The sequence below is a fragment of the Sprattus sprattus genome (assembly GCF_963457725.1).
Source record: "Sprattus sprattus genome assembly, chromosome: 10".
In the NCBI taxonomy this organism is placed as follows: domain Eukaryota; kingdom Metazoa; phylum Chordata; class Actinopteri; order Clupeiformes; family Clupeidae; genus Sprattus; species Sprattus sprattus.
Window position 1 is genome coordinate 20935106 of NC_137908.1, and position 104118 is coordinate 21039223.

Genomic DNA, 104118 nt, shown 5'->3' on the forward strand with positions numbered 1-104118 from the left:
CTTGCCTGAGCTAACAGTTAAAGCTTGTTCACCCTTGCACAATGAAACAACTGACTAATAAAAAAAGGATAAAACAGGCAAATAAAGAGCAGGTCAAGATATAGTATAAAAAAACTACTGGTAGAAAGGTGGATGGATTCAAATTGCATATTGAACAAATAGCATCATGCTTCCCCAATGGCTCTAATTGGTGAATACCAAACAACTGGGATACAATATTAGGGTCATGAACATCTTGGTGCATCCTCATGTGTCCCTCCAAAAGTTGATCTTCTATGTGATCTTTCGTTTCTATACCACAATAAATATTTTACAACTAGCGAAATGCTGGAATATATTTTTTTGACGGCAGGAAGACAAGCTTGTTTAAAACACACAGAAGCACATCTACATTAACACCACATATTTCATTCATATCAGGGTAGTGCAGAAAAGGTTCATGTGTCACACATATATATATAGAAATATATATATATATATTTCTATATATTTCTTATATATATTTCTTGGAAATGAGTCAAAAGCAACATTCCATTTGTTATTCTTTTCAGTTGTTTAAAATGTCATCAGCTCTTGAGCTGGGTTCTTTCTTTAAAAGAAAAAAAGTAAAAAGTAAAAAAAAAAAAAGAAAAAAGAATCAGCACAATATATAACAAGATTTCAACACAATGATTTGATTTCCATACAGAAAAGCCAAATATAACTTAGTTTCCATTTGTTTCTAACATTAAAAAAAATCCATCGCATCCTGTGAAGGGTCACACATAATTGAAAACATTTTTCGTTAAACAAGCAGTAGTTGCTGAGTAGATTTATTTCAACATTTAATTCAACCTGAATGGCCCGCTCACTTTTGAGATTGACCTCAAGTTCATTCAAGCATTAAAAAAATAGATTAATAATCAAAAAAAAGGAAAAAAAACAACAACTTCATCTTAAGATCTGTGGTTGGAAACAGAGGGAATCACTCAGACTTGATTCCAACAATCATGTAATACTAAGATGCCACATGAATTATATATCCCACTATATTTTGGTTTCTTTTGTTATCCTCTAAAAATATCTACAATATCTGACAAAATAGCAGGCAAGTCCAGCACACAGTTTGTAATAAAACACCTACAGTCCAATATAACAGGAGTACTCAACATCTTGAGCTGTTCTGACTACATCTGCTGTATGGATTTGAACCCTACAAATAAACCAGGACGCATCTACGGGTTTTGTAAACAAATTACATTCTCTTTAGGACATAAATAAGTTAAAGTAGTTTAGAGCCATTTAAGCAGAAACAAGGCAACATGCCAACAAACAAAGATAAACTCTGTATATGTAGATATATATATATATATATAATACATATATGTATACATATGTATATGTTTATACATATATGTATATATAGTTTTATATATTATATTTTAATAAATGCTATTTTTCATGGGTTCCTCTTTTCCAACAGGTGCAAATCTACTGTGCAAGTTGAGCCCTGCAACCTTGATACACTTTATTTAATGAAATAAATCTATACAGTTAGGTACATGCCACAGAAGAAACTCACAGACCAGTGAATTGGATAATCTTTCTTAAAATAGCAGTCCACGGCACTTCCCACCAAATCAAAATCATAGAGTTCAAATTAAATTTTCAACAATTTTAAATAAAAACCTGGGTAATGTACATTCATGCAGGAGGAATTATAATAGTTGAAGTCAACTGGCTTTTTAAAATATTATTATTACAGTCACTGTTTTGCCAGCAAAAAAAAGAGTCGTCAGTTTGAATCTAATACTGTTCAAGTTCCACCATAGCTGTGTCTCCTTAACATTGCCACCAAGAAAGAGAGGAAAAAACATAACTAAAAAATGGTTCAGAACACTTGTCCAGTCAGTAGCACAGGTGCCGTACACATGTTGTGTTGGCTTTGTTATGCCTGACATTGTAAAGTTTATAACTTTTTTTTCCCCATAATAAATCTTTTTTCCCCAAGAGATAAGGGCTAAAGGGATGTTTCCAAACTATGGAGGGGGCTTCCTGGACTGGAGGAGGCCGCCGATTTACTTGTGTCGGTGGTGAGGTTTATGCCACTGTCAATGGCATTGTTGTTCTTGTTGGGTGAGGAGGGCTGACTGGCCAAGTTCTTCCTGGCCTCGTCGTCGATGTCAGTCTCATCTATGAGTGGGATGTGGGGAGTGGAGTCTTCTATTCTAAACTCTGGGTGGGTCATGAAATTGTGAATGGAGGTTCTGGATTCTGGTTTTTCCAAGCCTTCGTATAGAGAGCTACGAAACGCATTCACAACACGGATCTGTATGGTGGGAGAAAAAAAATTAAAAGACAAAAAAAAGAGGATTAGTCACCAGGAAGTGATATAAGCATCCAACATGGAGGACCCACAGATTGTTGGAGAGAGAGGAGATAGTGGGTCAGAGGATGGGAATAAGCTTTGTAAGGGACCACAGTTCACAGTTCTGCGGTCAGATAGCTTGGGGAGGCATTCATAGCTCAATTATTCACGTGCACTGAAACACTGTGGGAACTGCAGTCTATCAACACAAATAGAGGAGAATAAAAACTCAAACATGTTAAAAAGAAAAACGTTTTCAAAAGCCACACAAGAAAACACAGGCGATGCTGTTAAGAACAGTATACGCTACAATCCAGTATGATGTATACCTAGAGACAAGCCACGTTAATAAAGGAAAATATACACATGCAAGTTGAAGTCTTGTGGTAAATTGTTCAGAGGAAGAGTGTCAGATCCAGGAGAAGTTTAAAGGGAGAGGTCAAAAGAAAAATCCACAAAGACTCCCGATACGAATGGACAGGCATGGGCAAGGAAGGGAAACACGATGGGTTCAACAAGGAGATGAAACAAAGAAGACTGATGCTCATAGGAAAATATGGTGTCACAAGACAATAAAGCAGACCAAAGGATCCAGTACTCAACCAAATGACACTGAACATGCAACTGAAGACAAGACTGTGTTGGTACACTGAAACGAATACAGGTACACAGACGGCTGAAGAAAAATAAGAGTTAAAACGTACACACACGCACACACAGACACACACAAGAATAGACGAGAACAGATGAAAACTCTGTTCTTTCAACAATTCCATGCATATCTGTGTAAACACTCAAGTATAGGCCCAGAAGTGCTTTTAAAAATATGCATTCCACTATTAAAACCAAAGGCTATTTGTTATTTGCTATTTGTATGAAAACCAAAGGCTATTGAATTATATTACTGTAAAACAAACCTTAGCTTCATAAACCCAATGCAATTCCATCTTCTTGTATTTCTAGAATCACTATACTTTATCACCGTTCTAGAAATCAAATCAATCCCCATGATAATTAAATGTCTTTAGAGACACTTCATTAGTCTCCTCATCTACTCGACTTTCTCATCTTTAATCCACAATTCGGCTGACATTCTATGTCTTCATATGATTGCTACTGTCTGTAATGCAATCGACAAGATGTCTAGTTCAGTGTGTAGGAGCTCTTGCTAATATGATTATGTCATTACAACTACATAGTTCAGTGTGTAAGAGCTCTTTCTAATATGATTAGGTCATTAAGGTAAAACATAGTCCACAAACAACTTGTTTTCTTCACAACATCATTGTTGTTCAAAATCATTAAATATGTATAACGCTATCTATAACAAAACTTGATTAGCAGTATGCCCTCTTTGAATCCTGGTACATACTTATTACTGTACCATAATCACAAACAAAACTATAATAGTGCATCAGCAAATGCTGGTGCAAACACCTAATGACTAGCATTTTTTTTTTTTTTTTCCAAACATTAAAATTCAAATATCAAAAAAATAAGGGATACTGTGCTACGGGACTTTTGTATAACAGAAAAAAAAATGACACTGCTCTGAATGAGCGATGGGAAAATTGACAAGATGGACCACATTAATGGGTGGCAGACTGCCCTGAGCAACATAAGGACTCCAGTGCAGACACGCATAAGTCCAAGACCAACAGCGTGAAGTCACCAGACGTAAAGCAGGTCTCTATGCACCACACATGCGGGTCTCTCTATACACCACATGGATGACATGTAAGACAGGACTATGAGTGGGAGAGACTCCACTCTCTTCGTACATCTTCTCCGCTGTATAAGGAAAGAGACAGATATATAGAAGACAAAAAACATCTGGCCCTGAAGTTAGCCTTACTAGGTGTCAACCCTTCTGTCACACATCAAGGGAGACACAACACAATCAGTGTTGGGTCTTCTTTGAGAGGCACGCTCTACACAATTCACTCAAACCCGTTGGCTTATACTTGAATGTTTACCCAGCCCAGTTGAATTGGTTTTCAAACAAAAAATAAATTAGTTTACATCAATTTCGATTTTTCAGACAATGGAGGGACTCACAACCTGAAATTCACTCCTTAGGACGTACCCCCTACTCCAGGGCTCCTAGCACTCTGAGAAGACAAACACATGGGACATTGAGACAATAGTACTCTCAAGAGCTGGCCACAGAAGATGAATTTAGAACAAACATGGGAATTGAAAGTGGAAAATACTGAAGAAGCAGGAAGCAAAGAAGAAAAGCAGACTCAAAGATGCCCCCATGAATGTGACTGTAATACTCAAAGTTATCCAGAAGGTTTAATTTGCAACGAGGTTTGGCTTTTAATTTTATCTGAAGGGTAATGACTATAAGGTCAAAAAAAATCTCAAAGGACTTACTAACGAGGACCTTAATATTATTTGTATTATCCATTTACAATGACATAAACCTATACATACATAGCCTCACTGGAATTATACATGCATACATATGAAGAACATATTTTGGGTACTTGGAACATCTACCTCTAGCTTTACCACTGTATTGCTTTAGCTGCTTTTGTTTGGGGAAGAATTGGTGTAGATCTGACAACCAGCTGGCAAAAAGTCATTGCTACTGTCAAAAGGGGCTGGAATGAACTAAACTAAAAAAAACAATGACCCGAGTAACTGAGTAGCAACCACCGAAATGACTGAAGTAAAGTTAAACCATTTTTAGTTAAAATTATTAATGACAGGCCTCAGTGCAATAGAATAATTGGTACACTGAAGGTATTGAAAATATGCGGCTGCAGTGAGCATTCAAAGCACTCTGCTTTGTTCTGCGTCATGTCCGATATAACACTGCCTCTATTGGACCTTTTCAAATTTTTGAGTTTTCTGTCCTTTAGTTATATAATATGTGTTATTGTTTATCATTGTTTTTTTTTTGTTTTGTTATTTAAGTATTCTTTGGTTTTCTTTTTTTAAAGATCACCTACAGAGATGTTCACCATGTGTACGGACTAATGCAACACATGCAACCAGTCTCATTTTAGAACCAGACTGTTGTGAGCATGAATGTGAAAATGTATAGAAAATGCTGATTTCCACAATTCAGATTAATCAGTCCATTAGTCTGTAAGATGGGAATTATGGGTCCTTTGTGGATCTTTACTGGCTAACTGAATCTGACTGAATTGTGCCATGCTAATATTTGCTTGCTTTAGTGGGTAGCATCTCTGCCCAGCATAGGGAGGAGTTTCACTCACGGCCAGCAGGAACTGCAGTGGTGCTGGTAGGAGAAGAAAGGGCATTGGACAGGGAGACATGACTAGGACTAGAAACATTGGTTACATCCTGATTCTGGCTGGTGGTGGAGGACTGCCGCCTCAGAGCACCCTGAAAGGAAGTCCCGCTCTTGAATGTGTTCACTACTTCGATCTGCAGGAGTGAGGAGACAGACAGACACACACACACTGAGTTGGGGCTCAGAGAGGGAGAATAGGGGGCCAATGGAAGATCATCTCTTTTGTTCAATATAGAGCGATGGCATACAGAAATGACACCAATATGACAATGTTGGTTGAAGAGAACAAACAGGACTTCACATGGACAAATTATGAATGGCCCATACAACACGCATGGCTGAAGGAAACAGAAGGTCAGATGGCAGACGAGCTTCTGTAACTCCCTACGAGGCTCTGTTGAACTCATCTGTGGATATCTCGTGAGTCTTGTAGTCACTGTAGGTGGACCCCATGGAGTGGAGTGGAAAGGCTTCGGTGGAGGCTTTCAGTGTACATTTTTCACCAAAATACAATACTATTGTAACAAATGTATCGATTTTTGCATGCACTGAAGACCATGCATTTTGTGGCAAGGATATATGTACCTATAAAAGCCATGTGCTATTAAAAACTAATGCATAATTTCAAAATGTTTAACCATTAATCTGCTAGTGATAATGAAACACCCTCAACCACTAAAGTTAGCCTAAAAACAAAAGCAGTATTGGCTCAGCACAGCTCCCTTACTTGTGTCTGGATGCGATTCAGTCCACGGAACCAGAGAATCTGTCCACGCCGCAGCTCCCTCTCTGCGTGGTCAATCTCCTCCTGGTCCTCGTGTTGGTCGTCCTCAGGCATCTCGTCCTTCCGGGTCAGCCGCCCTGCATCTCTCAGGAACCTCAGCTTAGCGTTAGGGATAGTGGAGATCACCTTCTCAAAGAGAGAAAGAGGAGTTAGATAGGGCAGATTTCGTGGACATGTATGATCACTAAATAAATGGTCGGTAAAAAATTTGACTGAGTACTTCAACAATGAGACTGTGCAGTGTTACAGTACAGGACTGTAAAGCTGTAGTGGTGTAGTGGTTGTAGTGGTGAAAAGCACGTGGTGGTTGTAGTGGTCTAGTGGTTGTAGAGGTGAAACGGATGTTGGTATTACCTGACCCCAGACCAGTTCTCCCAGCCCTAGAAAGACACACCACATCCACTTCTCCAAGTCCAGTGGGGAGCAGCTGAATGGCTTTCCTCCAAACTGCACTATCACAACCTACAGGAAAAACAATATACCCAACTTACTACAGTTTTACAACAACCACAACAGCTAACTGAGGTCCTACATACAGAAAAAAAAAGGGTGGCTCTCAGTGGCTTGGATTCATTAAACACTGTCCTGTATACAACATTTAGATGAAGACTGACAGAGTTGTTAAGGTAAGACCTGGCAGGGTTGTTTAGGTAAGACCTGGCTATCAACATTGTGTTCCAAGGGAACCAGAGAACATCTAATCACGTGTGAATCCCTTACCTGGATGGCAAAGGTTCCAAATACGATGGAGCAGAAGATAGGGTTCCTGAAGATGCCATCAAACACATTCCTCTCACCATGGATCTTACGGGCATTTATTTCATTGAAGAGTTGCATCATGACGAAGGTGTTGAAGATGATTGTGTAGTGTTCAGACGGAGGGGAGTGCAGTGGGGCATGGCGGCCACTGTCAATGTCAAAGATCTGTTCACCTGCGGCAGGCAGACAGCATTCATATGAAATGACTGGCAAGGCAGGAATTTGGCATTAAGCCACTAAGGTACAGACACTGTCACACTATGACACAGTAGTTTAGTATTTTGTAACATTTCCATGAATTGATCTACTCCCATTGGGTGAGCACTGGTACATACCCGCAAAGAGCAGAGTGAAGATAATGACGAGCTGATAGATCCCGTGGCCCAGGATGTTCTTGGTCATGGTGCTGGAGATGAGGGCCTTGTCCCTGCCATATGGCTTCCTCATAAGGAGAGACTCAGTGGGGGGCTCTGTAGCCAGGGCAAGGGAGGCAAATGTGTCCATGATCAGGTTCACCCACAGCATCTGTACAGCCTTCAGAGGAGAGTCCTGGGACGAGACAAACCAGAGCATTTAAATAAACAATTCTTATTATCTTTCACAGTTCTAGGCACAGCAAGTCTTCTTGCGCTGCTGTCAAATCTAAGTGAAAGGCTGGGTTTAAACCAGGCAAAAGATAAAAGGTACACCCATCTAGTTTATGCCTCATCAGAATAAGAGTATCTTCATCTCCGCAGCCATTGATGGATTATTATCTGATTACATTAAGGATTGTCCCACACTTTACCAGATGAAGAGGAACAAAATGTATGGTCAAAGATACTATACTTGAAACTATGAAATGCAACTACAGCACAAATGATCAGAAACGCTGTGGGGAATAACTCTACTAAGAAAATATAAATGAAGAGTAATAGTTTGTAGAGCAGCAGTTTAGTAGAGCAAGTATTTTTATACAAGGAGATAGCCATGGGAAAGGAAGGCCCCAGGCCTGATGGCCTGATTATTTAGTAGACCAGACCATCCACCCTACTTTTAAGGGGTTTTGCATGCAGCTATGTAATGCAACTACCAGTTCTTCCAATGCAATCTCAAATATTACACTCTGATGATTTTTAAGACACTTTCAAAGTCACTGCAACCTCTCCAGTCATGACGCACATAGCTAGTTTGACAGCTAGATATATGCACAAAGACAGGAGAAAGCTGTATTGCTGTTGTCTTTATTGTGTTGGATGGTTGCTTGTCTAGAAATAGGTGGTGTGGAGAAGGGATGGGGGGGGGGGCGGGAGGAGGAGGGCATCCTTTTTTTGTATCCCTGCAAATCTATGATCTCCTCAAACAAATTGGGTGGGGCAGCGGGGTGGAAAGTTCACAACTATGCATTTTCATTTGTGATGTCTGTACTACCTGTTTGTTGAAAAAACTAAAATCAATAATACAATGTTCAAAAAAAGGAGGAACAGGATGGAAAGAGAGAACTGGCAAACAGAACAAAAGAGAAAGAATGATACAAAAGCGAACTAGCCATGAATGAAAGAATGAAAGTCAGAGGACGATGAAGACAAGAGGGAGAGGGAGTGATCCACACCTGTGTGATGCACGCCCCTGTGAAGGCCACAATCACCGCCACCACATTGACAGTCAGCTGGAACTGCAAGAACTTGGAGATGCTGTCATAGACATTGCGCCCCCACATCACTGCCTTCACAATGCTGCTGAAGTTGTCATCCGTCAGGATGATGTCTGAGGCCTCCTTGGCCACATCCGTTCCAGCGATGCCCTGTTACAGAGAGATAAGGTGTATCAGTTCCACTCGGTCCATACATTTTGGGAATTAATTTATAGATAGACAAAAGGACAGAGCTGAACATACATGGATGAGATAAAAAGGTCAAATGAAGAACAGCTACAGTGAAATTACATCACTTTGATTAGCAGATATGTGATATACAGTATACAACAGAAGCGAGTCCATTGCAATACCACTTAAATGTCAAATGATGCAAAATTGTATCACCTGAATTAGTAGTAATTGCACTACTTCTAAGTTGAACAGTAGGGTATTTCCTCTTATATACTACTATTTATTATGCTACTACTGTTTATTACTTTACTGTATTACAAATACAGGTAGGATACAAGTAGGAACTCAATCCAACAGTTAGTCTACCTTTCATTACTGAGATTAAAATATTTTATTTTATTCAATTCTTTGTATGTCCACCTTTATGTTTAATGATAGACTCAATCCCCCTTAACATGTAGGATACCGGTATTAGACACATTTCTGGAGAGATTTTTCAGCTTATCCGCTGATTTTGCTCTACCTTTCTCTTTAAAATACCCCACTTGGCCAGGCCATGTTTTCACTTTTTTTCTTTAGAAACTCTTGTGTAATTTTGGCAGTTTGATTTGGATCATTATCATGATGGAATATTCCTCTTCTGCCAAGCTTCGGGAGACTGGGAGCCAACTTGCCAGCCAGTATTTTGGTTTATCCACAGGCGTTCGTGATGCCATCTATAAATGTCATCTCTCCAACACCTTTTGCAGTCATGCAGCCCCATATCATCATACTCCAAAACGTGCTTGACCCCATCTGAGCTGAACAATTTTGTCTTGGTCTGACCAAAGAATGTGCTCCAAATATTTATCAGGCTTCTTTACATGTTCTTTAGCAAGTTTAATCTTGCAGTTTTGTGACAAGTTTTTTTGTTTGGACGCTGTCCATTGAGGTTGACATTATGCAGTGTCCTTTTGCACTGCCAGTTTTTATTGATATACCCCTGTGCCAAGTCTGAAGCACTTGCCCATCTAATGTTCAGAGCTAAACTGTTCGAGTAGTGTGCTGTTCGTGGCGTCATGTTAGGAGGACGGCCCCTGTGGCTAGGATTGGTGGCTCGTTCTATACTTCCTCATAACTGCTGCAACTGTGTTTAAACAGATTTGTAGTTGGTCAAGATCTTCCTGTATCCTTTTTTCGCTTTTGAAGTATAACAATAAGTCAATTAAATTTAGTTTCAGTCATCACAGGTGTTCTGACTTGTGTGTCAGTCATCAGAGGTGTATTCACATTTGTTGCATTGTGTTTCTACTTTGAGGCCTGTACTGTCAATAGCGTATAGTATTCTAAATATTCCTTTCTAAAGAGGAAATACTCTACTTGTCAACATTGAAATAATACAATTATTAAGAGGAGATTCCATTTTGAATCATTAGACATTTCATTTATATTGCACAGGGGTGTGCTTACGTCTGTAGTATACTGTATGTGCCTTCTATCAGACACACCTTTTAAAACTGTAAAGAGAGAACGTTTTTGAAAGCTTCGTCTTTATCTTCTTCTACTTGTGACTGATGGTAAAACCACTAGAATACAGGCAGCAACAAAAACAAGAGAAACTTATACATCCGACCTCCCAATGATCTCTGGGAATAGATGAATAGCAGAGGTCATTCAAGAGAGATGATGGGAAAATATCTCATTAAAACAACAGCCTCATTTACTACAGACATACACTAGAGGGCAGTCTTATTCTTCTGTTATTTTGGTCATAGATAGTTGTTGGTCATGGCTTTTATTTGTGTGTGTGTGTGTGAAGGAGAGAAAGAGAGAAACTACTGTTTGCAAATGTAGTGGCTGAGAAGGAGGACGAAATGACATTTACATTTAGTCATTTTAGCAGACACTTTTATCCAAAGCAACTTACAAGGATGTATACACATTTTACATTTTAACACTGATGGCACACTGCACATCAGGAGCAATTGGGGGTTCAGTGTCTTGCTCAAGGACGGTTCGACAGGGAATAGAACTAGCAACCTTCTGATTACTGAATTACTTCTCTACCTCCTGTACCACTGTCGCCCCCTGTCGACATCTTCAGAGTTTACACCTTCCCTCACAGAGATCAATAGCTGACATGGCACATGGAACCCCTTTAATGGAACTGAGAATAAAGTAGCACTCCGGTGCATCCCTCACCATAGCAAAGCCCACGTCCGCCTTCTTAAGAGCAGGCCCATCATTGGTCCCATCACCTGTTACTGCGACAACCTGCCTCTGTCCGATTGTGCTGTCAATGATTCCTAAAAGAGAAAAGGGAGGAGGGAATTGTTCATACTGCATGATTTTACATAGTACAGATTATCACTAGCAGCACAGATGGTTTACACTAATAGTTTAGTATAAGCACATAGTATGCTCTTTGTATGTAACGTTATATGACAGGAGCTGTAACTAATTAGATGTACCAGTTATTACTAAACTATATATCAGAAATATGAGCCATTTCAATTGTGTGTCAGAAAATTACAACTTACTGATCCTAAGACAGTTACAATTGTACGTAGAATAGCCTGTTCCTGCTCTAACTGATTCTGTAGTAGGGATTTTCTTGTATCGTTCAGCTGTGTGTTATAGGTAGCAGTTTTAAATAGACTGGTTGACTCATCCATTGTCGATCAAACCCACACCGTCCTGCTCCATTATATAAACCCAGGGATGTCTTCCTGCGCCATTATATAAGCCCATGGAGGTTGTGTATTAGAAACAGAAGGACTGGCACAAACCTTTGACCAGTGTGTGTTTGTCAGTGGGGGAGGACCTGGCCAGCACTCGCAGTTTGGGCCACACCTTATCAATGCGTTCCTGCTCCACCTGCAGCGCGCGCACACACACACACACACACACACACACACACACACACACACACACACACACACACACACACACACACACACACACACACACACACACACACACACACACACACACACACACACACACACACACACACACACAAGTACTCAAATGTAAAAAGGGTTTATATTCAATATACAGAGGTAACAAGCATTGTGAAAAAAGACTGAATTTAAATGGTTCACTAGTGGCCGAAACTAACATGCAAGACCATAGTTCTGGTCATTGTAAGTGATTTGGTGTCTCGTTCAAGGACACTGTCAAATAGTCAGGAAGAGCCGAACTTGAGCCTGATACCCTCTGATTCTTCTTGTAGATTCTGTTGTAGTATCTCTACATAAACCCACATACACACACACACATACATACACACACATCCACACACAGGTCCCTAATTTCATTGACGGGCAGTGAGCAAAGCAAGGGGCAATGAGCAGAGTCTGCAACACATGAATTTAAGCTCATTTAATAACTTGGCCAAATCGTCTTGCTAATTTAATACCATAAGCAAGATCTTAAGTGCAAACATGGATGGGTCAGAGTCACACACGACAGACTTTGCTCGTTCCCGTTCAATTCATTTGGGGCCCACAGACTCATACACACATGGTGCCTAATGAGGCAAGGAACTCTTATTCACTGAGAAATGCACTATGTTACCTCTCCCTTCTCGTTGCGGATCCTCCTGTTGAACTCCTTTCCATCAATGCAGAGGAAGTCCTCTCCAGGGTGGATAATTCCACACTTGATTGCAATGGCGCGAGCTGTGTTGATGTTGTCACCAGTGACCATACGCACAGTGATCCCTGCACGCTGGCACCTCAGGATGGCATCAGGCACCTGTGGGGGTCAAAAGATGCCTGTGATGAGCAGCAACAACTAAGGGTTCAAAAGGGTGAAGGACAGGTCAGTATGAGCGTTTATATTTTGTTTGCTCTTAAAAAACACCCTGCTGTTTCAGCTCAGGGGAAAGCAGAGCAGATCAGCAGCACTACATGGGTCCATCAACTACTCAATAAACCCAAATAACCATCACAACATCAACTCCACACAACATACAACAGCCTTCACATGTGCAGCCTGTTGGACATACAACAGGTCATGCACAGAACATTTGTTCCTCTCATAAGCTATCGTCAAGCATCCAGGCATCTGTAACACTGCTGATAACTTCAGCAAAACCGTGGCTAAAGCTCTGTACCCGGTTTCACCAATGTGTTTGAAACAACAATATGTCTGATTACATATGGTATAGAACAACAGCATATCTACTATATTGAAATAGGAAAAAGAGCAGACATTAGTTAGCCACTGATGGTATCTCATTGGGAAGATGTCAGGGGCATTCCCAAGGATTTGTTCAGCATAATGGCTGTCTAGCCCACTTAACTTACTGGACACGGGCCAAGGGAGGAACAGCCTCATCAATAATAGACTATGGCAGGGGAAGGTGACTTTGTAACTGTAGACTTTAAACTCAGAGATGCATTTGTTTACACATACTCATGTTCCCGCCTTTAGTATCTTATCTGGATACGGGGGGGCAGAGGATTGCTTCACACTTAGGACACAGGCAGGTTGAGATAAGGACAGATAATGACCCATTAGTTAAGTTAAAAAACCCAAGGACCACACATGAATTTGTCTTTTCAACTGTAAATCTAAAAACGTAAAAAACGTTATTCTCTGAGTCTACCAAACAAAGAGTTTCTGTGGATTTCTAGATGACAGTCCAAACAAGACCAATTCACAGACAATCACAATGAGCAATAAGTATAAAACTGTAGCCTGTCATCACCATCCCATTAAGGTCTGTTTTGGCATCCTCAGTTGAACTGTGTTAGCAATGTAACTCATGAGCACCAATCAAAACTGCACTGAAAGACATTTGATCAGTCAACTGGCTAATTGGAAAACTGGGATGACAACATTTAAAGGCTAATCAGACAAAATTAAAGGCCATTTTTTGCAAACCTCTTTGACAATAGCGATGGATATATTTGAATTTGATTAGACAGAGGTTGTGTCATCACCACCAGTAATGTGCTGCCTGGCCAAAATCTACCAGACCAAGTGATCACTCTTTTCACATGCTTATATTGATAGTAAATATTTGTAAAAATATTTCCCATATTGATTTGGTCATCCTGAGAAGATCCTCTAAAGCTGACAATTACAGTCAGAACAGAGGATATACGTATGCATGGAGATTGAGATAAAGGTAGAGAGAGAGAGAGGGAGAGAGAGAGAGAGAGAGAAAGAGAAAATGAGTGGGAATAGGAGGCAGAGTGAGAGCACCAGAGAGTGAAGGAGAGCAAGAGGTAAAAAGTGGAGAGATAAAAGAAGGTGGTTGAATAATGCAGTGGTAGGGTTGTTTTTTTCGCGTTCTATGTGATCTCTGAGGTGTTGTGATCTTAGGAAACAGTGTTGAAGGACCTAACAGATATATTACATTTAAAATGTAAAATGCCATGTCAAATTTCACCAACTTAAAAAGTTCACAAAGATATGTTGAATGACAGTCTACACAAAGCATGTCAACCAAAGGCTCTTTCTTCAATAGATGAAATTGAAACCCTAACCCTTACATACAGTAAGACTTGAGCTTGCCTTGGTTTAATCTTGGTTTAACCTCCTTTTATAGCTATTACCTTGAATTAATAATCAATAGAATCTACCACATCATCAACCTGTTCAGTAGGTCTCTCACAACTTCTTTTTTGAAAGAGCGGCATATGCATGTATTTCACCACCACTAATCCATACATTATTGTTCCATATAACAAGTCAGCTGTACACAGCAATGTGACAACTGATTTGTAGGAGAGGCATGACTAACTAACCATGGCTTACCTCAGGCCGAACAGGATCTTCAATGCCAACTACGCAGATTGCTGTCAGGTCGCTCAGAATGTTGTTCTCATCCTCCCAGTTTGGTTCAGGATCAGCAGGGAAGTCACGGAACGCCACACAGATGGTCCTTAGCCCATCACAGGCCATGGGCTCAATCACCTTCTTCACCATTTCATCCCGATCCCGAGGTCGGAACACCCGAGCCTCTCCAACATCACTCATGATACGAGAGCACCTGCAAGAGATTCAAGATTCCAAATCAGGACTAGATTATTAGGACTGATCCTTTTCATGAACTAAACATTCTCTTCAAGAGAGCATAATTGCCAAAAAACACAGATTAAAGAGGGTCAAATCACAAAATTCGGAGAGTGCAGTTTTCAGCTCCAAGGGGTAGTTGAACATAAATCCCTGGTAAAACTATTTGTTTACTGGCATGCAACCTCAAATGTTACAATCTGAAGTCACTTACTTCTTGAGCACAATCTCAGATGCCCCCTTGCTGTACATGCGGAAGCTGCCATCTGGGAGCTTGATCACAGTGCTCATGGACTTTCTGACAGAGTTGAATGTGTACACTTTGTAAAGCTTCTCCTCAGGGATCTGGTTACGAACAGTTTGGTAGTCTCGTTTGAGTTCCAGGATCAAGCCCAACAATCCACATTCAGTTTTGTTGCCAACTTGTTTGGGGAGACCACCTTCCTTGTCAGGGGGCTGGGGAGACATAGACAGGAATCCTATCATTAAGAGAGATCAGTGACAGTAGAACAAAATTGCTTCATGGACCAGAACAGAGATCTCCTGGATTTCAAAAGTTGCACTTGTCGACACTAATCCATGTCCATGAAAAGCTGAAACACCAACAATACATACAGAGGGTGTCATTAAGCAGCATGGTTAGATTAGCGCTACTTGGGCACATATCATTCTGCATTTGTGACCCTGGTAAACCTGCTGATCTGGCACCGCATATTATTGCTATACACATGCCTGTACTTTCAGTTACTCTCTTAGCTAAAGTGAGTTGATGTACAGGTGAGTATTTCAGGAGATTGAAAGTGCTTTTCTCAGAGCCATTTCAGTGGGTACGGGAAAACTCTGGTTGCCATAGCAATGATAGCTGAGGTGCTGTTAGGCAAAGTGACAAGGAGATGACTTCTGCTCTCCAAAACTAGATTTATTCCACACTCACCATCTCTCTCACACAAATGTATTCCAGGCCTTACTCTGTACATGCTGTAAACCCACAATTATGAGTACCGTTTGCTGACCAAAGCTAAAACATTTTTTTTACGGTTGCTAGTTTTAATATGCCCGTTTTTGATGGTTTTGATACAAAAAGGAACACATCTGTAAATCACACTAGTCTCTGAGGCTATTCACTATGCAGTAGTGTGTCTGGGGACAAAATCTCATGAACTGCTTTTACAGCACAATATCTACAAATATATCACAAAAAATAGTTAATGGCTAGCTAGCTATTATCAATGCCAGCTGCATTGGTTGGTGATCGCAACGCAAATCAGTTGACTGTTATTTACACTGATACATCTTACATCTATTCATTAGTCTTTTATTTACCATCTTTCTATTACTACTTCTCATTTGCTACTGCTACTAATACTGTCAAACCTTATCAACTAGAGAATGCATCAGAAGGTTATTGTAGATAAATTGTCAATCTGCTGATTAATAGCAATCTACTTTAAATTTATATCCAACCCAATTCATATAGATATCAGAATAACCTCCACTTATTCATCAACCAGCTGTCTTTCTTTCTGCATGGCTCAAAGCTGCTCCAAACACCCACAGTCATCTCTAGCTCAACGCTAACTAATATTCTTGAATGTACACCAGGCATCGTGAACATAGTGAACTTTATTTCAAGAAGTATGAAGGATATTTTTGCTCACTGATTTATCAAAACATGATGCATTTCCTATCTGGTTCTAGTCATTTTCCTGTTTCTCTCCTTGCATGGCATTGATGGACAGGCAGAGAGTTTTACCCAGAATGGAACCATAATGGCATAGCTAATTGCACTGCCTCTGATTGCACATGAACTTGTGTTTTTTACAGCAGTGGTCCTTACTGAAGTAAGCATGATGTTGCTGTCATCTGTCCCTCGCTCAATGTCATTTGACCAGGAAGAGGAAAGTCACTCTGGGCTTATCTGTATTCAGCAGTTCCTGCTTTCATTCTATGTTCTGTCTTTTATTAGTCATTAAATTGGCCAGGATCAAAAGGTGACCTTCACTGTGACAGCCATGAATTGTGAGTCCTGTTTGCATGTCAGTCTGTTGAAAAGGGCATTTCACTTGAGGGGACGATGCCATCTAATCTTGAGCATTTCAGACAGACAAATAGACTTGTAAAACAAATGTTTTTCAATTTCCTGGAAAGAAAAATGTACACCCGCAATCTCTCAGAATGTATAAGAACTGTCACATTTGTGAGGGTCGGGCATATATGTACTCTCAAAATAGCATTCAAATGATCCTATAATGGTATGAATTGCCAGAAGGGGGGATAAATTACTTCAGTGCTAGTGAAATGAGCCCATAGAGTTTCGTTTCAGGGGAGTATGCTGTTATGCAGGGTAATTTGCGCACACGCACACACGCACACGCACACACACACACACACACACACACACACACACACACACACACACACACACAAACACTCTCTCACACACAAACGCACACACCATCAGGCACACTCACATCCACACAAGTGCTTGCACACAAATACAAACCTTAACTTGCAGAGGGTTTATGGAGGAGATGAGGCAGCGCAGATGATTACAACAAAGCTACCTCAAGCAGAGCTTTTTCACTGAAATGAATAATGAAGCCACCTTCAAGCAACCATGGTTACTGATGCCTAGGCTTAAGAATCAGCTCACAATAATTGACCATCACTGATAACAAGAGCACACAAGTTAGCAACGAGAGCAAACCTACCAAAACAACCCAAATTAGGTGGTGACATTTTATAAGAGATGGTGTTGTTTGAGATAGACCCAGTAGAGGGTCGCGTTTCTTAGCAATGACAAGCAAATGGACAGGAAATTAATTGTGTCCATAAATCCCCTTCAGCACGTCTTCAGCATTGATAAGCATTTTCCCTGGTCACATTTTCAAGGCAGGAAAAAGTCACACAGGGTCATTTTCGGAGGACCCAACCAAGGTCCTGTTTGACGTGGTACTCGGCTGCCTGGGGAGAGGAGCTGGCATAGGTGGCATAGGGTAACAGCTGCCCTCTCCCTGGTCAGCGGGCGCCGCTGCGATCCTCGGCATATGGCGCACAGAGAGCTGGCAGCGCTGCTTCCTCTTTAGAACGCTTTTCACACTAGCAGCTCTGCCACTCCCGCCACCCACCCCCCCAAACCACACCACAGGCCTCCACTCCCAGCATCCCCTGCACGGCAGGGTCCTGAAATCCCCTCCTGCGTCCTCAATAAGGTCGTTTTCATTTTTACCTCTTTGATTTCAGCTCATTAAAGACAGAATCTGACTGAGCCTGCTTAAAGGATGAGAGGTGAGCCACTCACTGTTAGGTGCCCAAATGGCGTTCACAAAAGAGGGGGAACCCAGAGCTTGCGAAGAGGATCTTGGCAGCTGCAGGATTCACATGGTGATGGGAGCTGGTCACCATGCACTGTTGCCCACAGTGATTCAGAGCTAGTCAATATGACACTCATTTCAAGTAGTCCAGGGAGATATCTGGCATTGCTGTACCAGTGATAAAAACCCTGCAATAGCACACAGCATCACCAGACAGCAATTACCATTGAGAAATAAAGGGCCGGGAACAATTACCTCTGATGACTATACCCACAAATGTCTTTGTGGTTGAAATACTCAGTAAGATCATTAAAATTCTGAGGCTGTTATTTACAGAGTAATGCAAAGACTAAGTGTGTTTTCAATTTAAATGTTCAAGGGCAACAAAGTTTCTCAGTAAACTAATTTCTGAAAGCTCTTATAGTGTACAGACTGATGCGCTTTCGTGTGCTGAATTGAAAGGATGTTATTAGCATCATAATGCTTTGGGTGTGGGATTTGGTGGTGGTATTGTTGTGGATTAATGTGATTATGCCTTCCCTTTTGTGTCCTGTTATAGTATGAGTGCCTGTTATTATTTTCTAAGTGTGAATTTGATATTTGATGCCTTAGTTATCCCCACTTATGTTAGTGTATCGGTCTACTTCATGGTGTGTGCTATGTCTGTATGAGATTTCCCTTGTGTGTCACTGCATTGCTTGTCTGTTCAGTAGCCAATAAATAGTATTCCTGGGTTTGTGCGGTGTATGGGATATACGACCCTGCCATTCAGCCAAAAAACGATGTATCCACCTCGTGCCAACTCGTCACCCAACATATTTCATCATACCAGTCAGCCCATCATACTTCAGGCTTATACTGAAAAGCTACAATCTTTCACACAAGTTTTGCTTTCTATGTTATGGATTGCATCATAAAACACATACAAAGAAAAGCTATTTTACATGCACTATTTTACATGCACATTTCTTAACGTTCAAGGATTTTTTTTGGATAAAGTATTGGTTCTCCACAGCAAGTATGTTGTGGGGAGCATTTTCCTCATCAATTACTTAATTAACAGTAACCATTTATACACATTTGTTTAAGTTTACACCAAATCTGAGGCATACAACTTTAAATAAATATCCTTATAATAATTTTACTTTAATAAATGTACCTATTTTGTTGAGTAAGATTTGTTCTTCTATGTTTTCCACATAATTAACAAGCTGGTATGTTATTGACCAACTATCAAAGATTTAGGAGATACATATGATACAACATCAGCACCTGAGCTAGCTTTGGGACTGGGAACTTGAGAGGATGCACAGAAGCTTCCCCATGCCATACTACAGACAGCTAGGCATTACTGGGACAGGTGGATCCCAGAAACCCACCTATATTAAAAGATCTCATTTCAGCATGCCTGCCAAAGGTTTCATGTAATCTATCAACTATCCTGGTGACTAGCAAATAAGCTTACTGAAGATCCCACTGTGTAATACTAATACTGAGCTCTTACCGTTTAGTATGAAACATTACATACTGAAGGAATTGATGAAAAAAGGATATTCAATACAAAATAATCTATTAAACAATTCTGAGAAAATGTACTGAGCATTAAAAACACAGTTATGGGGGCACTGTAGCTCACACAGTAGCCTCGATCACATACGGGCTTGAAGCTCAAGGGGGTCACGGGTTCAAATCCGGCCCAATGCCATTTCTCCTGTCCACTCCCCACCTCTTCTCTCTCTCATTTCCTGTCCAACTCTGCACTGATCTATCCATTAAAGGCCAAAAACAAATCTTTAAAATAAAAAACACAGTTATTTTCCTCTCTCTCTATATATATACGTAAAGTCTCTCTCTATAAGTTCTTTTCCTCTCTCTCTCTCTCTGGTATTTTATAGAGAGGAGAAAATATTAGTGAAATGATTTACAGTACAAATGGAGCCACTAATCAGTTTGCACCAACTCAGATGACTCTCCGCTGTATATTTAATGAGAGCATGGTATGAGACGCATATACAGAACATAAAACTTTCCTGTCTTCAAAAAAGGAACAATATCGGTATTGGACATCTAGACCAATTAATACTAAAGAAAATTGCTAAGGTTAAGACAAAATACAACCTACTTAATGAACATTTTACAGTTGTTGCCAACTGTTGACAAAATGATATACCTTCATGAACTTCAGCCTTTTCATCTGATTCCCTCACACTTTGACACTCATAGCATATGAAGTACAGTAGATACGTGTGGTGGTGCAAAAAATAACGACCAAGAAAGTAATATCCCCAAGGATAAAATAAAGTCATCCTGAGTGTGGCCATTTATAAAGCCACAAAATCTCTGAAAGTCTTGTAAAAACTCAACATTGGAGAATATAATTTCCTCAACTAAATGTACTGAGCTCCCATTGCTTTACTTTGTCAACCACTGGGATGTACCTGGTTCACATTACCACTCCATCTGTCAATGTGCTGTAGATACATAGGTTTGCCTCCTTTCTACACATTCAGGGATTGTCTGAATGTGTCAATGTGCAAGGATCTGGGGACAGGGGAATAGTGGGGTCTAGTTTAAATGTTTGGCCTTTTACTGTTCAAAGAAAAGAAAAAAAACATACTCAAATAGTGACAAACTGTAGTCACGTTGGAGATATGTAACAACTGTTATCCTTACATGTTGAGCTGTCAAGGCTGACCCATATGTGATTTCATGTTCCCTTGGCTACTCGTTGTGACTAAAATGAAATTGACAATCCATTTGAAAAGAAAGCTTTAAAGTTGAGGGTAAGAAAAGTTAACTTGCTGAGCAAGTAGTGGGTCATGGAGTGAGTTACATAATGGAAGTATGACTGAGTGGGCTTAGTGGAGTTCCTTAAGAATGCATTAGGATGACTGAACAGACATCTGCTGCCTATAGTCTCCATTGCGGGAGAGACAGCAGCAGTGGTGTGGATATCAAAGCTATCTTTTGTATGGTGATCAAAGCTCACCAGGCGCCAGCCTACGGGAGACAGGTTATGTATGCACCCAAGGCCTCAAGAGTATTACTAAGAGGGACCTTGTGCTTGGAGATACCAAAGCCTTTCCTCACAGTAAAGAAAGAATGCTAGGACCAGCGTCCACTGTTAAAAAAGCAACCTCAGAAACGCCTGACTTGTGTCTCATTTCTCAGATTGAGTCTTCTTGCTTCAATACTTTCATGTAATACCTCTTTGTCTTGAGAACAAACATGAGATCTGTCACAGACATGTACAGAGTGGAATATAAACTACATTTTCTTGATTTCTTGACAACCCCTCTCTGCCTGGATAATGGATTTCCCAAGAAACCCATACAAGTTCTATGAAGATATTAATTAACATTTCGATAATAGTTCATTTCTGAAACATCTCTACAGGATAATTAGAGCTGAAAAGGCAAACCAGGCATGTCAAATTAGACTTGAAAGCAGGTACATTGATGAAATATATAGAAAACTATTTTTAACCCAGAGCAACACATTTTCTGAGCTGTGATGAGAATTAAAAGGCTTTCAAATTTACCACCAGTTACAAAAGCTGAAGGTTCTGACACTTGAAGTGCATGGGGTGCAGAAATAGCCTCGATCACAAAAAAGCACTAGCTTTATAGCAAGACGGATTTCTGTTTCCTTGGAACCAGGAAATTCAGTTACTATTACATGAAGTGCATACTGTAGCAACTCACTGGAGTTGCCTGGTAATCTAACGCAGTCAATTTGAAGGAAATTTGAACTTATGGTTTAACTATAAACCATTCATGTTCCATAATTTTAAGAATCTCAGCTCTTTCATGTTCTTGTGAACAATGTCTATCAACATCAATTCCACACCTCGATTCTTTCCACATTGTAATATGTGTTGCTCTTTTCACTGAATTGCAACATGCTGATAAATATATCTTATTTTGATTGCTCAAACAAATGTATTTTATACACTTCAAAATAACTGCATTTCTCTGAGGGTGCTTGGCTCAATATCCACAGACCATCCACGTTAAAGTCTACACAGAAACAGACTACAAGGATTAGTGTGATGAAACAACCATTGATCTGTGTTAAAAGAGCCATTTTAGATGAGACTCCCCTCCGCTGATGGGATGTGCCGGTCCAACTCACCAAGCAGATGGCAAGGACATCACAATTCAGATGAGCACCATTTCAGCAGAGAAGACTGGGGAATGTAGGACACCTCCCAAGTTGCTTTTCAGATTTGGGCACCTTCTAAGCAACTCGGATGACCCAAGATTACTTCTATTTTAAATGGTTCATGCTTAAGGGGCCTTTTCTAATTTAGAATACATACATATTGATTTTGTAACGTGATTCTGAACTGAGACAGACTTTAATTAATGCACAATGTAATTTACAATACATCAAGGGATGGTGGTCCAAATTAGCTCCTTCATTTTGGTACCACTGTGTTCATGCCCTGAGGTATTTAAGGAGGGTGTCTTTATTAAATGAGAATTAAGCTCTGCAGCCATCCAGCTGTGACCAGATTTAAGATAGGAGACCATGCCTTATTGCAGAGGCATGGCAAGTATCAAGGCAATGGGAAGAGATGGAAATAAAGGTCAATTGAATTACAGTACTCTGTGTGATATACTCTTCCTTCCGATAACTATATCTGTAGTTCCCCTTCCGTCACCCTAATTTGTAGAATCAGAGAGTATCTGTCTCTTGAAAGAGAAACTACACAAGAATTTAAGTCAGATTAACCTGCTTAATTTAGTCCACATCCTCCAAGCTTTCAACCTTGGCCTGATTTTTTTGAATAAAGGCACATCAAGATGATCCCTTTTCAACTCAATTCTGATATCATCCATATTTCATTTCAACCAATTGCTTGCCTATTAAAATGTCTTTGTATTGACCAGTAGAATTTGATCCGCTTGGCTATTTGGCTGTTAAGGAAACAAATCTCCCCCTTTCCGTGTAGATGACTATGGAGTCTGAGCTCAACCAAATTTGCCTTGAAACAGTAGGCTCAGTGTCTTACCAGAATCTTGGAGGTGTAAGCGCTGTTGATGGATATAGAATTGACAAGGGTGTCCAACGTTTTTGCATTGATGGCGCCGGGGTCTGGGATCTCTTTGTAATGGACATCTCCAACATAGCACTGCACCACAGTCATGCGATTGGTAGTAAGGGTGCCAGTCTTGTCGGAGCAGATGGCGGTAGCATTACCCATGGTTTCACAAGCATCCAAGTGCCGCACCAAGTTGTTGTCCTTCATCATTTTCTGTTAACACAGAGATACATTTAAATACTTTATGCTGTTACTGATTAATACTATCTTGCAAAGACAAAACGTTAGCCTACTGCTGTTGTAAAAATTAAATGCACTTGTGAAGAAGATATGATGAGACTTATCAAAGGCAAATTAGTTTTTGTATTCTTGTTTTTATATTTAAATGGTTAAACCCTTTAGTATGATTTAATCACCAGATTGCACCCTCTAAGGCCCACAGTTGCACAATTACATACACACATCATTGTTAGCTATCCTAAAAGCAATCTGTTAATGTTTTTATTAACCCATTAACATAGTCAATGGGTCTTATAGTTCAGCCCGGCAATGCTATTGGATCGTATTTGTATATATAGGTCTGGCCTTGAAGTCACACATGCAAAAAAGCTCTGGAAAGCTCTTTGTTTTATTGGACTATATATGTCAATATTCAAGTAAAATACCGTAATATTATTACAGTGTCTAAACATGTACATATTTAGCTACTGTGGAATGCATGCACCAGATTAGACTTTGAGCTTGTTATGTCTGTGTTGCATTTTAACTTATCCGGGAGAGGTTGCTAGTCAAACTAGCATCTCACACATTACATGGGAACACTGCACTTCTCAAATCATATTAGAAATATAATGTCTATGATGATTCACTACAACTAAGTCCTTAAAGTATTTTCTCTGTTAGAAATTGTGATTTTAGAGTAGAATTGAATAAATGTATCAATCATTTTTAGTTGAAGACTTTCCTGTCTAGTTGAAGCTGCTTCTGTATCTTCTCAGTTTTAAAGTCCCAATACTGATTTTTTTTTCTGGTTCAGATATCACTGAAGATGTTGTTATTCTATGCAGCAAGTTTAATGTTTGTATTGTTTTTCAGAGGAAAAGAACTGTCTTCGGAACTATAATTGCAAATCAACATGTCTGATCACTGGAACTAAATTCAGCTTTGTAAATACAATTTGATACCATTTTCTTTTTTAAACGAATATTCATAAAAAATATGACTGTTAAATATAAAACTGATTAAATATTCATTATACCTACTGATGTGGGGCTAGGTAAGCAATCAACCCTGCAACTGAACCCCTTAGTTTTATACCCCTGTATACTTGTTCAGACAGTGTGAGTACAAATACAGAAATTCTGCTCCCAACTAGGGACAATGTCATTCCCCTAAAAACGTATGTTTTTTCAACATTTGGGCGTTACATGGATAGCAAGCAACAACAGTGAATGTGGGTGAACAGTCAGATTGATTGGGAGTATTGGCTAGCAGTACCTTGACTGAGTAGGCCAAGGAGATGGTGACAGCCAGCGGCAGACCCTCGGGAACAGCTACTACCAAAACTGTCACACCAATGATGAAGAACTTCACAAAATACTGAATATAGATGGGAGTGCACTCTGTCAACCACTGTCTCTCTTGAAGAACAAAGTTGTCGACGGCAAAGTATAGCACCAGGATGATGACAGTAATGGCAGACATCACCAGACCTAAAGTAAAGGGGCAGAAGGAGATGCTGTTGTTACCATTCACTATTATCAGGTTCATGGTCACATCCTTTGCTTTCATTCTTCATTCTGATATATAGTTTATCACATGTAGTAGATGCTCTTTTAACTGAAATAATATGACAGATAGGACATGCTTAGACACAGTACCAGCTTTTCCAATCTGAACAGCCAGCTTAGTCAGCTTTCCTTGCAGGACGGATTTCTCTTTCTTTGAGACATTGGGTTTTTTCTTTTCCTTCTCATCGGTCTCTCCACCCTCTGCACTCTTGAGGGGCTGCATCTCCATGGCAGCAGCTCCATCTTGCTTCTTCACTGGAATGGGGAGAGGAGAAAAGACTTTGGTTATACAGAGTGCACCTTGGTCATTTTGGCAAGTTGAAGGGCGTGTTCAATTCATTCACTGACACTGTATAGATAGAGCCATTTTGCCGATCCATGTTGAGTCAGAATTCCATTGCAACAGTTGTTAATTCCAAGGAAAATATTCAGTAGACACTTACAATTCTTTTTGAAAACAGGTAAAACGACAAAGCACTGTCGCTTTTTAAATATTTGATATAATGCTTCATTGTATAATATTCCATTGGTCTGTAGAGAGAGATGGGCTTGTCAGCCAGATTCCACCTGGTCAAGGCCCTGTACCTTTAATGGACCAACACCTGAGGATAAGGCAGCCAACTCCCAGCACCCTGAGGCTTGAGTGACTCTCAGCTCCTCTGCAGGGGAGCCTGCTGACCGCTGGGCTCTGGCTCTCTAGCATCTTTCTGCATGGTTGAACCACCCTGCACTCTAAGCCCCCTCGGCCACAGTGAGCCAAGGAAATGGTATTAATCCCTGAGACCAAATGCATGACAGACCGTGTCATCTTGCTGGCATAATTGTACTTTCTTTTGAGGAGAGGGAATACCTTTGACTGAAATGTATACAAATGTTGACTTGAGGATATTTTGAGATTATGTTATATAATGATTTTGACATTACTATCATTTTAATTTGCTGTTTATATAGCATTTAGTGCTGTATTGGTGTTGATTTTAGGATCCTTAAGAGGATCAGTCCTTTTTGCTTTTTTTGTTTGGAGAGACTTCTGTTTTGAGGACTAAGAGTTGACGGTTACAAATAATCTCAACCTGCAGAAAAACATTTAATCATCTTGTCTTTTGCATCCTCACCCTCCTGACAACCTTTCACTGCATTTCCTATTTAGAGCACCACAAAACATTCAACAAATCCTTCTGTCTCCGGGTCGCAATGCACATGGCTGCCCAGACCCAACCCTTGGCTATCGCCACTATCATCACTATCACCGCTATGGCCTGTGAGCTGAGAAAGGAGCATCAGACAGATAGATAGATAATCAAGAGACCTTGACAGGCTCACTGGGAGCAGCAGACAGGTGGGACACAGAGTGACAAAGCTGCAAACACAGATGTCAGGCTTAAATGGGAAGCCCTCGAGCCAGAAGGACACCAGGGAGGGTGAAGGAACCAGAGGGAGGGCGGAAGTGAAAGTAGGTTACCTTTTGTCTGGTTGTTCTCCGTATTTCCATCCTGCATTTTACCTATGATGAAGACATACAAGACACAGAACAAAAAAAAAAGACAAGAGAGTAACCAAAGCAGACGGTAAGACACCAAACGTTCACAAGGACATTACAGTGAAATCCAAATCAAAAGGAAGACAGAATATGAAGATTTATTTAACATTTCAATGACAATAACATACATAACACAATGTTGCATTTTAATGGTGTGGCTCTTGGGGAGGGTGCAACATTCTGCCATGATACAAACTACTGTATGGCTAGTGGCTACGCTTATCATATGGCTTATGATTTTTGTGAGTTTTATCAATTGATCAAATCTATTATTCGGAGTAAATGGTAAATTTCACTTTAACGTGAATGGGAATGGCAATACAAGTGTAGAAATGAATGGTTTATAATTAAAAATCGAATTCAATGCTTGAATATGTGTACGTAGACTAAAATCTGTGTGTCTTATAACCATTCTTCAAATATACTTAGACTGTAGTCTAATTAATTTGCTCTGATGTATTCAAAGCAGAAAAAGCTCAATGTTCTCCATGTATTTCTAATATGTTTAGTTTAATCTTTTTGTACTGAAAGTCAGTGACATACTTACATTAAAAGACTAGAGAGAATCTGACGTTTCAACAACACAAGAAAAGCCATTCTTGTCCTCCAGACACAACTATCACGTATTAAACACACTGATGCAGGATAGAGCAACACAGGTACACACACATATGACACTGAGTACATGCAGACCACCAACACCACCCACACAAGGATGCGCATGCAATATCTCATTGGTAGAGAGGGTTGGTATGTGACTGAAGCCTGATGCTAAAATTGGGTGTACTTCCTACTTAAGTTCACACCCTCTCACTAGATCTCCATCCCATAATATGTATAACCCATAGCACCCTCAACTCAAAATCAAACTTCGCATTACTCTCAATGAATATTTATAATGTGGCTTATTTAAAAATGTACTGTCTTATACAAAATGTCCATACACTATATGGAATTCAACCAAACAACTTTGCACTAAATCAATCATGGTATAATATAAGATGTCAACTGCACTAACCTGTAGATGTACATTGTACTCCTTAAGTATAATACATGAAGTAAGGAAGTCTCCATTAACGTATTCTCATAAACTCCTATATATATACAAGGTCTTGTGGGTCAACATGGCTTTGCACATTAATCAAGTTGAAAGGATGCATGTTAGCAATGAAATACAAAGTATATTAGGCCAACATGCTAGGGAAGTTTAAAGGTTGAGCATGCGGAAGGAACTGCCACAATATTAATTTAGATAATAAGGTAACCTATTATGTCTAAGATGTTTTGAGTTAACAAAGTTAATATTTCTATTGACTGTATTGTGGTGCATTGGTGTTTTCCAACTATAAGTCGCATTTCAGTAGCATTTCAGTTTTGTAAGCCAACAATTGACTTCAAAGACAAATTCAGAAAGAATGTCTGCAGTCTGTTTTAGAAATGAACGAAACACTGGAAAGTATTTTGTTTTGTTTAACACCCTCATTAACTATATGGATCTAAACAGAACCTCCAGCAAGTATTGTCTTTTGCCAGGTACATATAGGTGCGAAATAAAGACCTAGTAGAATTGTCCCATGATTTCACATTAATCCATGAACACAATGTCCCACAAAGACCGGACAATGATACAGTAACAACACAAAGCTAGCTTATGCCATGAGAAGTCTTTAAAGAAATAACAAGGCAACATCAACAACAACAACAACAGAAAACAACACCAGTACCATATAATATGATGATTGTGGTGTTGCATAAGAGGAATAATATTAGATGTTACTCTCAGTTTGTGACCCTCAAATGGAATTTTACACGTACAGCACAGATTATATTTTTTGAAACCCTGCAGACATACTTTTAAAGACAACAAAGCTAAACTGCAGCCCTAAATCAGAGGGATTATACATGAAGTGTTACATTGTGCACTGGCACTGACACACTGAAAGAAGTGGGTGATTTAAGGTCAGTTTTCACCCTGACGCAACTTTCATACACATACTTTATTATTTTCTTGAAACAAGAGGTGTCAGGGAGCTGCTACTAATAATACAGTGCGACTTATAGTCTGGAAGTATGGCAGTCATGCCACAGAGTATCTATTTGGATGAAGTGTGAGGGAATCCTCTCAGGGATCACTGCTGTATTTCTGCCCATGAGTCAAATCACACAGAAACAAGCTATAGCCTTCCTTTAAATCATGTAATATAAGGTAAGAGGTAAAATAACTTAAAAGAATACTCAGAGAGACTGACATATTCTTGGAACAGACAGCACACAATGGACAAGCAAAATAGGATTAATCTCCTTGGGTTACCAGTCACAAAACACTCTAATGGAGTACATGACCTGTGGATTAATGTCAGTGAGCATGTGCCTACTCCCACAACCAACCCTGTGCTGCAACATATGCATCCCTACTTCTGCCAATGCTAGCACACAGACCCCTGCAACTAACAACCAGAGTTTCCTATTGTGGCATTCCAACACTGAAAGTTGGGGGGGGGGGGGGGGGGGGGGGGGGGGACGAGAAAAGGGGAGAAACCAGAAGGGGGAAAACAGCAAAGAGAAAGGAGGAAATATTCACAACTTCCAGAGGCATGCATGTGTGAGGGGTGTACAGTCAGCAGAGAGGGAGGTAAGAAGAACTGAAGAGTGGGAAGGAAAGATAAAAACCCATGGGGAAGGGACAACGGAGGTCTTCTCAACCTACCATTGACTAGGCTGGCGTTACCAGGGGCATTTGCACCTGCAGCACCATCGGTGGCTATAGTTGCGATGGGGTGGGAGGAGGGATGGGAGCAGTCTAGCAAGTAATAATGGGCAAAAAAGGGATAATAGTGAACAAAAATAACATGGTTAAGAGCTTCTTTACTAGGATTAGTTAGTTCAGCTTTTTTTCTTCAGTCAACTGTTTTCACCTAAAAGGGCTAGAGAGATGGCAATAACAGGTGTTACATTCAAAATGCAACATAAAACAGTCACATATTAAATGGGTGAAGAAAACAAAAAAGAGTGTACGACAACACAATGATCAATGGTACAACAATCAGCCAGAATTGACCAAAATACTTTGGTAGGTTAAGACCAGTATTAAAAGTACCAGTATTAAAAGACAAAACATATTTTTACTCGAGGGACAGAGACTGTAGGAGGTACAAGATAATTCCTTTCATTGTATTTTCAAAGGATACTTAAAAAGCATATAAATACTTAATAGTTTACAGTGATAGCTAGACCCCTCACATCTGAGATCTAGAGCTTGTTTACTTCAAGCTTTCCCCAGACTAAAAGCTATTTTATATGTCATTTATAGTCAGGATACAAAAGCTCTTTAGAGGATTAGCTTAACAGAGATAGTCTAAACCTAGCATGCTTGTTAAGAACAGAGGTCTTGTCAGTTCAGCAATACAGAATGCTGCATGGACATTAATGTAGTACAAGAAAATAATCATCAGTAACATATCTATGCACATCTGTTATGAATAAAGAACATCTTTTTGTTCTGCCCATGTAAGAGTGAAAGTAGTTCATTCTATAAAGTATTTAGTTGGCAATGTGAAAGCAGCAACTACAGCACAATTTAAAAAAACTTTGTAACTGTGCCTATTTATCACAGCATAGAAAATAATTGGAGATTAGTCTCACGGATTCAAGCTTGAAAGGAAGGAATTTCATTTATTTTGCTGGACTGATGTAACACCCAAGACCTGCCCTTCCTGGGCAGCAATTTGAAACTCTAAAAACAGATTTGGTCCAACCATTGATCAGGAGCTTTATGCAAGGGGCATGGATGGGATGTGTCTCTATTTAGACTTAAAAAGATGCATTAGGCAGGCTCCTCTTTTTAAGTGGAGAATCACTGTGGCTGAAGCTGGGTGCTGGGAAGGAGGAGGAAGAGGAGGAGGAGGAGGAGGGAGGTTTAGTAAGGTGATCACAGGGTTACAGGAAGCTGCGTAGTGATGGGTGTGGTGGAAACCCCCAGGGTACGACATGGGATGGGGGGGGGGGGGGGGGGGCATACTCTACCTGTGAGCTGTTGGCCATCTTCCATTGGCTGACCTGCATGGTGGTATGTAGAATGACAGTCACACAAGAAGGAGATGAACGCGCACAGTGCACTCACTCACAGAGCAGATCAAAACCCATCTCTCACACTGTGAATCTACTGATTGGCGTGGTGTCTTTTTTTCCTGTTTTGTATTGCATTTGGTTCATGACACAGCAATAGCTTTAAATGTTCTTCCGATCAAAACAGCACCTTGTATATAGTGTTGGGATTTTCACATCCACAGAGAACAGCACACGGTGCACATCCCGATCTGCAATGCTACATCTATTCCAGTATAAATGTGCAGTTCCTGGTTTTCACAAGGATCACTGTGTATCTGATTAAAACACTGACCAATTTCAGAGAGGATGTCACATTACAATTCTACATAAATCTGGTGACTGATGTTTCTACAAAAGAGGATATTAGAGGAAAAACCTCTTTCATCACATCTAGATGCAAGAGCTGACGAGATAGGGGCCACACTCTGGCCACAGACTGCCGTATCTCTATAGATGTACAGATACGCATCTGGTGTCTGGTCTCTGATCTGGTCAAAGTGAATGTTTTACAGTATATCAAACATTCTATTAACCTATTTACCACAACTACTTTTTTTGGATGGGGGGCATTCTCCAGGATCTTAAAATGGAAATGGACCCTGGATTATAATCAGCTGTAGACAAAAATCAGCTGTAGAACAGTCCCAACTTGTTCTTCCAGTACTGAGGCATAAAGACATAAAAGCATACCTTTCTTCTCTTTCTTCTCCTCCTCCCCTTCACCAGCCCCCAACAAGGTAAAGATGATCCCAGTCTGGGAGTTCACTCCAACCGCAGTCACCACCATCCTCCCTGAGCCCTCCATCACATGAGTACCTGCGGAATGGGCCAAGATGAACCATCAGTTCAAATAGGCAATACAAAGGTAACACAAGCAGCTAGGGGACTCACAAATTTAACTGACTGGAGAGACAACAGGATGTATAATTAAGAATGGCCATTTAAAGAACGACCCTCTAAAGGAGCAGAAGCATTGTCTGCAGTAGCAGGCAATTATCAAGCTAAAAACAACTGGACAAGATGTCGGCTATGGCAAATTGAAACTACAAGGAGCACAAAGCTTGCTAAAGAAATGACAGTTACGGAGTGGGAAGCACTACAACACCAGAGGCTGGAGGAAGTGCTGATAGTGATAAAGTTGGACATCTAAAGAGCTTACAGCACGTAGTGTTAACAATGACAATTAGAAAACAACATCAATAGCTGTCCCTTAATCAGAGATTAACACAGAGCACTTCTTACACACTGGTATGGAGACAAGTTAAAGGAAGCCCTGCAATACTGTGTGTCTTTTAACTGGAGGTATGAACTAGTTTAACAACCAGTTTAACAACCTCACGTTGAATAATTTCAACAAGGGCAAAAGGGTTAAAGAAACACAGCCTCTCCCATTCTCTTCATTTATTTCTATAAAGGCCACTTTATGATTTCCTGGTTTTCAAGAGAAAGGACACTGAACTCTGAATTTATTATTTTTCATGAACATGACAGGCATCGTTATTGATGCTGTTATTTTATTAATAATAAGATAATCTTATTCATTTGAGTAGGTAGATGCACCAGTTGACCTTGCTAGTCCTCCAGTGGCTTATTTAGTATGAGATGGAATAGGTTGGTGAAACTAGAGTCAACCTATGTTCATGAAAACTATTGTGTTTTATTTCAACCTGTTTTTTCAGGTACTCATAAGAGTAGGAATAATTAATGAAACCTTCGACTCTCCTTGAAAAAAAATGGCATCCTGTAGATGGCATTACTACACTAGATCATAATGGTCATAATGTTTAGATGACAAAAGAGGAGAGGTAACAGAACATAGTCATACTGTATGTATTCTTGATATCCCCATTACAACCTAAATATGCCAGTATATAGCACAGCAGAGAAACATTGCTTGACACACACTGAATTTGTGCTTTCATTTTTGCCAATGATTTATTTGTAGAATTTTTTAAGTTAAATTCGTTATTTTGGCTATTCACCTACTTCAAAATATCTCCAAAACAGTGAATAGTCTCCAAAGACAGATAACATCAGTGTGAGTGATTGTGTGCAGCAGACTTACCGGATAGAAGCATGGGATCTTTGTCCGCAGCTTTCCGCACATGGTCTGATTCGCCCGTCAGAGAACTCTCATCAATCTTTAGGTCGTTGCCCTGTATCAAAACTCCATCAGCAGGAAGCAGGTCACCTTTAAAAAGACAGAGGAAACTCATTCGTCAGCCATCCCACAAGAGATGCTCATGTCCATTATTTGGTGGAAACTGTAGTCTCCTTGTGTCTTGCACTCAAGCAGCATTTGAAAACACAATGTTTTAAAATGATTGCATCCTCTCCTTTCAAAACAAGGATTTCCGACTTCATTTTAAAACTGACAGACAACTTACACTATAACCTAAATTGTATTGCAGGGGGCATACAAGCCACAACAGTGTACTCCAATCAGTAATTATTGAATGCTTCTGATCTCTGTAAAGGATTTAAAAAACCCTGGATCACATCAGTAAAGAGCCATACCAATTCGTTTCTTGCCTAATTGAGTCTCAAAACATTTTTTTATTTATTTTTTTAATATACTGAACCGCAACAGCAAATGAGCAAAGATGTTCTTGCCATAGCTGAGGGATAGACTTCTTTCACAGGGTGGTTCTTGGATGAATGCTTTATGACGAGCACAAGTGGTAGTGATTTTTTTGTCATGCAAAGCAGCTAACAATCAATGGCCAATATGCTTTATTCCAAACTATACATGTGGAAAACATTAGTGTGCGTGTCAAACAGAAGCAGTACGCACCATACTTGATTTGGGCAATATCTCCCACCAGAATGTCAGCGACAGGCAGTTGGATGACCTGGCTCCCCCGCACCACCTGAAACTTCTGTTCCTGCTCGATGCGACTCTGTAGTCCACGGAACTGCTTCTCTTTACTCCAGTCATTGAAGGCGGTGACAATCACCACACACGCCACTGAGAGTAAGATGGCGGCACCCTCTATCCAACCGGCCTCTGCCTCCCCCTCATCCTCAGCGCCTGCGGCGGCTGCCCCACACACTGCACACAAGGGACCAGAGCCAAAAGGAGATGTCAGACATACATAGTAAGTGCACAAACATATACAATGTATATAAATATATAGTAAAGATCATATGGTGTTAAAAGCCATAAAATGCCCAATTAGTGTGCAACACACAGACACCTATACGTATATGCCTGCACACATACAAAAAAAATGTTTTTTTCAAGCACCAAATAATGTTTATACTCTCATTACATGAAACAGTGATCATTAATTCATTGCAACATTAAAACAATTATACATAGGCTTAGTGTCAGTAAATAAACAGACATGCATGTAGAGCAATTTCCCTTTTGGTAAACTTTGATCTTTTGCATGCCATTAAAGTATATAGTATCTACTTGGCATTCGCATTGAGCATTATAATGAGCATTGTAATGTGATGATTTTAAAAGGCAATCTATTTTAAATGACTGAAGTGCTGTGGGTGTTTAAAAGTTGTTTGTCTGTGAAGCCATATTCCTTTGAGTTTTTCAAACATCTTCAACCTGTGACTTAAAAGGAAATCTGTAATGCTACCATAGGCAGAGTAAGTGGATGAATCTTTGTAGATAGCTGTACCTGTGATTCCTTCAAACTAATTCCAGTCTAAGAAACAAACAGCTATAGAGAGTCTGTACATCAACAAGAAAAGCAAGCAGGGTTTACAGAGAAGTCATGTGGACATCAAGTGGTTAAGTTGATATCATTCATCTTGTTATGTCCTTAAAGCTAACACCAACAAAAGCACACTCCATTTTTCAATTTGACATCCACATTTACACTTGTGAGGTCTTTAATGCTCCAAAGTGTTGGTTTTAGCTGTGTAAAGTCAAAACCTATTTGGGGCACTATTAGCTTTTATTATCACCTCAGTGCATTTTGTGTGACCATATGTGAAACTAAAGGCAACATGTCAAGCAAGCAGCGACACCATAGGAAGCCCTGATATATAAAATAAAAGGCATCGGCAACACAAAGAAATGTGCCGCAGAGGTAGATAGCCTGCGCCAGAGAGATGGTGGTGGTCGCATTCTCATTAGGCTGATTTAAAGGCGAGGTCTACCACAGTGTAATAATATGCATTGATCAAAGCAAATGAGAGGCTTTAGTGGGATCAGAGCACAAACCATTTCACCATCTACGAAGGCATTTGTAGAGTTTAGAGTGAAAACATGTCCAGATCCCAGTTTTGCATTCACAAGTAAAGTCTTTACCTTTGCCTTGGCTCAGATTATCATCCAGACATGGCATCTTTCAAAGGTGACCATGCTGTATTTAATGCATCAGTACCATCATTAGTGGAATGAGATGCCATTGTGGCTCCCATCAGCACAGATCTCCCATCAGTGGCCGCACTGCAGATCTCTTAATGTGACATAATCCCCTGCAGCATGCTGCCTGCTAGTCTCTGGCAATTCTGAGTGCAATGTCGGCCAGACTGTCAGGAGCTGTCCATGGTCCTGAAGTGGAGACGTGTTCAGTTATAGATAACCCAACTCGGCGTACTGCAGCAGTCCACCAGTGTCAATGAGCTGCAGCTAATTAAGTGAGCCCTGTCGCATGGAGGCTGACATTTCCACAATACAAAATCATTTGCAAGAGCCAGGAAACTCCATGAGACCACTCCTTTACAGTACTTTCTTTCCAAGACTTTCTTTCTTAAACATCAACATAAACATTTAGCAACATACATCAATTTGAAATGTTTGTCATGCAAGGCATTTCTAATAGCAAAAGGAATAGGATAACTCTGGGATCTCAAATGGGGAATGACCAATAAACAAGCCTATGAAACACTACTTTCCACTGTTCTAGTGCTCACTGCTGCACAGAGAAAAATGACATTTTCTTTCTGCAGAGGCCGCATTGATCCTAATGCGAGTGTGCTTATCTTGCCTCGGCTAGCTGCAGGCAGAGAAACTGTGATGGCATGATTCAATTTGAACACCAGGGATGTCTGGAAGCACAGACAGGCAACACAATTAATCTTCTTAAGGGAACATCAACAATGTCATTCTCCTGGCAACAAAATTAAAGCCTTTAAGAGAAATGAATAATACAGTCAGAGCGAGCAAGGCTAGAATTACATTTTATATACTGATAGAAGTCGTGTGGGATGCTGTCATCAAATGCAAACATGCATCTGCCTTTCAAGAGCTATCAAAAGCCTGTCAAGGTGTCTACGGAGAAAAGGTGTCTACCAAGGAGAAAATGTTCACTGTGACATGGAAAAAATCTTCCACTCTCTACCAGTCACTTCTAAATGCCTACCAAACCTCTCCAGCTAGACAATCATTATTACTTCTCTGTAATTATTGTACTGCCACCAGAGACTAGGCCCTGACTATTGAAGTGTAATTCACATGGACACTTCTATGATTATTTAAAAAAAAAAAAAATACAGTGAAAGGAACAGAAAGGCATTCAGTGACTATGCTGGTTCACTTTCAGATGCTTACGTCCTAAAGAGGGGTTGACTGTATTCCGTAAGGATTTTTAAACTTCACTGACAAATACACACAAGAAAACCAATAGGAAAACCATTAAACATTCAGCCTAATATCGAACCATATCATGCAATTCGTTTACCCTCCATTCATTTAATAATTTATCCTTTTCAGCACAGAGGATGGACACGTGGCTGATATCTTTTTAAAGCCTTACAAAAGGCACAAATGACTATGCAAATCGAGTAATTAAAATGAATGACATTCAGAGTATGCACAAAACACATACTTATTTTTGAAGTATGCGTGTGATTCAAAAGAATTCTACAACAAATAAAAGCCTCCTAACTGCACAGAAGTACAGTAGAAGATGATATTCAAAGCAACTCTGATTACAGTCAGAGAGTATGCAGCTATTCAGAAAAACATTTTTATTATGACAGGCAAATGCAGGAAAGACATCGGTTAAGACTAAAATGGATCAGCGTTTACCAGGCTCCTGCTGCAGATGGACATAGCAATTTGCATGTTAATAATTGGGATGTCATTTTTATTTAGACTGTGTGTGCACTTTTCGCATGAAATGTACATTATCTGCCCAGCAACAGCATTTAACAATGCTACTGACCAAGACCAACAGGAGAGACATTTCACTTTCATGAGGATAACCCCTCTTCTGGCACCAGTCCTCCAAATATGTTCAGAATTAAAGATCATTCTCAGCTCCTGGTATAATTGAATTTGAGACCATTATAATGATTGATACTACTTACTCAGCATCTCCCCCACACTTTCTTAATGGCTATGTCTTCATTGCACATTTTATAGTCAGCTGGTTTGATGTATGGCCTTCACCTAAAGGTTATTCCTCTGGGGTGTGCTTCATTAGCCTGCCTCTCTCGGAGAAGCCTTGTGTCACAAACCCAATCCCCCACCCCCGTGCTCCCTATCCTCCATTCTGCAGTGTTCTAGTCGCTCCCCTGACTTGTTTGAGAGAGCTCTAAATGCACAGTCACTCTTGTTAACAAGGCCTGCGGTGAGGCTCTTTGGCACGGCAGAGCACCGCTCAGGGTAAATATACTGTTCTGTGTGTGAATGGTGCACTGGTTTGTGTACGTTTTCGGAGCGGGTGAAACACTCATCACTTTGGCTCATTTCTGTGCAAATGCTGCAGAGGAAAACAATCATTCCACGTCCCACTGGGTAGTGGCACTGGTCACATATTTGAATATATTTGCGGATGAACATGCCAAGGTTTACAGTATACTGAAGTCTGTGTGAAGTACAACGCTGTATTAAAGCATGTGTTATTGTTTACCACATGTATTACAGATGCATGTATGGTTGTCTACCAAGACATAAAACACGAAGAATACATTTTATTCCACAAGACTAATGTAGGAGACACTCACCCTCACTCCCCTCCCCCGGGGGCTGGTAGAAGGACAGCCCCAGTGAGATCAAGGCAGCGATTTCCAGGATGATAAGGGTCACATCTTGAAGGGCTTCCCATATTAACTCTAAGAAAGTTTTTGGCTTCTTTGGAGGTATAAGATTTAGCCCATAGACTTCTTTTCTCTTGTCTAAGTCAGTTGCATCTCCTGCCAGACCTGTAGGCATTTGAAACAAATAAAAGCATGTTTAATAAGACTACAGGTGATACTTAAACCAACTAAACAGGCAATATTTGTCCCGAAAGCATTTAGAACACACTCTCCTTCCTAGGCTTCATATTACACCTACTGTTTTCCATCACAAAGCCACTTACATTGCAGTATTTTACCTCTATGAAATGGTCTTCACATATTTCAAAGTAATGCTGATAAGCTTTTGTAATTACAGAGTGTACATAGTACAAGTTATCATAGAAAAAATCTTGAGAAAGGATTACAATGTGTGCATTTTAAAGGTCACATCAAGACAGCATTTTCCTCTACAAGTTCAGTGCAGGTTCGTCGAATGGCTCCTCACAGATCTTCAGAAAACCAAAGAATATCTAAGGCTGGTGTATCCTTGGTTTATTTTATTTTTGCAGGTAAGAAATGACACAAACTTGAAGGATATGGCAAGTAAGGCACAGGTCAACATGTTCACGGGTTTAAAAAAAAATAAATAGCAATCTTCCTTTCTCTTCGGCTCTCCCTCTCTGGGCCCTTGTGTCCTCCACACTCACCAATTATGCTGCTGACTCATCAGCCAGGGCGGAGCTGTGCTCTTATATAATGCATTTTTGAGAGAGGGCCCTGGCCTCTGCCCTTCCCTCCTCTGCAGATACCATGTGCCATGCAAATCATCCCTGTATTACCAGCACTCCAGCAAGCTCCAGGCATACTTAGCTGTGCGCTCAGAGATGAAAAACATAAAAAAGTGACATGAGTTCAACTGCCACGGATTCATCCCTTTTCTGATGCATCATGCTGCTGCTCTGGCAGAAGATATGGCTCTAAGATAAAGTCGGCTTCTGAGGAGTGGAGCTGCTGGATGCTTTTAAACTGACATTTCACATCAAAACTTAAAGTAGCAGTATAAATAGGCTTATCGATACAGTCTTCATACAGCTAAAGGGCACATTATGCTGCAAATGCCAATTCAGGGAGGCGTGATTTCCCTGCAGAGTTACAACAGCTCACAGTGAGCTAGGTGGGAATTGCTCTTCAACACAGGTAAGTATCACTGCATTGGTATAGTACACCAGCTGCCTAGCTGAGCAGTTTACAAAGTGAATGTAAATATAGTATTGCATTACACTAACTATTATATACATTACACTATTACATTAACTTATAGAATATATCCACATGTCCTTACCATTCCACAGATGGCCATCTGTTGTCATATGACAACAGAGCCAGTTCCTCACATGCCAGAATATCAGCTTGAACTAAGAGAGATCTAGGAAGAACAGACTGACTGAGGGTGCTTTTGTGATTCCACAGAGTGCACTGCTGGCACCTGAACCACTCCTGCTGTGGACATACATTTATAGGACACTTGATAGCCAGCATATGACACAGGCTTCAACTGACTCATCTGCAGATGATTCAAGACCACAAAGCTGCTGTCTCCATACAGCCACTGAGAAACTAGAAACCCTGCACACACCACAGAAGGGATTAGACCTCGTGCCAACAAGATGAATCAACTTGAAACATGGACCCATTCTCTAAGGACTAATTATTCACGCGGACTACACTTCAGAGTAAAGAGAGCATTGTACATGGCTACAATAATTAGTTCTGGTTCTGCAGTCCAGAAACAATCTTTAAGAGATATGTTAAGTCGTCTCGTGTGAAGGTCTTATCCATTATTAGGAGACCTTTGCTTCTGGGAGGAAAAAATAAATAAATAAATCCATGATCCAACTGGTTCTGTCTTATTTTAAAGAAAGCTGGCAAGAGGAGAAGCATTGTTCAGTGAAGCAAATTATTGGCATATAAATACCACTTATGAGTGTTTTACATTCACACATCTGTATAAACTGTTCTAAAGAGTAAACCATAGATCTGCATGAAGGAGTAAATCTTAATATAAAATGATGGTCAACCTGAGCTATGATTTGCTATGAGCTATCATTTATTTTAGCATCAAAAGGTTCTTTGTATGAGCAGTCACAGCAATGTGCTGTTGTTGTAAATCCATCATTGTGTCAATCTTCTCATTTGCACATAAACCAATCACTCAAGCATATAATGAATGAAAACAGCAAATGGCAATTTTAACAAGAAACTGACATAATACACATGCCTCTGTTCCGGGCAAACACAAGAGCAGATAATTCTACTGGACAGCATTCAGAATACTGGCACATTATTGGCAGCGATAAACTCTGGCCAGCAGCTGGGTAAATGTGATTCGGCATGGGCCCTTGTTTTCCCAGGTCCCTAAAAATCAGGATTTGTGAAATTCTGCATTTCAGCTGCGTCATCTGTCCAGCTGTGCTCCTGGTTTAGTGTCTTGGAGCGCCAGAACCTGGCCAGGAACGTTGGGAAGCTGCCTGTGCTTTTGTAATGCACCCCTGCCGCCATCACTGCTTTTCAGGGATTAGGCCCTCAATGTGAATCTGCTGTCATTTAGCTGCCTGGGGCAGGCATTGGTCACCACCAGGGAGAAGCACAGGCCCCTGGCCAGGGCAGACAAGAACAAAATGGATATAAATATTTTTTAGAAGAAATGGGAAATGGGAATGGGAAATACTTTTTTTCAAAATACATATTTATTTTATGCTATAAGAATGTAACCTTAAGTTTTGATAGGCTGTGTTATTCAGTCTAAAAAACAGCATTTAGTTTATTTTCATGAGTAGTGAGTATGTTAGGGGTTTCCGTGGTTCCCTGGGTAAACAGGAGAGAGCTGTTTTGGCAAGTGTACTTTGTAGGAATTTAATTGAGGGGGCACAGGTTGTTGAGGAGAGTCATAATGCAGTGTGCAGTGTGCGTCCATGTTAAATAAAGCAAATTAAGCCCACTCCTGTAACCTGTTTTTTTCTACCCCGCCTCAGCGTGATGGGAGTTTCACCACAACCAACCAACTTCAGGGTTACAAGAATATATTGTGCTTTGGTGTCTTACTGTAGTCTTTTCTCCCAAACGCTTTGTCCTGCTTTTACTATCACAAAAATAAATAATCAATACAGCTAGATCTTGGTCCACATCTTTTGCCCAAGAGACCTTGATAGATTCTCACCTATAGTATAGTCCCTATCAAGAGAGAATGAGAACTGACTCTCACCTATAGTCCCTATAACGACAGAACCTTGTTAGATTCTCACCTACAGTATAGTCCCTATCAAGACAGAAAGAGAACTGATTCTCACCTATAGTCCCTATCAAGACAGAAAGAGAACTGATTCTCACCTATAGTCCCTATCAAGACCAAAAGCGAACTGATTCTCACCTATAGTTCCTATCAAGAGAGACAGAGAATTGAGACCATGAGCCCACCCCCACCAGCACACAACATAGATAATCTAAAAGTTGTGTGTGTGTGTGTGTGTGTGTGTAGTTGGGTGGGTGTACGGATGGCTGATGGGGGGGGGGGGGGGGGGGGATTAAAGTAGAAAACACCCCACAATGGGTATCCAAAAATAGCCTCATTAACCATTCCCTTTTTAATTGTGCCTCGGGATGCATGGAGATCCTCTCATTGATCTAGCACCCGCGCACACCAGCACATCCAGCGCGCGTGTTTCCCACGGCCCAGGCCACTGCTATATGCAGCGGGGGAGAGCACTGCCTCAGCACCTCTCATTGGCTGAGCTCAACCGCACTGAGCATGGCTGACACTTGGTCTCGTGCAGCCAAGCAGTGCCATAGAAGCTGACTATCACTCACTGCGATGCTGTGATCCTTAGCCAGACACTCTCAATTAACACAAGCAAATCCGGCGTCACTCCCCATTCTGTCTGTAGAGGCTCCTCAAGACAGCATTCAGTGGGGTGCACAACTAGACAAGGAGACTGAGTGAGACACAGGAAATGAGCTAGGAAGTTGGGAGCTGTGAGGAAGTATAAATATGCAAATGGTGGATGTGTGGTTTTATGAAAAAGTGCACTGGTGTTAGAAGGGTGAGTGTGGCTATGTGTTATGAATACATAAAGCATGTCATCATGGCAAGCCTGATACTGAAGCCAAACCATTACCCAGCAGCAGAGTGTCAAGGGGGATATGAATATGAAAGTATAAAAATTCAATGTGCATTTTGAGTCTGTTCCAATTTCCTCCAAAGTGCCGATTTTATTAGGCATTTAAGAGCTCACAGCATAAGAAATATGACCAAAGTACAGTGTCAGTCATCTCCTTGATGTTAATTGAACATTTATAGCTCAATTTGTTACTTGGCTTCATAAAGTACTTTGAAACATGCAGTTCTAGGCTTAGAAAGTCTTGTGAGTGATGATGCACACAAAATAATAATTCAGTAAATATTCAAATCATAAACTATAAACTTCAAGATGAGCATATAAATCAGAGTAAATCAAACATGCAGCATAAATCAGAAGGTAGAGATTAAATTTGGACAGTAAGTACATGCATGCATGCATGTATGTATCCCTTAAACAGAGAGATGGCGAGAGTTACAGTATTCCAAGGTAAGTGCTCTAAGAGGGAAAAATGTTGCGGCTGCGGTTTGCTCAGATCAAATGGGAGACATGCAAAGTGTTCAGTCGACCTCATTATGCACCGAGGGAGGGTGGCTGGGGAGGCTCGAGGGAGAGCAGCTACAAGCGAACACCCTGGCTAATTTAGGGAGGGAAATGAGGACACTCATGCGCACTCATGATGAGGTATCACACAGGAGGTGTGGGGAACCACAAAAGGGAAAAGGCCAAGTTTTAAAAAGATCACAAATTGATTTCAAGACCATTTGGAAACTCTGGGGACCAAAGTAAAAAAAAAAAAAACGTATTCCTGTTACTCCCAGACCTTTCTCTCCCAATCACTGGTGTTCATTACATATGCAAAGACAAAGCCAGGTGAATGCAGGATGTTTTGGGAATGAAACCAAGCCTACTTGATAGGAGATTCTGGATATTTGAAATGACCGGTCTGCATGTGTGTTTGAAAGGGAGAGAGAGGCAGCGAGGAAGAGTGAGAGAGAAGCAGGGGGCATTATTGCATATTTTAACAGTTGGCTTTTTTCACCGTGGCTAAAAATAGATTGCCATGGAAACCCTACACATCATACAGGCTGGATGGGAAGGTTCACAAGCTTGCTGCAAAGCCTGCATTATGGCTTAACAGCAACATATAGATGCTTCCTTTTCCAGGCAGACAATCTACAGGTTAGCTAGCACTGGGGGCATTAACAGATTATCTCAAACTGTCCAACTAGTGCTTGGGAAAGCAAATTCAGTGCTTTTCACTCTGCTCAGGCTAAAATTGTAAGCCTTCCTCTGTTGCTAAGGGACATGACTGGCCCTAGATCAGTAATTCACAGGAACAGAAACAGGAGCAGGAGCGTAATGAGAACATTTGAGAAATTGCAGGTCACAGAAAATTCTTGAGGACAAGATGGATGAACAGAATGATAACATGGGAACACAAGGGGGGGGGATCGATACCAATATACAACACGGGGTGTAGCAAAGATAAATCGGAGCCAAAATAACAAATGACACGGTTGGATAAATCATGCTCTGTTTGCTATACATTGACTAAATGCCATAACATTCTAGTGCACCGCTCTTGTGTCAGATTCTGAGTATCTTTTCTATGGTGTGCCATATCCAAAACTAGTTTCCTTGGAAACCTGTGATACATCTTATTGATGTTTCTCACGATCGATATTTCAGCACTATCTGGAGGGATAATACATCTGGTGAAAATCTGAAGTGAAAATATTATACATAGAATACTAATATATACTAATCCTACAGTCAGTTGAAATGCATAAATAAGCTCATGAGAGACATTTAATGATAACTAAATTAACATTTCAATAACTTAGCCTGCTTCCAAATAACACAAATAATTGATATCAATTACATTTTTCATTTTAAAAATGGTCTGCTGCCTCTGACCTTGTCATCTTCTATTAGAGGTCAAACAGAAAATGGCAAAGCATGCACAACCTATTGAAACTCACTCATGTGGGACTGCTTAAGGTTGGTCTATTAGTTCATGCTGGACAGAGCTGACGGCTCCGTGCCAGTGTAGAGCAATGAGGGCAGCCCCTGGCTTTTGTGCCTATGCACGTGGAAGAGGGCACCCTGTAATTGATCCCCCAGGCTGAAGGAATGAGAACACATACACTTGGCAGACATGCACACACACGCATAGGCACACAGAGAAATAAACACACACAGACGCACACACAACTGGCCAAGATGAATACACCCAACACATATATTTATGAAGACATTTGTATACACTACAGTGAATATACATACATACACACACACTCACACACACACACAACCACATACTTTGTTTGGTGATCTTTCAAATGGATAACCTCTTTTGTGACTGTGTGTATATAAAATAACACTTCTGACAAGGTTGTATGTCAAATAAAACATTTGTGTATGTGGTATTAAAGTTTGCAAGGACAGGAAGTAAGAAATGTAGCCTTCATTAGCCCTCCTGCACATCTGGTTCATCCAGGGCAGCTGCCCCCCATAAGATTCTAACTTAATTAGACATCTGCTGGGTGGTCAGAGCGTGTGTGTTTGGACATGAGTGCCCACCTGCCAGCCCAGACCAACAGAGGCACACTGGGGAACTTCAGTCAGCACACTAGCAAGTACTAGCAAACACATTCATGGGGAAAGGCATTACATGTCTACATATGGGAACACATAGTATTTGCATGTGTGTGTGTGTGTGTGTGTGTGTGTGTGTGTGTGTGTGTGTGTGTGTGTGTGTGTGTGTGTGTGTGTGTGTGTGTGTGTGTGTGTGTGTGTGTGTGTGTGTGTGTGTGTGTGTGTGTGTGTGTGTGTGTGAACTCTATGGGCTCATTACAGAAGTAATTTATCCTCCCTTATGGCATTATTGGATCCACATTGGTGTGTGTGTATCTCCAAAAGTGCACTAAGCAGAAATAGAGTGACATGGCCTTCCCTCAGTCTACAGGCTGTGGTGTCAGGCTCCACTTTCACCTGCAGGGTTCAGGTGTAAGCCCTTACCTCACTGCAGCTCATTAAAATGCAGATTAGCCCAGAAACTCATAAAAGACTCATGATGAGGGGAAGTGAGAGAGATTATGTGGGAAAAAGGCATTAAAAAGCTGTCTGCCCGCACATCATCCATAAGACACAGCAGCCACATTTAGAGGTCTCTAGAGGTGTCCTTACATTTATGGAAATATATGTAAAAAGGGAGAATATGCTAATGTAACTGCAACATTAAAACATGGTCATATTTGTGCAACCTCAATCTCACTTTATAAGTGTACCCTGTCTTAAACAGTGTTTTCGTTTAAAATCATGGCATGGTGGCAGTACAATTTTACAGAAGCCTGCATACTTATTTCATAATCAGCACATACATTTTGTAGTAAAAAGCTTACCAATAAATGCCACATAACAATTATTGTTATGGTTTTACAACACATACATATTTTAAAGACCTTTCTTAAACAATCTAGTATCTTGACTCAAATCAATCTGTAATGTATTCACTCAGAGCCCCATAATGGTTCAGTTGATTTGAGTCCCAGTGGATCATTATGGATCCAGGATTTCAAACTAACATTATCTGCACTTCAGTGACATTCAATCCATAGCAGATACCATTCCTTCATTACCAGGTCTCAATGGCAATAATGACAAACAGAACCACAATATATCTTTTTTTCTTGTTTTCCCGTATGCAATATGCCACATCACTCAAATGTGTTCTGTTACCATGTTTATGACAAAGATATGTAAAGCAAAACAGCCCAAATAACCAGAAGCCCAAAGACATGTACAGTAAATACTGAAAGGCTGATGACCAGAAATTAACCATTTTCCTTTTTCTATCTGTCTCTTTCAGCTTTAGTTCTCCTAGTTGTAGACAGAGGTTAATTAAACCACAAGAGGCTTGATTAGCTCCGAGGCTACAGCACAAATCTAATGCAAATGGAGAATCTAGCCATCAGACCTTACCTAGCATATGATCATTACCTCGTCCTTTCAGACTGAGCCATTTATGCAGCAGTGCAAAAACAACCGACTCACAAGGAGGATGTTACAGAGAAGGGTGAGGTGTCAGGCCATGTTAGATCCAGCTGTTTGCACATTACTCTGACTAACTCTAGGGCCTGAGTACTCCATTCAGCTCATTAAAGACGGAGCAGCCCCCTGTCTTGCTCGAGAGTGAGCCCCTAGAGCGCAGATGCATGTGGCACAAGTGAGTGAGGCGAGTGAGGACGGCTAAGTAGGAGACATATATAGAGTGATTGATTTACTTACTTAGTGATTGATTTACAATTCTCTAATTAGAATTCTATCCACAAACTATTGTATGTCTCCTCTAACTTGAATGGTGTACGAACAGCCCCTCTCTCAGGTTGACCTTGAAGTGACATTGCATCAGAGAGGACAGAAGTAAATGGAGAATACTAGAATTTAATATCCCTTTATGCTTGAAGTTTGGGTGTCATATGCTTCAGTTGTTTTTCAGCCCAGTACCACAGACATCCTGGAACACAGTGATCCATCTTTGGCCTGTACCTGTCACCTCACTGAACAGTTCCGACACCTGCCGTTGCGGTGGGGGCGACGGATGACAGTGCATTGGTCTCGAAAACTGCCCTATGCGTACGTTCACACCTCGTATAAATAGAAGTGAGGGGGTCAAACAGGACACCGAGCCAGCTGCCAGCCCAAACACTGGCACTGCATCTTAGTCAGCAGCCATTCGCATCGCCTCCAGCCACTCCCCGGCAGAGATGGGGACAGCCAGCCTGTGTGACAGTGGAATACGAATGTAGGTGGTTCTTGGCTGAGGTGAAGGAACTTTGCACTTCGCCGACTAACACTAGTACACTGAGCAGTCACACTTGGCTAGTCGCAATCACACACCTGTTCGCCAGCCTCACTTGCCGAGACCTGTCAGCCCGCCCGAATGCTGGGTGTTTCGAAAATGCCGCTGTCACCCATGCCGCTCTGATTTACCTACAAGTGGCAGGCTGAACTGTGAGAGAGGTGGGCTGTGAGGAGCATCTGGCGCAAGCAGGCCTAGGCTCCTGTAAAGCGCTTTGAAGCTACACTTACTGTTAACAGCTCTGAATAAAGAAATATAAAAAATGGGACGTGCACAGGAATTTTGAAGGGCAGTTTATCTGCCCTGGAAAAAAGGGGCAACACATTGGGCCCTATCTTGCACCCAGCGCAATTGACATTGTCACCGACGCATGTATTCATTCCTATCTTGCACCCGGCGCACAGCGCGATTTTCCCTCCAGAGGCGCGCTTCGAAATGAACTTGCGTCGACATGGGCGGGGGCGGAACAGAGAAGGCGTTTCTCTGGCGCAAGTGGTATTTTGCAGTTTCAAAACAACGCCGTGCGCCGTGCGCCGTGCGCCATTGACCACAAAAAGCTGGTCTAATGTCAGAGGCGCAATGTCTAAAGTCTGCAACGCGTATTCAGAACGCTATTTTAAGGGCGCATGTGCTTGCCCGCACAGTATAGGACCTTTAGGCTACACTTTACTTCTGTCGTCTTCACGAGAGATTTACACCAATTGTTTGGCAAGCCATATTTAATTACAAGGAAAATAAAGTATTTACCACATGAGGAAATCATTGTGATATCCGTATCCAAGACATTTTAAAACTAGGCATACATCTAGCGTACACAATTGACCCAAATGATTCAGGTTAATTGAAGCTGCGTGACATTTGATTTATTGTATGGCTTTGTTGTATTTATTTAATGCCAGTATTATTATAAATCTTGTAAACTCATCTCTGTGTATGTGGACTTTATTTATGTACCTTGGGTTTGGTCAGCTGGTGCACTGGCTTGGGTGCCGATTTCCATGCCCCCAAATCCCTGCACGTTCTCAGGCGTGAGGGTAGACGTGGCGATGTCCTCTGCTGCCGTCAGATCCTGGGTCGAGGCAGATCCACCTCCCGTGAAGCCACGAGAACGTGTGTTACCTTCCAGCTTGGATGTCCCACGTCTCCGGACGTCATTATAGCGTTTTCGGCAACGTTTTCGGGTGCCCCGTTGCAGAAACAATCACGGCAATATCTTGACATGCTTGCTTGACTTTGCTTACTTTTGGAGGGTTTCTCGCATCCCCATATATATCTATCTCCCGGCTTTTTACAAAGCCATACAATAAATCAAATGTCACGCAGCTTCAATTAACCTGAATCATTTGGGTCAATGTTTAGGCTACGCTAGATGTATGCCTATTTTAAAAATATCTTGGATATGGATATCACAATGATTTCCTCAAGTGGTAAATACTTTATTTTCCTTGTAATTATATATGGCTTGCCAAAAAATTGGTGTAAATCTCACGTCGGTCTCCTCGGCTGTGAACTTTTCCGGTCTTCCACCAGGTAATTCCGCCATCAAAATAACAAGCCGCTATGGACTATGCGCTCCTCGCTCTTAAAGGGAATGTGAGATGACGCTCGGATTGGTTTATTGCATATTACGCCCAAACCACACCTATGGCTGAGTAACCTCCTTTGGACCAACCCTTTTGACACTTGCGCTGGACGCAAGTGTGTTTTTTCCGCCGTTAAAATAGCAACTGCGCCATAGAGCCGCCCACACAGCTACTTGCGCTTGGCGCCGTCCTACTTGCGTTTCTGATCGGCAAGATAGGGCCCATTATTTTTTGTCACAGCCGCTGCCACGCCCCCGTCATCTGATCGCAAAGTTTGCCAATATCATTTTAAAATCTCAGTAACCGCCGCTACCACGCCCCCGTCATCTGATCGCAAATTTTGCCAATATCATTTAAAACTCTCAGTTACCGCCGCTGCCACGCCCCCGTCCCATGATCGCAAATATATATATTTCCTTCGGAGGGGCAACTTAAGTTGAGGAGGGCAAATGGGCAGTTGCCAGAGAAACCTTAGCCCACTCCTGTGCATGTCCCTGAAACTCAGGCAACTGAGGTGTGAGTCAGTTGTGTCTAACTTAATGAAAAAGGAAAGGAAGGCAGAGTTTTCTGCATGATGTTCACATTGTAGTATTTTTAAATAACCTTCACAGAGAAAAAGTTAAGAGACGCAAGGTCGATCAAAGAAGTATTTTCATTATCACTGTCTTTCTATTCTTTACTCAGCCAAATTTCACACCCTAAACATCTCAAAATGTAACCTTCCATACAGAGTCACAGACGGTGCAACATTTTCTTTCTTATTCTAGTTCCCCCAAGGTCATCTGATTGGGAGCTTCGGGGCAGAAAAAAAGGCCATGTATCATTAATAATCACTCCTTGGAGAGACACATTTCTCCTTTTTAAGAACCACTGCCAGAATGAGGGCAGCTTTGCTGGTGAGGAGGAGAAAGTGTCCTTATTAAAGGAGATTGCGCTCTATCTGAGCAATTCCTGGTGGGGCTGAGATTAAATAGGATGTGTCAGAGGGGAATGCAAGGCCCGTGCTTCGTGGACCAGATTAGCATGCTCAGGGGGGTAGGAGGGGGAGTGGAGGAGGGGGAGAGTGAGGGCTGAGTTGTTGGGACACCATTTAACTGGCCACATGATGAGACAGAGAAGTGGCAGAGAATGAGCCGCCATCCAGCATCCTCCCTCATGCTAAACCCTGTGTCCTTCAGCACAATGTCAAACTGGATGAAAACAGCACAAAAACACAGAAATTCACAGTCTCACTATACTGCAGTGAATTGTATCAACATGTGCAATGTGTGAATGGGCCTGGATAAGGATTGTCTGATGCATTTGTTGGCTCGTGTTTACAGCAGTGGCATCTTTTCAATCTCTTCTGTGACCTTCAGAGGACGAATAGTGCTGCAATGAATTTCATCTGCTTTTCCACTGCCTGCGCATGCACATTCACAGGCACACAAAGAGCATTTGTCTTGCTCTGCCCACTTTGAGAACACATCCAGTAATATGGTCATTTGATAACTTAAAACAAAGAGATAATTAGGCATGCTAAAAAGACGGAAGGTCAAAACCTTCTCATAGCCTCATAGCAACATGTTGGGCTATTTCAGCCGAGCAGCACTGCCTGAGCAGAGGAGGGAGTTTCACCCAGAGGGATTAAGAATCATTCAAGAAAATAGCTTTCATTGTTTCAAATATCCTCCAATCTGATCATAAATAAATCTTAACAGCCCAATGGATAAAGAAAAGAGGGGAGTAAGGGGACCAGAGCAATTCAGGAGCCCAACCAAGTGTAGGTTAACTCCCATTTGAATGTGACGGGTTATCACACAGAAATAGCCAAATGAGAGGAGGGAGTCATGTAGGAGGACAGGTTCTATCAGGCTACAGACACTTTTCGCCAACTCACAGCTGGTGTGTAGGCCACGGCTGCTATGCTGCATATATTAGCATAAACTAGCTATCTCTCATAGCCCTCTCTGGAGGGCCATGTTTGCATCTTCACCAAATATATAAAAGACATAAAAGCTCCATAGATATCTCCCTGACACAAGTGCATACAAATGGTCGTTTAAGTGATGCTTAATGGCAACATTACCATCTATGGCAAGTTGCACTGGTAGGTACAGTTGTTTACCCAAGTCCACAGCAGCCTCTGACTCACGTTTACTTGTATGGTAATTGTATTTTGAAGCAGGCTGTGCTCAGAAGGACAATAGTTATTAACTCAATTTTATCAGCTTTGGGATGGCTACAGAGCCCAAACACTGTTTCCTATGCTATGATGGCAGGTATGTTATTCCCATTATGAGAACTTCAAGGAATGTCGGCACCAAGGCATCAACAGGGACATGTTAAGCAGCATGTTAAGCAGCACAAAGGCAACTGTTTTCTCTGAGGACACTCAGTAATCAATATGCTTATGCCAAGACTGCTAATCTATAGGCAAGCTAACCTCCAACTGCCAAGATAGTCACTTGCTATTCTCCCACCATAGGCTGAAAGCAGTTTGATAGCATCAGGCTGCTCATCCAACTACCAACATATATAGCTATCATCCCAACATACTGTTGACATGAACTCCTGCTATTCACCCCCATGGTCCACATCAAAAGAGTCAAGTACTACCCGTCATCCCTCCAACTACAGACCTACCAGGCATACTAGGCATCTGCTGTGTCTCCTGTGGAGATGAATCAGGAGCAGCCACCATATTACTGGAGCTATAGCACTTAGCGGCACTAGACCAGGAGGGCTGCTGGGTGCATGAAGGTGACTGAGTCCCCACTTGTTCCTCAGAGAGAACGCCTTAGCGCTCGCCTTATTAGCAAGGACTGGCTGTGACCATTTGTCTTCATTAGTGCGTCACAGTTCTTTCTTTCCTTGAAAAAAAATCTCTGAATCACCCAGGAAAACTCACAGACATATTTTAGTATGTAGAACAACTGCATACTTGTGGGTTGTAACATTACATTTATTCAAAGCCTTGAGTGTTTTAAGAGCTTGATGCATGGCAGCTCCAAGGCTGTGGACTTTTCCCCTGAAAGGCGTATAAGCCTCACACATACTCTGCTGACAGACGGGTTTTCAGTGCAGGGCAGAGAGGCCCTGTGTGGTGTCTGTGGTCATATATACCACATGGGGTTAGAGCAGTGGTTCCATGATGTTGGGGAAACAACACGTGTGTGGTGAAACACAACAAACATGCTATCTATTGAGAGCAGGTCATCTCGTGGGCTGCATTTAAATCGGCAGTTTGATCAATAATTCCCAGGGGTTGGTTATTTAAAGAGGTGTTAAGAAATGCAGTTTGCCATTCAAATGACTTACCATATTAAAAGGATAAATATGAGTTATACATTGGTGGAAAATGCAGGCCACTGAGCATATTTCAGACATGAAACAATTTGCATTCAAGATTCATTGATCAGGTAAACATATACAATACAGCATTGTCTACTTTACTAACAACATGAGGCACCATCATTATATGGCACATACAACAGGGTTCCTGTTGTTATTGATGAACATGTACAGCCAAAGGATGTTCATAGATCAAGATGATGTCGCCATCTATAAAGCTATAGATTACAAACATGACTCTGCCGTCCACACTAGCCCCTATCCCATTACAGTGGGGGCAATGAAGCATTGGGTAGCAAACCACACCAGCTGTTGTTTTCCACCTAAGAGATTCAGGCCTGCTTATTTTTTTCAAATGTACTTTCCTATAAAATGTGATGGTCCTTAAGTGCAGTTCTGGAACGTATTATTTCCTTTTAATTACTCAGGCAAAACAGCCATTAGAGAGAATCTGTAAGTCCAGTCATCAATCAAAGCTGGCATTTCCTCCACTGTGGGCTGTGCTTCCACATATCAAGGAGGCACATTTAGGCTGACCTCTATGTAGTTGCCCAGGAGACAAGTACTGTCTAATAACACCTGTGTGAGGTAGGGGAAAGGAGAAGGGAGAGTGTGCTCCTAAATGTTTTTATGCATAGCTAAACAGAGATGTTTCAGAACTGATACAGGCAGAGGAATATCTTCAGTTATCATTTACATGACTCGACTTGAGTGACACGTATGCAACACATGAGAGAGACAGAGAGTGTGTGTGTGATGAGGTGTGTTGTGTTTGTGATGTGTTTTGTGCAGGACAGTATGTGTCTGTGTATGTGTGTATGTAAATATGGTGTGTTCAAAACAATGCATAAGAGGAAGGACCACATGGATCACCCACTCACCCTCTGTCGGCGATGTGTTGAGCCTCTGGCAAAGTCCCTCCGTGCCCCCATAGTCCTCTTGGATTTTGACCACGGCTTCCGTGCCTCGCATTTCCATAAGAGCGCGCAGCTCCATGAGCGAGATCCCAAAGCCCCCGGCATGGTTGTCCTCATTACTTTGGTTCTTGGTGTAAAAATCACTGTTAGTCATGTCCCCCATAGTGGCAAGTATTGCTTGGTGTCGCTCGATGCAGAGCTGAAGAGAATCGTCAATAAAAAAATCACGGGGGACAAGGACCAACAAAGCGGGCCGCCACCAGGCAGCGTGGCTGGTAGATTTGAATGTGTCTAATCACTGGGGAGATGCAAGGGGAGAGAAAGAGAGAGAGAGGGAGAGAAAAGGAAAGAGAAGCTGTAGAGAGAAAGACAGAGAATCTGTGGAAGGAGGCAGCGAGAAAGAGAGAGAAAAAGGGGAGTGAAAAAATCTAGTCCACTGTGTGGAAGAGGCGTTGGTATGGGCAGCCAGCAGGTGCTTTTTCAGAGGGCGGTGAGCGGCGCAAGACTCCGGGAAGGCGAGAGAGAGAGCGCCGGATCAGCTGCTCCTGGGAACCTTCATTCAACACGGCTGCAGACCTGCACCACTCCATGTGCACTGTCCCATTCTGATTGGCCTCAGTCTGCCTCTGTCTACATGGTGCTCTGCTCCATTACTCCTTCAGAGAAAGAAAGAGAGATAGAGAGAGAGAGAGAGAGAGAGGTGAAAGGAGTGAGAGAGGGATGGAGAGACAGAGAAAAGAAAGCGGAGTCAGTTTCTGAGGCACTGGTACAAAGGAGAGTGTTGCAACACGGTCACAGGAGGGGAGGGGAGAGAAGAGAGAGAGGGAGGAGGAACGAAGGACAGCAAGGCAGAGGAGGAGAGAGACAGTGTGTGTAAAATTAGGAGAGAAAGAGAGGAGGGGGGAGGAGCAAGAGAGAGATGGGGGGGTGGGGAGGGAAGGAGTGAGAGGAGCAGAAAGCGTGTGAGAAAGGGAGGGATGCAGCAGCCTCAGCCGGAGCTTGGTTAGCTGTCTGTGGTGGGGAGGAGCTGAGAGAGGGCACACATCCACACAACTGCCTGTGTCACACGCACACAGATGCAGCACTAGCCATGACAACAGCAGCGGCAGAGCCGGCATCCGCATCCGCAGCCGCAGCCGCACCACATCAGCATCAGCATCAGCACCAACACCAGCAGAACAGTCACATCCAAGCTCCACACTTCAGTCCCATGAGCCATGGCTAAATACAGAACCTCATACATTTTAATGAGAGAACATTTGTGTGCCTCACAGCTCCATTTTGCACTCGCTGTGTGCGTGTGTGTGTGTATGATTGAAAGTGTGAAAGAGGAAGAGAAAGAGAGAAAGATCGAGAGAGAGAGAGAGAGAGAGAGAGAGAGAGAGGGAGAGGAAGAAAGGGGGAGATAAATTGCTGGAGGACAGAAAGTGGGGTGATGGTCTAACTATGTGTATGTTCATAGGCAAATACTTGTTGTACACTTTGTTGTGTACAAGTCAGGATATGTTTTGAGTTGTACACAGTATCTGTGTCTGTGTGTCACGTCTTTAGAGCACAATCAGCATGAAAAGACGTGAAGACCTGCTATCAAGGATGAGATGCATCACAGTCACACTACAATTAGCTACAGGCATCTACGAGATGAATGCAGAGGATTGTGTAATGTAATGAGGGTATCTCTTTTCAGTGTTGATGGGTAACTAGAGAGCTTGACTCTCTATGATCGATGACCCTACCATAATATTTTGCCCACTGGACAGCCTTGTATCGTTTAATTTAAAATTAAAAATACCAACAACTGCAGTCATATAAGAGGGAAAGCAGTGCCACACACATTTAAACAATTACACTCCAAATACAGCTCCCCTTCTCTATAAACATGACAATACAAGTTTATTTTAATAGTATTTAAACAACCTTTTTAATTAGGGTTAGGGATGTCCAGTATAAGAGTTCTATCCATTAATTACACATTTTTCAGCATAGCCCGAACTTGGCACATCCTATAGCGGTGATGTAGCACATTACCATGAGCATTTCCTGCCTTTACTCATGGCATGACTGGCAAAGCTCACTGCAGAGGCAGAGGCTGGCACCATCACCTACTGCCACCAGCGCCAGGCGTGGTGTCTGGCTGCTGGTGCTGGTTGGCAAGCAGCAGGATCTCCCTCAAGTACTCCCTGCCCAGAGAGGCTGGATAATCAAAGCTCATGTCACTGCTGCGCCAGCATGTCTAACGAGAGCTGCCGTGGGAGCAGCTCCAGGGAGGAGGCCCTGTCGTGGCATGGAGGAAAGCTCTGAGCGTGATAGACATTTCAGTTCTGCTCTCACAACATCCTGTCCCACGCAACGCAAAACTGTAATATTTTGTTATTTTGTTAATATTTTCGCCAGCATCATTTACGAGTTGTCTCGCTCCCGCCTGCTAAACCCGCTAAACCAAGGTGGACGTTTACATTGGATGAATTGTACAGTGCCCGCCATGTGCCATGTGTAAAAAAAACACTATCTTGCACCTGTTTATAAAAAAAACGTGTTATTTCCTCCTAATCTTGTGTTAGCATGAATAACATTATCCCGATCGAAACTAGTCCTGCATAGCATCGTTATGCGCGGGGTTCCACAGCATGGAACAATCGTGGAGATGCAGGGAATAACTGGTCTGTGCAGTGGTGTGTACAGTGGCATCGCAGGATATTCACTGACATGCTCATGGGTGGCCATGTACTATGGTATCTCAGCTGAAACTAGGGTTAGACAACTCACATTCCACTGAACCTTGAAAATACAATGTAAATCCATACCTCAGACGTGGTCTTTATAGTTATCTCAAGTGATTTCTCTTCATCTCATTTTAATCATTCAGCTTAATATAGAAAGCCATTGCTGTTGAAGAAGGGTGCAGTGAGATGGTATGCACAGTCAAGAGATGTCAGACACACACAGCACACAGGAAGGAATGACATGGTTCCTGTGTGCCCACTGCTGCTGAACGTCACATTTAGAGAATTAGCTACAGCGCTCTCGTTGAAGATGAGTAATGGAATAGTTTACATTTAGGGAGCCATATTTATTATTGATGTGTGCATTTAATTTTGAAATGCTACATTTTAATTGCCAGTAATTAACACGGACATGGGTTAATAGTTATACCACACTTCTAATGGAAAATAACTGGATTTAATGTGTAATTGATGTAAATGTGTGTTATTTTAATGCTTGTCTAAAGTGCATAATCGCATCGCTCATCTCAGACGGTACAAGTCATTTCTGATGGTGGTGGATTGTGTCTTCAACAGCAGAAACAGTGTCAGGCTACCATTCAGAAACCCTGTACCTACAGCTACGATGTCTGTGTCTGGCCTGGGACAAAGTAAGATATAGGAAATGTTGATAACAAAAAGAGATGGATCCATCCTATCCTTCATATTCTGGTTTATAAATACAAATACAGGTTCCATGTTTGGTAGGGTCCAGTTTAGCTTTTTGGCTAGCATGTTCTGCTGTACCATGCCCTCCCTGGGAGCTTGACTAAGGTGTGCTGTGGTAACCGCTGAGCATGAGGATGACTAAGGTTGGCATGATCATCTTAACCTAACTCCAAACCGGAGACCAGACAGGACAGCTCCGACTGGGAGGGGGTTGGGGGGGGGGGGCTGCTAGACACTTAATTGTGCGGTTACTAAATAATTGCTACTTGCTTTGAGGTGACGGCAGCCTGATCTCCAGCAGGAGGGCTGTGCCGATAGCCTTTGTCTCCCTTTTCCTGTTTTTTTAAATGTGTGTGCTTTCTTGCTTGCTTTCTTGCTTGCTTTCTTGCTTGCTTACATGCTTGCTTACATGCATGTGCAAGCATACACACATTTATCCCTGAAATGGAATGCATTAATAATTGGCTTTCTCACATTCTGTGAGAATAATGTTAATATGAGATGATCAACAAAACCTAGATATAGACATACAGTGGCATGTCATAAACTGCATCTAGTGCTTCCCAGCAATAAGTCAGAAAACAGCTGTAAGTGTAGGGGACATTTTCTTCTGCTAACAAAGCTTATATGTCATAAGTTAAACAAGTGCTTTTGTCAATGCTTAAGTATATATCAACCACAGGTCATATAGCAACATATATTAATGAACATGTGTCTACAGATTTTGCCAGAATATTTCACACTGAATGAATCCAAGCCCTAGAAACATGTGAGCTGAATTCTATTAGTACATCAATTCACACCAAGCTTCTCTGTGGTGCGGTGTCTCACTGAAATGAGTGTATAAAATGCACAAATCCAACCATGCCAGGGGATGTACATTGCTGTTACATAATGTTGGCAAAGTGATTTCCTGCAACTTTGTTACAGCATTTATTTGACGTCATTGCGCACCCAAAGTGAGACATCTTAATGTTAGCCTGCTAAAAGGGAGACTTGTAAGTAAGCTCCAATGTTAGTGGTCTTGCCAGGCTGATGTGCTGTGAATCGTGACTTCTAATTGTGTTGAGAGCACCTGTCAAAGACCCACAAAGGGGAAGGATGGAGCGCTATTTTAGAGACAAATGGTAGAGGACGGCAGAGTGCAGCTTGGAGTCATTTCAGCGTAAAGGGTAAAGAGACAGCATTCCACAGCGCTTTCTCCTGATCCTGCTCCTTTTGTTTACCGAGAAAGTGGAGGGCCTTTGAAGAATAGGCGGGTGGATTGCTTTGGGCTGGCTAAGGCTTCCTTTTGCCTCAGAGTGGCAGAGATTACACACAGTGTCTCGCACATTGCAAACCGGGGCAGCCAGCTTGAGTGATCTTGTCTTTGTTACAGCTCGGACCTTTAATGCAGCCACGTGCCTTTGAGTGCCGCCAGGGATAAAAGGGCTTGCCTCTATAAAAGCTTCTAGGAGAGTGAGCGATGTGCCAAGGTGGACAGCCTGGCGTGACTTTTTCCGAGATGACACCGGGGAGGCACAGAGGGAGGGGCAACAGGGCAGAAAAGTGATGATTTCTCAGGACATTTCTACTTGTCTGCCACATGCATGATATAAGAAATGTTTGCTTTTATTTTACTATCTTTTGCTACTTCTTGCTTTCTCTCCCTCTCTCGTTACCCACTCTGCCCTTCTGTTCCAGTGAATGAATCACAGATGCTAACCATCATGTTTTCCAGAGCCAATTCAGCCACTGTTTTTGCTGTTGAGGGATTTGATGAATACATTTTGTATTTCTCTTCAGTGGTAAAAAGTGTTTTTATTATTATTTATATTATGGTTTGTTGTTTACCATGGAGGTGCTGTGATAAGCAAACAGTAATAAGGTGAAATACCTAAGGGTCATATATTTACTTAAAAAATGATATTGTTCTGGTTGGAGTCACAGTGAAACCAGAGCAACCATATACTAGCAGTACCTCACTCTTCAGTACCTCAACCTCTTTAGTACCTCAGCCCTTGCTTGTTGGTTCCACCGCTAGGCTTTTATTATGCAATAAAGCAGCTGGTCTGCATGGATCCTATTGTGATCTACATGCAAGATATTCCACTGATGAGAGATTCTCCTCCCTATAAATACTCAGACCATTCGGGCCTGGGTAATGGCGTTCATATATTCCAAGTGGTCACTGGACCACCATGACATCAGTGACTGCAGATGGTTTTGCAGGAGCCAAATTCTTCCATCTCTCTCCCCAAGGCCCCTGTTAAAGTGCTGACCATGTACACTGGGTGTGAGAGTGGAGAGGTCAGCTTGAGGGCCGCAGTCACTGCCACTAGAGTTATGGAGGCGTCCAGCCCACAGGAGATGAGTGATGGTGACCTATGGGTTAGGGAAATGACACTGATGCTTCTTGGGGGCTTTTAAAAAGGCCCTCATGAGCATTCAGCACAGCCTCAGATGATTAAGCTGGAAGGCGTCCAGCCCACTCTTGAATGGATTCCTATTTATCATGTAAAATACTTCAAAATATGTTCAGCAGAAGAGTGCCCATTAGTGTTCTATTTACCCAACTTTATAAAGACACAGTGTATTTACTCAAATAATGTTGTCCTGGGAATGCCTCACATGACAATCTAAAACAAAAAATTGTTGCCTCTGTTATAAAACAATCGTCCCAGAAACACTCTTAAGCTTATGCGTTGACTTCACCACTTCACTGTCACACACTCACAGGTTATGCATGAAGGCACTATACATTACTGCCATGACAGCTACGTGCTGTGTGTTATGACAGGCCATTTTGAGTGAAGTGTTGTGGTCATCCACAGGCCACGGCTGCCTTCGGCCCACTCATACAAGGCTCTGAGCCTGAAGGTGTAGAGGAAGACATGCTGCAGAGCCATGATACATCCTGCTGTTTTGTGAGCACTGACCCAGAAGACCGCCAGTGTTAAACGTATACATGCTTCAAGCTCCAGCATGACGGATAGCGTAAGGATCCGTAAGTGGAGATGCAACATCAGATGTGTGTGTGTGTACGTGTATGTGACTGACTACTCCTTTGGCAGTCAACTAGTTGAGTACCATGTGCATGAATCTCACTGTGTATGTGTGTGTGTAATTGGTGAAAAATAAGCATAAATACACACACCACACATGCAGATTCCCACTCACACAGAGGAACACACACAGACACACACAGACACACACAAACACACGTGTGTTTGTGTGTAAGAATAACCATGTGCATGAATCTCACTGTTGTAGCCGTTTTGGAATTTTTTTGTCTGAACTTAAAGTTTGCATTTCCCCTGAGTTAGTTAGGTTGTGTTATGTAATTATACTGTTTCTATGTTTGCCTATTCTATGCTTGCCTGTTGTTTCTTAACCTGCATATTAGACTACCATTGTTGAAGTTTAGGTTAATTGTTTAATTGTCACCTGGACCGCTGATTAGATGCCACCTGGACGGCTTATGAGTAGCGTCACCTGAATGGCTAGGGGAGTAGAAGACTGGTAGCAAATGTTGGGTCTAGGTGGGTTAAACATACGTTTTTTTGACCACTTTTCGGTACACTTTTCGATAATAGTTTAGCCCGTTTTAGTTTACTGTATTCAAAGTTGATTGTTTTATACTACTCGTTTATGTTCACCCTTTTGAAGCCACAATAAATGGATTATTCCTCTTAACTGGAAACTACCGAGAGTGTGTAATCCACTACCTGCTGACGACCCACGGCCTTGACTGGATATTGGAATATGGAAAATTAGAAACCATAGAAAGGCCGCCACACTCACTGTGTTTGTGTGTAATTAGTGAAAAATAAGCATAAATACACACAGCACACATGCAGATTGTCACTCACACAGAGGAAAACACACACACACACACACACACACACACACACACACACAGAAGCTAGGAGTGCACGTGCAGACTGATTACTCCTTTGGCAGTCAACTAGTTGAGTAAACTCATCAAAGCTCAGTCATTTGCTACGTTACATTATGTATGTGTTTCTATGTGTGACAGACAGAACAAAGAGAGAACGAGAGATAGTGAACATACTAAACAAGAGAGTACAGAGAGATGGTGAAAATACTTAAAGTGAGAGAGAACGAGAGATAGTGAACATACTTAACGAGAGAGAACAGAGAGATGGTGAACATACTTAACGAGAGAGAACAGAGAGATGGTGAACATACTTAACAAGAGAGAAAAGAGAGATGGTGAACATACTTAACGAGAGAGAACATTGTTGTAAATATATAATACATGTCCTATATGTACCATGCGTAGTTCTATAAATATGATTTAGAAATATACTGTACTGCATTTGTCATTTGTCATAGATTGAAATTCATAAAATATTTCATACCACATAATGCTGTTTGCTGTATTGGGAATTTGTAACTGAAAATCACTAATTGGTTTTATATTGTTATTAATCCTTTTAACATACTAAACATATTTACAAATGAAATGCTCCAGTAAATAGCGAATCTGTTTGCATTCATGAACAAGAAAATCTTCATGCCGAAAACCAAATCAAGATCTAAACACAAATCATAAGGATGTCTGTTCAATTCAATTCAGTGGCAAAGCTTTGGGGAAACATGCATGATATATGAGACCCAACAGATATCATACCACAATCCAATTGGATGTGATTGATCCTCAGTGGCAGATCTGTCTTAGTGTTAGGGCACAGATCAGAGGGATTGAACTCTGCTGTTGAGATGATGGATCTAAGTCCCCTACCCATGTATGCTTCTAATCCACTAATATGACAACAGGAAAACAGAGTGCCTGTCTTTTGTTGCATAATAAGGACAGTTTTTCTCAAAGTGGGGGGTTGGGTTAGAATGGCAAGGGTGGGGGGGTGGGGAAGGGTATTTGCTAACAATCTGTCACTCTTTTTCCATCGGTATGACTCTGAGGCACAACATCTGTCACATAACAATACCGAATTAAACATCTGGCTCCTCTAATACCTTGCTTTTCTGGTACTCTTTAGGCACTATGGCTGCACTGTTGCCTGGGCATAGAAAGCAAGATAGCTATGGGAGACAGGAAAAAGGGGAAACATGACAGAAAAACAGGACCAATTGGTGGTGTGTGTCTGTGTGTCTGTGTGTCTGTTTGTCTGTGTGTCTGTGCCCTGTATTGATGAAAAGAAGCAGGGGGTGTTTCGTGTTGAGGAGTGGTCCTGCTAAGCATTTATTTTAAATTATCTCAATCTGCTTGGGCTGCAGAATGGCATGAGCCAATAAACAGCCCTAATACAATCTTAAATATTGTAATACCATCCAGAAATGACACCTAAGATCACATACACATATTACTGAATACAAATCTGTCACAGAATAACCACATATACACTGTTCCTAGCCAGCAAACACACCCTTCGTCTTGTACCTGCAAGGTCATTTGAAGACAAGAGGGGGAAAAAACCACAGGCATTGCCCTACACTTGTTCCAAATCATTGTGCAAAAATCATTAGGGTGCTATTGTTCTAATTAAATTCAGCACACAGACCTAGCTTACAGGAGAGTAGAGAGTGCCACGGATAAATCGGTGTCGCCCATGCTGATGAATCTACCTCACCCATAACAAGGAGAGCTTGGGGGGGTCAGCTAGAAGATTAAGCCCAAAGGGCAAACCCCAGAGACAAAGCCCAGAGACTTTTTCAAAATAAAGTCATTGAAGAACTAAACTTTGTAAATATGTTTAGCATATGAATGGCCTTCAGGGTTCCCTTTGTCATGAAAATCCTGGAAAGATCATGGAATTTAAAATTTCAATTTTTCAGGCATAAAAAAAATCATAAAATTCAGTAAATTCAATTAAAGTTTTCGAGGTCATGAAATTAGATTTTGTAATGTGTATATGAAATGAAATTAATGATGTTGTTGTTCTCTTCCATGGAGAATGTTTCATTGTGCATATTTCTGTAGGTTGAATTTCCACTTTACTTAACATAGCCTACCTAGCCGTATGGAAAAGGAATGGAAAAGGTTGTTACATTTTCATTGAATAATGGGAAGTAAAATACGCAAATCTGTATACTTGTAGGTTGCAAAAGGTCATGGAAATTTCATTAAATGTGCTTGTGAAAACTCCTTGAACATTTTTCAAATGTTGTCAATGAAAATGGGTCGGAACCCTAGACATAAACAAGGCATTATTTTGCTGTTAACACATAAATATGGTTCCAAATGGTTTCAGAGACTTTTGCAGTAGGCATACTCTGGAAAAAGAGATCTGATGAACTTTGGAAATCATCCCAAGTAACCAGAGGTATATGAAACATCTATCATTTCACACACCTACAGTTGTTTGCATGAACACTTGCACTTTCATGCTATGCTTTCTGTGACATTCCTTTCATTTTCTAGCTAAGGGTAAACAAAGTGCTGAAATAAGAAGCTGAGCAATGACACTACTGACTGGCTTAACGACCCAAAGCAGTTACCACAACCACAATTAGCATAATGAGCAGGATGAACTTAACTTGTGAAGCTTAGCCTAGAACTGATGACCTAATCTCTATAACAGTAATAGTATCAGATAAATGTGAAATTTAACCATGTAACCATTTCGACTGAAAAATAAAAGTAGAAACCAATGAACATGCCCTTGTTTTAACAGGTCATGTTAAAAGCCTTATCTAATGGGAATAGTTGCTGTTGCTCTTTTCCAGTAAGCCTGTAACAATAAATGCTAAGCGTTTACTTTAGGATCTGTGGGTCGATGTACCATTGCATGTGAGCTCTGCCCTCTAGCCAGAGCTGCTGGCAGTAACAGAGTGACAGTTTGTGTTTGTTGATGGTGACAAGGTGGAACTAGCCATCAACTGCCTCCATCCTCCATTACTCACCCATCAATCACACTATATTTAGCTTCCATTCGTGATCCTACGGATTTCAGTAAAGGCAAGTATGGCTGTGTCTAATTCTATTCCGTGCGGTACCACTTCCACTCCAGGCTACACCCCAGAACCTCATGCCTGGCCCACCACAATCAGCTTTCTCACACATGCAAGCCTCCACTTGTGCCAAGGATTCATTCGAGTCTTGAAAGCTAGTATGCCATCTATGTATTATGCATAGAAAAGACAACATGAAACATATCCAAGGAAAGACAGGCTACCAGGTCAGGCAGACACAATACTTGCACTCACATAAAAACAGTTACAAGACAAGTTGAATGTACCCACAAGACTTTTGCCACAACCCCTACACATCCATATAATCCCCAAATGGCAATAGTAGTTAATTTATCCATTCCTGAACAGGGTGCAGTTGTGGGGCACCAAAGAAGGATGGCTTGTGGGAGCAGATGCAGTGGTGCTATGGCACTAAGGGGCAGATGCAGTGGTGCTATGGCAATAAGGGGCAGATGCAGTGGTGCTAAGGCAATAAGGGGCAGATGCAGTGGTGCTAAGGCACTAAGGGAGGATGCAGTGGTGCTATGGCACTAAGGGGCAGATGCAGTGGTGCTATGGCAATAAGGGAGGATGCAGTGGTGCTATGGCACTAAGGGGCAAATGCAGTGGTGCTATGGCAATAAGGGGCAGATGAAGGGGCAGATGCAGTGGTGCTATGGCAATAAGGGGCAGATGCAGGGGTGCTATGGCAATAAGGGGCAGATGCAGTGGTGCTATGGCACTAAGGGGCAGATGCAGTGGTGCTATGGCACAAAGGGGCAGTCTAAGGAGCTAATAAATAGCCTGTAAGCAGAGCCTGCAGCACCTCAATGGAACATTAATTAAGGCTTGCTCATAGACACGACAAAGGACAAAACTGACTCCCCTCTCCTCTTCAACTTACCTAAGGGCTTCTCTTTGCTCTTTAGTATTTTGTTTGTGTTCTCCAGTCTAGAAGGCATTTCTTTTGCACAACTTAATTTGTTTAAGTAATTAAGTAACGTTAGCTCAGTGATATCTGAATAATATGGATACTAAGGCCAGTACATTTGCATATGCTGCTATCACGTCTATATTACTAGACTGTGTGCTAGTTACAGCACTAGTCTCATTAAAAACTGTGTGTGCACACAGTACATGGAGAGAGAACATAAAGAACAGACATTTTGACAGTAGGGAATAATCACGCTTGCTGCATAATTAGGGCAAGGTCATACAGTGAGAAAGATGTGTACGGTGAATGTGCATGCATGTAGACATCTGCACGTGCATTCATTTCTGGGTGGAGTTTTACACTAGCACAGCTCACATGGGTCATCCTATATTCTACATAGGGTGTAGTTTACAACCAATTACATGCTCTCAGTGAATCGTGGAATCACGTGACACCCCCAACCAGGGAACCAATCAGCACCTGACTCATTATGACCCATAAGCCTTGCTTGGCTAGGATTAATAATATACATGTAAGCAACTGTAATACCCCTTCTTAAAAACATAAAAACCAAAAAAATATAAAGAACAATAAAAGCAATACAGTGTAAATTAAAGTAAAAGTAATTCACATGTTGAATAATAATCTGTTATTGTCCAGACAACAAAATGATAATACATTAGTAAGCCATAGATACAATAGCACATCAAACATCGTTTTTATGTTGCACTAATCCAATGATTAAAGCAGGCAATGAAGTGACATTTCATCCCCTTTATCAGCACTTAGTGCTGCATTGCAGCTGCCTGTGGGTCAGAACTAATTATCATACCTGCCTGAACCCCAATCTAGTGTACCACATATAAAGTGCAGTATCGAAACGGTCCAAAATAATAGATGCGCTCTATAATTGGCTACATTACCATTGAAGGAACACAACTCAGGTGCACACTGAGTCACGATGACTCTATTATGCCAGGGAACACCCGTCCATTTTTATATATGCTGTAGTTGCTTTATATTACATGGACACTCATCTGGTCAAAAAAAGAAAGAAAGCTATTACAATTAGTGTAAATGAATGCAAAGAAAGAGATGAATCCAATAAGTTAGGCGGGAATCTCTGTTACTTTAGGTGATGAGGGGACAAGAAACACTAACATCTGTCATTGCGCTGTTGTCATACCTCACAAAAGAGCTTAGCGGGGACATGATCTGACAAAAAGGGGCCAAATTCAGCTGCCTACTCTCCTCTATCCTGCCTTTTAAACCAAGCTAACATTACAAAGAAGATTCTTATTTCAGTATCAGTACTTTCAATGCACCTACCTGTTTACCAGGCACATCATCACATTTAAAAGTCATAATGTCATAATTTAAATGCCTACACCCTGACTACACACAAACACACCCACACACACACACACACACACACACGCACACACACACACACACACACACACACACACACACACACACACACACACACACACACACACACACACAGTGTTTTAACAATGTTAATGATAAAAAGGCTGAGTGAGAGTTACGACACTTGTAGTGGACAGTGCCGTTTTGCCCAATTTAATCTGTCATGACAGCAACATACCCACTTGCCTCTAGGACCATGGATGATGAGTAAGCTAGAGCGCATTCCCAACAATAAAAGTACCCCGAACCAACAAGCAGCACTTATCCGTCCTTTTTTTCCCCTCTGAAAATTAGATAACAATCTATGAGTCAGCCTTGCCGCAAGGAGATCCACCACCACAGAATCACACCACTTCAAGCCTGCACTCCAACCAGCCCAACAGCAGAGCAAATCAACCTCAAAAACTAAGAGAAGAGACGGATGAGCGCCCGACAGCCTGCACTGAACTGCAGCTGAGAGAGGGCTAGATTGGAACACTTGTCTAAAAGAAAATGCAACCTTAAACAGAGCTAATTTATACCTGTAGCCTTTTCACTGCACAGGACAAATACGGACAAATTGATACGGCGCAAGAGATGTACTTGTTTGCATTACCTGTTCCACTTACCCCCTGCCCTTGCAGACTACCAACTGCAGTCCCCTCACACAGGCACAGTGACTCCACAACAACAAAATAGCGGCACATAGCATATGTGCATCATCACAAGAAAAAAAACAGTGTGATAGTATGAGCCGTGTCTCTGTCCTTCTGTCTCTCTTAGTCTTTACCTCCCTTACTAGACACATCTAACCTTTGCCTCACCGCTGTCCCGTTTCTCTTGACGCAGTGTGGTTTGCATTCCTAGAGGCCACCGCCATCCACTCCTTTGGGAGAAGAATCAATTTCCTCTGCCTCACGGAGAGAAAACGAGCCAAAGAAATAGAGGACAGAGACAGAGCTAGGGAGAGAGGAGAGAGAAAGAGGGCTCGTCTAATGAGAGAGAGAGAGGGAGAGAGAGAGGGAGCAAGGAGAGGGAGAGAGGGGAAAGGAGCAACTTTTTGCTGCCCTAGAAACAGCGTCATCCTTCACCTGGAGCAGCAGCAAAGCGTCCCTGTCCTGTCGACACCCGACAGCCGGTCCTCTCGCCTTACTCAAGTCTGCCCCAGAGTTGCCCAGCAGAGGCTATGCATTTTAACAAGGCTCTGACCCATTCACATCACAGTCACCTGTCATCTGAGCCTCCCCCAAACACAAAACAGAGAGGAGAATGGAGACAGAGACCGGCAGGGAGAAGAAAAAAAGACACAGGAGGCAGAGCTGATGTCTGGGTATGCACCCCCCCTCACCCCTCACCCCCCCAGTCTTCTGGTAGGCAGATGGACAACACAGCTTTATGAAAAGGTGGGGGCCACAAGGGGACAAACGAAACCTTAAAGGACCCTATCTGGCTCGGCAAGAGAAACCCATCACTATCCATTCTGTTTTATTTCTCTCCTCTCTAGTCTCACTCAGTCTCCCATCCACTGTCATGAAAAAGCACAGAGAGAGAGAGAGAGAGAGAGAGAGAGAGAGAGAGAGAGAGAGAGAGAGAGAGAGAGAGAGAGAGAGAGAGCATGTTCACTCACACATACACATATTACCTGGCAGCCCCTCAGTCAGACACTACCCGGCACATTTTCCCTTCAGACAGCAACCAGTTTCTCTTCAGCACCAACCAACTCCCAAACATAATATATGCACAGGGATACAGAGAGAGGAAGAGGGGAGAAGGAGACAGAGATAGATAGAGAGAGAGAGAGAGAGAGAGAGAGAGAGATTCTTTTTCTGCATGCAACACAGCTGATACTTACTTGGCAATGCAATCATCTCAAATCCAAAATGATTTCAATTACAGCCTGGCGTAATCACCATTCAGCATCTGTAAAGGCTGGATAAGCTGAAGCTACATTACAGGAGGCGCTGCACATCGACTGTACCATGTCACCGCACAGTAGGGGGGTGGGAGAGAAGAAGGAAGGAGGAGTTGGACAGCCCTGCGGAATGCCGAGATGCAGATAGGTACAGAGAGAGAGAGAGAGATTGAGAGAGACAGAGAGAGAGAAAAGGAGAGAGAGAGAGAGAGAGAGAGAGAGAGAGAGAGATTGAGAGAGCAAGAGACAGACTGAGACATGTAATGGCAATAGAAAAGAAAAGTGTGTTGGTATAAATGTGCTAAAGGTGTTTCCTGACTTGAACTCAGATGCTACACAGACAGTGAAAATGGAAAAGATGTGTAAAGTGAGAGCAGAGCAAAGGAGGGGAGAGGAGAAGGGATGAGGCTGAGAGACAGAATGACAGAGGGAATGAGAGGAAGGAGAATAGGAAGAAGGGATGAGGCTGAGAGACAGAATGACAGAGGGAATGAGCGGAAGGAGAATAGGAAGAAGGGATGGGGGTGCCTTTTTCTGAGACAGATCACAGAGGTGAGAGAACACAATGTCCTCCCTCCCTCTCCCTCTCTCTCTCTCTCTCTCTCTCTCTCTCTCTCTCTCTCTCTCTCCTTTCTCTCTGTCTCAATCTCTCTTGCTCTCCCTCAGTGACAGAGCATCCCCAGAGACTGGGCTTCTGGAGGAGGCACACCAGTAGGAATATGCCACTTCATTGTGAAGGGGGGCGGAGAAGGACGTGGAGGGGGACAATTTTCAAGGACATGCAGTGTCAGAATAGCTTGCGCCTCTCTGTAGGCAGCCACACTGGGCAGTGTACCAGCCCCCTTTCAGCACACACCGCTGCACAAACCCCTCTCAGATCTGCCCATCTCTAGGCACTGTATGCTTGGCTCCATACCACATGTACATACACACCTGTCACACACTCACAGCCAATGCTGTCTGACAGGGAAAAGTATGCTTACAGAGAAAACTTCATTCTGGAGTAGTCCTAACCCAACTGCGCATGGCATACATTTGACAGTGACAACCTTTAGGTCTCTCAGTACCAAGGTTATCATAAAATCCTATGAGTTGAGGCATGGAAACCTATGCCAAGCACTGAACACGTTGTCTATGTCGGAGGTTTCCTAAAACATCTGCAGCTTAAACTGCTGAATCTCTTTCATTAAAAAAAATGTCTCCCCTCAGATAAGTGGATTTGTATTTATGTGATTTGTGATCCTTGAAAACATAGCAGTTGTACGGTAAATCACAGTAGGACCCAGAGATGTTATGAGGACAGCCTGCAGCTCACTAATTAAACAGCGTACGGTGCAGTGGGGTGCTCCTGTAGAGAGAGACTACTGTTGCAGGACAAATGGAAAGTGCATGTGGAACCTATAATGTGTGTGTGTGTGTGTGTGAGAGAGAGAGAGGGGGCGAGAGTGAGAGAGCTTGTGTAAGTGTGTATGTGTGTAAGAGACATATATATAGTGAGCCAAACGGTAGAAGGTGGAGGGAAGAGAAATTAAGGGAAAGAGAGGAATTTTGTAGGAGGTGATAAAAAGAGCAAGAGAGGAGAGAAGGAAGAAGGGCAGAGACAGAGAGATAGCAAGAAAGAGAGAGAGAGTGAGAGAGAGAGTGTGAGAGAGAAAGAGAGAGAGAGAGAGAAAGAAATTGAAGGGAGAGGCAGTGATGAGGATCTAACACAGCCGCTGAATATCAATGCAGTACTTGCCGGATTGGGCTGCAGTGCACCAAAAAGTACAGGTGTGGGGGAGAGGCAAATGGAACTCTGTGGAAACTTCCTTCAGACCTAGGCTCTGCTCTTTCACATGATCACACCATGGTACTCCCTACCTTCAGACCTAGGCTCTGCTCTTTCACATGATCACACCATGGTACTCCCTACCTTCAGACCTAGGCTCTGCTCTTTCACATGATCACACCATGGTACTCCCTACCTTCAGACCTAGGCTCTGCTCTTTCACATGATCACACCATGGTACTCCTAGCTGACACCTTGTTTGTGGTATGGAACTGTCAGAGAATCGAATGCCAAAGATGACAACATTAGGGTGACCAGATTTGAGTTAGTAAAAAAGAGGACACTTCGTCGCGGGACCCCGTCCCCTCCCCCCTGACGAAGTTTTCACATCTTTTCCACATGCAGATGTCATGTACTATTGTAAACAATGCAACTACTGGAGGCGGCAAGGTACTCAGTGTTGCCAGATTGGGAATGGCGAAGTATTGTACCAAAGGCTCAAAATTATCGTATTTGTAGGATAATTATCATACATCTGGCAACACTGGGAAGGCAGTCGACCAATGACAGTTCTCTGTACAGACAGAGCTCGCGCAAGAAGGGACATGCCCTTTCCAAAACTTGTGAGGACGTAATATCTAGTTTGTTTAAAACCCAGAGAAACACAAATATTCAACGAGGCAAAATCCCGGACGATTTCCGAATCCCTCCCGGACGTATTTTTTAAGGTCTCAAAAAGTGTCCAGGTAAAAGAGGACGTCTGGTCACCCTAGACAACCTGCACGCTCTCACTGCCCACAAAGGAATCCTTTCCCGAAGAACAGCTGACTCAGAGACATACTCAGTCCTGATCCATGCCAGATGATGGCCCAGTTTGTTCCAGAGTTAGCAACCTCATCTCTCCCCAGCACCACAACTTGAGAAAGCAACGCTCTGTTTTAGTATGGTTTTCCGAGTCTGTAAAAGGAGGCAGAGTGCACAAATTGAATTGTGGAGATTTCAATGAATTGTATCAGATGCACCTGAATTGACTGAATCAGACCAAAGTGAAAAGGGTTGGATTGCACTGCCTGGCATGAATACTTCAGAGCTTTGGTTACTGCTTCAGCCTGTAAGGACATGGCTAGCCGTTAGCAATTACTGTCGCAGGATGTTATTCAGTCCCTGGATCCCCAAACCATCAGGCCCTGCACCAGTTACCCCATCCCAGCCCCACCCCCACCCCCTTCTCAGCTTCACTGCTTGTGCAGCAGCCACAACCCCCAATACTCAACTGTGACTCATCATTGGCCACCTGTATGGTGGAAGTTCTCTACAGGAGCTGAAGAAAGATTTAAAACCCCCAACCAAGTCCATCATCCGCCCCTCCGCCCACTCTTCCAGCAGCGTGGCAGAGACACTGGAGAGCTGCGGCAGGTAACGTGTCTAATTAGCTGGCCACTACAGCATGCAAGGGAATCTGTTTCCAGGAGGATGCACAGAAGCATGGCAGAATGTGGGAGCACTGAGGGGTGAGTGTTGAAAGGGAACGCTCTAGTCCTCTCCACACAGGCTTGATTGACAGGGTATTGCATGCCTTTTTTGTGTGGTGAATGAGCCTCATGCCATGTGCACTGACGTTGACCGCTTCTGCTGGTTGGTTGAGGCTGGGGCCGTTTGTGAAATTGCATTAAGAGAGGCATCTAAACTTGTGTCAAGCTTCAGAGTGCTGTTTTTAATTGGCAAACCCCTCTGTGCTGACAGGCAAAGCACCTCTCTCAAACCCAGCTGGTTTATAGTCCCTTGTGTGGATGCGTGCCATCCTGTGCCTGTGTACTCACTCATGTGTGTGAGAGCGGGTGTGCACTGTTTCATTTACTCTGTCAGTCTTAATGAAATGATCTTCAGTCATGTGACACATTAGAGACATTAGCTCAATGCTCTGGGGTCACTCTCAGAGGACATAACATCCTCCCACTGGCATTGATTAAAGCTGGCTCAGGTTACCATAAAAGACCCAATGAATTCAAAAGTGGTTCTTTTAGTAGCTTGAGTACTGAATACATTATACAGCCACATGAAATGAAAAATGTTAAAGTTTATATTCACATGAAATGACACCAGTCCAATCTGACGTGGATACAAATATTTTTACATTACATTTGTGTGTAAATGTTATAAAGCACATAAGTGCAAAGCAACACTACTGTAACTGGCATTCCAAGAGGCCTGTTAATGTCTGCGGGTGTTGTATGATACACTCTGAAATATCAGAGGGGATATGTATGATACACATCTGCCTCCCAATGTGCTCAAATGTTTTATGTCAAGCTGAGACATAACCATAACCAACGGCTCCTCAGAGTGCCATCTGAGTCCAGAGCAAGGATTCACTTGACCTTTGACCCCTTTTTAATCTGTGTAGGAGGACACACACCATCCTCCGACATTTCAATGACCCCTAGGAGCTGTGCTCCTAAATAAATGACAGATTCATTGCCCGAGTCATCCAAAAAGACTCAGCCTACCATACCCAGGCCTGGCCTCTACGTATGCAGGGAATCCATCTCCACCCTGTAGCCCAGTGCTGTATCTACATCTCTCTGTGGCACTGCAGTTCTGATGATGTTACACAAGGCGTTCATCTAACGGTTGTTGTGAGAGGGCAAATGTCAGTTCTCCAAATGAAGGAAGAAAAAGTAATAAACCTGCCTTCCCTTCTGCATTGGTGATGCCTCTGTCAAATCAGCTGCCAGGCAATGATATTACAATTATGTAGGACTATTAATTAGCAGCAGAAATTTGAAAGTCATACTGGTATATAAGCCAGTGACAGATAACAGTTCAGTGTATTTGTGTAAAATGCTAGCTGGGGAAACATGATACACAATATTTATTTTTGTGTTCATTGTTCAAATGCATAATAAAATTCACACGAATAAGAATGACTTGAATAAATAATCACAAAGGCCAGTCATGACATGTTATCAATGTGAAAGTGCAATGTAGCTTTATTACTATGGTTTAAATACTCCCCTTTAAATACTCCGTGTACTTGTGATGACAAAGCTCTTTTGTGAGTAGTTGGCTGGTAAGCAAGAAGCTAACGTAAAAGCACTCACAAGTTTTCGACAGTATCTTCACCCAAAGGTACCAGAAATCTCTATTAGGATCCGACAAAGGTTAGTATGTCAATTTTTCATGAAACTAAACTGCTTAGCTTTTATGGTAACTGACAGGCTGCCTCTGATTAGTGCTAACATCTAGTCTGCACTCTAACGGTTTCACTTTTTCTCTCAAGAGAAGTTGCTCAGAGACATAGACCCTGTAGTCATCAGCATTGTCAGACTCAATTGATTTTAGCAGTCTCTATGGGACTCCCCCTTCTCTCTCAAGTTACTGGAGGGTGAGCTGCTACAGCAAAGGACTGTGACTAGCATTTTCTCCAAGTAATTGGTATTCATAAACTCACTTTTCCACACAAAAGATGAGAAATCCATGCTAATCTTTTTCTACCTTTGAGTTTGGATTAGGAAATTAGATTAAGTGGATACGTTTAAATTAAATTTCCCGCCGCATCCAAAATTACTGATGCAACATGGCAGGAGAGAACTATGAAAAAATGCTAATGTTCAGAGGAATAGAGCATACTGCTTTACTCACTTTACCAAATACTTTAATAATTGAAAGTACTGTTTAACATTATACTAACACCCACACACTCTGACAAAACTGTCAGGCCTTCTGCTACTGAAATCTGTATTTGTTCTGTATCTAGTGAGGGTGAGTCCGATCTCATCACCGAACAGCTCAGAAAAACTCTACTCTATTCTATTATGCACAAACAGGAATTTGAATTCTCAAATGCAAAGTCTGACCTTGAGCCTCCATGATACTCTGCAGTGTTGCCCTGCTGGCCTCATTAAGGGAATTGATGTAGCCATTATAACCCTAGCACAGTATTCAAGGCTTCATACCAACCATTCATAGGCTCCTTAGATCACCACATCATAAACAAAACAGTTAGCACCTCGGCTGCCAGCTCTTCAGAGGGGATCTTAAGTGATGTGAAAAGGTTTGGCCAAGGTGCGTTATAAAGGTGCTCAATAATGGCTGTTATCCTGGGTCCCTGATCTTATGCTCAACATTCAAGGCCTACCCACAGACTATCTGTCTGTTGAAAGTGTTACTGTGAATGTCAGGACGACTGACTATATCCCACAGTAACAATATGCAGCACTGAGAAATTATTCTAAGGGTCGCGTGATACCCTTTTATCTCTGAGCACTACTTTCAACATTTGCTTGTTCGTGGGTCTAAGTGCATCAGAAGACTTGTAGCATATCAAATCAATCAATCTTGTATGGATTATTTAAATCCTCTGGACAATTTTACTCTCAATTTTACTCTGGATGCATGCAGCTTTTGAAATGGGGGCTTATATACTGTTTGGGGTCACACCTGTTGTCTGGAAACATCTTTTATCACATTTTGATCATTTCAGGAGTATGACTACCTTACACAACTACAGCAACAAAATGATACAGCACCTAGGCTGAACAGGGCTGCTTTACAAAAACACAATATGGAATGAGACGATGAAATCATTCAGAGCAAACACAAGAGAACAAGCCAACAGTATTAAAACCATTAGCAGAGAACAACAGCAAAATAATGACTAACAGAGTTAGAAGAGATCAGGAGAGAAGCCAGAGTACAGATTAAGGGGGAGAGTTTGGAGTCCTGGTATGAAGGAAAGGTCTGAAAGAGACTGTTGGAGAAAGTTCCAAAGTTCTGTAGCGGCTACACAGAATGCCCTCCCACCCATTGAGGATCGAATGAAATGGGGGTGATGTGACCTTAAAGAGAGCATTACTGAATTGACCAGTAGGCAAAAAAGAAATATCACGTCTATCGTACCACTACATCAGCACAGCATTTTAAACCATAAAAACAATAACATTGCTTTAAACAAAACAAAAAGGAAAATTGTTCTCTGGTGTATCTGTATGAAAAGCATAATGCCGTTTGCATTGGTGGAAATGTCTTAGAACTGCAAGAATGGTGTCCTACAAAGTTCAGTCCTGGGTCCTGTTCTTTTTATATTACACATGGTTCCATTTAGTAAAATCATTTCATATTAAAGAGAAATGCAGAGACACCAGATACTGATATATCCTTAAACTGCATGCAGAGAAAACAGAGATGTTTCTCAGTGGAGGTGGCACATACAAAATAGTACAGGTTCTGCAGAGCCCCTTTACATAAAACTAGTTTTGAACCCCATATTGGGTTGGACACATCCCAAAGTAATCTGATATTTTGGCCAAGAAGATGTATCAATCATTTGTCTTTGTTAGTGAACAAGGGTGTATTTTTAGTGTCACCAAATAGTCCCCATGTGGTTCGTCCATGTTTAGTAATCTATAGCCTATACAGATGTCATGCTTTAAAAACAACATCCAAGTCAAAAACCAAGTAGAGGATGGGTAACTCTCCCCTCAACCCTTTAAACATAATCATATTGATTTATTATCAACCTCTAAACATAATCATTTTGATTTATTATCAACTGCATTGCTATTGCGGCAGAATAAAGTACATGATTTCATACCTTCTCTGAGGTGATAATGGTGCCCTCCGTAAAATGTAATCAAAGAAGAAGGAGACACAAGGAAGAAGCACTAGCCTTTGGGTCATCCCAAATTAGGGGACCGACTGTTTCTGTATATAACTACTTCTGAAGATCATTATTTGAAGTTCAACATTTTGATAAAAAAAAAAGATATTACAAATAATCAGTTTAATCTGACCGTGTTCAGAAAAATACAGAATATAATTGGAAGGATACTTATTCCAAAGGGAATGTGTATTAGTAATACAATTTGTTCTATTAATTAAACAAAATATAATTTGTTGGACTTCCAAGTACCTTGACAAATGCACTGACTGAGATATATGGTTGTTTGAAGTATTTAGTTATCTTAAAATACTTTTACATGTTAATAAAATACTGTAATCTGAAGGGTATTGCGATGGCATGATGTGCATCTCCTATACCAAATTCACCAAAAAGACTTTACCACAACTTCCAAATTCATCGCCACAAATGCAAATCAGGTGAAGAGAAAAATATGAGTACTGCGGTTTGAATCGAAACGGAATGTTTAGGCATCCAACATAAACGTCAAGCCAAAAAATAGAACAAAAGCCTGCTGACAAAAGTCAAGGAGGTTCATGATGTAGTATGCTGACTGGAATAAAATATATGAGCGTACGTATGAATGTAAGGAAAACACAGTAGAATGAATGTAGCCTAAGATTGCAGTAGAGTCAAAATTGTGGCCACATTAGCATGTTCATGTTATATAAGGTCAAGGGAGATCACCACATACACACTGCAGCACTACCAGAGAATCCCCAGATGAACACATAGAGAAATGTTTAAAAGAAATAGTGGGTCTTGACCATTTCTGCTTTTTGTTAGGATACTCTCTCCAGGGACTACTCTCAGCAGATTAGCAAGGTCATGAGAGTGAGAGGAAGACACCCACAGATATGCTAAGAAATAATCGAATGTGAGAGAGGTCATCAAAGGAGGGTCAAATGGAAGCAAAAAGAGAGGGGGAAAGACAGACACAGCAGACATAATGCCACAAAAATGATAGGGTAATGGAAAGGATGCACAGAACACATACAAGATATAATGTTAAGAAAGAGAGAGTTAATACATTTAGAGCCAGAAAAGAGTGGGAAAGACACCAAATTATGACTCCCTTCTGTATCTTACTCCCTACTAGGAACTGTCAGCCAAATGAGAAAGTCTGCTCCACTCAGGAATGACAGGGACGTCTTTCTGACATGCTGTCGGCACAAAGACAGCAGGCATGACACTACAAAACCTCCACTACATTTTCATTAAATATTGACAAAATGTACCCATACAATAAGTTTCAAAAAGTTCTTCCATAACCAAAATATTTCAATCATTACAATCAAGCTGTCAACGTCTATCTCTGTCTCTCTCTTTCTTACAATTCTCCACTTTTACTCAATTGTCCATTTTTTGGATCAGCAGCTTTCACCATTGAATCACATCAAAGAAGACAAAATCCCCCACTATCTGACCACAGAAGACCTACTTTTACTACTGCTATTTCTAAACAATTAGCAATTAAAGTTTAGTTATAAATTAACAATAATCACAGTTTTTACAAAGCAAACATCTCATCTTGCGAGTGCAAACTGGGAAGAATTAAATATCAAATAATGGGACATTTTATATTTGGAAAAAAACAGACTGAAAGCAATATAAAAGCAAATTACAAGACATACACAAAAAAGGATATTCATTCTATTATCAGGGGAGTGGAGTTTTCTTCGCGTAGACCATTCTTTTTGTATGCATTGGGAAATCTCTAAGGCCATTATCATTGACTGTCTATATCCGCCTAAGTATATTTATAAACTTTATAAAATGTTTTTGACGTAGAAAATGCTATTTATAAAGCAGAACATGCTGTTCAGAGTACTGCTTGTCTACAGTTACAGTCAGTGTACAACTGCTTTTGTATTCTTTGCAGGAGGATATCCACCAGAATATCAGCATAATGACACCCTGCCTGCAGAGTCAAATATAGCATGGTGACTTCTGCAGTAATATACACCTCTATTTCGAGTGTCCGGCTACATCCATCATCAGGCTAGGAATGACTACAATGTGACAGCTATACAGCTCAACACATGTAGTCTACAGACCTCCAAAAGCCTGGTGTTTTTGTGTTCTGAAAGGGCTTTCTCCCAAACAAGGCACGACAGTGAAATGGAAGTATAGAGCGCTGTCACAAAGAGCAGAAACAGAGAAATGTCCACTTGTGGCACTATAAGATTCTTTCCACATGTGACAGCTGCTCCAATTCATTTCACTAAATGAATTCCAATTTGTCACAGTGTTCAATACAACATATTCAAAGTAAAGTTCAGTTTGTTCATGAGGTTAGGATGTCATTTTCTTTATCAACGCTAACTTTCACCTTATTCAGAGCATTCCGTAACAACAACATGCAACCAAGCAGTCCTTGGGCTTCCTGACTCCTAAATGTAATCTATTCAGATTGATTTTGCAGAACAGTATCCATTTCCTACATGGATATGATGGTGATGATGAGATGATCAACCCACTGTTACTGGAGTGCAAAAAACAGCAGCAAAGTCTTCAGACAGAAAGGAATTTACCATCATACTCTGCACACAGGAAATTCTACTAACAGGTTTAAGTGCCATAGATCTTAGCGTAGCTACCCATACAACTTGATATACCCTGGAGGGAAAGAAAACACCATTAGCCAGCACTCAAGAAAAAACTCTGTGAGATCAAGATCAGACTATGGATCGGATCTAACATCCATGTGGCAGAAATTCTAATAAGCCTGAGTGTGTATTCCACCTGCAGCATTTCATGTGTGCTTTAGTGAATCCTACACAGTACTGCTTCTTCAGTGCGGGGGGTCATTAACAAGCCACTATTGGCCCAGGCTAAACGGCCACCCCCTCCTCCTCCTTCTGCGCCATGATCTATGCATTCAACTGAGTAATCAGGGCACTTTAGCATTAAGATCATTGAGCCAGCCCAGCCCTGGAGCAACCTCCGGCCCTGAGGAGTCCTGCCACTGACTGTACATCTTACCACACTATGGGTGACACTGACACGCAAAATGTGTGAGAAGGCTGATCATCTCCTTAAGGACACTTTGCAGCAGAATGTGTTGTTAATTTCAGTGCAGGTGCAAAGTGAGACTCTCATGTAAATTCGTTGTGTTTTTCAGATTCAGATTTAAATCCTAAATCTTCAGGTACCGAGGGTGCATTTTGTGTTCAGGGCACTGTCACTGAACATATCACTGAACATGACTATGCTGGCAATTTGCACAATAAAGTCACTTAGAAGGCGTTTCATCCTGTCTGTGCATATCTATTTGACACATTCCACTGGTGAAAGGTGCTGTGGCCTCAAAAGTTCCAGTTGCTTAGCAACAAACCAGACCCGGCACTGTGAATGATGATCATGGCACAGCTCACAAACATCTTTGCTGGGTCCGCTTCTAACTGTGCTTATAGAAGGGAGTCAACTTGGTCGAGACAAAGATTGAAGATTCTTTGACAACATAATTGAGCTAGTACACTGCAAAAAATGCTTTTCTAACCTAGTGTTATTACTCTTATATTGAGATGAAAAAATCTAGTTGGTCTTGTTTCTAGCTAAATTGTACTTACCTAGTTCTTAACAAGCCAAATTTGCTTAACGCACTGGCAGCCAAATTTGCTTGTTTTAAGCAAAATCCTGCTTAAATATGTAATTATTTGTCTTAAATCTAGAGGGGCATTTTTTGCAGTGTATGTTGAACCGGTATGGTGTTCTTCAAAAACTTCTATTCACATCTTAAATAAGATTAACAGCAGGACGCATTTTTCCAACAGATCTGTGCATTACATGGAATCAGCATTAACAAGCATAGCACTTCAAGTCTGTATGTGAAAGTTAAATGCTAACCAGAAATGTAGGCCAGGATTAGGAAAGTAATCAAGGTCATTCAAACCCTGTGCCATGGATCTTGCTTAGGCAGGTGTCTGTAGGGAATGGAATGCAAAATCAGCTATGAATGTTGATACATTATTCCATGACAAAGAGCTATATTATAATAAAACCAGAATATCCTGCCTACATTATCACCAACTAACTCACACTGATGAAACACATCTGACATGTCCATGGGATAAAACACCATTTAGTCAACAATCGTGAACATCCCAGTGAAACTGTCAATACATTCACATTTAAAGCATTCGTCAGCTAAGTAGCTGTTTTTCTCAAGGGCACACCCAAGGACAACAGTGCAGCATTTAACACAGGGAAGTCTGGAGGTTTGTGGTTTTATACAAAATGTAAAATAAAGAGGTTTAATATACAACCCAAATGAGTACATCCTCAATTCATTGCATGAAGAGCACCACTCCCGCAAACAGCACTAAAAAGAAGAGCCCTGAGAGAGGGTGCAACAAGAGAACACATGACTGCATTAATAACAGCTTGACTATCTGAGATGCCTGCTTCATGCCAGCATTTTGAGAGATGGCTGCACTGGGACGTCGACACAACTGCAGCAGCACATCTCTCATCTTGGCGCCTGCATGCTCCTCTGCTAATGTAGCAGCTCCACAGCCCAACTAGACAATAGAGCAGGAGTACAGTGTTCACCTGTACGGTGTTCATTTTAGGACATCCTCAGATCTCAGACTCAAGAGTCAGACTCAAACGAAAAGGCGTCAGGTCTCAGACCAAAAGTCGGCGTTTTGTCTGAGGCTGACGACTTTTGGTCTGAGACCTGACGCCTTTTCATTTGAGTCTGACACTTGAGTCTGAGATCTGAGGATGTCCTAAAATGAACACTGTACAGGTGATTAAAGAGCAGGCAAAAGGTTAGGCAGCCACCGCGGTGCGTGCTTGCAATGCTTCTCTGCTGCTGACATGTCTCTGCTGCAGACCAGATGCCCGTGTGGCTGACGGAACAGCTTGGTAACACAGTCCACTAAGTGGAAGACATAACTATATGCATAGACATACATATAGTTTTATAAAACTTAATTGTTTGCTTGTTTGAGTGGCATTGCTTCAAAGGATAAAAATAAATGATTCAGTGAATCTCAATGGCAATTGCTAAAGAGAGCAGAAAGAAAAGTTGTGACTGACAATGAAATTAATGTAGATGCTTGATATCCAAAGGAACTCAGAATTACTTTGGCGATGACATTACCTTTAAAACATAATACTATGTAGTCATCATTTTAGTATTGGGGATGATTGCATAAGACAGACAGACAGACTGAAGCTTCACAAGGATTTCATGGACTTGTTTCTTTTTTTACTATCATTTGAGAATGTACTGTTTTTGTCATGTCACAGATAGTGCATTCACTCTGCAATGTTGTATGGACAGAATACAGACAGCAGTTCTAATTGAAGAACACTGAAACCCACTATCCCTGACCTAGTTATCAAACACCTCCACATGAGCTTCTCATTCCACAAGGACTAGCACAAACACAGAGAGAGAGAGAGAGAGAGAGAGAGAGACTGCAAATTACACTGCACGGCCACGCTGTACAGGCATGTGAATTAAAAAAATATAGAGGAAAGACAAATCTTCATCAACAATGTTCAATGTTCAAAATCACTGTCTAATCACGGGGAATTAGTATATTTGAGCAATTGCCATGGACATTCACTGAATAATTTGATTTTATCCTTTGAAGCAAAGCAACTCAAACTGGCAAACAATTATGTTTCATAAAATGATTTGTACTTTTCCTTACTTATTTTGACATTTTGTAGCAATACAGCAGATTAATATTATATACCTACAATGTATGCATTGTCTATGAAAATAGTCCCTGCACATGCCTGTCATTTCTAAATGAGCTGAGTGTTCATTAATTCTCTACGGCTACAGCAATACACCACTCAAGTTGCCTTTTCCTACCAGGGTCAAGCTTGTCAGCTTGAAGGGTTTCTCTGCTTTAGACCATCGGTGGACATAGTAGTAGACTGACACATGAACACATTCTGCCTATGAAAACGTCAAGAAATATCATAGTTAAATAAGTTAGCTGCACTGCAAAGTACAGGAAATAAGATGGGTTAATCTGTTAATGTGCGAAAGACGACTTCAGGCATTCCAAAACAATGAAATACTCATACATTCCTTTTGCATTTTGTGAAATGTTTGGCTCTAGGACAAAAAGTAATGAAACACACAGAGAAAAGATAAATCTCTGGTGGGCAATTCTTTTATCTAGATGCTTCATATTAACATCCAGCTTTGAAAGGTGCCAATATTAATATATATATATATATATATATATATATATATATATATATGTATATATATGTATATATATGTATATAGTTACGCCTACCACAATATGGCAATATGGCAAGCTGAAGGCTAATATTAAGCTTCCTTCCTGACACTCTGACAGTATCTCTGTTTCGATGGAGATGCAGCAAGGCAGTAATCATGACAGTCATGACATCGTCAGAAACCAGAGAATTTTTTGAGACCAATAAGTAAACAACACAAATATGTTGATGTAACACATTTAATCACAAAGGAATGTTAGCTATGTAAAGTGGCGCTGCTAGCAATCTAGCGTACATCGGCTATAGTACCCTCAATATGGGCTCAAAGACATACATATTATTTTGTTTCACTACTAATTGGTGCAATTACATTTTTTAGATTTAAGGACGGAGACATTTCACTTAAAACACATATATCAGAATAGTTATACCCCATTAGAGAGTAAAGTGTTGTTACTATGGCCAAGATGGAAAGGTAGGGTAGGTCATTATAATGACCTTGAAATATTATATTCAATGACAATATATGACAAGTAAATCAAAACGTGTTCAAATTAGTTTTTCTGGCTGACCTTTCTAAAGTTTTGTCACACAACCAAATGGTTATCATGCATCAATACCGTTTGTGTTATTATTGAGTGGTTTGAAGGTTTCCTTTACTCTTAAAAGATCCATCTTAACAGGATTACTAATTACATCCAATGTGATTTGTGTTGAATTGAGTACACTTACTAAAAAACTTCTCTTAAGTTTCTCTTTGAATTAATAATGCAACGTTTTCATGCTGTGGCTCCATTTCTATCAGTGCTAAGGATACTAAGGGAGTTAAATCTATCATCTTCAATAAAATATTCAGCAGAGAATGGCGTGAGCACTTCATCTTGACCTACTGTATCTCCTGCTGGTAAAACATATGATCACACCTGCATACCTACCGGATGAGGCTACACATATAGAGCATACTTCATCAGTATAATCAAAACATGTCTTCAAAGGCTATGAGCACGCCATCACTTTCAGCGAGATAACTGCATCAGAGATCTGTATGCAGAAAACTGTTGCACCGCAAACGGTTGCAAATAGCATCTGAAGGAACATTTTAGTTATGGTTTCAGGAAGTAGCTAGAGGGTAAATGGCCACTATACATCTGCAATACCACCACAACTACCTCCTCTAACAGCACTGATAATGCGGTTTATTTCTGTTTTATCAATCTAGATGCAAGATAAATTGGCCATATTCTACTGTATAAACCCTCCACATAAACCCCATTCAAATGAAGAAAAAGCTAGTTATTTGTGCTTCACCACAAACCAAAAAACTATTTAAAATAAGCAGCAACGTATGTGAAATCAGCAGATCAGAAGATACTGTATATATGAAAGTTCTGCACTTAATTAATAAGCCACTGAAAGGTCAAAATACTCTTCCAGTTGCTGTGTAGTTGTTTCAGAATTATGGTATATGTAATATGTGACAAATGTGACAGTTGTGGTGCAATGACATATGGTAATAATATTGTCACCAGCAATAACGGGTTGCCCATATTTCCACATTATGTACTGTACTGCTCATCTGTATGCTCACCTGAGTGGCCCTTACCATAAATCCCTACCAAATGGTTTAATGGCCTCCTCAGTGTGTTCGTAGGTAAAATTATGCGTTTGCTCTACAACTCTGACTTTCAGAGTGGAGGTGAGAATTGTGTAAGTGAACATAAACATCCCTGTTTTACACCCCTGTAACCTTGTTTATACCCCTGAATGAACGTCCAGTCAAGGGTTTCAATGACACGACAGCACTGGAGAAAACAACAACAAACAGATGACAGGGGAAAAAAGAGTAAGCTCAATATTGGTATTCTCAGCAGAAAAACCGTATTGATAGTAGATGGGCTAAGTAATAGATCCAATACCAGCAGGACTGAGCAAACATCATAAAAAACTGGGCCTCTCTCCCGGGAGACAAAGGCTCATAAATGTCTTCTCTTAGAGAGCAGAATTGTCCAACCAGACCAAGGCATTTGCTGCAACCCTCCCAAATAACTGTAAATAGACTTTTCAGAGAGGGCTTACCTTTTGTTGAGCAGTTATTGCTGAAGCTGAATTATCAAATGCCCATTTAACTCATCATGTGATGTCCCTGGGGATGATAAAAGAAACATGCTGAATTTATGAGTTACTCCAAACAGAGTAGATTTAGTTTATCAATATTTATCTAAACCTTGCTTGTTTTATTACCACCATTCAAATACTTAACCATACTTTTATTTCAGAACTAGGTCAAGAATTCTTGAAAGAAAATGATCTCCTGCATTAAGTACAGATGGCTGAAAACAGTGGCACACAAAAAGCCTTCATCTGAGATTAAACGCTACTCTTCAACTGTCAAATCAAGACTGGCCACGATTGTAAAACCAAACGCTAATGTGCATCAACCCATCTCTCCAGGGGCCACAGAGCTATTTGCTGGAAGTATTGAGCCTCCATCCAGAGGCACCCTCTTTTCCACTTACGTAATTATTATAAACAGTCAATTAATTATACACTCTAATTGAACCGAGTCACCCCTGCAGTGGGATACTGCTTGTTCTCTATTTTTAAAGAGGCAGACCTCTTGTGGTCAGTTCCACTCAGGTCCCTCCTGTGTCCTCCAAGTTCAGACTACATGACTGTAGTAGATAGCATCTGGCCAGCCACTCTAATGGGTTTCTAACTTGTTGTTTGGGTCTGCTATTAGCATTATTAAGTTATTTATTCTCTGTGGTTCTTTCCACTGGCAGGCATTTTCCACTGCTTGGAGTGTAAGAAAAAGCGCTAGCTGTGATTTTCCATCATTCCGGCTGAACAACGCAGTCCCCTTACCAAAACATAGACAGGGCAGAGCAAGGAAAATATATTTTTCTTACACATTCAATATGTAACATTAAAGCGTGCTTTTAAAGTTATTAATGTATTCCTTCATAATTATTTAAATAAATATAATGAATACAATTTATATATTATTTTTTATAGGGTACGCATACATGAAATTCAGTAACAATTAAGTTCTTTCCATAAACAATGGATGGAACCACTGAAGAAAATGATTGAAAGTATGCAGCAAAGGGTGCTCTCCTTACGACCTCCTTCATTTGAACGGTTAGGGGCAAAAACACTGTGAGTGAATGTGGAGGTCTAGCGGACTCACTGGCCCATTGAGTTTCACTGTGCTGAAGGCATACTAAGCAGCCGGGCCGCCCAGGGCAGTGCACTGCAGATGAATTCAGCTTGATGTGTGCACGCCTGCGGCATCAAAGGCCAAGCAGGCCACAAAAGAGAACCAGTCACATAATGGGCCAGTTCCCTGTTATAATACCTGATATGAGCAGACAAGTGCTGCTTCAAGTGATTTATGCTGCTGTGGTATGAGCATTTTGGTGCAGGGCAAATAATAACATTCCTTGTTGAAGGTTTCTTTTCATTGTGCAAATGAAGGGGTTGATGTGAGCCGTTGTAAATGAAAAGAACATATTTAGTGGAATAAAATGATAACAATGCATACTATTACTACTATTCCTCTACCTTATGACCAATTCTTTTCTAGCCTATTAGAAAACATGTTAATTTCTTTATATCACTGGACTAGTTAATGTACCATGTCACCTTAAGGCCATAGAGTAAGAGAACCTTCATAAGTGGCTTGCAAATGGTGAAGGTGTGATTAAATGTGTCATAACTGCACTGTGTGCAGGCCCCAGCACGGCCTCAGCTGTCAGAGGGAACATATTGATTGGAACTTGCCTGACCTTATGTGTTAGTTTGATCAGTAGCCACTGGCTGGAGATTTCCCCTGGGGACACACCCGTGTGACCCAGCCCACCTCTCAAAGGCTACCGCCAACAAGGACAACCCTCTACAGCTCTTACTGCAAATAAGGGGAGCAACCAAACCTTTACTATGAATGAAAAGACTGATCGGGCACCAGTTAAGAACAAATATATGCATTGGTATGGTATATTCACTCATTAGGCAAACGCTAAATTATCCATTTCTTTGCTATTCTGTCTGTTAATCTATGACTATGGCATATAGATAGAAATGTATAACTGATTCATACCAACTACCAATGCATACACAACCTCCTGAGCACTGACAAAGGCAAACTGTTTTTCAAAGCTCCTTTTGTTCCTAAGTGAGTAAAAATGTATCATTTCATTGGGCATCATGCAATGGACACCAATGACACACCCAAGGCTCACATCACTCACTACAGAAGGCTGAGATGAAGCCGGGGGAGATATTTGTGCATATCACTCAAACTGAGGTGTAAAAATGACAATAACTTTAAAATCATCTTCTCTGGAACAGCCCACGTTACCATCTTCAAGAGTCCAATAATTTCCATCTATGGTCATGCCCTTCTAGGTAGGACAATAATACAGCGGACACTGTCAAATGAACGTCACTTTCAAATTACAAGCAGCATCAGATAGACTGTAGCATAGAACATCTACTGTGGACTTTTACATGGCTCCTTAGGAATTTCAGATTATGTGGCATTCAATAGTCATCATGCATATCCAAATATCCCTGAAGTTAAAGGGGATCATTCACAAGGTAGGATATATTCACAGTGCTGCACTGTTATAGAAACTAAAACATCAGGATTCAAACCTGGGATTCAAGCTAGGTCTGATCAGAGGGCACCGTCACAGTGGCATTAGACCAGCTAGGTCTGATCAGAGAGCACCGTTAAAGTGGCATTAGACCAGCTAGGTCTGATCAGAGAGCAACGTCGCAGTGGCATTAGACCAGCTAGGTCTGATCAGAGGGCACCGTCGCAGTGGCATTAGACCAGCTAGGTCTGATCAGAGAGCAACGTCGCAGTGGCATTAGACCAGCTAGGTCTGATCAGAGGGCACCGTCGCAGTGGCATTAGACCAGCTAGGTCTGATCAGAGAGCAACGTCGCAGTGGCATTAGACCAGCTAGGTCTGATCAGAGGGCACCGTCGCAGTGGCATTAGACCAGCTAGGTCTGATCAGAGAGCAACGTCGCAGTGGCATTAGACCAGCTAGGTCTGATCAGAGAGCAACGTCGCAGTGGCATTAGACCAGCTAGGTCTGATCAGAGAGCACCGTTAAAGTGGCATTAGACCAGCTAGGTCTGATCAGAGAGCAACGTCGCAGTGGCATTAGACCAGCTAGGTCTGATCAGAGGGCACCGTCGCAGTGGCATTAGACCAGCTAGGTCTGATCAGAGAGCAACGTTAAAGTGGCATTAGACCAGCTAGGTCTGATCAGAGAGCACCGTTAAAGTGGCATTAGACCAGCTAGGTCTGATCAGAGAGCACCGTTAAAGTGGCATTAGACCAGCTAGGTCTGATCAGAGAGCACCGTTAAAGTGGCATTAGACCAGCTAGGTCTGATCAGACAGCACCGTCGCAGTGGCATTAGCAGAGCATGCCAACTATATGTGTTCTTCACACGTATGAAACTGTGAGAGACAAAATCAGAAAAAAACGTTCTCTCCATTTTGCCGTTATTTATAAAATAAAATGGCAAAGTGCATTATTTGTATTAAGCAGAAATGCTTGAAAAAATGTAAAGCAATGCTACCTATGAAGACATTAAATGGAGGATATACTATTACTATTTGTCAAAGGATTTTCTTTGAACTGGAATCCCCTCTGGTAATAATTGGTTCAATTGTGCAGATGACCTACAATAGTTTATAAATGAAATCTGTATGGCATATTCCCACAATGCTGCACTTAGTACATGTCAAGCATTATATATAATTATATAATTCAGTAGATTACACCCTTTTCATGTGAGAATTCATGGTCTACAGGACAAAACTGCAGAACCATATTTCTAGCAATTTTACCAGAAAAAAATCACCTCAAGGGCTGATATACGGGCAAAAAATTATATCTGTTTATTATGGAGGACCAAAATAATGTTCTACTCTATTGAGTAAAATGTTTAGTTTAATGCTCTTTGTTCTGATCTTATTTCTGATTTTTCCCTTTCATGTCTTGAGTCCTGACAGATTGAGTTGGCTACACCACATCTATTTTCCATTTTAGAGGATCCCAGCCTTGCTTAGGAAGTTTCCATTTACTTCAACTGAGCTGAGAAGCCCTGTTGGCATTCCCAAAAAAGTGAAAATGATCCGACAGTGTGTAAGCACCTCCACGAATGCTTCCCATCTCTAGTCTCTGTTGTCAAAGTTCCCTGATCTCAGGGGACAAGGTCCAGACGAATCTGTCAGACATACACACAGTCTCATCTGGGGATTAAGTTGGTTACAAACTTTAAAAATGGGTCATTTTTCAGAGTGACTTCAGAGTATATATTCATCTCATAACATATAAAAAACCCAGGGCAGCATTATTATGAAACCAAAAGGGCTATTTATGCATGTTATATAATCCTACAAATCAATGAGATTCAAAAAGACTATCCACAAGAAGTGCGCATGATACCAGCATGAGCAGAACCTTTTACTAACAAATGAATAGACTCATGCCAAGGCCTACGGACAAATGTAATCACTATAAACCAATTTAAAAACACAGATTCTTAAACAAAAATACTAAAAATATTTGATTAAACAGTAGGCTTCCATGTGGTATTTACCTCCAACATTAAATCAATGACAAAGCATCGATCAAATAATGAAACTCGTCATCACACATCACCCTCACTAGAAATCCCCGAAGCAAGGACTCATTGATCTCATATACCATAACTGAGCCACATATACCATATATCATATACCATTACTGAGCCAAATAGAACTCAACAATCTCCTAAATACATAAAAACACCCTGTGTCATAAAAACAAGCAACACAGAAAACTATACTTACTCTAAAGCATCAGAGAAAGCATGGCATATCTACATGGACATCCTGTAGGGCTGCCGACAGCTAAAAATAGTCAGGGCTAGAGCACAGATCACGCTTTTCCACGCGGACAATGCATTTGTCATGAGAAAGCCCATTCCGGGGCCTGAAAAGCCGGCTACAGATTCCCTGCGGGGGCCCAGCTATGGCCATTATGGGGCGGGTGAGTGAGCGTGGCTGCACATACCTACATCTGAGGCGGGCACAGCCTCCGCACGATCACATAAGGTCAGAGCGGAACAGCTGCCGTGCGCGCGCCTGTGACTGCCCCATCAGCAGGTGCCTGTGCCGAGTCCAGTGGCCCAGCCATTCACTCCTGCTCTGTCATTTAGTGTCCTCTGTGACAGTGCTTTTGTGCTGTCCTCTGCCCACCCTACCACTGTGGTAGAAAAGAGCGTTCATATTCAATGCACTAAAGTGTTATTACATGACACAAAATTTCCCTATTTCATATTTGCCCTCATTATTATTGCTTTTCCATAGAAGGAAATGTTCTTGTTTGTAACTCATGATAAAAGGGTGTGGAGGCAGGGGTGGAAGGATGAGGTTAACATGAGAGGGTCTGCTATTCTGCCCTCAATAAGAGCTGCTATTAAGTAAGTCTTTTCAAAAAGTCAGAGCTCCACAGTGGTCAGGGTCTTATAGGAGAGGATATGTGAAGCCAATAGTTGAATCGGACTTCCCATGCCCTTTGGATAGGAGTTGGACATCTCTCACAGGAAAACTTCTCTTTAAATAGCCTGCACCCCCTCCCAAAAACACAGCTATTATTAGCAACCAACATGGGCTTTTCAATTTCTCATTGGGGCACACAGAACCTTGTGATTTTCTCATAGCTGGAGCTTTTGGTATATTTACACACACACACACACACACACACACACACACACACACACACACACACACACACACACACACACACACACACACACACACACACACACACACACACACACACACACACACACACACACACACACACACACACACACACACACACACACACACGCACACACACACACACGCACAGACACACACTGGCAAGGATATGACAACTAACTTACACATCCATATTCATATAGAAAGCACCATCTAAGCCAGCACTGAAGTGCGTTTCTATGATTGCATTAAAGCAAAGGTCAATCTTAATCAGCATTGAAGTGCATTTATATAACTGCACGGGTGTTGCAAATGTAAAGGGGGGAAGCCCAACATCTCACAGCATTGTCTGTGAGAAAACTGGCACATTTACAGAAGGAATGCCTGCAGTCAAGCCAAGCCATCACAACGGAATCTGCCCCCAGAAATCTCTGCAACCATTAAACTCAAAGACAGTGTCTCACAATCACCCAGCTTATCACTGGTGCATTATACATTCCAAAAGCACATCTGATACTTTGTTTTGCCTTTTCGCAAACACAAACTGAACAAACAGCACAGATTATTTTAGTGGCAGTCAATCTCGGTGCATCCTTTCTCAGAGCATTCTTAGAGAATCTGAGGTGGCATAACAGTTCCCTTATTTAAACTAAGTAGAAATTGAATGGCAATGGCAAACCCTAAGCAATAGGAACAGCCACTGCTTTATCATCAGATATCCAAGACAGAAGGTTGAGCTCAAAACTATGCATTTGGCTTTAAAATGCTACCATCTCTGTGTGTCCAGTTTCAGTGGGCTTGTTTCAATTATTAAGTATTCCAATTTACATCTTAAACATTGACATGCAGAGAGTGAGCACAAAACTAGACCTGCAGTATTCAGCAGTCTGACCATGACTGTTCTACTACTGTTCTGCAAAGAGACATAAAGAAAAGACAAAAGGAGACTAAGAATAAATATTCAGTTCAACACTGGAGGTCATATTGACATTCACACAAATATGAGATATGTCAGAAATAACAATCCCAGAGTAATAGGGATATAGGCTGAGGCGATGTTTTCAGGGTTGCTGGGCCAAATGACTCCATGCATCGTGGGCTACACAGTGCCCTTGACTAGGTGAAGCACACACAAGTGCTCCCCACCAGGCTAAATAAATCATGAAGTGAGGAAGGCCCTCCATTAAAATTCCACACCACTGGAGTGGGCACTTAAAGAGTGTAATGCTTTTAACGTCATGTAATCACCACTAATAATGCTGTCAGCTGTTCCTACCCATGCAGAAAATGGCCGCCTAGCCTAGCCTGGAACTATTCCTAGAAGTCGCATTTGCACTTTTCAAACCTCATGATCAGGCTTATCAAGGAATGGGTTCTAGTGCACATCTGCTGGAGTTTGGCTGAATTTAACTTTCCCTCCCTACCTATATCTGTCTCTAAAATCAATCTTATAATTCCAGGGAAATAAATTAGCTGCATTACTTTAAACAGGGTAATTGCTTGATGGAAATAAGGCTTGTGCACTTACAAAACACCCATTAGTGATTATACTGATATTGATATAAACTGATAGTCACTCACATCCCTTAAGGTCACGATAAAACCAACAATATTCTCTCCAGTCTGACCCAGGGCTACTTTAGTTGATAGTTCTCGAGTTACACGACAAGTTCACCTACTGAACAAACACGTTATCAATAATCACAAGATACTGGTATACAAAGGGGCAAGTAGCTTGTCGCTACATCAAACCTTGGTTGCATGCAAGACTAAGTGTAGCAGGCATGTTTTCCTCAGTGATTAGTCATGCGGTAAGCATCTTAAGAGAGGGGCAGCATGCATAACTGTTGGAGGATATTGTTCCACTGTCATGTAATTACTGCCTATGGCACTTTGAGACGTTACATCACTACCCAGGCACTGATTCGGAATGGCATTGTGTGAGCCCAATAGCAAATGGATTGTCTGTCACTTCAATTGGTTCCTCTGGAGCCAGCAAGAAGCCACTTTCTCTGTTCTCCCCCCTCTCATTAATACCCATGTCAAAAAGATGAAACTGAACCCCACATGGCAAAAAATAGGCAGGTAGAAGGCATGATGTACCATTAATTTAAAGACAATTTTGGGTGCAACAATATTCAAAACAGATTCCTGATGAGCAAAGCTAGAGTGCTTCATACAAATGTGAATTCAAGCATATGATAGGTCTGATGGTGGATGGCGAGTTGAGCATGCAGGCATTCATGTTACTAGCACACAAGCTCTGCAAGTACGACCATCATTGGGATTCCAACTGAAAGGAAAACTCACCCTTGTAAGAGGAACTTAATCTTTATGGGTGGGTTAGAAGCAAGCGTCACCCCGTCCATGAAAAGGTCTTGAATCTAGTTCATGACCATGCTTCTCCCTCCCTCTTTGGTAAAACAACATACTGTATATCTGGGCATTCATACTAATACTAGAAATTATGTGGCTGCTGCGGCTCATGAAAGCCAGGCACTGAAGCATGTTCAGAGGTCACTATTTTTAGCACTAGAATTGATTCAGTGTGTACATGACATTCTCATGCTGTACATTAAAAAAACACATTCATGCCCCGGAGGGCTCTCAGCTTTAGAGGACCAACTGTAAAAAATAAACAATACAACCAGTCACAATGACTTATCCTTTTGATTATTAGTGGTCAGGCACCTTTCACTCGGAGTGCATTTGATGGAAAACAGAGCGCTTGTTCTCAAAGCCCCTTCAAATTGGCCCCTGTATCCAGAGTCCCATACCGCAATGTATTCATTCTTTTCAGCTTATACCTATTTGTTCCATCTATCATCATCTATATCTACGTAAACTGCAAGCAAGCAAGCATAGTTGCATGTGAGATCCTTGGTCCCAGGGTCCACCATAGAAACCTGAATGCCTTAGAAGAAGCCTTGGTCCGGCTAAGCTGGCACGGCTCGAGGGATTCTTAGTTACAGGCAAACACTGCCCTCTACTGAAAAGCATCTTAGCAGTCTGCCCTTAAACCTTAACTTCACCATCCGTCAAGGTTAGGCCTTTCGGCAACGAGCACCAGTTGGAAGTCTCCTGTGGCCTACATTACAGACCCTGGCCTCAATTTACAGAGGTCACATGAGGGTCCTGACATGATTAATGTGAAGAAGCCAAAGACAGTGTACAAGCAGCAAGACCATTCAAAGTATCATGTAAGATCATAGCACTCCGGAGGGAGTCATGCAGAATTCATGTGTTGTCGTGTCTCTGCACCGTCCTGAAGAAGGATTTCAATTTCTGAATGTGGCTAAAACCAGATCCTTGCCATCAAACAGATTTGTTGAAATGTGTTTTGTCTTTATTCAGGTGAGAAATCAAATTTTGCTGAATGAAGGCTGAGATGTGATTGATTGCAGAGAGAGACAAGGCTGCTTGCTCTCCACTGCTTAGCAGCATTGGTGATTTCCAAGAACATGGATTTTTAACTCCTGACTCGGATTTGAGCACAACCCTCAGTCCCTTTTCTTGTGATGGCTCCGTGCCATGGATGGTGATCATATGGCACAGGGGGGTACAAAGGCAAACAAAGGTAAACAATACCATGGCACAATACAATGGCACAAGGGGGATACAAAATCAATACAATGGTATTGAGGTCTACAACTGCCCTAAAGAAAAGCCCCACCGGGATACGCTGTTAGACAACACACTTCATCTACACCCATTTCATATAGCAAACCCCAGGGTAGCCCATTAAACCCTAGCAATACATCAACATAATCAAAGAGAAAAACGGGTGATTTTTCATTGCCTTTAATCTTCCCACACCCGCAGCCCCCCTCCCCCAGCCACAAGAACAAAGTGAATCAGGCTGTAATCTCTCTTCCTCCAGGTTTTTGCGCGGCGATAATGAAGCGAGTGTTCACCTAAGGTACTGTGCTCTGACCTCCTACTGCTGTGGATGTGTACTGAACGTGAGTGAAGGGCTGTGCTTCCAGTCTCCCGCTTCTCACGCAGGGAGGGCATGGCGCTCACTTTCCTAAAGAGTCCACAGCACTGTGACCTTCAGTGACACACCGCCAGGAATGGACGGCAGGGCTGTTCTAAGAGCACCGTCCTTACAACTCGTGGACAAGAGGCATGGGAGAGCATCAGCAAGGCTAACAGACAGGAGTGCAGTAAAACTGCAGCTTTGTATGAGTGTCCTCAGTTTGATTGGCGTAATCTCCTTTAATTTCACACCTCAGTCGGGTGTGAAATAAATGCTTCTGCCCCACCCCCACCACCAACCCTTCACTGTTGTTTTCTCACAACTACTTAGGATCCCAGTGAGATTTCTGTCGACCTGATTTGTAACTTGTCATTCATTCGACATTGAGATGCTAAGAATAGAACACGGCGCGGGGAACAATCGTGCACAAGTAGGATGAATTTAATTAAGTGATAGATAGATTGGTTTCACATGCTCTATTAAAAGACGTCAAATAGAGCATAACTCTGAGGCTGTCTACTGATTTTATGCTCAGTAAATAACATTTTATTAAGCTAAATAGGACATACAGATTTTATGAGTTTTTGGTAGTTAAAGTTGGGAGCTGAAAAACTTTAGTTTTTTAAACACGGACACACACACACATGCACAAACTAAACGTAATCACAGTTAGTCTTTGTTCTTCCTTTCTTTTCCAGGGAGCAAAATTGAAGAACAACGAGGCTGAATCATATATGACCATAGGCTAACCTTTGATGAATGCTGACAAAGATAAGCAAGAAGGCTTCCTTTCCTGGTTTTCCATTTAGACTAAATTTACTTTCACAGAGAGACCCTGCATATCTTTGTCAGCCTCTTGGCTATCTATGAGATGAGCATCCCAAAAAAAACTCTTTTTAGTATGAACTTGTGAGAAACCAACCCCCATAAAAGGCCTGGGAGCAAAAGGAGCTGTTTTTAATTCTCACACCCATAATACTCAGCTGTTTTGGTTGGCAAGCGACCCAGCCTTCCATCAAGAGAGAACATGGGGTGATTTTCTATTCTGAAAGATCTGTATACAGAACGGATCTGAACCTGCCTTCAGAGGATGAGAGACACTAACCGCTGAAGCTCAAGCTAAAGCTCAGTGTAAACGTTTCTGCGTCAACTCCAGTGGCTTCAATACTTTACATGATGAATATGTATATAAAATGTACATGAGTATTTTAGGGATTTTAGACTGTTCAGACTACAGCACACTGGAGTTTGTACATTTTGAACACCTGTACAACACATGATGCACATGACGCATAATACTTCTTGATTTACCTGCGCATTAAATCCATCAAAACATATTTTATAAAAAATTAAATAGCTTACTAAGGTTTATAACTACAGGGGGGCATGTTCCCTTCCTGCTTTCTATTCGAAGTTAAATAATAATGTAGTTTAAAGCAGCAATGAGCAAAGAGAACATGGATTTCCTCTCCCCTCTCTGACAAAAGTGTTCAGCTCCTTATCATTGCTTTGTAGTATGTTACAACAATGTCAGGAGTATTGGTGTATACTACCTTCACAGCATCTAAAAAGATCCTATAAAAACTCTAAAACAATTTACAATGTAGATAACCATATAAAACCGCTTGGCATGTAGGTTGTAGTGCACATCATTCACTTGTCAGTCCCTGCAGGAAAGATGAGAAAAGGGATAGTCAACCCTAAGCCCATAGAGAGACTAGTCTAAAAACACACACTCAACGCCATAAGCACTGCTGACCTAGAGCGCCACTGTCTGTTTAGTCTTACCCCCTTGGTCACACAAGTGACACAGGAGAGAGACTAATGGGTGTTCCTTGCTTGTAGTTACTAGGTAACAGAACTAGACATGTAGACTAGACACGATTGCTCATTTGTTTCAGTAATGTGTGTCAGGCTGCCTTCACTCCCATTGGTAGTAGCCCTGTCGCTACACTCGGTATCTGCATAAAATAGACCTCTAGCCTATTTTCACCCGACCGCGTTACCTATGCAGCGGCCATAGTCTCTTGTCGCTGTAAAATGCCAACTGTCATTTAAAATGAACAGCAGCTGGTCACTTTGTCTCTTTCCTGTGTCGCTCGTGTGACCAAGTGGTAAGTCTTAGAGATGAAATTACTGAATGCATTTTCAGTATTGTACAGCGATGCCGCCAAAATAATGTAGACGCCATAAAATATGGCTTCATTTCTTGCTGGGTTGCTTTGAACTCTTCATAACCAAAGGGTTCATCAAGTATAGGATGGAAAGTAAAACATATCATCCATCATGTGTGCTTCGATAGTTCTGAGCATTCAACCATCAGCCAAACCTTGACTTACTGTTGGCATTAAGGGACTTCTAGTAGACTTCTAAGAAGAATGGCATTACTTGGTGATAAACTGAAATGAGTTAAATGGTTAAAGGAATATATATATATATATATATATATATATATATATATATATATACAGTACTGTGCAAAAGTTTTAGGCAGGTGTGAAAAAATGCTGTAAACTAAGAATGCTTTCAAAAATGGAAGTGTTAACAGTTTATTTTCATCAATTCTTCATAAATTAACAAAATGCAGTGAAGGAACAGAAGAAAATTCTAAATTAAATCAATATTTGGTGTGACCACCCTTTGCCTTCAAAATAGCATCAATTCTTCCAGATACACTTGCGCAGTTTTTGAAGGAACTCGGCTGGTAAATTGTTCCAAACATCTTGGAGAACTAACCACAGATCTTCTGTGGATGTAGGCTTCCTAAAATTCTTCTGTCTCTTCATGTAAACCCAGACAGACTCGATGATGTAGAGATCAGGGCTCTGTGGGGGTCATACAATCACTTGCAGGACTTTCTGTTCTTCTTTAAGCTGAAGATAGTTGTTAATGACATTGGCTGTATGTTTGGGGTTATGTTCCTGCTGCAGAATACATTTGGTGCCAATCATACGCCTCCCTGATGGTATTTCATGATGGATTAGTATCTGCCTGTATTTCTCAGCATTGAGGACACCATTCATCCTGACCAAATTTCCAACTCCACTTGCAGAAATGCAGCCCCAAACTGGAAAGGAACCTCCACCATGCTTCACTGTTGCCTGCAGACTCTCATTATTGTACCTCTCTCCAGCCCTTCGGCGAACAAACTGCCTTCTTCTACAGCCAAATATTTCTAATTTTGACTCATCAGTCCAGAGCACCTTCTGCCATGTTTCTGCACCCCAGTTTCTATGTTTTCGTGCTTAGTTCAGTCACTTGGCCTTGTTTCCTTGTCGGGGTAGAGCTTTTTGGCTGCAACTCTTCCATGAAGACCACTTCTGGCCAGACTTCCCTGGACAGTAAATGTCTGTACCTGGGTACCACTGGTTTCTGCCAGTTCTGAGCTGATGCCACTGCTTGAAATCTTCAGATTTCGAAGGTAAATAAGCTTGATGTGTTTTTCATCAGCTGCATTAAGTTTCCTTGGCTGACCACTGCGTCTACGATCCTCAACGTCTTCTTCAAAAGAGCATGAACTGCACATTTTGAAACCCCTGTCTGCTTTGAAATCTTTGTCTGGTAGAGACCCTGCTGATGCAGTATAACCATGTTGTGTCTTGTTGCTGTGCTCAGTCTTACCATGTAAATGGATACAAAATAAACATTTATTGTTTACATTTTTCAAAGCATTCTTAGTTCATAGCATTTTTTCACACCTGCCTAAAACTTTTGCACAGTACTGTATATATATTCAGAACTGCAAAAGCTGCAAGTAAACGGACCACCATGGCATGAAATCCAGAAATGCTTGCTTAGATTCAACTCTGTTGTCACTGTGCAGAGTCCAATAACTAGGACAATTAAATCTAACCAACAGTCTAAGAACTATCATTATTTACTGATAAAGTGCAGTTGTGATCCAATACCACTGCCATGAGATGCTATAAGGAATGTATGATGATTATACCTAACTGTAGAGGTATACTACAATCCATTATCAATTTATACACAAATACTTGCACTTCACACTACACACATTTAACACTCTCAAAGTTCTGAAGTCATAAAACAAACCAATCCAGAGGTGCATCTGTTACATCTCATGAGCTTTAAGTTCCACAAAAGCAAGAGAGTTAAATTATTGATCTGAACCAAATTGCCATTGTTAATTAATGAAGCTGGTTAGAGACACTACAACCCTTATATAATACCTGAACATGATCACTGGAAGGTCCCGTGGTTGGATACTGTTTCCGAGTTCACTTCCTTCTAGGAATCTTACTACACTGAATAGTCCTTAAGTATTATCGGCACTCCCCTTAAGCAAGTTTTTTGTCAAACATATTCCCTCCTCTACTAAGGATCTTCTGGATTTCTCCTCTATGGTAAGCGATGTTCTACAAATACTTGCCTAAATACCTAAAATGGGTAAACATAAAACATGAAATAAATCTGCATTATGCTCCTGTACTGAACCACAGAGAGACAGTCAAAAAAGAACATACAAATAAACTAAATGAGAGTTTTGAAGTCATTCCATTCTAGTTATATTCTGACAGTTACCCTAACTTACATTGTAATATATATGTGTGGATTATAAATTATTATAAAAGCCCAAACCTTGAACAAGCGAACAACCTGAGAAAACACCCGTGTGTTATGCATTAACAAGGACATAATATAGGAAAAGCAGCTATTACTGAAATGTATCACCTTCAACGGTCCAGCTCCAAGGACAAATACCTCTACTTCAACGCCATCTTCAAATCATACCCATCCACCTCGTCACTAGAACACCTCGTTACATTCCTACAGTCATACCTGTCTGAGCTGCTGACTGAGGTGCGTGAAACAGTAGCATCAGGCTTATCTCCAAGCCAGCTCTAGCTTGAATAATAGAGGTTGGGATGTCAGCACCAGATGACAGTGAATCTTTATTGTACAGGAATCAAGGTCAAAGGCAAAGATTAAATTACTAGTCGTATAACGTCTATGACGATAAGTGGAAGCATGTGGCCCTGTGCCGGCAAACATTCTCCTAGATCTGTCAGCTGTGAGTTCTGCAAGGCAACCATAGCTGCTGCATCAACAGATGAAAAAGGTAGTGAAGACATTCACCCCAATCTGCATCTCAGATAATGCATGCCAATTCAGATGTGTACGTCATCTTCTGAATTGTTTCAACAATTTATGAAGACCTCATTTTTATGTTTTCAGCAAAATATAGTGCAAATGAAGTGCAATGTTACAGCATTTGAATTTAACAAGGATGGAGGATGAATTCCTGTTGGGTAACTGTGATTATTACACATCATAAAGGATACAATATGAGCAACCCCCAGTGTATCTGAGGTGGACAGGCCTTGATCTACCAACAATATCAGAGAAAGGTATCTCATAACAGAACAAATCCTCTGACGTGTCCAATTAAATCCATGCTGCTAATTGATGTCTTAGTTTACAAAAGTTCAAACATCAGCTCTTAACTACCATTCTACAGGCAGACAAGCTACATTAACATTTTATGAGGATTCTCATTTTTTAATGATCGTCGTCTCCTACTAAAGACTGCAACAGCATACTTCATCTGTACATCTCTGCCATAACAACAAACCCCCACAAACCCGTACAGCTGCAGGGATCTACAGGAGGCTTTACACCTCCCAGTGGAATAGAACCCACTCAGAGCGCTCTCCTTAAGGTGACAGGCCCTTTCTCTGCTTAAAACTACAGCAACAGAAACTTTTGGTCACACAACAAAAGTCTTCACACATACTTTACACAAAAGACATACTGCACTGCAGAACATGCTACATACAAACTCATCTGTACATAAAATAGAAATCTATAGAAGTTGTAATACATGAAGATGACTAGTCCTGTTTTATGACCTGAAACTGTGACTAACAGCATACAATTACCACTCATACTTTTGACAACTATGAGTTTTAGTCCAACTTACCAGCAAACAGCAGATCATTTAAAGTAACTCTACTAAAGAGATTAAACTCACTCTAGCCAAGCAGCATTTGTGTGTTAGCTCTGTGGTAAAAATAAACCTGTTTTTGTTTCTTCAGCTGTGAGGGGATTTTTTCCCTGTGCATTATGCCATCCTAGCAACTATCCTGGGTGTGTTGGACAAGACAGACTGAAGAAACCTTGCGTGATTTCCAGTTATTTCTCAGAAAGAACTGGTTGTCAGTGTTTATGCTCAGAGTAAGGAGAGTGTGTGACTGAAGCAGCGGTATTCACCAAACTCAACCCATTTCAATACTGCAATATCCCATGGAACATTGTTACCATGCACATTGCTTAGATGAGTGGGGGGTCCTGAGTCCCAACAGAGGGCCAAGGTTTATATATGTTTGAATTACCCAGGGATTCTATAGGAATCCAGTCCCTCTTGTTACATAACCCTTATACACACCAAGTTAAACAAATACTTTTTAATCCCCCTACAAAAGGAAAAGAGGAAACATTTTGCAACTAGAGCAAATGTTTGCTTTCCAAGACGTCTTTCTAGAACAAAGCCTCTTCACTAAAGCTGTTACTGACCTCTTCTAATAAGTGGAAGCAAACTTCTTTTTTACATGCAAGCTTAAAGTTGGCTTATATTTAAGAAAGTTTGTTCTATTCTGTGACTGAACATTTTTTCCATGGAGGCTGATACAGAGCATTGAAGGAAGAGGGAGTACTGTGATAAAAGACTTACACCCTCATGGGAAAGTACAGCAACAACAAATGGACAAACATAAACTCTGAAGGCAACAATCAGTGGCATCTGCATCTGCAACTGAAATATATTATTTGCCATAATCCTTTCACATCTACAGTTAAATACATGAAATAAGCACTGCCTAAACTGTACAGTTATTCTTTATCACTTCACAGTAATTGTCCTGTGGTATATCCAATTGTCTGGAGTTTCACTATTTAATTCTTTGTCTAACTGTTCAACTTCATCTCTTGACTTGAGTTGTATGTATTATCAGTTAGTTCATGTGGTGTTCATATGGTATGCAAATAGAAATGTGATCAACTGAAAAGAAGTTACAGTCAAGCTTTTTTCCAGAATGGTATTTACATATTATAGCTAATTCTTGACATTTGCAGTTATGGCTTGATAGCCATGTTGAGTTTCTGTAAGTGATTAGCTTACTTGAATTCTTGGCTGACAGCCAGGACATATAAATGTTCTCATATGTTCTCATGTGTGTGCAGATAATGTGTTTACAAATAGAAAACCATTTGGAAGGAGTCACTTTTGAAGCTACTGATGTTTACTGTTTTGTTTTGATCTAAACTGAGTATTTGTATTTGTATAGTGTAAATCTGTTGAGTTCAGTCTATATTTGTATTGTTTTTGTTTTATACTTTTCAACTGCACTCTGAGAGCTGGTCCCTCAATTCCGTTGTACTTGTGCAATGACAAATAAAGATATTCTATTCCGTTGATAATAAAAACATTATTATTGTTGATGTTGCTGTTGTTATGTTATTCAACAGCTGTTTTTGAAGGTGATATAGATTAACCTACATGTCTGTGGAGGAATGTATTATCCACTCGTAATTTGAACTGATGAAAAATAGGCAGTTTCATATTGAAAAGTATCAACAACCCACATACAGTATGTGAGCAAGAGGGACATAACATGCATTTATGATGAATTCCTTTCCTTAAAGACTTCCTATAAAAACTTGTATACTGGAGTCAACCTTGGCCAAGGAAGCTGCGAGCTGCGCAAGCCCACAGAAAACACACTGATCTGTTACAGCATTGTAGAAATTTAAAATAAGGTTCAGAACAGCAAAATGTCTCTTTTGTCTTTTCTTATATCTTTCCTGTAAATGTAAAGCATTAGCTCCAAGAGCTAGTCAACATTGCCAAACTGCCTCAGCATAATCCACAACAAAAACACTTTTCCTTTGGATATCATGGGATTTAGCTGGACTAAGGAGTAAACTGGGATAAGAACGTCCTGTTTTATATAGCAGCTATGAAAAATAACAGCTTCTCAAACACTTGGTTGTTACAACACTGTATGATTAAGGTATAAGGTAATTCCCAATAAAAACAACCTCAACCAGGTCATTCATGAAATACCTCACATGCAGCTCATTCATTCATCCAGTATCTGAAAAGTGGTATGAAAAGCTCACTTTGTCAGTGAGTCTACAGAAACATGGAGTGGAACATGGAGCAACGTCAATAACTGATTTCATATGCCTTCTACTGTGCAAGACTGCAGTACATTTAGGTGCTTGACCTACATGTAAGAAAAAAACCTGCTACTGTTCTAATATGCTTCAGAATGTTGTCATTTGGTTTGGATTAAATGGCCAGCCAAGGAGCCAACTAATGAAACAGTCAAAGCCGATTCCAAACCTATTCTGAGACCTAAATCTCAGTCATACTGTGTCCACACAAGGGCATTCGATATTACACACGCCTCTCTAGAACGCAAAACATGTTAATGGCAGCAGTCACTTGTGGTACTATGCTTTGCAAGTCTATTTACAATAGTTGTATGCACAACTTTTTTTCAGTGTATTTGTTGACGGTCATTATCATTTACTTGCAACTACATACCTGCACTTGACAAAAGGTTTAGCAACTTCATTTTGAATCTATGCATTAATCAGAACACCCGGAGTAACGGTCAAGCCAGGGAGCAATATGCCTGTAGGGCGACAGTCAGACTTAATTGGTTGGTGGTGGAGGGGCGGGGGGGGGGGGGGGGGGGGGGGGCTAGTTGTAGCGTGAATGTGTCAATCACAGCCCTGGCCAGACCAGGTCCAGCTGGCGAGTTTCTTCAGATAAACTGGATGTATGTGAACAGTGTGAGCCACTGTTACTTTACTGATCTACAGCTCTACAACAATTCATCAAATCAGATGAGACAATAGTTCTAACTGCATAGTGGTAATAAGTCAGCAAAAAGAAATACATACTGTATTATTGACCAACAATGTTCCGATCACTGAATATAAGAATCTGCACAACTTGTATCTCCTTCAGAGATATCTATGGCCTCAGTCATATTGTGAATAAAATGAAATGGCTGTGGATAAAATAAAATATTTCAGCCTCTGTATGCCAAATCTCCACTTTGTGCCTTCCTAACAATGATCAAATCATTCATTACCAAACTGAGTCGGTTTGCATTTTATATGTCACTTTTTCACAGAAGACAGTAAGTGAACACAAAGCAGGCACGTTGTGTCCTCAAAGGGACATAAAGGAATGGGAGTCAAGGACAGGGGATAAAAAGCCAAATGACATTACACATGGCTTATTCAAAATGAAAATCATAAAGGATGAGGAGACGGGGGGGGGGGGGGGGGGGGCAGAAAATGAGAGGAAAGAAAGAAGGGAGCGGTCAGAGAGGTGGACACAAATAGAAAATACTCATGAAGGTCTCTAGACCCCAATTAGATTATTCTTTGCTATGAGGGCACGTCCTTTGTGAAAAAGGCCAACACAATTCCCCCTTGTTCTGTTCAACTCCTCTGAAACTCCCAGACTCCACAAACATTTTATGTACAATCCGGAACTGTTCAACTGATGATTGAACAATGCAACACCAATGAACATTTTTCATTACAATAAAATAGTTTTTGTTACTTTAAAATTTATTTTAATAATCAGCTTTCTCGGTAGCTCTGTGTGACAGTCCGGATATAGACTCAAATGACAGTCTGTAGAAGAACTGAGAACCCACAGACATACTGTTCCCAGAGATATCTAACGGAATGTCCGCATCAGAAACTTTTCTTGTAAGATAACACAAATACACTTTTTATTATGATATTTTGTAGCAGGCACTGGTGCACAAAGTTAAACTACTGTTTAATGACATTATGGAACCTGGGATAAATAGCTATCACTTAAGACTGATGTCTGGATTTGACAAAGGTTACTTATAGAGCATAATTTCTTTAAATACGTCTCTATCTATAAAGTTATCTAGAATCATGTAATTGTATGTAGTCTGGTCATACCCCAGTCTTTTGTTTTGCAGATGAATGCAAGGTTATGAGGGCATGTGCTCTAAAGATCCTTATTATTTACAGGAAAAGATTACCTGCTCTATTAAACTCACTTAGAGCAGCAGATGGTATGGGGCTGCCATTTTTCCTATCAGTAGTAACAGTGACGTCAGAGCAAATTCGACTATTCATGGAGTTCATCTGATATCAAGTTTATGATTTGTCACAGACACAGAAAGGAAATAGCAGGTGTCTCGTGTTCAAGGGCACTGAGGGGGCAACACCTGGTATCTGGTAGTTGGATGGACATGTATAGCATAGTTTCCTGTAAAGAAAATCCTTATGGTCTCACGTGTAACGAGCTACTTACGTCTGGATGTCTATCTACATTATTCATATCTCCGTACATTAAGGACATTTCACTGTAGATTAGTTTATGAATGAGTTTCCTTAAATCTATTCGAACCCCGAAAAATAACACGACATATTTTAGGCAGTCGTTAAAAATCAGAACCACGGGTTGTAATCAATAATATAATTTACAATAATGTTGTCACGAGGCAATCCCTTTCGAAGCTGTGATTCTATAGCCTACAGTTGCTTAACGCATATTAATGGTAGGCAAAGACACATCACGCCTTCAGATGTCGACATTAGGTTAAGACAGCGGGACATGCAGCAAGCACTGAAAGAGTTCGGTCCTCAAAATCCACACTGATATTCGGTCAAGATGTGACACCAAAAGTGTTGCGTGGTATCCTGAGAAAATTTAGCTATGAATTAGTCAGAAAAGCGCTCAGAGGTTTCCGTAAATGTGAAATAAATGACAATAATAATAAATAGGCTTACCTCTGTAGCTCACCTCTGTCCGACACGCACAGAGGATGCTTGTGCTATGTGGTGAGTGCACACCTTCGTTTCGTGAGCCGCATACAGATAAGGAACATCTCCTTATATGTCAGGCTTTAGTTTACTTCATCAAATAGAAGAAGGCTATGGTTTGTAAGCTAAGTTCGACGTATTGCAAACAAATAGTATGGTAACAATCGAGAGAGTTGGTAGGCTACCAATAACTGTTCAAATAACAGTTCGTTAAGTAAAACACAGTTTACCTCCAGGCTAGTCCCAGGTAGAACCCTCTGACATTTTGGGCACGTAGTTGGTCTCTGTAACTCTAAATAGGAGGGCAGTTGCTTGTTTGATACAGTAGCCCACATGAGAGACTGAAGGGCGGGTAGGGTCAGAAATCCAAGTTGCACATGATGCCGATTTTTACCCCCCCCCCCCCCCCCCCCCCCCCCCCCCCCCCCCCAACATTCTAAACTGCATGGTAGACAGAAATTGAATGAGAATTCGAGTATGTAGCCTATGGCAGTCACAAACCAGACATTTGTCCAGCAAGAGGTTTTAGTGAGCCGTGGTACATCCTAACGTGTTAACATGTTGGTGCGTGCGTAATGCATGTGAACGGAAACTCTTCCAAACAAACAGCACAAGTGAAAGAATCTACGTAAATCGCGGCAATGCCTGTGCCAAGTTGTCTTCTTACCTA

The 104118-nt window shown here is 41.3% G+C and overlaps 1 protein-coding gene across 6 annotated transcripts; it reads right to left on the reverse strand.

Moving 5' to 3' along the window:
- Positions 1 to 1493: 1493 nt before the first annotated feature.
- On the reverse strand, positions 1494 to 87875 carry atp2b2 (ATPase plasma membrane Ca2+ transporting 2). 6 transcript variants are annotated; one of them, XM_080846400.1, is made up of 26 exons: positions 87701 to 87875; positions 82920 to 82986; positions 52542 to 53233; positions 37691 to 37888; positions 33567 to 33824; positions 32838 to 32963; positions 31463 to 31588; positions 30689 to 30721; positions 29373 to 29465; positions 26588 to 26629; positions 25216 to 25380; positions 24833 to 25047; positions 23306 to 23548; positions 15189 to 15430; positions 14717 to 14951; positions 12524 to 12703; positions 11734 to 11821; positions 11147 to 11250; positions 8750 to 8941; positions 7494 to 7707; positions 7120 to 7331; positions 6754 to 6861; positions 6343 to 6525; positions 5578 to 5749; positions 4409 to 4458; positions 2175 to 2308 (listed from the first exon to the last, which is right to left on the reverse strand). In XM_080846400.1, the coding sequence occupies exons 3-25, from the start codon at positions 52738 to 52740 to the stop codon at positions 4451 to 4453; spliced, it is 3636 nt and encodes a 1211-aa protein (XP_080702526.1). In that variant the 5' UTR covers positions 52741 to 53233; positions 82920 to 82986; positions 87701 to 87875; the 3' UTR covers positions 2175 to 2308; positions 4409 to 4450. The 6 variants fall into 6 exon arrangements, with proteins under 6 accessions (XP_080702523.1, XP_080702525.1, XP_080702524.1 ...); XM_080846401.1 differs by having other exon boundaries at positions 2190 to 2308; positions 4406 to 4458; XM_080846397.1 differs by lacking the exons at positions 4409 to 4458; positions 5578 to 5749 and having other exon boundaries at positions 1494 to 2308.
- Between the last annotated feature and the right edge of the window lie 16243 nt (positions 87876 to 104118).

What these genes read in the sequence shown, in the direction of transcription:
- atp2b2 (XM_080846402.1), bottom strand. Translation starts at nt 52,740, where the DNA reads ATGGGGGACATGACTAACAGTGATTTTTACACCAAGAACCAAAGTAAT. An exon ending in TATTGCCCAAATCAAGTATG is followed by an intron (nt 32,964 to 33,566) that starts GTGCGTACTGCT and finishes GTCTTTTTAAAG; the next exon opens with GTGACCTGCTTCCTGCTGAT. An exon ending in AGATCCCATGCTTCTATCCG is followed by an intron (nt 31,589 to 32,837) that starts GTAAGTCTGCTG and finishes CCCATTCCGCAG; the next exon opens with GTACTCATGTGATGGAGGGC.